General features: G+C 39.7%; 2 protein-coding genes and 1 pseudogene across 9 annotated transcripts; 2 read left to right on the plus strand and 1 right to left on the minus strand.

Moving 5' to 3' along the window:
* Positions 1-556: 556 nt before the first annotated feature.
* On the plus strand, positions 557-1,243 carry CLDN25 (claudin 25). The gene has a single exon (XM_004465952.2). It carries the CDS (start codon positions 557-559, stop codon positions 1,241-1,243), a length of 687 nt encoding a protein of 228 aa, XP_004466009.2.
* An 11,753-nt stretch (positions 1,244-12,996) lies between these two features.
* LOC131276227 (BRCA2 and CDKN1A-interacting protein pseudogene) lies at positions 12,997-13,850 on the plus strand (annotated as a pseudogene).
* A 1,373-nt stretch (positions 13,851-15,223) lies between these two features.
* Positions 15,224-85,743, minus strand: USP28 (ubiquitin specific peptidase 28). Of its 8 annotated transcripts, none has more exons than XM_058289396.2 (26): positions 85,610-85,743; positions 65,442-65,519; positions 63,884-64,016; positions 52,817-52,922; positions 51,830-51,989; positions 46,618-46,704; positions 45,778-45,915; positions 44,812-44,885; positions 43,727-43,803; positions 42,350-42,498; positions 40,401-40,528; positions 37,910-38,005; positions 32,809-32,988; positions 30,487-30,707; positions 29,481-29,551; positions 27,960-28,188; positions 25,099-25,293; positions 24,392-24,531; positions 24,056-24,241; positions 22,241-22,336; positions 21,370-21,548; positions 21,171-21,249; positions 20,331-20,410; positions 19,697-19,820; positions 17,661-17,856; positions 15,224-16,538 (listed from the first exon to the last, which is right to left on the minus strand). In XM_058289396.2, exons 1-26 carry the CDS (start codon positions 85,664-85,666, stop codon positions 16,363-16,365), a joined length of 3,435 nt encoding a protein of 1,144 aa, XP_058145379.1. In that variant the 5' UTR covers positions 85,667-85,743; the 3' UTR covers positions 15,224-16,362. The 8 variants fall into 8 exon arrangements, with proteins under 8 accessions (XP_058145379.1, XP_058145378.1, XP_071068434.1 ...); XM_058289395.1 differs by having other exon boundaries at positions 43,727-43,806; positions 85,610-85,737; XM_071212333.1 differs by lacking the exon at positions 85,610-85,743 and adding an exon at positions 84,490-84,508 and having other exon boundaries at positions 43,727-43,806.
* Positions 85,744-133,237: the final 47,494 nt, after the last annotated feature.

Below are 133,237 nucleotides of genomic sequence, written 5' to 3' on the forward strand. Positions count from 1 at the left end.
TCATTTCTCATGCCATTAAAATTTCATCTACATCACTATAAAATGACAGCCTAGTATGAACCAAAATTTAGCAATTATTAACAGTACTTCAATGGACAGTTTCATAAACCTTTGTGTATGTTCATAATCCACTAGGGTAAATTCCTGGAGGTAGGGTGCTATGTCGAAAGTATGCAGATTAAAAGCATGAAACATGTAGTGCTCTTGTCCTCCAGAAAGACTATAGCAGAGTATTTTCCCACCAACAATATTCCTAGCAATTTTGGAGCTGGAGAGTGATTTTAAGAGTACTGATTTATTCATCAGACATATTTTGAGAACTTACTGTTTGGTCTTTGCCTCTCATGAGACCCTCCCCCAAAAACCCACACCCATATCCAATCTTGGGCACACTCCCTGAACCCAAACATTGCCAAGTTCCTGGCACCTGCCTCAGCTGCTGCTTGGAAAACTGAAATAGGACCTTCCCCTCCAGCCTGCCCTAAGTACTCCCTGCTCCCCCGCCACCAAGCCACCCTGTCCTCCTTCACTGTCTGCCTCTGTGGTGGGATCAGCGATGGCCTGGAGTTTGCCTGGGAAAGTCCAGCTTGGGGGACTGCTCCTCTGCCTCCTTGGATGGGTCTGCTCTTGGGTCACTACTGTCCTGCCCCAGTGGAAGACTCTCAATCTGGAACTAAACGAAATGGAGACCTGGATCATGGGGCTTTGGGAGGTCTGCGTGAATCAGGAGGAAGTTGCCACTGTGTGCAAAGCTTTTGAATCCTTCTTGTCTCTGCCCCAGGAGCTCCAGGTATCCAGGATCCTCATGCTAATCTCCCATGGACTGGGGCTATTGGGACTTCTGCTCTCTGGCTTTGGGTCTGAATGCTTCCAGCTTCACGGGACCAGACGGGTAGTCAAGAGGTGGCTTTGCCTCCTAGGAGGGACTTTAGAGGCATCGGCTTCAGCCACTACCCTCTTTCCGGTCTCCTGGGTGGCCCATACCACAATCCGAGATTTCTGGGATGACAGCATCCCTGAGATCGTGCCTCGGTGGGAGCTTGGAGATGCTCTCTTCCTGGGCTGGGCTGGGGGTATTTTCCTGGCCCTTGGTGGGCTACTCCTCATCTTCTCAACCTGCTTGGGAAAAGAAGAAGTGACCTTTCTCCAGATGGCCAGTCCCACGGCCCCACCACCCCATGCTCCAGCAGAGCCAGATGGCTCCTTCCACCTAACATCAAGACCTAGGAGCCTGATGATCTAGGACTGGTCTCTGCCAAGGACTCTCCAGAATAAGGAAGGCCAATAGAATCCTTTCTCCTCCTAACCATTCATCACTCTATATCTGGTTGCGTCATTGTGGGGGTCGTGATCACTCTTCCGTTTGTTAAGAAGTTGATTGTCTTGGGCTGTGGTGATCCTAAATTCAGAATGAAACATCAGAGCAGAGTGTCAAACAAAGATGTTTTTCTGGTTTGAGGTTTTATTTATGTATAAATGCTTCATACCATTAATTATGCACTTGATCCTTTTATTACTAAAAAATATTTTACAAACTGGCATCTGTCATAGAAAGTACAGTGTGAATATCTGCTGTATGTAGAGACAGGAGAACTGGAGGAACTGCTTTGGTTGATGGAAATGAATTATTGGCCCAAAACAGCACCTTAACAAAGTTCAGGCTAGGAACCCACTTTGCATCCATTTTCTGCCTCAGATGCACAATTTGAAACAGAGCTTCACAATATACCTTTGCTGTTCTGTAGCTTCTGAATATCCCAGAGCGGAGACACATGCTTGTCTCTGCTTCGTGGTGAGGCTGAGTGTTCTGTTCTATGTTCCCAGCCTGAAAGGAAGACATAGAATCAGTGCAAGGGGTCGAGTGACCAACCATCCCTGTTTGCCCAGGGACAGGTACCTGGGTACTGGAACATTCAGAGCTAATGCGAGGAGCATCCCGGGCAAACCAGGATGAATGGGTCACCAGGCAGTGACTGTGCCCGAGTACTGCGCAATGTGGGCATGTGGTGGAGAGAATTATCAACTCCTCAGAAATGTCTTTTACCATGTGCAACATCATTATATAAACTCCTTAAAGTTTTAACCCAAGTACAGCAGACCTGCCCATGCTGAGGCTACCATGTCCTTTTCATAACAATGACCCAAGTTCTTTTCTTGGTCCCCCTGCATGAGCAGACCCTCTGCCCAACTACCCCATCACAGGCCTTCCTTGGGCATTTCTGAGTGACCTCAAGGAGGAACCTCTTGCTTGCTCACAAACCCAGTTGTCCGCGGCAGTATACCCTGTTCCCCTCACCACCCCCTGTCCTGCAACCCCTTCATCAGCTGAAGAAGAGTCGCCGTTGACCCTGCTGACAGTTCCCACAGGAAAACAGCTAACACAGGGTGATGGCTCCCAGTATCACCCAAGAGGTCACATCTCCAGGTTTAGAGGCATGCTGCATTCCTTGTAGAATCGGGCATCTCCTCTTTCCCTGAGTTGGTTCTGCAGACTGCACTCACCTCTCAATAAAACAGGTCTGACATCTTTGGGTCGCCTCTGCTAGAGCAAGGACACACAGACGTCTCCAAAGGAATAAGCGAGCTTGCCAACGCAGCTCAGTCCAAAGTCCTCCTTAGAAGAGGAACATTTTTCTGAGGAAACTGAGTCTGCAGAGGTGAAATTTCAGCAACTTTTACCTTCTCACGCAGAGAAGCTTTCTCTTGGAGTCACAGTTTCTCCAGAAGGCTCCTTTCCCTTTTATGGACTCCACTTCATATACACAAAGTCCAAATGGCCTTTATTTATTTATTTACTTAAGTAAATAAATTTCTGCGTTCAAAGGGATAGTTAGCATCAAAGTTCCATTCTGGCCTTTTCTCTTTTTTTAAATTTTTTTCTTTGAAATAATTTCAAACTTACAGGACAGTTGTAAAAAAGATACAAAACCAATATGGAGCACTCCAATATACCCCCTACCCAGATATCCAGACCCTCCAACTTTAAACATTTTGCCATATTTGATTTATCATTCTCTCTCTCTCCCTTTCTTTTCTAAACATTTGAGAGTAGGTCACAACCATCATGCTCATTGAACACTTAACATTACCGTGTATATTTCTTAAGAACATGGATATTCACTTATGTTCAAGCAATTTAACATTGATATAAAGTATATAGTCAATATTCCATGTTTTTCAATTGTCCCATTAATGTTCTTTTTTTTTTTTTTTTTTTATTTAATTCCCCTCCCCTCCCCCGGTTGTCTGTTTTCTGTGTCTTTTTGCTGCGTCTTGTTTCTTTGTCCGCTTCTGTTGTCGTCAGCGGCACGGGAAGTGTGGGCGGCGCCATTCCTCAACAGGCTGCTCCCTCCTTCACGCTGGGCGGCTCTCCTTATGGGTGCACTCCTTGCGCGTGGGGCTCCCCCACGCGGGGGACACCCCCGCGTGGCAGGGCACTCCTTGCGCGCATCAGCACTGCGCATGGGCCAGCTCCACACGGGTCAAGGAGGCCCGGGGCTTGAACCGCGGACCTCCCATGTGGTAGACGGACGCCCTAACCACTGGGTCAAAGTCCGTTTCCCCCATTAATGTTCTTTAGGGCATTTTCTCCTCCATTATTAGATCTAGTCCAGGATTATTGATTGTACTTGTCATTGTCTCTTTCATTTCTTTCTGCTTTTCAAAAAATTGTGGAATCATACATAGAATTAAAAATTTGCTTTCTCAAGTATACAATTCAGAGGAATTAATCACATTCACAATGTTATGCTACCCTCACCACCATCACCCCAAACAGAAACCCTGCACCCGTTACACATTAACTCCCCATTTCCCCCCACCCCTCACACCTAGTAACCTATTCTTTACTTTCTGTCACTATTAATTTGCGTATTTTGGTTATCTTAAATAGGTGGGATCTTACAGTATCTGTCCTTTTTGGGTCTGCCTTATTTCACTCATCAGGTCTTCAAGGTTCATCTTCAAGTCTTTCACCATTGAGCATGATGTCAGCTGTGGGGTTTTCATATATGCTCTTTATCATATCGAGGAAGTTTCCTTCTATTCCTATTTTTTAAAGGTTTTTATTAAGAAAGGGTGCTGGATTTTGTCAAATGCCTTTTCTGCATCAGTTGAGAGGATCATTGAGGTTCCCTCCATTTTCTATTACTATGGTAGAGTAAAATGATTTTCTTCTGTCAAGCCACCCTTGCATCCCTGGATATATCCCACTTTATCATGGTATAATCCTTTTAATTGCTGTTGGATTCTGTTTGCCAGAATTTTGTTGAGGATCTTGCATCTATATTCATAAGGGATATTGACCTGAAAATTTCTTTTCTTGTGATATCTTTATCTAGCTTTATTAGGGTGGTGCTGGCCTCATAGAATGAGTTAGGAAGTGTTCTCTTCAATTTTTTTGGAAGAGCTTGAGAAGAATTGGTATTGGCCTCGTTTAAATCAGAAAACTGCTGCCAATGACTGCTTTATCAGTTACTCCTTCTCAATAGCATTTCAAAGCTTTTGGGCCTAGTTTAAATCTGGGATGAAATCCAAATGTCCAAGTGTTTTCCTGACCCCACAGGATCTACAAGAAGGAACCATTTCGTCATTCATCCATCCAACCGTTTATTCATTCATTTACCAGCTTCTTATTTAGCACCAACCATGCACCAGATACTGTGCCAGGAACCAGGGATAAATGGTAAATGAGACAAAATTTATTGCTGCCCTCCTCATTCAGACAAGTAGAGGAGATAAATATTAATGTAAAAATCACTCACATAAATATAAACTGTAACTGTGACAAACTTACAAAGGAAAAGGCACATGATTCTATAAGATCATGCAATAGGAGGATTTAACCTAGTCAGAGTCATGGATGAGTATTCAAAGGAATTGATAATTAGCTAACAGCTAATGGATGGACATCAGTTAAAGATGAAGAGGGGAGAGGAAAATATATAAAATGAGGCTGGAGCAGGAGGAAGGGACCAGATCTTGCAGGGCCTTGTAGGCCACATTAAGGAGAGCTGTCTATTCTCAGTACCACAGGAAGCTAAATATGGCCCAGGAGTAGGAGCTCATCCCCTAGTTGCCTGCAGTACCTCTCCCTTTTCTAACACCTTTTTCCTACCGGAGTTTAATAGGGTTTAAGAGTTCACAAAGCACTCACACATACCTTGACGTCTTAAAGATTTTCAAGATTGGGAGAGCAGATACTATTTGCATGCCTAGTGAAGAAATTAGGATTCAGAGAATTGAGGCGGCATGCCCACGTTCATGTGGTGAGTAATTAGCTGAGTCAGGACTTGGGCCCATGATTTTGAAGGCATGGCAGTCTTTTTTCCACACCACCCTGCTGCTTCCTGAGGACAGGGTGCCTAGACCACCCACCAGACCAGAGGAAAAACTAGCCCTGAGGCAGAAGGAAAGAACAGACCTACAAGGAAAAACCTTCTCTTTGTGCTTATGTTGAGGTCTAAACATGGTCTTTTTTTCCAGATGGTTCACCTGCTCCTGCTGGTGGCCTGCAGCTCTCCGCCTAACCCCACATCTGCAGGCGCTGACGATATTTTTTCATCAGCAAGAGATTATGGTTTCCTCTGTAAAGAAATGGACACAAACTAAAGGTTTTGTTTTTTTTTATTTTAAGATCCTGTTTTCCTGACTCTATTTACAAAGGACACAAAGGCTGTTTTTAAAAATGGGGATGGGGAGGGAATACTGAGTCCCAAGTAACAAACAGCATCTCATTTCCAGGAGGGAATGTGACACACATTCTAGTGAGAATCCAGTTTTAGAGAAAGAGACTGAAGGAGATGCTGCTTACCTACAATTGCCACTGTTTTTATCCACCTGCTTTGCAGGGGGTAATGATGAGAAATAACACAGAATTACATCTTTGCTTCTATTTGGCCATTACTTAAATGGGTTGTGCAAATTATTCTAATATAAACAATCCTTTGTAATCCATGTAAACACATGGAGTCACATTTATTAAAAACAAAAAGAGACACCAATCAATATTTCCATTTCATCACTTTAATTAAAAATTTTTCAGCAAATCAATTTTACTGATATTAATAAAGCATACAATTCATCCAAAGTGTAGATCAATCAATATTTCTAGCTTAAAGCTTTCGTTACGTGTAAGACATTGTAAGAAAATACTTCAGAGACTCCCTGATTTTGATGTGGCTCGGTACTATATTCTCTGCCAGCCAGCCTCTGGTCCCTTAGGGATTAAGGCATTCCAGAAGGTCCCTGTTAACTCTCCTCGTATAGGAAGCCTCTGAGACCAGCTCTAAGGATAAAGTTTTAGGGGAACCCATTTTTGGGATGAGAGAGAAGCCAGAAACAGTTTTAATGGGTTTCTGGCCAGGTGGATGTGTCTGAGCAGCCAGGATTAGAATAAGAAACTTAGAGTAGGAACATGTTTGGTTGCTGTCACTGGCCTCTAAAAGGGAACTGAAAGAAGCTGGATTCCTTTCAGACATTCTCACAACCCCAACCATGTTTTGAGGATGCAGAATAGACTTTTCTAATGCCCAGAATTTTGAATAAAGTCTCAAAGCCAAGTTCCATGGGTGATTTGTAACCCACATTAAAAAAAGAGGGACTCAATGTTTTGCTGCAGGCCATGTTAGGTGACCAAACTGGTCAGTCTCCACCTCCAATGGCCTACATGAGGTAAGTATGCAGATTTATTAAGGCAGGACCTTGAAGGGAATTCATAACACTTGGGAGGCCTGCAATGTTCTCCACCCTTCCCTGTGAGGAGCGGGATGGGGATGGACTCTAAGAGAACGGCTCACAGCTTGGAGTTGCTCGCTGGAGGGAAGACTGGTGTCTTAAACCAAGCCTACCCCACCCCTGCTGAGGTGCAGAAACTCAGCAGGCCCAGTCTTCCACCAGGATGAACCTTCGGAGAAAGTTCTTGCGAAGACCTGACCTGTGTTTGGGAGGCATAGAGGAGCCTGAGTAGCACTGGAGCAGTGTGAAGCAGGAGGCTGGCTGGCAAGGGGCAGAGTGCAAATGGATGCTGGGGAAAGCAGTCTGACTGGAATTCTCTTAAATTTATTTTTATAACGGAGCACTGTTGGAGGGGGTGAATGACAGGGATTGTGGAAGGTCAGCCAGAAATCCCAAAAGTCACATCAGAGCATGGAGTGTGAGGGTTTTTTTACAAGCCTCTCTGAAGAAACTGCTCTCCCGATCTCCAAGTTGAAAAACAGAGCAAGAAGAGTGAGAGAGCATTCTACAGCTCCTTCCTTACTGCTGGTCCGTCATCTTCAGGGGAGGCTTAAACTAAAGATGGGGGATATATTAGTCAGCCAAAGGGATGGGGATGCAAAATACCAGAAATTGGTTGGTTTTTATAAAGGGTATTTATTTGGGGTAGGAGCTTACAGATGCCAGGCCATAAAGCATAAGTTACTTCCCTCACCAAAGTCTATTTTCACATGTTGTAGCAAGATGGCTGCCGACGTCTGCGAGGGTTCAGGCTTCCTGGATTCCTCTGGGCTCTCAGATCCTGTTTTGTCCACAAGGACAGCTGTAGACTATGAGGATCTCTAGGCTTTGCCTCTTTCCACAAGGTCAGCTGTAGACTATCAGGCAAACCGCTCTGTCCCTTTCCCCGGGGCTCCAGCTTAAGACTTCAACATCAAAACTCCAACATTAAGAACCTGCAACTCTGTCCTTTGCCATGGCTTTTATCTGTGAATCCCACCCACCAAGGGGCAGGGACTCAATGCCCTAATGACGTGGCCCAATTAAAGCCTTAATCATAACTCAAATCAGGCCCAGGTACAGATTACAAACATAATCCATTATCTATTTTTGGAATTCATAACCATATCAAACTGCTACAGGGGAGAAGCAATGAAATGAATGAGAGTGGGCTTTTGATTTTAGATTGTCTGGACTCTATAATACATGGAAATAATTTTGTTTTAATACTCAAACTTGATAATAAAGCTATGAGATCTTCCTGAGATGCTGCCAAGGGTCAGAGAAGGGAGACAAAAAATTATATTGGAAGGTAGCAGTGGAAACAGAAAAGAAGCTGTTGGCTCACTGTACCATATCAAGTTGAAGCTATTCAATAAAATGATTAAAGAAAAAGTATATCTCCAACAGGAAAGGAACCAGATATGATAGGCTATAACTTCTACATTCAGCACAAGCCCTGTTCCCTTCAAAAACATCTCTCTTGTAGACATATTGGCTAATATGAACATATACACTTGCTAGAGGCCTATAACTCTCTGGACCTCTATTTTTATGCCCCAATTACTGAAACCCATTGCTGGGCACTATGCAGATCAGGCCAATTCTTATAATACATGAATCCCTCTCAGCTCCTCTTCTAGTCTAGCTAATCCTTAAGTAGGGACAATGAATGACTTAGTATGACTTAGTGAATGACTATGTTACTTTCAGGTCACCACTGGGGACCTTGGAGATTTGGGTAAACCGTGGTTGGCATGCCTCCAGCATACCACCAGAACTCTATGTAGAAAACTGGCCTTCTACTTATAATAATAATAGTACTCCATGAATACTATTGACACCACAATCAGCACATAATTAATTGTCAAAGCTCACTACTGGCACTTTTCTGTCAGCTTATCAATTCTCAAATCATCTAAATTCTTTAGATGGTTTCTCTACTTCTACTGAAAATTAATTGCTTATTATCAGTTTCTTGTTCTCCTGGCAGAACAGGAACAAGAAAGTGACTTTACCTATTATTTTGAGAAAATAGGTCTGTTCTGTACGTAGGACCCATGCATTGAGCAGATTCTACATCTGTAAATGGCCAATGAGTCAACACACAAGGAAGTTGAGAGGTCATTACAGCTAGCCAACAACATAATGGGCAACCTAACGTAGCGCTTGGAAAATAAAAGCAAGTGTGCTAAAAGGAACACATGGAAAAGCCCTCAAATTATCTCTTAAATCAGTTCACTCTGACTTGAAGTAGATTGAATCAGTTAATAGTACATTAACTTAAAAACAATATGAGGGAAGCAGATGTAGCTCAAATAATAAGGCCTCCGCCTACATATGGGAGGACCCAGGTTCTACCTCTGGGACCTCCTGGTGAAGAAGAGAAAGTATGCCCACACAGTGAGCCAATGCCCATGTGGGTGCCCTGCGTGGTGAGCCAGTGCCCACGCAAGTGAGTCATGCAGCAAGATGATGATGCAACAGAAGAGAGAAGAAGAGGAGAGTCAAAGTGAAGGGCAGCAGAGACCAAGAATTGAGGTGGCACAATTGACAGGGAACCTCTCTCCACAGCAGAGGTCCCCAGGATCAAATCCCTCTGAATCCTAGACGAGAAAGATGAGAAAAAAAAGAGAAACAGATGTAGACGATCACAAAGCGAATGGACACAGACAGCAAAAACAGCAGGGCGGGGACGAGGGTAGGGTCAGGGTCTGGGAATGGGAAAAAATAAATCTTTAAAAAAATATATATAAAAAATGGTTTAAAAGGTTTAGGGGAAAAGGTAATGACTGAATAGCTAAGAAATTGAACCTTTGTGTGTGTGTGTGTGTGTGTGTGTAACATTAAGGAAATTAGAGTGTTTATGGTAAAGGACAGGTTAGCTATAAAGAAAATGATCAGAGAAGCAGATGTAGCTCAACTGATAAGAGTGTCTGCCTACCATATAGGAGGTCCAGAGTTCGGTACCCAGGGCCTCCTGGCCTGTGTGATGAGCTGGCCCGTGTGTAGTGCTGCCACATGCAAGATGTGCTGTGTCACACAGGGGTGTCCCTTGCGTAGCTATGCCCTACACACAAGGAGTGCACCCCGCAAAGAGAGCCACCCCGCATGAAAAAAGCGCAGCCCATCCAGGAGTGGCACACACACAGGGAGAGCTGACACAGCAAGGTGACGCAACAGAAAGAGATAAAGATTCTCGGTGCCGCCTGACAAGAACGCAAGCAGAAACAGAAGCGAGTGGACAGAGAGAGCAGACAATGGGGGATGAGGTGGGAGGGGAAAGAGATATAAATAAATCTTTAAAAAGAAAAAAGAAAATGATCGATTTTTCTATAACTCCATCAGAACTGAGTCTAAGTTATAACATGAGGAATTGGTAGAAGATAAAACATTAATTGAGAAAGCATAAAATCCTATAAACTTTCATTGAGGGAGATTCTACAGAATTTTTATAAAATCATAAAATTCAACATGTTTTTTGCCACTTTCTTAGTGGCAGAAAATGGAGTGGTTCTCAACTGTGACTATATATCAGAACCACCTGTGATACTTTTGAAACATGAAAGCAGCAGGAGTTGAGCCTACATCTAACAAATCAGGTTCTGCAGGGTTGAGACCTGGGCAGCTGTGTTTTTTCAAGCAACTCAGCTAATTTTGGATTGGCAGGAAGTTTAAGAGTTTAGGATTATAAAAGCTGGAAAAAACTTACAAAAGAGAAAAATAAACAAAAGCAAAGATGGTCTTTGAAAAGACTAATAAAACCCTGGCAATAGTAATCAAAAAGAAAAGTGAGAAGCTACAATGTAAGCACTTGTGAAAAAAATCTACAGATTCGAGTCATTAAAAAAAAAACACACACACACACACACACAAGAGGCTATTATGAGCTTTATGACAATAAAATTTAGATAAAATGGGCAAATTTTTAGTAATTTTCCAAAATTGACATGAGGGAATAACAAACCCCCAAATTTGAAAGCCCTGTGTCTATGAAAGAAATTGAATCCATAATTTAAGACATCCCCACAAAACAAACAATAACAAAAACTTTAGGCTCAGGGGGATTCACCAATGAATCCTTCCAAACATCAAGGATAAAATAACCCTATCTTACCCAAACTCTTCCAGGGCAGAGAAAACAAGAGAACATTCAGTAAGGCCAGAATAATTTTGATTAACAAAACTTAATTAAAGGCCAATCTTTCTCATGACAATGGAAGCAAAAATCCCAAACTGAATATGAAACAAAAAAAAAATCCAGCTACATATTAAAAAAACATATCATGACCAAATCCAGTTTATTCTGGAAATGTGTGGTTGGTTTAACATTTGAAATTAAATGAAATTCTCACAATAATTAATAAAGGAGAATATCCACATGATCACTTCACTAGATGTAGAAAAGACTTTTGGTAAAATTCAACAACATTCATGATTTAAAAATAAAAAGTACTTAGTATACTAGGAATAGACTCTTTCCTTACCTAAAAAATGGAATTTATAAAAAAACCTATGGCATATTTAATGGTGAAATACTGAAAACTCCCCCTGCCCTGATATTGAGGACAAAGATCACCACTTTTATTCAGCATTATACCAAACTCCTAGTGAGTGTGATCAGGCAAGAAAAACAAAGTTGTAAGGACTGGAAATAAAGAAATAAAAGTCATCATTCACAAATAACATAATTGTGTATGTAGAAAGATTCTACAGATAAATTATTAGAATTAGTAAGTGAATTTCGCAAGGTAATTGGATACAAGTTTGCTATAAACGCATAAATTTGTTTCTACATACCAGCAACAATTAAAAGTGGAATTTAAAAAATGACATTTATGATAGCTTCAAAAACATCAAAAACCCAGATATCATACGGAAAATGCACAAAATCTTTATATAGAAATTTAAAAGACCTAAGTAAATAGAAGAGCTTATCGAATGCATAGGTCAGAAGATGTCAGTCCTCTCCAAATTACCTATGGGCATGTAAACCAAATTAAAATCCCAAGATTGGGGAGTAGATGTAGCTCAAGTGATTGAGGGCCTACTTCCCATGTATGGGTTCGATACCTGGTACCTCCTAAAAATAAAAATAAAAAATCAAAGAAAATCCCAGCTTGTATGAAATTGACAAGGTTCTAAAATTTAGAAAGGATCAAGAATAGTTAAAATAATCTTGAAGAAACACAAAAGTGGCGAATTTACCATAGCAGAAATCAAGACATTATAAAGCCACACTAATTAAGGCAGGGTGATTGAGATTGGTACAAGTAGACAAATAGACAAAGGGAACAAGAAAAAGAGCCCAGACCAGAAAAGCCGCCCCCCACCCCCACCCCCCACCATGGACACGTGGTTTGCGACAAAGGCAGCAGTGCATTGCACAGGAATAAGTCATTGTTTTCAGTAAATGGTGCTGGGTCAATCAGCTAAACATGAAAGATAAAACAGTACAACTTCTGTAAAATAACACAGGAGAATGCTTTTATGACCTTCAATAATGTCTTCAACAGGACATAATAAGCACTAATCATAAAGGAAAAGACGGGTAAATTGGACGACATTAGTATTAAGAAATTTTAGTCAAAGGACAGAATAGGGGAAGATACATGAAATACATAAAGCCAACCAAGGTTTAATAACTAAAATACATAGACTTAAACAGATATTTCATAAAAGAGAATACCAAAGGTGAATAAACATATAAAGAGCTGCTCAACATCATTAGTAAGCAGGGAAGTACAAATCAAAACCATGACACATTACCACATACCTACCAGAATGGCTAAAATTAAAAATACCAATAAATGTTGATAATGATGTGAGTAACTGGAACTCTTATAAAACTGCTGGTGGAAGCATATTATATAAGCTTATATAAGCTTCCACCAGCAAATTGGTATAACAATTTTGGAAAATTGTTTGGCAGAACCCAATAAAGTTTATACCTGTGCACACATGCACACACACAATCTTATGATCCAATAATTCCACTCCTAGTTACATACCAACAGAAATGCATGTGTGTGTGCACCAAAAGATATGACAATAGGATAAATCATTTTGTATAATGAATACAATAACTGAGCAGTGAAAACGTGTATGTTCTGCTATGATTAATTCCCCCTTCTATTGTATTCCTGTCAGTTCTCCATTCAACCCTTGCCTCTTGCTCAATCATTAATGTATTTAAATTGTTTTGTTGTATTTGTCCACCTTGTACTTCTTTCTTGAAGCAGGTAGGATAAATATAATAGTTGAGGTCCAGCGCCAAGAGGCATGGTGGGGAATGGAAGCCAGCAGCCACCAGGTACCCCGGCCCAACGTGACAAGGAAGAAGAGCAAGAAGTTGTGGATGAGGATGAAGACGATGAAGATGACGAGGTTGTTGACGAAGAAGTGAAAACCGAATGTGAAACTAACTCCATCTCAGATAATGATTAGGATGGAATTAAGAAATTACTGCACCATCTTTAACTAAGGGCTCCTGTGAATACTGCGGAACTAACATCTCTTAATGTAACAGAGCCGCATTGCGAGCATGATTAAGCAAGCAGCAGCGACCGTGTGCATACTGATGAAGACGAGATTTTTTAGTTTCATAATCCTTTTAAATTTAACTGAACGAAAGGGTACCCAGTGTGTTGAACAAAATAAACAGCTGATTTAAGCTTCTGTGAGAACTGCGAACAGCATGGTTAAACAGTTGGACACAGTTGACACCACCAAGCCTGTGGGCTTGCTGCTAAGTGCAAGATTCATTAATGTCCCTCTACAGACTGCCCTGCCCATGCATCAGCAACTTCAGAAAGAACTGGCCCAGGCACACAAAATGAACAAGCTGTTAAGGGAAGTGCTGCTTCTACCTTCTCATTATTAAGACATTTGTGGAAGCAGGAAAAACAATTCCGAAAAGAAAGGGAACCAAAAAAAAGATGAGCTAATGTTGGCAAATGCAGAGGGAGAATTTTTCCATGAGAAGGCAATCTTGAAGTTCCACTACTTGGTGCAGGAGGGAGGCAAGTGTGATTTTCCGATGATGTACCCATGAAGCCCTGTGAGCTGGGATGGTGATTTCTGCCAACAAGATGAATGAAATGACTGGCAAAGTCAAAGACCATCTATCTGTCTAATGAATTCCCCAGGGAAATTGCCAGAAAACTCAATGGACACTTACTAAAAAACTCATGGTTTTATTCAGATTAAGGTCTCTACAAAAAGTAGGGTTCTACCACGTGTGACACATTTACAAAGTATCTTTCTTTTTTCATTTTGGTCAAATTATTTATATAGTTAATTAAAAACTTTTCTGAAAAGAAAAAATAATAATTGAGGTTTTATGCTTTATAGTCCTCAAAGAGGATTATAAATCCAAACAAAAGGGGATTCCAGTAAGCTATGTTAAGTCTAATTCAGTCTCAAGGGGATTTATGCTCAGCTAAGTATGCTGTCCAAACTTTCGAGTGATTTTAGGCCAGGGGCTCACAGGCTTCTTCCCCTCTCCCATCTTTCTTCTCTACAACCCTTTACAAATGTAAAAACCATTCTTAGTCTGAGAGCCAAACAAAAAGAGGCCAAGGCCTTAGTTTGTGCATCCCTCTTTGAAGCCAGGCTGGACCTAAAGGCAGCTAAGGTAAGGAAAGAGAAATTCGCTTTCAGCACTCCCCCTGGTGGTTTGCACTGACCTAAATGATACAAACTCCTCCTCGCACACTACAGATGTCCATCTGTTCCTTTCTTTGCCCAAATGTAGATACCTACAGTTCCCAACAGCTCGCCAGGAAATACCTAATATGCAAAAAGGTACAAAGCAAAGTATTTTCCAAGACTGCCAAGGACAGTTGAGCAATTTTTAAAAGCATAAGCTTTGCAGCCAGTCACACTGAAAGTTCAGTCCTGGCTTCCCTACTGAATGAAGCCTGTAACCTTGAGCAAACCAGGGTCCCCACCATCATCCTAGGTTGCTGTATCAAGTAAAATAATATAATTGAAGCACTATGCACAGTACTCAATTATGATGGATATTACAAAGCGAAAGGCAAATAGTGGATACAAAGAATTTTAACCAGCAAATGGTAATCAATGGGTAAGAAGATTAATCAAATTCCAATGAAACAAATCTTTGCAATAAGCTTTAAAACACTAATGTCCGTCTATATATTTATAAAAGGTAGTCCATTAATCAAAATCTGAAATCTGGTCTTAGAAAAATCACATTTTACGTTCTAAAATTTGACAAATGATAAAGTGGATATATTATACTTACAGGCAAAACAACTAGCAAATACGTTGAGAAGATACCAGTCACCACTAGGGACTGCTCGAGAACTGACTGTGCTCTGCTCTCATTTCAAATCCCTGGCATCTTGAACCCTATCAAGCTTCTTGAGCCTGTAATCTGCTTTTTCATTTAAAGAAAAGTTGAAACAAGACAAATGCTTATTGAGTCTATTCATTTCCATAATGGAAAAAAATATTTGAAAAAATAAAAGGTCCTACTACAAACCAAAGATAAAACAAATGCTTTTATTGCACATTTATAAAATCTGCATAGTTGTATCAAGTGTTCTTCCCTCCCGCAATTCTCCCATTAGTCCTAAATTTAGTTAAAATGTAATATCCAATGAAAAGCCTTTAAAAAATGGTCAAAGGGGGATATTTCTCTTTCTACATATACAAACACATATAATTTTCTTTTTACAAATCCACATCACGTATTTTTAAAAGCAAAATAGGGATGGGGGATCAAACTGTTCTTTTGGGCCAGCAGCAGCCTTAGACATTTGTTTTTGACAATTTTCAGATGTTAGAAAAATTTACCTAAATGATTAACTATCAAAATGCTATGTTTAGTCAAGTTTCACAATGCTATTTTGTATAAAGTCCTTAACTCTTTCCTTTCTTTCACTCAGGACTGAGTATGAGGTTTTACGGTTTATTAAAAAATATAAAAGAGAAAGAGGGAGAAGAAAGAAAGGGGGTAGAAGAAGAGAGGGAGAGAAGGAGAGAGGGAGGCAGGGAAGCTTGAGAGAGCAAGAGTGAGAGAGAAAGGAGGAGAGGCAGCTTTCTTTTGACATTTCAGCTTCTTACTGCCAAGCGACCTTATATTCTACCCACATGTAAAAGGGCAGCAGTTCATCAGCAACCTATTTTGTCATCTCCTGTCAAGAGCCAATAAAATTTATATATCTAATTCTTGTAGTTAAGAATTTTCAAATGTCACCTGTATTTGATAAATTAAGTAGTAGCTGTACATCTGGTTCAGGTTCTGATGAATCACTCTTCTTTTCTGCTGTCAAAAACACTTATGCCTGAAGGATAATTTAGAAAGTGACAAAAGGCTAGGAAAAGCCCAAGCATTTCTGTATGTACAAGGAGGCATGTTATGTCTTCTGGCACCATTCAAAACCTCACTACACGGGGTCCTGCCTTTTCTAGTAAAAGAAGGTTTGTTTTTTACAATTCTGTACCTAAAAAGTGCAATTTTATTTTTAATCCTTCTTTACACACACAGAATGGTTGGGGTCTGGATCCGAATCTTACTTGTCTACCTAACCCCTTTCCCAAGGTGAACACTGTGACAACAGAATTCTGTGCAGCCGGCAGGCGACCAGAGACCGGGAAGGAACTGGAACACATGGAGGCTTATTTCACCGTCACGGTTGAAACACCTTGAATTGACTCCATGACAGCTGCAAACCGGCTACAAAGGTCATAAGGAGAATTGGGTCGAATCGTTGGCGGTTCCTTCAAGACAATGATTTCTGCAGAGGGATCTAGAAGCCTGGGTAGAAACTCCCCTAAACACAGTTGCAGATTTTCTGTGGAGGGAAAGTGGATGGTTATATATATACAGCTAAAAAAATCTACAAGTAAAAAATCATAAACCTGTGATTATACAGGAAGGCCTGCACATAGCACTTTACCCAACTTCAAAGGGTAAAAGGATCCTGCCAGCCAGCAAGCAAATAAATAATGATCCCTTCAGGCCAAATCAAGAGCAAAGACCTACTTGCCAAATATACCAAAGCTTTAGGCCACTGCTTAAGTTGTCTGATGTGTGTTTAAAAAAAAAAATACTATATATTCACTTCCTTAAGAGCAGGTCTTCTAGTCAGTCATCTGTTTAAAATTTGAAAAATTAATATGACACTTCAACCATAAATATAATGGTACGATTTTCTTTCAAATGATTTGAATGTACCAGTATGTACACATGACATTAAGAAAAGCTGTAAGTCACATAAAGTCTAAATAAATATTGACGACTTAAAAGGAAATAAGTAGTTACTAGTAATAGAATTTTCAGTTAACTACTATAAACTTGAACTCCTGAACAAGACAATGGACTATCTACCAACAAGAAACAAAGAGGATTCATATTAGAGTACTTTTATCCCCATCCACCATCTTTCCAAGTCTACCTTATTCCCTACAGATAATAATGTTTTAGGCTCTCTCTCTTTCAGCAAGCAAGGATAGTCAATGTACAGTTTACTATTCTTGAAGTCCCTGTAGTTAAGAGTATTTTCATGTCTTTCAACTTCAAGATGCAGGGAAACCTGGTTATATGGCACCATGAGATGAACAAACTGCACAGATTCTGAATTTTTATACTGTAAGAGAGTTCAGATTTTGGCTGTTGAAAAAGAACTGTCTTATGTTCCTGGAGAATGGTGACTGTTTTCCACAGAGGGTTTGTTGGTTGTCTGTGCAGATGCTGTGACAGCCGCAGAGGGGACAGGGGAGGCAAGAAGGGCAGGGGCCCAAGCTCCCAGCTCTTGTTTCCTATGGCCCACACCCACCTTTAACTCAGTTGTATGCCAGGAGTTCCAATGACCTCAAAAAGGTCTGATAACCAGAACTATTGAGTGAGACCCACTATAATTTCCACAATTCTCAAAAAGCCTTAGAAATTACTGAAAGTGCAAACGACCGCATACCTGCAATGTCCTGCCCAAGGTAGGAGCACCAGTGGTTTCTCATGACCTCAATGGCATCCAGGTCATCCTTGGAGATGTCATTATTAATGATAAGATGGATGCAGGGAATGATCAACTCATTCATGACATTTATGCCCTCTGTTACAGAGTGGTCATCATTTGTTTCAAAGAGAGAAGCTGCCTTGGCATTTAGCTCCTACAGAAAAAGAGAGAAAAAACATAGTCTGAAAAGATAAATATCTATTTAACAAGATATATAAATATCTATTTTAAAGTTTTAATATCTTTTAAAAACTTAAAAGTATCTATTTAAATTTTGGGAAAAAGTGGTTACGGCATACATTGGAATCCCCTGAAGATTTCTGAAAACTACCCATGTATGGGTTCCCAGCTCAGTCATGCTGACTTAGCTGGTACGGGGCGATCCCAGTATCACGAGTTTTAAAAGCTCTCAAGGCAAATCTAATGCAGCAGAGTTTAGGCCCCAGTGGCCTCAACCACTTCTTTGAAATCAAGATTATGCTTAAGATACTTCCAGAATCTCAAGTTCCACTGAGTATCAAGAATCACCACCAGCAGAAACAATGATGGCCAGGCCCCTCCCCAGAGATTCTGGTTTAATTGTCTGGGAGGGTCCTGAGCGTTGTTGTTTGGCAGCCCATCAGGTGATTCTGATACATAGTGGGGACTGAGAGCCAGTGATCTAATGAATCAAAATCCCTATTATGGTATCCCATTGGAAGCCGAGCAGGACACTCAAAATGCAAATCTATATTTGGTGATTTTTAAAAAAATGGCTCTAACAAAATTCAGATCCAACATATCTATAAGGCTCTTTTCTCAGATTCAAAGCAGCCCTGCCACACCTACAAATGATACAGAAATCAAAATAAAAGCAAGAAAATGAAACTCTTGAGATGAATAAATGTCATGACTCAATCTCTTCCATTTGATAGTAACAAGAAGGTGGTGGTGGACATGCTGGCCTGAAACGCGCCTGTGACGCACAAATCTGCTGGGCGCTAAGGAAAACAAGCACAAACACATAATCCAAGGGCAAGCCACCTCTTTATAGTTCTCTGAAGGACAAGCACCTGTATAAACCCTCAGGTAGGCAAAGGGGATATGGGTCTGCCTTTCCACATGGCTGCCAAGTACAAAATAGGCTAAGGCAGATATACAGTCTTCAATGACTTATGACAATGGTATTAACAGAAGAGCAGGGGGAAGCAGATGTGGCTCAAGCAGTTGGGCACCTGCCTACCACACGGGAGGTCCCAGGTTTGGTTCCTGGTGCCTCCTAAAGAAGATGAGCAAGACAGCGAGGTGACACAACCAGATGATGGACACAATGAAAGACACAAGAAGCAGGGAGTGGCTGTGGCTCAAGTGACTGGGTGCCCCTCCTACATGGGAGGTCCTGGGTTTGGTTCCTGGTGCCTCCTAAAACGACAAGCACATTCAGAGATTACACAACAAATAGACACAGAGAGCAGACAGCAAGTGCAAACAACAAGAGGCAGGGAGAAAAAAATAAATCTTAAAAAAAAAAAATAAAGAATAGTAGGATCAATTCTTATGCTTCATTTCTTTTTTAAAAAATTGGGAGTTTTTTAGAAGTCACAAAAACTCTCATTACTAGTTTATCAGAGAACACTGAAAGAACACTGCCTTCCTTCAACACACATTTATTTTACGCTGACTCTGAGGGAAGAGCTAAGAAGAGGATCTGTGCTCAAGGACCTCCCAATCTAATAGGGAAGCAATGTGATCAATGCTGCAATGGAGGTGTGTGTAAAGGGCACAGAGGAGAGGGGAAATTGAGGCTCATCCTATTTCCTGCCAGAGGTTGAGGAACGATGTTCACTTAAAGGAACTTAAAAAAACCTTTGACTTTGGAAGAAATCTAAAACTCAAGATCATTATTTTGTTTTTTAAAGATTTATTTCCTCATGGCTTCAGGAGAAGGGGTAAACACAAAAAAAATTTTTTTAAAAAGAAAGAAAAGAAAAAATACTAATGCAAATAGTACAAACCAGAAGGCATTTTCTTCGGTATAAAGTGATCACTGATTCCTTTACCCCCCGCCGGGGGCCCTTCAGGAGCAGAGCGGCATTGCTCTGGTAGGCATACACCAGGTAGGAGAGTGCCTCTTGGTACCTTAGAAGGTGGAGGTAAACAACAGTTTAGCGCTCTTTGCCCCAAATCAAGGGCCTAGACCCCACTGCTCCCAGATTCAGGAGTCCTTAAAATGGAAGTAGTGTGGAATACTGGGAAAAGCATGAGAGCCAAAGACCACAGCTCTTCTACAAACTAGCGAAGATACTCGAGGAAAATTGTGAAACTTCTGCGGGCCTCAGACTGGGTCATCTCAAAAACAAGGGAGTGGACGAGATGTTAAGGTCCATGCCAACTCGAAAATTCATTTTCTGAGTTTATCTTCAGTTATCACAAAGAAAATGTAAAAGAGTGTATCTCTTTACTAATAAATGTATCATTAGGGGAAGGATGAAAACATGTAGGATATTAAAAGCCTAACTGACACACTGGGAAGAGTGGCAGCACACTGGCTTATGTGACACAGGAGGTGAGATACAGTACTCCTGGGTGAGCACTGATAAACACCGGTGTCCCAACCAATATTCTTTGTGTAGTAAAAGACCAACATACTTTCCTTTTTGATAGAGTTCCAGGCCAGTTAGGAGATACACAGACACCTTTCGAAATAAACTATAATCTTCATGCCACTTCTGAAAAAGAATGGTTACTATTAATTATCATGACCACAATACACTCTTTCAACATGTTTCACTGAAGTGTGTTTTAAACCCAACACAAATATTTATTGAGAACATATGGCCAAGCACAAAAACACTTTCAGATAAAAACCTGTCAACATTTAGAATATATGTGTATCTCTAACCCTAATTTTTCAATGTCCTGTTCCTCTACTGAGGAACAGAAATGTTTATTTCACACGAGTTACAGAATTTATTGTCTTCAAGTCTAAAACCCAAGCAAAGCCGTACAGCCCCGGCTTAAACGAATGACCTCTCAACTCTCAAATTCTGACAAAAACCTCCGGGTGTGAGGAAGAGCACAGAACAGAGCAATGCCCACACTCAGTAAGTGTAGTTGGCACAGCAGACGTGGTATGTAACATCATTTCAGGGAGGATGTGGTAATTTTCTGAGAATCCAAATGCACACTAGAAAGCTCTACTACTTAAAACAAGCCAAAACCCTGATTTCAAGAATTTTGTTATCAAGGACTTGGCTCAAGTAGGATTTAAGGGAAATGAAGTGTTGATTCATTCTAGAAGAAGAATGGAAATAAAGAAGCTGGCTATCCTGAGGATAAGAAAGGATGGTTTAGCCATTCTTTTCCAGTTTGGGGAGGGGGATACAGGAAAAACAACTTCAACTGTGATAATAAAAAATTAATAGTTTTGCCTCAGAAATCAATGTTTTCACTTTATAAAATATCCAGAGACTTAAAGAAAGACTTCACCTTGTATTCTTCCATATTCATATCATCTGGACCGATTTCCTTCAGTTTAGCTTGAGCCACCTTCATAATACTGATTGATCTGTGCGGAACAAATTTCAGAAAGTAGTGAAAGGGTGTTAATGCAAAGCTTCCTCACCAGGGGAGTGAGTCCAGCCAGACCCAGAGGAGAAGGCAATTCACTCAGGTACTCCCTTCTCACCTTTCATCATAGCTAAGATTTTTATCTGCAAATTGTTCCAGAAGGGTCCGTTCCACTACCCTTTTGGGTGCTTCATTTTGGAAAAAGTAGACAAGGACATGCTGAAGTCGAGGATCACTGTGAGAGGTGGGGGTCTCCTTGGCAAGCTGATAGAGCCTGGAGTATTCTTCGTGGAATGCCTATTGAAGTCAGAATTAATAGTTAGAAAGGGATCCCTGGTGAGCCTCTGTACCCAGAGCCTGCTGCTTAAGGGCACGAGGGCCTCATGACTAAGCAGGTTTGAGGAATAAGTCATGAGCAATTCCAAGAGCAGTAATAGAATCCTTAAGGCGTTTGCACTTCATAAGGGATGAAGTTCCTCAACATCTGGCACCAATGTTGGACTATACTCCCAAGAAATTCGTTTCTCCCATGAAGTTCTTGGAAAAACAAATATTTAGTTTTCATTGTTTCAGGCTTATCCTTGAGTCCCACTGATTTGAATTTTTAAACAGCCATGTAAATACAATATTATCCAAGTACCTCAAAGAGCCTGGCCTACTTCCTTATTATCATTCCTTATTATAGCCCCAAAATTACAAAAGCAAAATTTCACTCACAGCTGTCTTAACAGCCATCTCCCAACAACAACAAAGCCCCTGCAGTTGGGTGTACCACAGGACTGCTCTCCAAGGCTGCACTTGTGCAGGGGAAGAGGGGGGATCAGTCCTGTGGGACAGCTTGCTCGGTAGTTGGACAGGAAAGGGAGACAGCCAGTTTTAGGTTTAATTTCAATGAGAGAGATTTTAACTCCATTTTCCTCCATCTTATAGAATTACTGCCCCAATATCATGACCACTGTGTTATAAAGATTAGAATTTTAAAAAGATACCTTAATAAGCCCTGCTTCAGACCCATCTCGGTCAAAGGTCTGACGGGCTTTAGCTATGGCCAGGATGACCCCTTGCATGGCAGGGCTCAGCATCACCTACCGCAAGAGGGCACAAAACACAGAGAGAAAAAGGACAGAAGAAAGGTTCAAAAGAACACTGTATGAAAGAAAGGAAAACAGATTACTGAAGGGAAGCAGAGAAGTGTGCTCCTTGACAGCATCTATTGCAAGTCACGTTTCACACACATATTCCTACATGCACTCCTGCACATCTATATAATGTCAAGGCAAGTTATTCCTATCCAGTACCTCTTAATTTAGCAGGATAAAAAGAGATGTATGAAATATCTCCAATACAATATGGCTGAAGAATCAAGAGCGGAAAGGTCTGATTGGACACCAGAATGTCAATTTAGAAGTGTAAGTTAAGTGCAGATCCTGCGTACACAATTATTTTAGAGTTGTACCAGATGAACAGTACAATTTCAGCAATCTGGAAACTAGAGGCTATACAAACATGATGCTATATATAATAACGAAATCCAAACCTCTCAATGGTTGAAAAAAAGAAAAAGATACCCCACAGGAACAAAGTCTGAAGAATATGATGCATGACTGTTTAAGTGCAGTGATGACTGAAAAGGAAATAGTTAATGTGTAAGAGGAGTAGGGCTTCTGTTGGGGGATGAAGGGAAAGTTACAGTAATGGAGGGTAGTCAAAAGTATTGCAATATGGTGAATCTGAGTAAAGCCACTGAATGGTATGCTTGGGAGAGGTTGGGATGGGAAAGTTTACGTGGTGTATATTAAAAGGAAAAGAAAAGAAAAGAGTGAGCAACTAAGAGATGACAATTTAATGCAATATGTGATTCTGGAAGGTATCCAGTAATGGAAGAGAAAAGGCTCAAAAGGACATTCATGAGACATATGGAAGAAAAAAAAACGGGAATTGTCTATAAACTTTATATCAATATTAATTTCTTGAACATGGTAACTGTACATAAGGTGAATATCCTTATTCTTAAGAAATGTACATGAAAGTACTGAGTTAAAAGAGCATGATATGTGCAAACTACTCTCAAATGTTCAGAATAGGGAAGGAAAGAAGGAAGGAAGAGAGGGAGGGAGGGAAGAAGTGAGGGAGGGAAGAAGTGAGGGAGAGAGAAAGAATGAGAAAAAACAATATGGCAAATGGGACAAAAAGTTAATTAAAACTGGTGGATCTGAATATGGGGTGTGGGAGGATTCAGAGTTCTCTGTCTGGGGTTTGTATTACTTTTACAACTGTCCCCTAAGTTTGAAATTATTTCAAAATAAAAAGTTTAAAGTAAAAAAAAAAGAAGGTGGGATGGGTAATGGATAGACAATGAATTCTTTGGGTTCTAAAGTTTCCTAAAGCTTTTGAATTAAAAGCAACTTCAGTTCACATTTGTTTTGCTCATTGTATGACAGAAAAAAAAACATTATATTTGGAGGAAAAACAATGGACTAAATATCTCAGAAAACAGATTCCTACCTTAGATTTAGAAGGCAATTTCTTGCTCATAATACAAAAAGAAAAAGGAACTAAATTGTACCTTTCTGAGCCATCTAGACTATGGTGGCCCTCTTCAGATTATTTTTTGGGTAGATGTATAATGGGAGCAAGGGCATCTTTTAAAAAATGGTAATAAGGTCAAAACAAGACTGGCCTTCTTTTTCATTATTTGTTTCAGTGAGAAAATATAAGCTCTTTGGCAAACATCTTTAGAGTATAGTTGCATGCAAAGGAAAGAGAAGACAACAAACAGCTAAATCCTGCACTCATCTCTGTACCTCCTCATCATATCCATCTGCATCAGATCTAACCAGAATCCTTCCCACACTGGGAATCTCGACTTCAGAGACCTCAGAATTAGGCTGGGCAGCAGTCTCTGCATCAATAGCCTTTTGGGGCTGTTCTGACTGCTCGGCAAGGTTTGTTTCCTGGGGCAGGGGCTTCTTGGGCTCAGCTTCCTTAAGCTGTGGCATCAGAATGGAGAGAAAGAGTAAGAAAAAACAGGAGAAATCAAGAGGGGTTGGTTAAATGTAGCAGAGAAATGTGAGAAAAATGGTGGCAATTATTGCTGAAAGCCTGAGCCTATTGAATTTGGGCTTCCAAGTCCTTCTCACCTCACTCAGGGCTGCTTCCACTCCACTCTTCTCATAAGCACGTGCTGTGTTTGCAATCGCCTGGGCAGTCTGTTCCTTGACAATCACAGCATGCTCAGATGACAAACAGCGAACCCCATGAGATGAGGACACTGAAGGCTCTGATAAAGAATTGCACAAAGGTATTAGCAGCTGATTGATGATAAATAAAGTCTAGAACACTGATAAAAAACAACTAGGATGGCTACACAGTTTAACAAACAACATTCACTAAATTTCTTTATAAAAATCTATGCAAATGTCCCTAGAAACTAGTGACTAAAATAAATGGCTACTTTAGCAAGACCCCACTGAGGATTCTGTAAAATTTAATTGTGCCCCCAACTTTGTCATATTTCTGTATGACAAGTAGGCTTCCTACAAACAAGCCTATCTTACGAAGATCACCTCTGGAGAACAATTTTCATAAAGTATATCTATTAATCTTATCAGAGCTTCTCCTACTACCTGCATTTTGAGAAAAACTACATACACAGAGGAAGTACAGTCAGCTAGTCTTTCTGATATTAATTCTGCTCATCAGAAATTCTACAACCACAAGTTATTTCATCAGGTTATATAATACCAATTATATTTGAAATATATTATGAAGACTATGCCATCATTTGGTTGGATGGCATGTAAAGGGCTGGCTAAGCAAGCAGAGCGTAAATGCCCTTCTCAGATACCTTGTGATGGAGAGAAATCCTGTGATGAAGAACTGGTGGAGGATTCCATCTGAGGGATTTTGCAAGACTGCTCTTCTTCCCATTCCTCTATTTCCTGCTCAAACCTCCAGTTATCTTCCTGAATGTAATGCTTAAGTTCAACGGATAGAGCATCCAGTTCTCCTAGCATCTGATCTGATTCATTTGGGGCTGCCTCTAAGGAGGAACAAAGATGGAGTTAAAATGGAGTACCGTCATAGGAGAGATGCCTGTGCCTGGAGCCCATGGGTGCAGTGCGTCTGCACCACGATGGAGGGCATGGGCGAGTCCCTGTACAGCTCTGGAGTTCCCATCACAAATTCCCTGTGAGTGGCACTTCCTGGAGCCAAGGAGAAGGATGCTTTCCAGAGTTGGGCAATTAGATGGCCTGGACTGGAGGTAGAAGAGAGGACGTAATCTTAGAATGAAGATGACAAAAGTGAATTGAAAAGGACCAGATGAAGGGAAGGGGAAGGGGAAAGGTCTTCCACATGAGGGACTCAGCAAGTATAGAGGTTTCCACAGATTGAGGGAGGCTTAAGTCAGAGCACATGTGGCATGGGTGGGTTTAGACTTTGACCTCATGGTGAAGGGAAGATAATGAGGGGTATTTAGTGTGGGAGAGACAGGATTCAGATTTGCACTTTAAGAGCCTGGATTGTATAATGAGTGAGAAATAAATAAACTACTTAGACTATTGCATAGCCAGAGAAGAAATTAAGAGGATTCGAGTGAACATGGGTATGTTAAAAAAAAAAAAAAAAAGGACCATGCAGAAAAAGCTCACAGGAAACCAAAACATTCTTTCTAGAAAGGAAGACAGACACTTTGCCTATTTTCTTCTTCCTAATGGAAAATGTACCCATATACGCACAATCCATCAGAAATATTAACATAATACTAATAGACACAGCATACACAGTGCCCTGTATGCTAGTAGGTAAGCACTCATTAAGTATCTATTGAACGAGTGAAAGAATGAAAGACAGTAAAGATTTGGAATAAGAGCGAATCACTGGCCAAGTAGCAAGATGGAGCAAACAAAATCATCAGATACAATGGAAATTTTAAGCTAAATAGTTTTATCTTTTTAACTACTACATTTATTATTGATGAAATGTCCATCTCAGGAGGGTGAGAGATGAATTCCAAGACATTTATACTGCCTCAAGTTTCACAAAATTGAGTGCTATCAGAAAGCAATTTAACAGAATGTGATGGAAAATGGCAAGGTTGTCAAGGGCAGATTAAATTTCATTTCTAACCATCTGACCAAAACAAAAACCTATAGCAGAAAAATATATCCACTTACTGGCTGCCATTAACTAGTTTTTTCACTAAACAAATAATAGTTTCCACTTGTTTGTTTCTATAATATAAAAATGAACTATGCATGTGAGAACAAGACTCCTCTCCTACCAAAGATAAGTACAGTCATTGGGACAATCACCCCCACAAGCAGCTGCTCAAGCCTTCACACTGCAAATATATAATATTGAGGGTCAGTTACATTCATTCACTCACTCATTCATTTATTTATAGAGGTCATTTTCTACACCTCTACATCCAACCACACTAGCTAATCAGAAAGACAATGTGCTGACTGGACAAAATGCCTTATGTAGGTGAGTAATACGTGATTATTTTTTTAACTTTTGTAACAGTAAAATTCAAATAGGCTTCTATGATCTTAACAGTGAAATGCTGGTCATAACACCCACACAGAAGACATGAAAGGAAAAGAGAGAACAATGTAAACTCAAAACAACACAGAATTTGAAGTCAGAAGTGAATCTGATTATTGGGCCTATCGTTTATTTACTAGCTGTATGATTCTGGACAAGTGGAGACCCTCCGGAAGCCTGCTACCCAGCTAGAAAATATGAATAAGAGTTTCTGCCCTGCCTAACCTCCTTTCTGGAGTTACCAGTTATTAGAGAAATAAAGATTGAAAGCATGCTGTGAAGAGTAATGTACCAGGGAGCCAGCGTAGCTCAATGGTTGAGTGCTGGTTTGCCATGTATGAGGTCCCGGGCTCAATCCCCAGCCCTGATAGCTCTAAAAATAAAAATTTAAAAATTTAAAATTAAAAAACAGTAATAATAAATACTGCCCAAGTGTATCTTTACTATCAAAAACCCTTTCTCTACTGTTTCTGAGAACTTTGGAGTACCAAATTTAAATTTATGTCTTCGTTGTTCTGTTTTACTGGGACACCAGGGAATTTCTCATGGTTGTTCCCATCACAGTTTAGAGATACAATCCTCCTCGGGGGCAGGAAGGGGAGTAAAGTACCAGTACAAATGGCGATTATTATAGCTCTCGGCATTAGTAGCTGGCATTATGAGGTGTATGAAACTGTTGAGGAAATTGCTTTTAAAATTTAACTCTTCTCCAAAGGGTACGAAAATGTATGAAGAAGGATATCATAGAAAAAGCAAAAAAGTAGAGATCACTCAAATGTTTATCAATAGGAGGCTGGTTAAATAAATTACAGTACATCCAAGCAATGAAATTATTATTAAGGTAAAAGGAATGAGTCAGTTCTATTTATGAAAATACAGATTAATGAAAAAATTAGGGGCAGAATGGAATGTAAAAATAACTCCCTATTCCCTTTCATACTGTTTGTATTTTTAAAGGCTTTTTACTTTAATAATAATAATGAAGTGTAGTTTAAATTTTTTAGAAACTACTAGACTGTTCCCTTTCCTAGGCAGTATAGATTTCCCCACATCTCTGGGTTCTGCTAAGATAGATAAAAATATATATATATATATATAGATATAGATATAGATATAGATATATATAACCATCCCCCCTCCCTGCTAATATAGTTTTACCTGCATTAAAGTGGGGTAACTTGTCATTGATGTACATCAGACAGTAAGCACTAACATTTCTCAGGCCCCCATAGGAATCTCTTTCAAGCTCTTCCCAGGAAGATTCGGTAACAGAGATGTCATTGTACTTGAGCCAGATCTGTCGGGGTTGATTAAAGATATAGGCCCAGTAGTGTCCAGCATTTGCTTGTCCTTCGTGAACAAGAACTGCATGCAAGCGATAAGGCACCTGCAAGTCAGAAATATTCCTGAATCAGGCTAAGCAAAACACCTAACAATTTAGAATATTAAAATTCAAAATCATTCCCAATTATGATACATAGGAAAACTGACTATTATGTGTGTTTCACATGGATTTTACATCAAAACTCCTTGTTGATTCCAGATAAACTAGCAAAAATATAGCAATCAAGGCTATTGGAATCTACCACTTATGTCTCGGTTCTCAAATATTAAAATGAATTGGATGACCTCACTGAGGACTTTCTAACTCTAAACTCCTATGTTATAATAAAACCAAAGATAACCTAAATCTCTTTCTTCCCTAATTCCAAGCTCAGTTTATCTCAAACACAGAATCACTCTGATCACTCACTTTGAGAAAATGTTTACCATGTTTGGGACCTATAACAAGTTTAGCAGCTATCTTATTCTATGTCTTATTTACTTGGTATAAATATTTAAGTTAGCATATTTCATTACAAATGGGTCACATGCACTTCCTTATATTTCTTCCTGTGAGTGCTTACCCACCTATCTGGGCTGAAGACCCTTTTGACTATACACTTGTTTTAAAATTTAAAAAGCATGTATTTTTTTCAATATGGAGAAAATAGAGCAATGCTTAAGTGAAAGACAGGAAAACAAGTCACAGAACCAAATTAAACTGACACTTGATTAGTACCTTAACATGTTTTACTGGTGGTGAACAAAATGATGCCTCAACGTCATTTTAGAAACAAACTCTACCCCTACTACCATTTTGTCCATCAATGAAGAAGCCACTGCTAAGTCAGGCCCCTGACTAGGACTCTTTTGCCCTCTGTGCCCAGAATGCTATTCTAAACAAAAATCTAAGAAGGTAAGAAAAATTTCTGCCCTGTCCACTTCCCTTCTGACATTCTAAGTTACAGAAATGAAGCTCGAGCACATGCTGCTAAATGAAAGATCATGGTACTCTGGAAAGGATGGCCAACCCATCCCTAGTTCAGGTTTTGCCCATTGCCACCACTTGAATTAACATCTTGCAAGACACTTTTATTAATATTTGACAGTAAACCTTTCTACTGTATATAAAAAAACACAAGGCAGAATCAAAACCAGTATGTTCTAAGCTCTATTGTTGATATTGCTTTATTGGGCTTGAAAAAAAGAAACAGAGAAACTTCTGGCTGAAGTTTATTCTTATATCTCAGGGAGATTACCATTCAGTTTCAAAGAAATACTATCAAATTTTCCTTTTGTATCCGCCATTAGCATATGAATATGTCTCGACTACTTTCCCATCAATTTTCATTCTACCTGAAGAAGGAGAGGATCACAGTACATCTGCTCAATAGTCTGGGTAGTGCTTGCAATACAATTCTTTAAATCTGTTTAAAAAAAGAAAACTTAAAGTTAAAATTGTCTCACTCCGTGTCACACAGGCTGCTTCAATTACGCAAACTGTACCCAGGGTTAGATGATGTCAGCTTCACTATTTGAACCAGCGAGGATTTTATATAGTTTTAAAGTAGCTAGTGCTTTAGGTTCTTATGAGGGCTTTTAGTTCATTATAATTACATCGAAGTTTTAAAAATTATCTTTTATAACAGGCACCAAAATTTCTTGAAGAGGAAAATGACTCTATTTAGGAAGACACCTCAAAGGGTCAATTGAATGTAAAATGTTATGTCCCAAAGACAAGGTCTAAAAGAAGGTGGAACAAGGAGAAGGGTTAAAATTCTCTGAATAAAACTTGGAGGAATCTGGACTTTTATTCATTTTTTACTTCCTAGATAAAGGGAAAAAGGAAGGGGAGAAGGGATAGTCAAAGCAACATGGAAGAATTATTCATTCATAATAATAATTTGTTTTATATTGTGTGCCTTGCTCAAACATACTTTGCATCATTAACTTTCAATAAAGCATGTTTCATACAAAAAAAACATTTAAAAGTAGAAGTCTAGGAAAGCTAAATTCTAAGTTTCAGCCAACTGAATTCAGGATTGAAGTAAACAATTGCAGAAACAAAAATCAGCAGATGCAGAAAGATCCCAGCCGAAGGTGATGAGAGCCTAAGCTTCCCAGGAAAGCCAAGAAATCTCTTCACAGCTCTAGAACGGTGGTGTGAGCCAGTGTTACAGGGAACTAAAAGTACAAAAGAGGCCACAAGCACCATGCGAAAATTGAAGAGTATTCAAGGCAATGGAGGAGGTATGTTCGAAGTTCTTAACCACCAAATATTCTTACAAACAAAACAGGCAAAGAATAACCTCTTTTTTTTTTTTTTAAGAATAACTTCTTGACAAGTTTTAAAAGAGTCAACCTTGTATATCTTGTTCAATCTCACTCCTCCACCTCTGAAGACAGGTCTTAACGAAATTTATCTCCTCATCTGTGACTGTTCGAGGAGCTGGGTGCGTAGGCATTTCCATGGAAGACCGGTAAGATTTAAGTGGCTTGTTCACGATCTTAGACTTATGTGGAGAATCTTCCGGAGAAGAAAAGGTACTTTCAGCATCCTGAGAAGAGCTTTCTGTACTGGCACTGAAAGAAGACAAAAATCATGCTTACGTGATAATTTCCAAGAGAAGCCTTGGCCTAAATTAATGTATTTTGGAAAGCTAGCTGCTATGTGAAAATGCACAGCTATTATTCAGTGAGCATTAACTTTTTAAAGGTATTGAGCCACAGCTTTTCTTTATATATGCCATCTCATTTAACAAGACTTGTTTAGGAATTGAGCCACAGTTTTTCTTTATATACGCCATCTCATTTAACAAGACTTATTTAGGAGGCAGGTACTATTATTATTCCCATTTTACCACCTACAACCTAAGGTTTAGAGAAATTAAGCCACTTACCCAAGTTCGCCTAGATGACGTGACAGAGAAGGATTTAAGCCCAGATCTGCCTGACTCCATGGTTCAAATTCTTTAGCCACTTATTATAATGCCTTCTCATGAAGAAGGTACAAGAAGAATAACGGAAAAGGGAAGGCTGGAACCGGAACAACCAAGTCATCAACTACAGAGCCTTTAAGATGCAACTGACTAAAGTGAGACTATCCATCCAGAAACGAAATATACAGAAGCAAGAACAGTGAAGTATCGGCTGAACACCCAACTCATAGGAATACAAACTAGGTGACACCTTGAAAGAGTACAGGCAGCATGAGCCAGCCAATCCCAGCTCTCAATCACTGGCTCAAAACCCAGGGAAAAACTATGAGCCTCAGGCAAGTAATCTGATATAAATATCAACTTCTTTACATCATCACTGCAAACATAATGAGGAGAAAGCACATAAAGCAGCTATTCACTAAATGTTAGTTTACCTAATTAACGACTGTCCAGAGTACAAAATGCACAAAGATGAACCAATAGGAATATAAAATAAGCTTCTAATCATATTTAGGTCTCTGTTACACATAAAACTGAAGAACATAAATTTCCCTTAGCTTTGAATTAAGAGAAACCCTCCCTTTCTCCTCCCCCACTCTCCTCCCTCCCCACCCTTATACAAAATAATGGAGGAAACCTCTTTTCCCAGGGAAAGATGTATATGGAAAAATAAGCCCCATATATGCAAGAGTAGATACCTCAACCACAGTAGAAATCACACAATCACACATAACACATAACTTTAAAAGTATTATTTTATGTGATTAAATACCCTGCTCAACGAGTTTTAAAAGGTTAAAATCATTTGTTTCACAATGAAACATGAAGACATTCTATTTTTTTTTAAAATCCAAACATGTAGGTAGAGTAGAAAAAGTGAAAGAACCCCCTACTCCACCCCTAAGACTCATGCCATTCCTTAGAAATAATCCTTTTTTTTTTTAACCTAAGTAATACATAGCATTTAATGAGCAGAAAATTACTGTATTCTTTATTCCTTTTAAGGAGTATACTCAGCAGACAGATTCAAGGTGGGGACTTGAGCCCCAAACAGAATGGTACCCAGAAAACCAGAATAAGGCAGAGAGGCCAGAGGAAGGGGAATTGTTCTGGAAGAGGGAACCAGTCCAGTGCCTAGAAACCCAGGTCTTTTTAAGGTGATCTAAACAGCCAGTCTAACTTCTTTTTGCGTGTGCGTGTGATTCTTTGCTTTTTTTTTTTTTTTAATATTTTTTATTGTCTTTTTTTTTAAAAGATACACAGATCACACAAAGTTACATTAAAAAATATGAGGTTCCCATATACTCTACTCCCTACCCCCCTAAACTTCTTCCACATCCACAACCTCTTTCATTAGTGTGGCACATCCATTGCATTTGATGAATACATCTTGGAGCACTGCTACACAGCATGGATTATAGTCTACATTGTAGTTTACACTCCCTCCCAGTCCATTCAGTGAGTTATGGCAGGATATATAACGTCCTGCATCTGTCCCTGCAATATCATTCAGGATGACTCCAAGTCCCAAAAATGCCCCCATATCACACCTCTTCTTCCCTCTCCCTGCCTTCAGCAATTCCCATAGTAAATGTCTCCACATCAATGATAAAATTTCTTCCATTGCTAGAGTCACGATAAGAAATAATCCTTCTTAACATTTGGTATGTTCCATACAGATATGATTGGTTTTTCGCTTGTTTTTTTAACATGGAAGCCTGGCTGTTGATTTTTTTTTTAATTACCTTTCCTTGGATGTCAGTTCAGCAACCGGGCAATGCACTGAAGAAAGTGGTAATGTCACTCGTGTGTCACTTTGAGATGAAGAGCTTTCTGAGGCAGGCTTTGTACTAGCAAATTCAATGACATACTTCAACATGTCTGGGAGTGGGAACCGAGCAGGGCCCGAGCCGTACTTCACATACCTAAGAGACAAAGAAGTAATACTCTGCTGGCCTCGTCTACTTTGTATTTTAAGACCTACTAACAAAATTTCTGTTATCCTCTGGGTAGTCAATGAAAAACCTTATTCCTAAAGGCAATACAATATTTAATAGATTACTCAAACAATTTAAAGGGTAAAAAGTCTCTAAACTACAAAAGTAATAATTGATCATCTAAATTGTTACACCTGAAAGAAAACATTTCAAGTGGCCTCTGTCAAAATCACGCTAGTTATGCTTTTTTTTTTAAGATTTATTTAAAAGTTGTCTGCTCTGTGTCCATTCGCTGTTTTTTCTTCTGTGACCGCCTCTATCCTTATCAGCAGCACCAGTAATCTGTGTTTTTTGATTGTGTCGTCTTACTGTGTCAGCTCTCCATGCGTGCGCTGCCATCCTTGGGCGCTGGGCAGCTCTCCTTATGGGGCATACTCCTTGCGCGTGGGGTTCCCCTACACAGGGGACACCCCTGCATGGGGCAGCACTCCTTGCATGCATCAGCACTGCGCATGGGCCAGCTCCACACGGGTCAAGGAGGCCCGGGGTTTGAATCTTGGACCTCCCATGTGGTAGGCGGACGCCCTATCCACTGGGCCAAGTCCACTTCCCTATGTTTTCTTTTGATGTCTTATCAAATTAGGTTCTGGTTTCTTGAAGGAAAATGTATTAAAAGCACGCAAAACTGAAAATAATGCTGGTGCTCTAGTACCCAGGAGGGTTTTTCTTTGCTGATCTTTGGATGATGTATTTTGCAATTCAGAAAAATGAAAGAAGAGAAAACTGAAAACGGGAAGCAGGTGTTGGTAAAGGTCAGAGTTTAAGAAATCTGGGGATCTTACTTTCCCAGGATCCTAAGTACCCTATCGTTCATTCACTCATTCAACAGCATAGGCCAGGCATAAAATATTGGAGATTTCTTTGGGATTTCAAGTATGTGACAAAAATAATTAACAATTTATTTTCATGATACCCAATATTTTATCACCATGAGCACATGTTAGTAAGAGGTTTACTTTAGTGAATCCTATAGTTTATTGTAGTGGATAATTAAAAATGTACAATAATCAAATTGACTGATTGGTACAGGTAATCCTGTAATTCTAGGGTTCCACTTTACAAAGCAACAGTCACTCTGCATCTTTGAGAGAATACAGTGGGAAAATGAAACAAGAATAAAACTGGGAGAAGGAAAACAGTCTGTTTCTACATCAGAAAAAAAAAATTATGCAATGAAAATACTAGAGGGAAATTAAGTATAATGCAATTCAAAGTCTACAACAAAGGAAGCAGTAGAATTGAGAATCTACCTGCCAGAGAGAGCTATAGATTTCATTTAGGATCTCGAATATGTACAAGTAGAGAAAATCTTGAGAGAACTGTTGCATTCCTTTGATGTATTTTCTTTGTTTTCATTTCAGCTATCATTCCAGCTTATACAAACTCTACTTATCCTTCAAGACCTGCCTTCTTTATGAAGTCTTCCTCAATATCCCAATTGCTGGATATCCCCAATACTGGGAGACCGTCTCCCCACTCTGAACTCCTTCTCTATAGAACTGAACCTCCCTTGTATATCCCATAGCACACAATTAATATGACTTTTTAGCACTCAGTGTTTGAATTAACATATGACTGGCCTGGACCAAAAGAGGCATTTTCTTTCTACAGTAATTTTTTTTTTTTTAAAGTAGTTTTCACTGACTTTTTAAATTTATTTCTCCTCACCCTCTTGCTGTTTTTCACTTGCTATGTCCATCTTCCTTGTTTCTTTAGGAGGCACTAGAAGCTGAACCCGGGACCTCTGATGTGGGAGGGAGGCGCCGAATCCCTAGAGCCGCCTCTACTCCTTGCTTGGTTGTGTTTCTCATTGTTTTTTCCTCCCCGCATCTCTTATTGTATCATCTTGTTGCGTCGGCTCGCCACACCTGCTGGTCATGTCAGCTCACTGTCTTCTTTTTAGGAAGGCATCAGGAACCTCAGCTCCCTGCTTTGTTGTATCTCTCATAATGGTTCTTCTTCTCGTGTCTCTTGTGTCAGCTTGCCAGGCCTGCCCATCATGCCAGTCCACTGTCTTCTTTAGGAGGCACTGGGATCCAAACCAGTGACCTACCATGTGGTAGGCAGGAGCCCGGCCGCCTGAGCCGTATCCACTTCCCTTTCTATAGCAGCATTTATAATCTGTCATGTAATTTTATTTTTTATTTTTTTATTTAAAGATTTATTTATTTATTTATTTATTTCCTTCCCCTCTTCCCACCCCCCCTCCTGGCCCCGGTTGTCTGTTCTCTGTGTCTATTTGCTGTGTCGTCTTCTTTGTCTGTTTCTGTTGTTGTCAGCGGCACGGGAATCTGTGTTTCTTTTTGTTGTGCCATCTTGTTGTGTCAGTTCTCCCTGTGTGCGGCACCATTCCTGGGCAGGCTGCACTTTCTTTCGCGCTGGGCGGCTCTCCTTATGATGCGCACTCCTTGCGTGTGGGGCTCCCCTACGCGGGTGACATCCCTGCGTGCAGGGCACTCTGCACACATCAGCACTGCACATGGGCCAGCTCCACTGGGCCAAGTCCGCTTCCCTGTCATGCAATTTTAGGTCGACATTTTATAATTTTAATTATCCCCCAAGTTTGTTGCATTTTAATATGGTACTTAAACTACTTTTCAGGGAAAATTTTTCTCTAAGAAAACTATCTTCAGTTTGATGACATAATCATTTTCCTATTCTTCTATTGACTTGAGCTCCTTCAGTCAACTTCTAGAACCAACTACGTCATACAATGCAGCAACTGTATTAGTTCACCCTGCCTTCACTTCAGTTCTACTACCTAATGGTGCCCATTAACATGAAATATAAACAACTAGAATTATCTAAAATTTAAAAAGTCATTTTATTTAAAAAAATAATAAAATGCTTCTACATTCTATTTTAAAATCTAAATAAACAAGAATAATTGGCATTTGTTACTGGTGAACTGAGCATTTTTGAGCTAAAAAACCTTAGATACATTTGGTGCTACAGAAATGATTAAAAATTTCCAGCCTTAAGCACACTGACTGAGTAATGCACAGTGGATCTTGGAGTGCTTTTAATATGCATTTTGCTCATTTCCAGTAATGTTGTACACGTTTTTATGTGCTTATTGGGTAATTCATTTATCTTCCTTTATGAAGTACTTCCTCATTTTTATTAGAGTTCTTTATCTTACTTTGTCTTTTATCTTCTCCCAATCATTGGCCTGTGTATCAGTTTTCTTTAAGGATCTTCTGATGAACAGAAGCTATAAGTCTGATGATGTTTAATTTGTCAATTTTATATTTAATAGTTATTGTCTATCTTTCAGAAGCTATATACTTTACTTTTATGTTTAAGTCTATAATCTACCTTGAATTAGTCTTTCCATGGTGTATGGTAGGAATCACAGTTTATATTTTCCCATATGATGTCAAGTTGTCCCAGGCCAGTTTTCCTACTGAATTGCTTTGATGCCTTTCAAGAAAATCAATTGACTGCATAGTTTTATATCTGGATTTTCCATCATGTTATATTTATCTAATTGTCTTCCTTATGCCTATTCCATAAATCTTGATTACAATAACTTTACAAAAACTCTTTAAGTCAAGTACTCTAAGTCCTTCAGCTTTGATCTTTCAAGATCTTTTGGCAATTCTAGATATTTGCATTTCCAAATAAATTTGAGAATCATTTTGTCAACTTCTACCAAAAAAAAAAAGGTCCAACCCTACAAATATAACTAAAATTTTCAAAATGAAATATTGCTCTATTTAGAGTCTTGTAAATCACTTCAAGGACAGGATTTGAGGAATCAATCCTTAGTTTGAGTCTAATTAAGACAAATGAATGACTGGTCATAATACTCTTAGATAAGTTCTTCTTGAGTAAGAGAGAAGAAGCTGAAGGGGAAAACAGCTATAGGTGCAGGGCCTACAATGGGCCTGTTATGGAAGGTGCTGCCTCTTTGGGAAATGAATAATACAGCAATGGAGGGGGTGGAGAGGTGGCACTGGTGCCAGCAAAATTATGAAAAAGGCTTTGAAAAAAAAGCCACTGATAGGGAAGCAGATGTGGCCCAATTGCCTGGATTCCCGTCTACCATACGGGAGGCCCTGGGTTCGCTTCCCAGGGCCTCCTTGTGAAGGCAAGCTGGCCTATGCCCACAGACAGCTGGCGCAGCAAGATGATGCAACAAAGGGAGACAAGCAGGCAGAGAAGAACGTGCAGCAAATGGACAGAGAGAGCAGACAGCAAGCAAGCAGCAAGGGGGCAGGGGATTAAAAAAAAAAAAGGGACTGAGAGTGTATGGGATTTCTTTCTTTAATGCTAAATAAGAGAATCTACCTAGATTAGAAAGAAATTACATTTGTAGGGCATCACAATGTGATTCTGCAGAAATAGTTAAAAAAAAAAAGAGTAGAAAAATTACTTCACAGGAGAAAATATTTTGTATGTGTCAGAAATATTAGCCCTTTTAATCAGTTAGCACTACTCTCAGTTGAAGAGCATTGCTTTTTACTTTTCCCAGGCATTTTAGAACCAGATTTGTCCAAGACAAGGGGATTGGGGAATTGTGGCAATTTGTGAAAAATATTGGAAGGGCTTTAAGAAATGTAAACTTGGGCTGCCCACAGTACACTGCCAATAAGTAACTGTGTGACTTTAGGTCACTTAAATCCCCTGGGACAACTGTTTGCCCTTAAATCCTATTAGTTGATTATGAAGACTATTTCTAGCTATAAAATCAGACTTCAAAAACATTTTCTCAGCTATTTTATATGGTATCCTTGTTAATACTTAAACTCTGAATTCTGAACTAATTTTTAAATATAAGCAAATTATCTGATTTTATATTCTATTATCTTTTACATTTCTAAACATGAAGGTAACAATGACTTACCTTTCCAGTTTTTGCTGCAAAAATTTTATTTCCTCCTTCAACTTTCGAATGCACTCTCTTTTACTTCTAATAAGCTCTTTGCTCCTGTACATGTACCTAAGCAAATAATAATTCCACAAACGAAAAAATATATAAAGACATTAATGACAAAAAGTCTCAATAAACTTGGAATACAAGGAAACTTCCTCAACCAGATAAAGGGACTCTGTGAAAAGCCTACATCTACCACCACACTTAATGGTAAAAGACAATGTGGTCCCACAAGGTAAGGCTGTCCACTCTCACCATTTCTATTCATCATTTTACTGAACTTAGAGCTAGTGCAAAAAGGTAATAAAAATAAATAAAAGGCACACAAATTGTAAAGGAAGTAAAACTGCCTTTAGTTGCAGATGACATGACTACCTCCATAGAAAATCTCAAGGAATCTACAAAAACCCATTAGAACTAAAAAGTGAATTTAGCAAGGCCAATGGTCAATGAAAAGAAAAACATCAATTCCATTTCTATATATTCACAACACACAATTAGAAAGTGAGATTTAATGAATACCATTATAAAAAGATCAAAAACATGAATGCGAGGTGGTGGCAGTAAATTTAATCCAATCTGTGTGAGTCCAGTACGCTAAAAATTAAAAAAAACATTGCTGAGAAAAATTAATGAAGGCTCAAATAAATGGGGCTATACCATGTTCATGGCTTGAAAGACTTGGTATTGTTAAGATGTCAATTTTCCCCACATTGACCTACAGGGTCAACAGAATCCCAAACAAGATCCTAAAAGTATTTTTGTAAAAACTGACAAGCTGATTTCTAAATACATAAATGCAAAGCACCTAAAACAGCCAAAACATTTTTAAAAAGAACAAACTTGGAGGATTCATCTTATCTCATTTCAAGATTTACAACAAAGCTAGATTAAAGACAATGTAACAGTGGCCCAAGAACAGACATACAGAACAGAAGAGAATAGAGAATCTAGAAATAGATGTACAAATATTATGTCTATTAAGTTTTACAAAAGTGCCAGGATATTCAATGAGAGAAAGGCATCTTCTCAACAAATGGTGCCAGAACAATTGGATATCTTTATGAGCATACTGCTCCCCCGCCAAAGAAAAAGTCTGTCTCATACCACATATAAAAATAAACTCTGAACGGGCCATAGACCCAAATACAAGAGCTAAAACTACAAAATTTATAGAGGGAAAACATAGGAAAAAACGTTTGTGACCTTGGGTTGGCAAAGATTTCTTAGAACTCAAAAACAAAAAATATAAAAGAAGCTGATATGCTAGACTTCATCAAACTAAAAACTTCGGCTCTTCTAATGATAATGGAAAGAAAAGAAAAGCCAAGCCATAGACAGAGAAAATATTTGCAAAATATGTATTTGATAAAGAACTTGTACCAAAATATATGAAAACTTCTAAAACTCAGTATCAAGACAAACAACCCAATTTAAAAGTGGACAACAGATCTGAACAGACATTTCACCAAAGAAAATATACCAGTGACTACAAAGCACAAAAGATGTTCAACATCATTAATAATCAGGGAAGTGCAAATTAAAAGAAAAATGAGATATAGCTATACATTCACTAGAATTGCTAAAACTGAAAAGACTTATAATGCAAAGTATTGATGAGGATTTAGAGCAAATGGAGTTCTCAGACAGAGCTGGTGTGAATGCAAAATTGTACGGCAATTTTATAAAATAGTTTGGAAATTTTTTTGTCTACCAACCGGGTGATTGAAAAAAAAGATAGTGGTATATCTATATAATGGAAATACTACTCAGCAATAAAAAGGAACAAACTACTGACCTCTGCAACAGCATGGATAAATCCTCAGTGAAAGACAAGAGTCATAAAAAGGTACATATATACTGCATATTAATTGCATTAATGTGATATTTCAGAAATGGCAAAATTATAGGGTTAGAAAATAATTAAGTGGTTGCCAGGGCCTAGGGGTGGAAAAAAGAGACTGACTGCAAAAGGGAATGAGGGAGCCTTTCGTGTGGAGGAAATACTCTACATCTGGACTGTGATAGTAGTTACTCAACTATACATTTGTCAAAACTCATCAGCTATGCAAGTCAAAATAGTGAAATGTTTTTGTATGCAAACTCTAACTCAATAAACAAGACTTTAAGAAAAATTAAAATTCTATAAACTGTCTAGGATACAAATAGTACTCAGATTAGAAAAACATACATTGTGGCTATTCCATATTCTATCCCTCAACTCAAAATTAGCAAGGCTCTTCTTGAAACACTAGCTACTCAAAGTGTGGTCCAGAGATGGAAACTTTATTAGCATCACCTGGAAGCTACTTAGACCTGCAACTCCTAAGATCCCTAGATCCAGTGAATTCAAATGCATATTATCAAGGTCTCCAGATGAGTCCTATGCACCTTATACTTTAGTGCAAGCTCATTTCCACCGTTACAGTATATTAGGAAGTCAATCAACCAAAGAACTCACCTGTCCATATAAATAATCTGAGGAAATTCCAGCTTATTGTGAATTTTCTCTGGCTGACCAAGGGACTGATTGAACTCAAATCTCGAGAGTTCAAAGGTCAACACCGGAGGTAGCTTTGTAAACCAACGCTATGTCATGAATAGAAATGTGAGAAAAAGAAAAATTAATTTTAGGAAAAATCAGTAACTAGATTTAAAATATCCCGTATCAAATTTTCTTCTTTCAGATTATGGACTTTATATTCAAATCAAAGTCATACTAGAGCTTTTTTTAAAATTCCAAATACTAAAAGAAATGACTGCTTAGAATCATGCCCTATTAGATAATATAGCTAAACACTCCTCAAGACTCCAAATTTACTAGCCAGGCAGTAGCTTTTTACCTAACCATCAACCTCAAAAGAAACTACCCTTAAAATAAAATATGTGAGCTGCACCAAGAACCTTCCTATATAGCGCATTAAGTCATCAGCATTCATCAGCTGAAGAAACCACTAGCCTAACCAAAGAACTAGAAATTATCATCTAAGCAGTATTTAACTACAGAGACAAATCAGGTAAAAAGACTAATATGTACACATATATCACATTATGTACTATATTCATAGTCTATTAACCATAATTTAGACTCTCCTTTATGTCTAAAATAAGAAAACTGAAATAGCCTCATGATTATGATTCGTCAAGTTTCTGAGAAACTCTTTGAATTCTAAGAATTTACAAAGTCTCAAGGAACCCAGGCAAGTCAACCTACAATGCTCTCTTGAGTTCCAAGAAAAGAAAGTATTGACTTACAAAAGCTTCAACTCTCACTGATCATGCATCAGAAAAAGCTAAATCAGGAAAGGCATTTCTGTTCAATTCACCTGTGTGCCAGAAGTCCACATAAACAGCCTTAAATATTTCCTTTCTAAAGGTGCAAACAGCTCCGTTCCCTTCAGATACCCTGTCAGCACAATGAGGTTAATCCAGATATCCAGAAAACAGTTTGATTACCTCATGGCTAAATCTAAACAAGCATCATGTTTTTTCTACCTTTCTATCTTCCTTTTTTTGGAAAGAGTTCCCATTCCTGAGTAAAGGTTGTCAGAGGTCTAACAAACACTTCTTTCATAAGTGAGTGAATCAGGTCTGCAGTGTTGGTACAGCCGAGACATCTCCCACCAGGAATTAGTTCTTTCCTTGAAAAGCTAGGGAGGCAGTAGCTCTACCCCAGTTCTACACTGCTCTACAGCCAATGCACTTTCACAAGGCTCACTTTAAGCTCCCTATTTTAATTCAAGAAAGTTTTCCTTTCTACTATAATGCTGAGTTAGACTCTTATATATATCTCAGTTTTGCCTCCAAGTGTATGATGAAAAGAGAATAATCCAAAAATGTGCAGTGTTGACAATTATACTGCAAATGCTACTCACTATTCTGAACCCAAATGGAATTTTCACATATTAAACGCTCTTGCTCTCCTTTTAATTTCCCCCTTTATTTTCCAACCCACAAAACTAAATAAATAAAAATGAAATTAAAAAAAAATTAAAGCAAAGGCAGAAGAATTGACAATTGAGAACAATAAGTACTATAATAGGGAAAATATTCTAAATGGCATACCATAGGAGTTAAGCACTGTACTTTTACCCTCCGAAAATATGGAGGCAGTGGGTTCTCCCTACTCAGGTACAGGTAGGCTTCAACAGAAAAAGAGAAACTTGATCATACTTAAAACATCAGAAGCAGCATACAACCTTTAAATGATTAATTCAAATTTATAGTTTTTACCAGCAAAGAATTATATATCAAAGGACTAAGAGTCACTGACTCATATCAACCATGAGACTTAGACTAATTCAAGTTCTGTTAAGTGTAAAGTTATTTAATATATGATGGGAAAATAGTTTGCCTAAAAGCTCAGTCCTACTTCCTCATTAGCACAGTGAATAAAAATGTCCAACTTACTTCTTGTCCATACTTTACTGACTGGCCAGAAGGAAGCAGCTCAATGTCACCCTCCACCATGGCCCCTTCCAAACACTCGTCTAAGTTGCGATAACCGTTTACCTGAAGGGGATACTGGCCGAAGGTCTCATTGTTACAAAAGGGCTTTCCTAGGCAAAGAGACAGAGATTTTTTTTTTAATAGTCTTCACTACAGTGATCTATAAATGCTTTTCTGGCACCACAACGTATCTTCTTAAATTCAGTAGCTTCCTGAGAACTGGTTAGAAGTGCATTTTAGCCTATTTGGCAAGTTCTAACGAACCACCGGATCCAGGCATTGATTCAACAGCTACTATTATCACAGAACTGAGACAACTAGACACATAGGTCTCCTGTTCAAAGAACATCCCACCACCTATGAGTTAGTCTTGCCAACAAGTCTTACCCGAATCTGGTCAAACCTCTAGATTCAACTACGAATTTGTAAGAATAAAAATAAAGAGGAACACATTCAACTGTATCACGGGTACGCAAATAGCAAAATTCAGACTGTGGGAAGCACTACAGAACAAACAACCCAATTTCTCCAAAAAATATGTTTCACAGGAAAAACAATGGAGAGGGAGCCTATGGAATTTTTAAAGAGACTTAAAAGAAGACATATCAATCAATTATATTGTGGGAATTGCGTTTGGATCCCTATCAAAACAAACTATAAAATCTTTGTAAAATAAAATGGAAATATGAACACTGACTACATCTTTGATATTAAGAAATACTATATTTTTTGAGTGATAATGGTATTGCGTTATGTTTTTAAAAGAATATCGGGTAAGTGTAGACAGGGAATAGATGGGGAATGATTGGCCATGGCTAGAGGTTACAGGGTACACGAGGGTTTTTATACTGCTCTACTTATACGTATTAAAAATTCTCAAGATTAAAAAAAAATAAATGTGTGTCAAGCATGCAACTTAGACAAACTTCTACAGCAGACAAACATTTTTGGCAATCTACCTCAATAAAATCTTTTGAGATTAGCTACATATTGGGAAAACCAACACAGTGAAAACTGAGTAACATTACTATGTATCTGACATTAAGGGTAGATTTGGGCTGTGCAAATATTATACAATTTAATATAACAACTATGAGATAAAGATTTTCTCCATTTTAACAGATGAAGAGACTGAGGTTCCAAAAGTTCATATTAGTTTATCCACAATTACACAGATACTACAACAGAACCAATATTCAGATCAGTTTGTCTGCCTCTAAAGCCTTTTCATTATACTATCTGCCCAAAGGGCAAGTTTAACAATCACTGTATCCTAGACACAGTAATAAATATGCAGTCAGAAGTCATAGGTTCTAACATTCACAGCAAAGAATTTACCTTCACGAACCCCTTCAGTCAGGAAAGTACCATAGAATAGCTGCACCATTGGATTTTCAGATTTGTTTCTGGGATTGCTGCTTTTAAAAAAGAAGACAATTCTGTATCATTTGGATCAGACTTTCACTACACTAAACTCAACCATCATTCAAAAACAAAAATAGTATATTATATCAATTCCCAAACAGCCAAATATATTCTAAAATAAATATTGGATTAGTTCAGTCCAACCATTTATTGAATAAGTATATGTCCAGCCTTGTATTAAGTTCTGAAGACACAAAGACAATAAGGCATGACCCCAGGACTTTAGGAGCTTAAAGTCAATATGGGAGCCACACATGCGGACACACACAATTCATGTGTAAGCATACATTTAATATAGACATCTTTATCTAGTGACAGATGCATATTTGTATAGAAGCAGTATAAAGCTAAGAATAAACACACTTGTGGCAGTTTTGCAAGTAAATACAATTTTTCCCAATGGCATAACAGAAATGGAATGAAAATTACTTTGTTCTACAAACCCACCTTAAATTATTAACTATGTAAGCTGCTATTTTAGCTGTTTTATGATATACAATCCTGTTTTAAGATACACAATCCTTCTACAGTTAAAACAATTTAGAAAACCAATTTCTCAGCATCTATATTAGATGAGGGATACAAGTATTCTTTGCCATGAATTTCGGTTCTGTCAGTGACTCAAATAACAAAAACCTATCCTTTACACATTGTAAGTAGACTTCAAAAGTGGTCTCAGATTAAATTTCATATATCCATAGTATACCACCAGGTTCACATGTGCCATTAATTTGACCTAATACATTCTGCAGCACAAGCAATGATTTTTAACAAAGATAATGGTTATGGCTGTTTTAGTTCAAGAGTTACAGGTTAAGATGATTATCTGTATCATTAGAGGGGAAAACCAAAGCAATGGGAATAGCTCACTGGTTACTCCAAAGATTTGGTAAAAGCCAGCTATTTCTCCTCAAGAGCAGTAACTTTCCCCCATGGCAAAATTCTCCCTGGACCACTGTGAGTAGGAAGGATGGCACAAACAAATCCTCAACACTCACTTAACATTAACAGCTAGCTGGAATGCGTCCTCTAGCCAATCCAGGAGCTTGTGTGTGAATTCACTCACATCTTGCTATAAGAGAGGCACAAATCACAGAAGAGTTAGACCCAACAGTACACTTAGGGAAATGAAAATTTGCTCATCCCACCAATGGTAAGATTTTACTGCTATGAAGGGATTTCTTTTTCAGGGCCAAATATCATGAAGATAAAAGGGATACTGGAACCTAGCACTATCCACAAAACAGAAGGCAAGTTAGGTAACATTTGATTAAGCTGTGTCTAGAAGAAACTAGGAATTTCAGACACATCTATCGGTGGCAGAGGAAAACAAAACCTTCTAGTAAAGTCTTTTTAAAAAAAGCCCAAAGAAGAGACTAGTCCTCTAGAACAATGTAGAGATCTGAATGGTGAATAGAAACTTTTAAGAAAATGCTTTGAGAATTTTGTAGTAGGAGGTAGGGAAAGGAAATGAAGGTACTGATTTCTAGAAGAGGAAGATTGCTCAGAAAAGCTGCTAAACTCAGATTTAGACAGGTTTCTGTCCGGGCCATCCCAAAACAAAGGTGTCACAAAGGACTTTACTTTTCTCAGTGATCCTTTGCTATGATACATATTGGGATATTTTCCAACCTTTCTACTTTAACAGACCCTGTGTAATTCTATTCTTTCTACAGCTATTTCTTCTTCCCTTTAGAACTGCCAGCCCTCCCCGCACCTACTGGCCACACACACGTGCATACACACACACACACACACACACACATACACTCTCCCCCTCTGTCTCTACCACCTGTTCCTTAGGCATTAGAAAAAGGCAGCAACAGAAAGCCATGGTGCTGCTTAGTCATGTTCAGTGCTTACACAATTGAAATAAAGCAATGTCACAGAAATATTAACAAGGCATGATCTGCAATCTCTGCAGAATTTCAGGGAAAATTAACAGAACAAGGCTTCTTCTGTACCTGCTGTTCTTCAGATGATCGGAAGGCTCCCTTTAAGAGATCCAGGGCTGCTGAAGGGTCTACAAATTTGCGATTTGATCCCATCATCAGAGCAAACAGATACTGAAGCTCTTGCATAAACACAATATTTCTCTTTTCCTATGGAAAACACAGTCACGTGTACTCTTACAGCATCTTATTGGAAAATTGAAACTATAAAGAGAAATTTGTCAATGATCACTCCCTAATCTCCATTTACCAAGATCTGGGTTAGAGTCAAGTCTCAAACTACGTTATGGGGACTCTGAAAAGGTCTACTTAAGGACATTACTCTAAACTGAAGAATACCTATGTGGAAGCCAAAAGGATAATATTGTCAGAAAAGCAAATACATTCATCTTCTGGTGCTGCTGCCCTCCTCCCTCTTTGAAAAATCCACTTCCACGGTGAAATCCTGGGAAGGGCTAGGTTCCTGGCAGGAGGCCATGTCCTTTGACAAGAACAGCCTAAAGTCCCTTCTAAGAAGGTCCTGTCCTCTCCACCACATCCGTTGGGCTGAACAGTCAAGGGCACCATCAACAGAACAGGTGTTTCTGAGTCTCCAGAACCAGAGAAAGAAAAGCTGAAGTTGTCAAGGTAACTTACCACACTTTCTTTAAGGCCATTTCTATTTTATTCCATCTTAACTATATTTTTGTAAACCCTTATTTCTTGTCAGAAAGAAGGAAAACACCATTTAGAAATGAAAACAAGTACTGGCACAAGCCAAAGAATTTCAGTTACTATCTTTAGCCAAAAATTTAAAAGCCTTTAGAGAAAGGATCAAAACAACAGTGAAGAAAATCCTTAACAGTAACTTACTGTGTGACTTCGACAAGTTTCAAGTACGTTTTGTGGCAGACTATAGCTGAGAACAAGTCTTCGAAATTCAGGCAATTGAAAGAGAGACTGAAAGAAAGAAATGGATTTGTAGCCTTTCTTTCAAAACAGCAGCAACAAAAAAAACATTTCTTTCACCTTAACATATGTATAACTGCCAACCTGGCAATTTTACTATTATTTCAAAGGAAATCATCACGGCAATGCATAGAAAGGTAGCTGAAAGAAAGTTAATTCTTTTAGGAAAAAAACTAGAAATCACCTAATGACTAACAAAAGAAATAGATGGAAAAAACCAAACAACAAAAACTCCAATATATTCATACAACAGAATATTATGTAGTCATTGAAATAATATGAAGAAAAAAATTTTTTTGAAAAAAATTTAAATATACTATGCAGCAGTGAAAACAAATGCATGAGAGCCACATGTATCAATATCAATGTGAATAAATCACAGAAATATAGCTTGATTGAAAAAAAAACATGCAGAAGAATATATTGTTTACATGAAGTCTAGTAATATACAAAATAATACTATATATTGTTTAGGGATACTCTGTATGGTTGTTATCTGTTGAGGAGGGATGATGTGACTGCGGACACGGTTTCATTCAAAAGTCCAGGATTTGCAACATTTATTTGTTAACTAGGTTAACAAATAATACAAAATAGTATTTACTATTTTCCATAGTCTTTGTCTTAAATATTACATTTAAATAAATTTTTAAAGGCAGATATTTCTAGCTGGCAGGATTGGGAAGAAGAGATTCTTTTTATTGTTTGTAAATTATACATTTCCCTACAATTACCTTTATTTTCTAAGTTAATAAAAATAAAGGGAAACGGACTTGGCCCAGTAGTTAGGGCGTCCATCTACCACATGGGAGGTCCGCGGTTCAAACCCCGGGCCTCCTTGACCCGTGTGGAGCTGGCCCATATGCAGTGCTGATGTGCGCAAGGAGCGCCCTGCCACGCAGGGGTGTCCCCCGCGTATGGGAGCCCAATGCGCAAGGAGTGCGCCCCACAAGGAGAGCCGCCCAGCGCGAAAGAAAGACCAGCCTGCCCAGGAATGGCGCCGCCCACACTTCCCGTGCCACTGACGACAACAGAAGCGGACAAAGAAACAAGACGCAGCAAATAGACACAGCGAACAGACAACCGAGGGAGGGAAGGGAATTAAATAAATAAATAAATCTTTTAAAAAAATAAAATCCCTTGTATGAATGTAGCTCTTCATCCCAACGTACTTCTCAAATAAAAAACCCTCAAGTCCACAAGCTAGAACTCTTGAAGCAAAATGCTGGGTAGAAAACAGGCCAAACTTTGTAATCAGAATTAAATAAAATACTTTATTGATATCTAAAAAACTCCCAGGTTTACCTTCTAATATGAAAAAAAAAAAAAAGAATCAAAATGATCCTATCTGGCCAGAACCCACATGCTAACCTCTCCCTTGTTCTATCGCTGGCCCTGATGGGATTCAAACTAATGAGGTGAGTCTATACTGGGGCTGGGAATTTAAACCAGGCCAGGCTATCACTAAAGTTTTATCTACTTAGCTTTCTACTCAGCCCATTCTCTTTTTGCCTCCCCTATCTACCAAGCATACCTCCAATCCTTCCAGTTTCCAGCTCTACTCCACTGACTACCCCACTAATATTTACCAAAATTTGTGCTTCACCAAGTGAAAAATGGCTTTACATTTTCAATTCCTTCCCTTTACTCTTTACCTTCTCCAAAATCTGGACATTATGACATTATTCTTAAAAACCAAAAAGGTGCAGGCTAGTATTTTATTTCTCAACCCATTATCTACTTGAGTCTTTCTCCATCATCTGCTTCTTCTGTGTTCTCTGTATCACTTAATTACAACCTCCTCCTCCAGTCAATCCCTAGGTTTTAGAACTTTTGAATAATCTTTGAATTCTTTCTCTTTCTTGAAGGTTGATATTCAACAAATAAGTCCCTTGAACTCTGCCGTCTGGGGTGTTATTTATAACCACCTCCTCCCTATGGGGCCTCCTCAATTGCTCTAATCCAACTCCCACCCCTGTTCACCTGCATTACTGCAACAAAACCTCTCCCCGAACCCACCTGCACACAGATCCTTCTTAGCTACCTTTCTAATTGGACCAAATTAAAGCCCCAATTCCCTGAAGACTATCATTTGGTAATAGTTCCCACTATTGCAAGTCCTGCCATACTTCTAGGATGCCGATTAGTCAACATTTAATCCACACGGACATCCTGGAGGCTCTGCCTTCAAAATATGTCAAGAATCCAACCACTTCTCTACTCCCACTGCTACCACCGTGGTGCAAGACACCATCATCTCGCACACGTCTACTGCAACAGCCTCCTTTATACATCTCTACATATGTAGCCTTGTCCCCTTCCATTCTGTTCTCATAGTAGCCAGAGAGAGCCTTTTAGAACATTGGTCAAAGTTTGTCACGCCTCTGATCCTAAGCCTCAATGACTCCCCAAAGCACTCAGAATAAAGACAAGTTACCTCTCCAACCTTGTCTCCCATGACTCTCCTTTGCATTTGAGCTCCTTGATGTTCCTTGAACACATCAAGGCCACTGCCACCATCAGCATGTTGCTCGAAGGTACCCTCTACCTGGAATGCTCTTCCCCTGAGAGCCACATGGCTCCCTCTCTCACTGCCTGCACTTCTGGGATTTGTACAAATCTTATCACTTTCTTGAGGCTAACCAAACATCACATTAATATTGCAACCTGCTCCTGCGGCAAGTAATTCCAATATCCTTTACCCTGCTCTTTTTTCTGTCGGATAACAATCTGACATGCTATGTTAATTAATCAATTAACTAATCAGCATCTTTATTGTTCAGTTATAGTCTAGTCTCCCAAGAGTTTACATTCCACAGCACAGGGTTCTTTGTTTTGTTCTATACCTCAAGGGTCTAGAAGATTGCTAGACATATGGGAGATGCCCAATAAACGCACGTTGTATGTATGTTGTCCTGGATAACTACTTCAAACTTTCACGCCTTTAAAATCTTACTCTGTCAGTTCTCATCTATATCTGTCTCAGGAGGAGACAGCTTATTTCATGGAGGAATAAAAATAAACCTATTAGGGAAGCGGACTTGGCCCAGCAGTTAGGGCATCCGTCTACCACATGGGAGGTCCAAGGTTCAAACCCTGGGCCTCCTTGACCCGTGTGGAGCTGGCCCACGCACAGTGCTGATGCGCACAAGGAGTGCCATGCCACGCAGGGGTGTCCCCTGCGTAGGGGAGCCCCACGCACAAGGAGCATGCCCCATAAGGAGAGCCATCCAGCGCCAAAGAAAGTGCAGCCTGCCCAGGAATGGCGCTGCACACACAGAGAGTTGATACAGAAGATGATGCAACAAAAAGAAACACAGATTCCCGTGCCGCTGACAACAACAGAAGTGGACAAGGACAACGACGCAGCAAATAAGACACAGAGAACAGACAACCAGGGCGTGGGGGGAAGGGGAAAGAAATAAACAAATCTTTAAAAAGTAAAAATATAACCCTATTAGAAATGATTTTAACTTTAATTTGCAGCCATCATTTCCTCCTCCTACCTTCTCCTCCTCTATTTAAGGCTACTCCCTCCACACGTGCTCCATTCCATATCCAGTTCTCAGGCTTTCTGACAAACCTTACTCGGTGATCCCCTCTATCTGATGGCTCTTTCAAAATCTCTCAGAGTAAAGATCAAGGGGGATGTGGACCCAGGAACGGTTCTTTTTTCATTCCCTGTTTTTAGACAGGAAAGAGTTCATGCCTAAAACCCCTAATTCCACATTATCTCCCTATATTCTGTTTTCAACACAGATGCCAAAGATCCTTTTAAAATGGTAGGATCATGACACATTCCTGCTCCAAACTTTCTAATACTTTTTATCTCGAATACAAATAAAATTCCAAATCCTCACCATGACCCCCACATCCCCCATCCTACCTCTACTACCTCTTTGAGCTCACTGCTTTCTATTCTCTCTGTGAATACTCAGTTTTAGTCACTCTGGCCTTCTTGACATTTCTCAAACACATCAAGAAGCTCCTGAACCTAGGCTTTTTAGATGCTGTTCCCTCTATCTGGAATGTTCTTTATGCGAATATACAGCTCATTCCCTTGCCTACTTCAGGGTTCTGCTCCAATGCCCATCTCATCAGAAAGGTCACCCCTGACCACACCCTCCATGAATAGATAGACCATCTCTAGCCCCACCCCACCCCTCTTTTCCTAATTCAATTGTTTTTATGGCACTTATCATAACCGAATACATATACTTTGTTTACTATCTGTTCCACTCTTCTCAAAGTAAACCACATGAGAAGAGGGGCTTTGTTTTATTTTCTGCTGTTTCCCCAGAGCCTTAAACAATAATAAGCTATGAATTAATGAACTGTATGTGGTGGGTAAGAAAAAGGGAGGATGATTCCATTTTTTTATGTGAACAACTAGTTAGACACCATACACATGATGGAGAAGACTGCAGGGGAAGGAAATGAGCGTTGCAGTATGGACATGTTCAGTTTAAGATGTCTAGGAGATACTTCCCAGTTAATACCCTAAGTGAATTCATCCACTCCTTTAGCTTTATTACTATCTAAATGCCTAAAAGTGAACTGAAATCCCACTCTTACCACACACCCATATTATTCCTCCTCCAGTGTCAAATGGTACGTACCATCATCTACCTGGTTACTCGAGCTGGAAATCTTACATCTTTCTTGACTCTCTTGCATATATCCTATATCCAATAGTTCACCAAATCCTGCTGATTTGATCCCCTAAATATCTGTAGAATGTGCTCACTTTCCTCATTCCATGACTTCTGCCGTTTCTCTACTCCAGGCCACCATTATCTGCTACATGGATATCTAAGAGGCCTCCCAGCAACTGGTTTGTCCTTATTCACTCTTGCTCTACTATAATACAGTATTCACTAAATGCTGATCTAAAATACCTATTTAACATATTCACAACCAGAGAATTTTTTTAGACATCAAAGCATCCAATCCAAAATACAAGAAAGCAACCAAAATACAAAATACAATGCCATGAGAACCCCCTTCCAGTTTTATATATGTTTCCATTTTTGAAAAGCTATGTTTCTCGCATTTCAGTTTGTTAAACTATAAAACTACTTCCAGAAGGTACAGTTATCTCTTAAGAGTATCATACCTGAATAACAGCACTAAACCAACATGTATTGCCAACATTTTTCAGCCCAACTGGCCATCCATCAACTCTCCTCCAGTCATTGGGATTGGGATTTTCCCCCCAGACTTCGCAGCGTTTTCTCTTTGAGCGTTTAGTTTCTGCAGAGGTCACTTCATGCATCCTATGTTGTGCCAGCATATCACAATATCAAAATAAAGAAAACAGGTAAACAATAACATTGGGAATGTTGGTAATCTTTCTTAGACAATCATAAACTATTTATTGGGTGATCATTTCTATACAGTAATTACAAGAGTATAATATATAACAGAAATTACTACTTATGAGGTCCATGATTGGTACTGAGTTGAGCCTTAAGACTACATTAAAAGTTTGAGATCTCAACAGAGCTATATCTCAAAGCATACGATTGAAAGGGTCAGAGAGGCACTGCTAGATATAAGATTCTTCAAATTGCCCAGCACAGAAAACCCAGCCCTCTGTTTTCCTGAAAGAAACAACTCAGCAGTGTAAAGGGAATGAACATATCCAGAAAAACAACAAATCCCCATTTGAATGGGATGTCTGCGAATAATACCAGACAAACAGTGAATTATTACCAATTCAAAAAATACATCCCCTGGTCACTTCTGAGGGAGGGTAGTTGAGTGATAACTTTCATTTTTAAACACCCAACAAGATAACCCTCAAAATTTGGAAAGGGAATATATATTCATCAGGTATTGGACTAGGATTTTTTTTTTGCCCCTAGTTCCTATGAACTACAAAATCTTGCAGCTTCCACACAAAAGACCAGAGCTATGATAAAATCCTTGTCATATGTGGCTGTTTCAAAAGTGACCCAAAGACTAAGGAAACTAATTTACATTCTCATTTTCTCCTAAAGATGCTTTGCAGACTTGTTCCTGAGCAACATTCCCAGGGCTATTATTGCCTCTGACCTATACGCTAATGCAGGGAGTGAAGATCACACGTTAAATCAACAACCTGTTAAGATCTCTTCCATCAGCTTGTATTTTGGGGGACTCCAGGAGACTCAGAGCAATGGCAGCCTGAAGATCATCTTTGTTATCATGAGTAAGGTCTATTACTTCTGTAAGACAAATAGAAATGTGATTAGCCTATACACCAGAAACATTGCCTTTCTGTTTGCAGTGTAGGGAAAAAAGGCAAAGACTTTTACAAAACCAGATAAACTCCTTAGCTCTCACTACAAGGGCTCATCTGTGTAACAACTTTATTATTCTATGCTAGAATCAAATAAATAATGTATAGCTACATTGTAACTTTAGACCAGCCAATGGTTCAGAAATAACAAGCTACTAAAATGCATGAACCAAATACCACCTTCTGCAGTCTAATTCTACAAAGTCGGAAATATTTCCCATACCTGTAGGTTAAATAGCCTCTCTTCATTCATCATCATGAAACATCACTCATTCAACATCAACCATTCAAGGAACAGATATTTTCAATCTCACACAAACTATTCCAGAGAAAACAGGCCATATTTCCTCAACTCATTTTACAAAGTCAGTAAAATGCCTTGGTATTTCCCAAACCAGTCAAGATAGGGAAAAAAAGGAAAACAGTAGAAGGAAAAATGACAAATTCACACATGATCACAGGTGCAAGAATCGTAAATAAAGTACTAGAGATGGAATCCAATAATGTGTAAAAAAGGATTATATATTCAGATCAGGATGAGTTTATTGTAGAAATGAAAAACTACATTAACCTTAGAAAATAGACCAACAAAATTCACTGTATTAACAGATTAAAGAAAAAAAACAAACACCTCAGAAGATACAGAAAAAGTATTTGATAACATTAAACTTCCATTCAGAATAAAAACTCTAAGCCATCGCTAAACAGAAAAGAATATTCTTAGGCTGAGGAGAAGTATCTAGAAAAAGCTCACAGGAAACATTATTCCTAGTGGAGAAAGGTTAAATACGTTTCCTTTAAAACCAGGATACTAAGAAAAGATGTCTTCTGTCACTGTTTTATTCACCATAATTCTGGATAGTTCTAGCCAGGGCAATAAGACAATAAAAGAACTGAAAAACAAGGATCAGAAAATAAACAAAGCTGTCATAACTCACAGATAATGATCAACTGTGTGGGAATCTCAAGATAATCTAAAGAAGGTAAATATAATTAATTTAAGAGGTGATTAGAGAAAAGATCAATATGTAAAATTAAGTGAATAGCTACACATGAGCAACAAAGAGTATTTACACTGAAAATTTAAAAAGCACAGACCCACAAAAGTACAGTAATCAAGACTGTATACTACTGGTGTATGGACATATAGATCAATGGAAGACAATTCAGAGTCCAGGAATAAGCCCATACATCTATGGCCAATTAATTTTCGTTATTAGTGCCAAGTCCACTCATTGCGGGAAAGAGTATCATTTAAATAAATGGTGCTAGGAAAGCCTGATATCCACATGGAAAAGAAAAAACTGAACCCATACCTCACACCATATACAAAGATTAACTCAACATGGATCTACCATCTAAATATAAGAGCTAAAACCATAGAACTCTTAGAAGGAAACAGAGGTAAATAAATCTTTATAATTTTGGATTTGGCAATGGAAAAAAGAATATCACCAAGAAAGTGAAAAGACAGCCCAGAGAATGGGAGAAAATTTTTGAAAACCATAAATCTGACACAGGACTTGAATCCAGAATATTTAAAGAACTCTTACAACTCAATAAAAAGATATAGAACCGATTGAAAATGGGCAAAGGATCTGAATAGACATTATTTAAAAGAAGATACATAAATGGCCAATAAGCACATGAAAAAAGGCTCAACATGACTAGCCATTAGGAAAATGCAAATCAAAACCACAATGAGAAATACCACTATACATCTACAGGAATGGCTAGACTGAAAAAGACAAATAATAATAACTGTTGCTAAGAATGTAGAGAAACTGAAACCCTTATACATTGCTAGTGGAAATATAAAATGCCACAGCCACCTCAATCCAACTGAAAGTTGTTTATAATAAATTCACTTTAGACCCAAAGACACAAATAGGTTCAAAAGTCAAAGAATGGAAAAAAAAATATTCCATGAAAATAGTAACCAAAAAAGACCTGGGGTAACTATCTCAATAATGGACAAAATAGAGTTTAAGTCAAAAACTGTTACAAGAAATAACGAAGGATACTATATATTAATAAAAGGGTCAATCAACCAAGAAGAAATAAACATTTATGCACTAACCACAGTGCCGCAAAATGCACGAGGCAAACGGTGACAAAACTGAAGGGAGAAATCGATATCTCTACAATAATAATTGGAGACGTGAATATACCATTTTCATTGATGGATAGAACTTCTAAACAGAAGATCAATTAGAAAATGGAGAACTTGAACAATATAATAAATTAACTGGACCTAACAGATACATACACAATACTGCACCCCAAAACTGCAAGTTACACTTTCTTCTAGAGTGCACATGAATCATTCTCCTCAATAGACAACATGTTAGATCAAAAAACAAATCTTGGTAGCAAAGGCAGTGCTCAGAGGGAAATTTATAGCTCTAAATGCTTACATTAAAAAAGAGCTCAAATCAAACTTCACAACTGGAGAACTAGAAAAAGAGCCAATTAGCCCAAAGTGAGAAGAAAGGAAACAAGAAAAATTAGAGCAGAGATAAATGAAATAAATGATAAAAAAACAATAAAATATCAATGAAACCAAAATCTAGTTCTTTGAAAAGATCAATAAAATCAACAAATCTTTAGCTAGACTGACAATGAAAAGGAGAGAAGATGCAAATAACTACAATCAGGAATGAAAGGGGGACACTACTACCAATCAGACATAAAAAAATATTATAAAAGAATACTATGAACAATTGTATACCAAATAATTAGATATATCTAGGTGAAATGGACAAATTCCTAAAAGCATATAAACAATCTACACTGACTCAAGAAAAAATAGAAGATCTCAAAACCAAAAACAAGTAGAGATTGAATCACTAATCATAAACCTCCCAACAAAGAAAAGTTCAGGACCAGATGGCTTCATTGGTGAATTTTACCAAACATTTTGAGAAGAATAACACCAATTCTGTTCAAGCTCTTCAAATAAATTAAAGAGGAGGGAACAGTTTCCCACTCATTCTATGAGGTCAGCATAACCCTAATACTAAAGCCAGATAAAGACAACACAAGAAGATTACAGACCAATATCCCTCATGAATATAGATGCAAAAATCCTCAACAAAATACTAGCAGACTGAATCCAACAGCACAGTAAAAGAATTACATACCATGATCAAGTGAGATTTATCCTAGGCATGCCAAGTGTGGGTCAACATAAGAAAATCATTTAATGTAATATACCACATTAACAGAAAAACAACAAAAAACCTACCACTTGATCATTTCAAAGAACACAGAAGAGGCATTTGACAAAATTCAGCACCTCTTCCTGATAAAAACACTCAGAAAGCTAGTAGCATAACAAATATCCTTAACATAATAAAGGGGATATATGAAAAACTCACAGCTAACACCACACTCATTAGTGAAAGTCTGAAAGCCTACCTATAACAGTTTGATATTATTTATGAATTCCAAAGAGATATGAATTATGTTTGTAAACTGGTCTGTTCCTCTGGGTGTGATACCTTTTGATTGTATTAGATTCAGCTGGGATGTCTTTGATTAAATTATATTAAGATTAGAACTTTGCTTCAATCAAGTCAGTAGGGTGTAACTCAGGTTAAGTCCGGCCCCCTTGTTGGGCTGATATAAATGGGCACTTGCTCAAGAAGACACACAGAAGAAGGTACAGGAAGAAAGCTCCATAGACACAGCAGAGGAGTTAACTTTGATCCTGTGGCCTTGGGAAGAGAGATGAGCCATTTGCCTGATAGTTTGTAGTTGAAGAGAACAGAGCATGTGAGCTAAGGAAGCCCAGAAAGAAATAAACTTTATACCAGCCCACAGCTGAGACTGGAAGAAGCTGGATTGATGGAGGATGAAGGAAGGAGACCATCTTACTGTAACACTGACTTGGGTGAGAAAGTACTTCTTATGGTACCTTGAATTGGGCTCTTTATGGCCTTGTAAACTGTAAGCTTTTTTTATAAATACTCTTTATAAAAACCAACAGATTTCTGGTACTTTTAGTCAGCACCCATCTTAGCTAACTAATATACTACCCCTAAGATCATGAACAAGACAAGGATGCCCACTATCACCACTGTTATTCAACACTGTACTGGGAGTTCTAGCCAGAGCAATTAGGCAATAAAGAGAAATAAAAGGCAACCAAACAGGAAAGGAAGAAGTAAAATTCTCCTTATTTGCAGATGACATTATCCTACACACAGACAATCCCAATGAAGCTACTAGAACTAATGAATGAATTCAGCAAAGTGGTGGGGTGCAAAAGCAACATGCAAAAATCAGCATTGTTATGGGAATTCTATACTTCTGCATGATTGTTCTGTAAAAGTTCATAACCTCTATAATAAAAATATATTTAAAAAAATAATAGGGTGTAACATATGTTTCACAACAATGCAAGGTGTTGGTGGAGGGGCGACGTATGGGACCCCTGTATGATGTTATGCATGTTTATACATTCACAACTTTTACTATACATTTACTGATTATGTATGTTCATGTATGAATGATATACTTCAATAAAAAAATATATTTAAAAAAATCAATGTTGTTCCTATACACTAGTACTGAACTACCTGGAAGAGGAAAACAAGAAAATAATTCCATTTACAATAGCAACTAAAGGAATCAAAGATATTGCAGGGACAGATGCAGGGCTTTACATATCCTGCCTTAACCCACTGAATGGACTGGGAGAGAGTGTAAACTACAACTTCAACTATAATCCATAATGTGTCGTGGTGTTCCAAAATGTATTCATCAAATGCAATGAATGTACCACACTAATCAAAGAAACTGTTGATGTGGGAGGAATGGGGCATGTGGGGAATGGAGTATACGGGAGCCTGTTCTATTTTTTAATGTAACCTTTTGTGTGATCTACGTATCTTTAAAATATATATTATAAAGCAGTGAAAAGAAATAAACTTCAGCTATACATACACACACACACAAAAAGAAAAAGAAAAAGAAAAAAAAATAAAGGAATTAAATGTCTAGGAATAAATTTAACCAAGGATGTAAAGGACATGTACATAGATAACTACAAAACATTGCTGAAAGAAATTAAGGAAGACCTAAATAAATGGAAGGACATTCCACATTCATGTCAATTCTATCCAAAGTGATACACAGATTCAATGTAATTCCAATTCCAACAGACTTCTTTGCAGAAAGAGAAAAGCCAATCATCAATTTTATATGGACAGGTAAGTGGCCCTGAATAGCTAAAACCATCTTAAAAAAAGAGAACCATCACTTCGTGATTTTAAAACTTATTACAAAGCTACAGTAATCAAAACGGCATGGTACTGGCTCAGTACAGACGTTATAGATCAATGGATTTGAATTAAGAGTTCAGAAATAGATGATCACACTTTTAGCCAAATGATCTTAGACAAGTCCACTCAATGGGGAAAGAATAGTCCCTTCAGCAAATGGTGATGGAAGAACTAGGAAGCCATAACAAAAGAATGAAGGTACACCCTTGCCACACACCATATGCAAAAATCAATTAAAAATGGACCAAAGACCTAAATACAAGGAAAAAACTTAAAAATTCTTAGGAGAAAACAAAGGGAAACATTTTCAGGACCTTATATTAGATAACAATTTCTTAGACTTTACACCAAAGGTATGAACAACAAAAGAAAAAATAAATAAATGGAACTTCATCAAAGGATGTCATCAGGGAAGTAAAAAAACAACCTAGAGAATGGGAGAAAATATTTAGAAAACATTTATCTGATAAGGCTTTAATATCCAGAATATAAAAAGAACTTCTACAACTCAACATCAAAAAGACAAACAACCCAAAAACTTGAATAGGCATTTCTCCAAAAATATACAAATGTCTAAAAGCACATGAAAAGATGCTCAACATAATTAACAAACAGGGAAATGCATATCAAAACCACAATGAAATTGTATTTCATACCCACTAGATTGGCTACCATTAAAAAAAAAGAAAGAAAAGTAAAATAGCAAGTGTTGGAGAAGATGTGAAGAAACAGGAATACTCATCCATTGTTGGTGGGGATATATTAATAAGATGGCGCAGCTGCTGTGGAAAAACAGTCTGGCAGTTCCTCATTAAGTTAATTATAGAATTACCATATGACCTAGCAATCCTCTTTTAGTTATATATCCAAAAGAACTGAAAGCAGGGACTTGAACAGATATTTGCACACTGATGTTCACAGCAGCATTACTCCCAATTGCCAAAAGGTAGAAGCAACCAAAGTGTCCATCAACAGATTAATGGATAAGCAAAATGTGGTTGATATGTACAATGGAATATTTTTCAGCCATAAAAAGGAATACATGCAACATGGATGAATCTTGAAGAATTCATGTTGCGTGAAATAAGCCAAACACAAAAGGACAAATACTGTACAATGTCACTTATGAAATAAGTAAAATTGTATTTTCATAGTCAGAAACTAGGATGCAGGTTACCAGAGGCCAGGTGGGGAAGGGGAACAGGAGCTAATGGGTAAAGGCACAGAGTTTCTGATTGGGGTGATGGAAAAATTTTGGCAATGGATGATGGTGATGTAGGCACAACTCTGTGTATTAATTAATGCCACTGAATTGTATATATACATTACCATACACATACATAAACCCATAGAACTGTATAACATAAACAGTGAACGGAATGTAAACAGTGGACTAAATTTAACAGCATAATTAGAATATTGTGTCATCAACTCTAACAAAGGTATTACACTAATACAAAATGTTAATAGGGAACACTGTGTGTGTATGTGAGAAGGGGATATATGGAAAGTCTGTGCTTTACACATGGTTTCTCTATAAACCTACTTCAGCTCTGATTAAAAAAACTACAAAATAAGGTATAGCCATTTTGGAAAACAAACTGGTACTTCCTTTAAAAGGATGTGTAACACAGCGAATGGACACAGAGAGCAGACAACTGGGAGGAGGGGAGAGAAATAAACAAGAAATCTTAAAAAAAATAAAATAAAATAAAAAGATGTGTAAGACACACAGTCACGGCTCAGAGAACTTAATAATATAAAGCTGCCAAATATCCCTGAATTTATGTTTAGATTCAATGTAATCCCAATAAAATTCCAACAGGAATTATATAGAGAGAACTTGACAAGCTGTGTTTTAAGCTCATAAAGAACAAAATGCCAAAAATAACTAAGATACTCATGAAGATGGGCAATGAGGAAAGATAAACATCACCAGAGAGCAAGACATCATAAAATTATAATAAATAACAGCAATAAAACAAAATGAAAAGTATGAAAATCTGATATAACAGAGCTGACACTGAAGATCAGTGGGAAAGGACAGCCTTTTCAATAAACGGGTTCTAGGATAACTGGGTAGCTGTATGTGGAAATAATTTAATTGTACCTTTATCTTAGGCCAGACTAAAAAAGTACATTAATCTCAGATGAATTAAAATTTAAATGTAAAAGGGGGGGAAGCGGATTTGGCTCAACTGACAGAGCGTCTGCCTATCATATGGGAGGTCCAGGGTTCAAACCCAGGGCCTCCTGACTCATGTGATGAGCTGGCCCACGCACAGGGCCGATGCGCACAAGGAGTGCTGTGCCATGCAGGGGTGTCCCCCACATGGGGAGCCCCATGTGCAAGGAGTGTGCCCTGCAAGGAGAGCTGCCCTGTGCGAAGAGTGCAGCCTGCCCAGGAGTGGCACTGCACACATGGAAAGCTGATGCAGCAAGATGACACAACAAAAAGAGACACAGATTCCAGGTGCTGCTGACAAGAATGTAGGGGGACACAGAAGAACACACAGCGAATGGACAAAGAGAGCAGACAATGGGGATGGGGGGAAAGGGGAGAGAAATAAAAAATAAATCTTAAAAAAAATTAAATGTGAAAGGGCGAAACAATACGATTTTAGAAGACAATGTAAGAGAATATCCTTATGACTTCAGGGTACAGAAGGAGTTCTTAAACAAAAAGCACAAACCATAAGGAAAAGATTTGATAAATTAAACTGCAGTAAAATTTAGCTCTTCAGTTCATCACCATAGGGTAAAAACACAAGTCACCCACATGCAGAAGAGCTCTGTAACACATAAATCCAAAAACAAGGATTACTATCAAGAATATATAAGATGCCCTTACCATTCAATAAGAAAAAGGCAAACAATAAATGGAAAATTTGGCAGAAGATACAGAGGAAAACACAAAAAGCCAAAGATGAAAAGATTCTCAATCTTATTACTAATTAGAAAAAGTCAAATTAAAAACAAGATACCATTTCATATCATAAAGATGAGCAACAATTTTACACTTTTTTTTTTAAGATTTATTTTTTATTTATTTCTCTCCCCTTCCCTGTCCCGCCCCGCTCAGTTGTCTGTTCTGTGTCCATTCACTGTGTGTGTGTTCTTCTGTGTCTGCTTGTATTCTTGTCAGCGGTACTGGGGAACCTGTGTCTCTTTTTGTTGCGTCATCTTGCTCTATCAGGTCTCTGTGAGTGCGGTGCCATTCCTGGCAGGCTGCACTTTTTTCACCCTGGGTGGCTCTCCTTAAGGGGCACACTCCGTGCACATGGGGCTCTCCTATGAGGGGGACACCCCGGCATGGCACGGCACTCCTTGTGCGCATCAGCACTGCATGTGGGCCAGCTTATCACACAGGTCAGGAGGCCCTGGGTTTGAACCTTGGACCTCCCATGTGATAGGCGGATGCTCTATCGGTTGGGCTAAATCTGCTTCCCAATTTTACAATCTGATACAAGTTTTAGAGCAACGGTTACTTTAAATCCTGTTAGTGGGAGTATAAACAGGTAAAAAATCATTTGGGAATTTATTGTCATACTTATAACGCTGATGATAAGCATATCCTGAAACCCACCAATTACACTGCTATATATACATTAAAGAAACTCTTACACACTTGCACAAAGACACATGAACCAAAACAACTCACAGTAGCCTTGTTTATAAGAGCAAAGAATTGGAAACAAGCCTAAAGTCAGTCAACAAATAGATAAATTGTATATTCATACCATGGAATACTACACATCAGTAAAAATAAACGAATTCCAGCTACAGCCTTCACCCTGGATGAGTCTCAAAAAGAAAAATATGGATTGAAAAAAGTCACAATGCACACCAGACATATGAAGAATATTTGTAACATTATTCAAAATAGCACAGACCTGCAAAGAGTCTAAATGTCTAGTAACACCATGGGACCATCTGATGGCTCCCTCCTCCTAGAGAAACCTTCTCCACCTGGTGTCCAGAGTACCACTCCTTGTTTTCTTCTGACCTCCCCAGACCTCTCAACATGGGGAGTGCCCAGAGTTTAGTCGTTGCGTCACTGAGTATTTTCCTTTTATCTACAGCCACTCCCTTGCAGAGTTCATCCAACCTCAGGGTTTTAAATACCATTTATAGGCTTATGATCCCAAGTTTATTTATTTCTAGTCCAGATCTCTCCCCTGAACTTGGTACTCCACTTTTTTTTTTCCTTTTTGTCAGAGGTACCAGGTATTGAACCCAGGACCTCGTACATGCAAGGCAGGTACTGAGCCACTGAGCTACACCTGTTCCACTATATGCTTTTTTTTTCCCCCCACTGACTTTTTGACATTTCCTGTGGGATGTCTAACCAACACCTCAAATTTAGAATTGTCAAAACTGATCACTTCCTTTTCCACCCAAAATACACTCCACCTGTAATTACGTTTATCTCATTTAACTCCATCCTTTCAGCTGCATAGGCCAAAAAACTTGGAATCACCTTTAACTCCTCTCTCTCTCAATCTTTCTCTGTCCTGCAAGCAAATCTTATTGCCTTAAAACTACTGTATGTCCAGAATCCAACTGTCTCCCCCTCTGCCACTACATTTGCCTAAATCACCATCATCTGCAATAGCCCTCGGCCTTGTCCTGGGCTGTCTGTCTGCTTGGACCTAAGCCCCTCACTACCCTCCCCAACATTCTGTTCTCAGCACAGCAGCCCCAGTGATCATGAGAAAATATGGAAGCCATTTTCTCTGATTCCTTTGCTTGAAACTCTCCAGCACTCCCATCTAACTCAGAGAGAGCCAAGCACTTAGGAAGGCTGTGCACGTTCCACCTGCCATTCCCTCTACGGCCTCATTTCTTACCAGGCTCCTCACTCACTGAGCGTCAGTTCGTGCTCGCGGCAGTGCCAGGAGCAGGCTAAGGTCTACTCCAACCTCAGGGCCTCACATAGTTTACTCCTTCCTTCACCTCTTCACTTTCTCAAAAGGCCCATACTGCTTACAATCCATTTCCAGCACCTCTTTTTTCTTTTTTTAATTTATTTTTTTTGGGGGGGCGGGGTAGGTAAGGGAATAAAGAGTTTATTCTAGGTTCCTGGCTATGTTGCATAAAAGAATTTAAGGACACACCATCGAGTAGGCGAGAGAATAAAATGTTTATTAAGAAACAAAGGGGCACACAATTTGAAGACACAGATTGCAGGCATGCTGCAGGGTGAGATGCGCTAAGCACACCTTTTTTCATTTCCTCCTTTGTTTCTCTACATGGTACTTTTCATGTTCTAACATGCTGTAAAATTTATTAAATACTAGCCGATTTCCACCCACTAAAAATAAGCACATGAAGGCAGGAATTTTTCTCTCTCCGTCATTACTCTATCTCTAGTATCTGAGAGTGTCGAGACAAAGTAGGTGCTCATGGAATGGGTGCTCAAGAATGAATGAATGAAACCATTTAAGTACATAGAACTGTCCCTGATAGAAGGTAATGGCTTAGTGATTACCTATTATTACCTTATTGCCAAAGTGTTGATGTGCCCAGTAGGGAACTCACACACACTCATCTCTTTTTTTCTGCAAGTTCAGAGCAGGAACAAGCAAGATATACTTACTTGCTAAAACTTCTTTGCTGGCAGGACTCTCCTCTACCTCTGATGGTTCTGTAGCAACAGGGTCTTGATTGGGCTCCTTAACTTTCTCATCAGTGAGAAGGCTGACTGCCTGGGTGATGTCACCATTACTGGCCTAAGGGAGGGAAAAAAAAAAAACCCAGAAATTTCAAAAGCAAAACATGACAGAATTTAAAATAAGCAGTGATTAGAGTTTTTTGGTTAAAAATTCTTATTACCATGGTGGCAAGTAAGCATAGTTAAAATTCTAGGATAGGAGGTAGAATAACAATAGTTTGGTGGAGGACAGTAAATCTAACATGCTTGAAGAGTACATCAAGCACCTAGCTACACGAAGGAAGGTGCCACGCTCTGATTGCCCCTAGGGTGCAAACAGCAATGAAACCTTGCTTGACAACAGTTCTGACTGCGCTCTGCTCTCACAAAACAGACAAAGCACAATGAGTCAAAAAGGAGGTTGGCAACAAGCACAAAGATTCTGAATGAAGTCAGTCTCTACAGTAAAAGCATCAAGCAGTTATCATATTCTGTAGTAATGACCATAATTCTATAGTTTTAAATTTTCTAGTATAAAAATTTCTAACATATACTACAGTAAAGAGAATGTATTATTGAACCTCCACGTGTCCGTCATCCAGCTTCAGTAATTATCAAGTCATGGCCAGTGTTGTTTCATTTATACCACTATCCTTTCCCCAGATATTCTGAGGCAAAGTCTAAGAAAATTAACTTTTCATCAGTCAACATTTCAGAATGTGTCTTTTAAAAAATATATAACCCACAATGCTATTATCACATCTAAAGAGTAACAATTTTTTAATATAAAATAACCAGTTCAAACTTCACTGATTCAAAAATATTTTTAAGTTTATTGGTTTGAACCAGGTTCCATATAAGGTCTAGACAATGCAATAGGCTGACAGGTCTCTTAAAATTCTTTTCACCCTGGGAAACGGACTTTGGCCCAGTGGTTAGGGCGTCCGTCTACCACATGGGAGGTCCGCGGTTCAAACCCCGGGCCTCCTGGACCCGTGTGGAGCTGGCCATGAGCAGCGCTGATGCGCGCAAGGAGTGCCTTGCCACGCAAGGGTGTCCCCCGCGTGGGGGAGCCCCACGCGCAAGGAGTGCGCCCGTGAGGAAAGCCGCCCAGCGTGAAAGAAAGAGCAGCCTGCCCAGGAATGGCGCCGCCCACACTTCCCGGGCCGCTGACGACAACAGAAGCGGACAAAGAAACAAGACGCAGCAAACAGACACCAAGAACAGACAACCAGGGGAGGGGGGGAAATTAAATAAAAATAAAATAAATCTTTAAAAAAAAAAAAAAATTCTTTTCACCCATTAGGCATCTCCCCATTCACTCCCACCCGCAATCTTTTCCCTCTCCTATAGTTTCAACATTGAAGATACAGGGTCATCTCACTTGTAGAGGTTATCCCTTATAGGCACTTTCATTTTGACGTAAAAATAGCCTGACCTGACATAACTATAATATGGACAACTGTTCTAGAACCTGTGGATTAACAGGGGTCTTGCAACTAACCTTCAGAGCTTCATGAAGAAAGGAAGGGTCCTGAATGCCTGTGATCTCTCTCAGTTGATTTAAAAGCATTTGGCAGCTCTATAGTTGAGAAACAAAATAACCACAGATGTATGTCAGTCAGAAAATAAACCAGGACACATTTAAAGAATAAGTAAAAGCATCTTGGCTAAAGAGGCCTGAGGCCTATATTTTTATTTTAAAGAATGCATAAGTTTAAAATAATAAGATATTGACTGCCAGACATATTCTGAAATGCCATGGCTTTCTAAAAAGTTTAATTGTGGAAAATGCTTTTGGTACTTAGGAAAGAAATACGAGTAAATAGTAAAACTACAAATACTTAAAACATTTAAATGTAATATTCTAGACTTAACAGATGATTAAAATGTCCCAGGTATTTCTTTCTCTAAGTAGTGTATAAGTAGGTCATATAAGGAGTCCAGTGAACTTGCATGGATGTGAAAATGTGCTATTTTAAGCTTCTCTGAACATGCCATTTGTATGTGTCATCTTTCACTGACAATAAGTTTCCAATCATGTAGTTTACAAATGATACAAATGTCATATTTAAAATGTTAGGTTTGATTACTTAAAAAGAGAGTTATGAATAAAATTAAAATTTTCTGAATTGTTAAGTAAAATGTATAAAGTCCAGGGAGAATGAACTCTAGAAAGTTTTCTTGTCTTTACCCTGAATCATAGAAAAACCTATCTTGTTAAATTCCAGCCACCATAGGGTCAGTTGATAGTATAATCCCCCTTCAGCCTTAAAGTCTCCACCCAGCCATTTTATCCTGTTGTTATACAAAGAGAAAAGTTAACACAAAACACCTGCTGACAAGCACAACTCAATTTAAACAGCTGGCTGGCTCAACTTTAGACACAAAGATCTTTTAGAGGAATATTCGAAACAAAATAGTTCAAAATTAATTCTGTTAGAAGAAAGGAAGCTTCCCCGTATCAGTATAATATCCATTAATACCTTTATGTTAGTAATATGTCTTGGAGACAGTCTACAGCTACTGCCAGTTGTGAGAGAAACAGTATCCTATCTTCTTCAACAGCTGAGGGTCCAATGCAAAGCCTAAAAGTATCACACAACTAGGAATAACTTTGAAGGAACTGGCACTAAAGGAAACCCCCTCTCCTAAGTCCTCAGAAACGCATGACAGTCTCTGCTGTAAGCACGGGCTGGAGGCATAGGTTACAAATGGAGACTGGGACGAGCAGCCTTTGAGGCTACAGGTCTGGTCAAAAGTGGTCATTGCCTGGGACCTGGGAGAGTGATTAAAAAGTGACCAGATTTAACAGTAGCAAAAGCTGAAAACATAAGCATCATGATTTTCAGAAAAATAAAGTAAAAAAAATGTTTTTTTCAAGTTAATTCTAATTCCATTTGATGTTATTGTGTGAATCGATATATATCTATCAAACACAATTATCTAAAAGATCAAAATCAATATACTCAAAAAAGGAGTAGAACAGTAAATGGGTGGGTAGAATAAGTAGCATATTAATCCCAAACTGGAATCAAGCAGGCAACAATGGGAAAGATAATCACAACCTCACCCTCAAATTATTCTGTATACAGTTAACACTTACAATTCAAAGAAAATATTCCCAGTAAAATGTAACAGCTAACACTGATACACTGCTTACTTTTAGCCAGGTGCTGTTCCAAACACATGTATTAACTAATATAACTCATTTAACCCTCATAACAACCTGTGAGCTAAGTAGTACATCTAATGGGCAGAAAACTGATGCACAGTTAGTAAGGGGTACAGCTGGAATTTGAGCTCAGGACGCCTGACTCCTGAGTGTGCACTCTTTTATGCTACAATGTCACTAAGAATTTAAAACAAAAAGACAAGAATACCCATTTAATGCAAAACAAATCTAATATTTTATTCTTGTGTTTTGACCTTGACTTTTGAATGTTAAGAAGTTTCCTTTTTTCTTTTATACAAATCACAGCTTTATTTACTAATAGTACAGTATGTTCTACACATGCTATCTTTGATAATTGGTAGTAGAGGTAAATACTATAACTGACCAAACCTAAGGTACCATCAATTATATAAAACACTATTATTTTATGCACCCTAAGGAAGAAAAAAATGCCAACACAAACAATGACACAATGCCTTAACAACAGTCAGAGGAGACACATGAATCAGTCACAGTATCTTCTTGTTGCTCTGAAATTTCACATCTATGTTGAGGAATATAGCAATTTCTCTTGCTTCCAGGTGCATTGCCTGGCTTGTGATAGGCAAAACTTAACACAACTTAATATACATATGGTATCTTCCTTTCTTAGGTGCCATAAAACATACATGATTATAATTTTGCAAGGACATTTGAAACTGTAATGATTCCTTCAACGAAAAATATTTTGGGGAAGCGGCTGTGGCTCAGTCAGTTGGGCTCCTGTCTACCATATGGGAGGCCCTGGGTTCACTTCCCAGGGCCTCCGTGTGAAGGCAAGCTGGCCCATGCCTGCAGAGAGCTGGCGCAGCAAGATGATACAACAAAGGGAAACAAGCAGATACAGAGAAAACGCGCAGCAAATGGACACAGAGAAGAAACTGCAAAGAAAGGAACAAACTGCAAGGGGGGATTAAATAAATAAATAAAATTTGTTAGAAAAAAGAAAAATATTTTGCTTCACATAAAATCGAACTTATGCCCTTGTTCTGTTTCCATGCCTTTCTCCATACCCACTTTTTCGTTTCAATGCTGAATCACGGTGTAATATTTCTAAAGACATTTTAAACGACAAACTCAACTATGTGCTACCAACAATACTTATAACTCATCTATCATTATGACAATAGAAGCAGCTAAGACCAAGTTCATACACGTGTCAGAGACGTTAGAATGCCAAGTGAATTGAATCAATGAAATATGGTATTCAAATAGTAAATGTTTTACTAATCATCTACATCTGGCCTTGGATTAAAGTCAGATACATTCTACTCCCACTCCTATGTCTCCTCTTTGTAAGAGGGAGCAATAGACGTTAATAAATCTAGAATACACTCTTGAAAAGAGAAAAACTTTTAAGTCTTGCTTTTTAAAAAGCTACCTATCAGATATGACACCTATGTAAAATTATTTTGTCTACTCACCTTAAATTCAAAGACACAGGTAGGCTTAAAGTAAAAAGAATGTAAAAATATACATACCACACAAACAGCAACCAAAAGAGAGTTGAGGTAGCTATACTAATATAAGAGAAAACAAAATTTAAGTCAACTGTTACAAGGAACAAAAAAGGTCACCATATACTGATAAAGGGGTTGATTAAACAAGAAGACCGTAACAATTATAAATGTATGCACCTAACCAAAGAGCCCTAAAATACATCAAGCAAATATTGACAGACTTGAAGGGAGAAGTAGATGGTTCTACATTAATAATAGATTTCAGTACACTACTTTCAATAACAGGCAGGCAGAAATCTACACAGAAGATCCATAAGGAAATAGAAGACTTGAACAATACTATAAACCAAATAGACTTAACTGACATTTATAGTGCCTTCACCCAACAGCAGCAGAATACACAATCTTCTCTAATGCACATGATTCATTCTCCAGGACAAGCGATATGTTAGATCACAAAACAAGTTTCAATGAATTTAGAATTTTGAAATCAGGCAATGTATCTTTTCTGACCACAAGAGAAAGAAGTTAGACATTAATAATAGTGGGAGAACTGAAAAATTCACAAATATATGGAAATTAAAGAAAGCACTCAAACAACCAATGGGTCAAAGAAGAAATCACAAGGAAAATTAGGAAATACCTTGAGGTGAATGAAAGTGAAAACACAACATACCAAAACTTACGGGATGCAGCATAGGCAGTGCTAGGAGGGAAATTTATAGTTCTAAATGCTTATATTAAAAAGGAAGAAAGATCTCAAATCAGAGACTGAAAGTCACAACTGAAGGATCTGAAAAAGAACAAACTCAAAACGAGCAGAAGGAAGGAAATAACAAAGGTTAGAGTATAGATAAATGAAATAGGGAATAAAAACAATAGAGAGAAACAACAAACCCAAAAGTTGCTTCTTTGAAAAGATCAATAAAATTGCCAAACTTTACCTAGACTGACAAAGTAAAAAAGAGGATGCAAATAACTAAAACCAGAAAAGAAAGGTGGGACATTATGACTGATCCCACAAAAATAAGCATCATAAAATGATACTATGAACAACCATATGCCAACAAATTAACAAATTAGACAACCTAGATGAAATAGACAAATTCCTAGAAACACACAAACTGACTCAAGAAGAAAGAGAAGATCTCAACAGACCAATAATAAATAAAGAGATTGAATCAGGAATCAAAGATCTCCCAATAAAGAAATGCCCAAGACCAGATGGCTTCACTGGTGAATATTACCAAACATTCCAAGAATAACACTAAACTAGCTCAACCTTTTCCAAAAAAACTGAAGAGTAGGAAACACTCTGTAATTCAGTCTATGAGGTCAATATCACCCTAATTTACCTTAATAACAAAGTCAGGTAAAGATACCACAAGGTAAAAAGTATAGACCAATATCCCTTATGAATATATACAAAATCCTCAATAAAATACTGGCAAACCAAACCAAATAGCATATTGAAAGAATTATATACAGAGTGGAGGTGTAGTTCAGTGGTTAAATATGCTATGCATGTATGAGGTCCCAGGTACAATCCCCACCACCTCCTAAAAAAATAAAAAATAAAAATTAAAAGAATTATATACCATAATCAAGTAGGATTTACCTCAGCTATGCACGGGTGATCGAACATAAGAAAATCAATTAGGGAAACGGACTTTGGCCCAGTGGTTAGGGCGTCCGTCTACCATATGGGAGGTCCGCGGTTCAAACCCCGGGCCTCCTTGACCCGTGTGGAGCTGGCCATGCACAACGCTGATGCGCGCAAGGAGTGCCGTGCCACGCAAGGGTGTCCCCCGCGTGGGGGAGCCCCACGCGCAAGGAGTGCGCCCGTGAGGAAAGCTGCCCAGGGTGAAAAGAAAGAGCAGCCTGCCCAGGAGTGGCGCCGCCCACACTTCCCGTGCCGCTGACAACAACAGAAGCGAACAAAGAAACAAGACGCAGCAAATAGACACCAAGAACAGACAACCAGGGGAGGGGGGGAAATTAAATAAATAAATAAATCTTTAAAAAAAAAAAAAAGAAAATCAATTAATGTAATACATTATATTAATAGAATGAAGGAAAAAAATGACACAATCATCTCAATTCATGTGGAAATGGCATTTAACAAAATCCAGCACTTCCTGATAAAAAATTAGAAAAACAGGAATATAAGGAAACATACTTAACGTGATAAAAGAGATAGATGATAACCCAGAGCCAACATAATACTCAATGGTGAAAGACTGAACGCTGTTCCCCTAAGATCAGGAAGACACTGATGTGCCCCGTCACCATTGTTATTCCATATTGCACTGAAAGTTCTGCCAGAGCAATTAGGCAACAAAAAGAAACAACAGGCATCCAAATAGGAAAGGAAGAAGTAAAACTCTCCCTATCTGCAGATGACTTTATCCTACACATAGATTCCTTAAACACACACACACACACACACACACACACGCAAAGAAGCTACTAGAGCTAATGAATGAATTCAGCAAAAGATGAGGTATAAGATGAAATGCAGAAATCACTAGTGTTTCTATATACTAGGAAAGAACAATCTGAAGAGGAAATAAAAAAAAAAATTCCATTTACAATAAAAACTAAAATAATCAAATATCTAGGAATAAATTTAACCAAGGATGTAAAAGGACTTACACAAAAACACTACAAAAAATTGTTTTAAAAAAATCAAAGACCTAAATAAATGGAAGGACATTCTGTGTTCATGGACTAGAATACTAAGTGTTGCTAGATGTCAATACTACCCCCATCAATTTACAGTTAAATGCAACCCCAGCCAAAATTCCAACATCCTTCTTTGCAGAAATAGAAAAGCCAATCATCAAGTTTATATGAAAGGTCAAAGGACCCTGAATAGCTAAAGGCACCTGGAAAAGGATGAACAAAGTTTGAGGACTCACACACTGCAATTTTAAAACTTATTTCAAAGCTACAGTCATCACAAGGGCATGGTACTTACACAAGGACAGACACATAGATGAAAGGAAGTGAACAAAAATAAATTCTCACAATTACAGTCAAGTGATTTTTGACAAGGATGCTAAGTCCAATCAATGGGGAAAGAATAGTTTCTTTAACGAATGGTACTGGAGAAATGGATATCTATGGATATCCAGGCAAAGGAATGGAGGTGGTCCCCTTTCTCACCCCATACCCAAAAACTGTCTCAAAATGGATCAGACTTAAAACTATAACACTCCTAGAAGAAAACACAAAGATGCATCACCAGGACCTTGTGTTAGGCAATGGTTTCTGAGACTTTAAACCAAAAGCACAAACAAAAGGAGATAAATAGGATCTCATCAAAATTAAAAACTTTTGTACATCAAAGGACTTCACTTTGAAAGTAAAAAGATAACCTACAGAATGGGAGAAAATATTTGGAAACCATATATTAGATAACGCTTTAATATCCAGAATGTACAAAGAAGTCCTACCACTCAACAACAAAAAACAAAAAACAAACCCAATTAAAAAATGGGCCAAAGACCTGAATAGACATTTCTCCAAAAGAAGATATACAAATGGTCAAAGAACACATGAAAAGATGCTCAACACCATTAACCATCAGGGAAATGCAAATCAAAACCTCAATGAGATACCATTTCACACCCTCTAGAATGGCTGCTATAAAAAAACAAACAAAACACACACAGACACACCAAAAAAAAAAAACCCACAGAAAATTACAAGTGTTGAAGAGAATATGAAGAAATAGGAACATTCATTCATTGTTGTTGAGAATGAAAAATGGTGCAGCCCGTGAAGAAGGCAGTTTGGCAGTTCCTGAGAAGTACAGAATTACCATATGACCCAGCAATCCTACTGCCAGGTATGTACCCAAACAACTGAAAGCAGAGACTCAAAGAGAAATGTACACACTGATGTTCAGTGGCATTATTCATAATTGCCAAAAGGTGGAAGCAACCCAAGTGTCCATCAACATGAATGGATAAACAAGATGCGGTGTATACATAAATGGAATATTATTCGGCCATAAAAAAGGAATGAAGTTCTGATACACGCAACAATGTGGATGAATCTTGAAGACATCACGTGAGTAAGATAAGCCAGACACAAAAGGACACATACTGTATGATCTCATTGTTATGAAATAATTAGAATGAGTGAATTAGAGCCAGAAAATAGAATACCAGTTACCAGGGCAGAGGTAGGGAATGGGGAGTTAATGTTTAATTGATATAGAGTTTTGGTAATGAATGATGGTGATGGTAGCACAACATGATGAGTGAAATTAACACCACTGAATTATACTGGAATGTGGTTAAAAGGGTGAGTTTTAGGTTGTATGTATGTTACTAGAATAAAAGCTTATAAAAACAAAACACAAAAACTACAGGACTATACAACACAGTGAATCCTAATGTAAACTATGAAGCAGAGTTTATAGTATAATCATAATATTCTTTCATCAACTCTAACAAAGGTACCATACTAATGCAAAATGTTAATAATAGAAAAAACTGTGTGTGTGAGGCGAGATAATATGAGAACTCTGTATTTTTGGCATTATTTTTCTGTAAACCTACAACTTCTCTAATACATTCTTTTTTTAAAAAAGATTTATTTATTTCTCTCTCCTTCCCCGCCCCATCCCCAGTTGACTGCTCTCTCTGTCCATTCGCTGTGTGCTCTTCTGCGTCTACTTGTATTCTTGTCAGTGGTACCCAGAATCTGTGTCTCTTTTTGTTGTGTCATCTTGCTGCCTCAGCACTCCATGTGTGTGCGGCGCCACGCCTGGGCAGGCTGCACTCTCTTCGCGCTGGGTGGCTCTCCTTACGGGGCACACTCCTTGCACGTGGAGCTCCCTGACTCGGGGGACACCCCTGCGTGGCACGGCACCCCTTGCGTGCATCAGCACTGAGCGTGGGCCAGCTCCACACAGGTCAGGAAGCCCTGGGTTTTGGATCTCCCATGTGGTAGGCGGACGCCCTATCCGTTGGGCCAAATCCGCTTCCCTCTAATATATTCTTTAAAAGTATTTTGTACAGCTCCAAGAACAATATTCTACATGTTTAATTCAAATCCAAATTCTTTATCTTGTCATTCAAATACCACAACCTGACTACAACCTTTACCTGCTCAACTTTTTCTTCTACTCCTTTATGTCACAATCCCCTTCTCTCTTGCATTGGAATTTTGCCTCTCTTATCTCTAGTAATATTTCCTATAATCTGTGACTATGGAATACCAATCTACAGTCACGGGTTATATATGCCTTACCTCCTCCAATAAATTGTTCCCAAGAACTCTGGCGTATACTATTCTCTTTCCTTTCTAACTTCCCATGTTGGTGAAGGAGTCTGTGAATGAATGAGGCTTACTGTCTTCATTCTGTATTTCTCACCATATGATTCTGTAGTTATATTCAAAATGAAATTCTTGCCTCGCTAAGAGCTGGAACTATTTAACACTGTCTACTTTGAATTACTCACAGGACAGTGCCTACTGGGTTTACAGACAGGACAGTGCTGATAATAATTATAACTAACATTTATTGAACACTTACTTTATTCAGGAAATTTAGATACCTTATAGACGTAATCCTCACAACAACTCTAAAATCATTATCCCCACTGTGCCAATTAGGAAACTAAGGTTTAAAGAAGTTATATTATTTATACAAGGTCACTAAATCTGTCATCAAATGTTCTGAATTAAAAGATAGTTTGAACAATGAATTTTACAAGGATTAAGCTATGCCATTGACGATTCACTCCTGTAAATATTCAGCTAAACCTAAGTTCTCAACAGCACCCACATCCCAAATCTTAATGAACACTATATATTAAGTATTAATTTTAAATAACAGAGAAACTAAATTCATTAGGACTCTACTGTATCACTACAGTTTTTCTTGCACCTCACAGGAAGCTGATTTGACTATTACTTTCACCGTAAGCTACACTGATATTTATAAAGTATACACCCAAGATGAGACAAGACAAGCCCCTGTCCACCGGGCACAATTAAGTCAAGCAGCTGGCAAGAGCCAACAGGTTTGCATTTCCTTCACTAGCTTCACATCATTTTCATAAAACAAAAAGTACTCTCTTTTCTTGCCCAGAGGCAGTGAGGAAAGGCAGGCATGCACAAATCTCTAGAAAGAAGGAACTGAAGCTTTCTGACCTCAACTACTCTGTGATTTTAGTACAAAGTAGTCCAATTCTCAGGACTTAGGTTTTCTTAAGGCAAAGAAAATAACTCACCTCACAATTAGTAATAAACAGGGTTATTAAGAGAATTTTTAAGATTAAGCTATCAAGTTTTTATAACAAACGATATTGGCCTAGTCCTGCTGCAACTAAATTAAAATTCTTTGGTCAAATAAGGCCAATTTGTTAGATTACAAATTAAGGAAGAGCTTTATCTTTAAAGCACTCAGTTTAACATGTGAAGAGGCACTTTCTTGATTACTCCGTTCCTTCAACCAGGGATGCTATTTCCATGATTCTGATGCACACACTTCTCCATCCCTGCTGTCTATACTTACAAAGACATTGCTCAATTTAAAACTAAGTGAATAACTGGTAAGTGTTCCTTTGTTTTATTCCTAAGAACTACCAATATGTGCCTAGTAAGATCCTTCCCAAATTAAAGATCTGGCTTTCAAATTTTAAAATTAAACTCAAGTAACCAAGGTTACTTGTTAACAAGGTTAACTAGCAGTCAAGAATATATAGCAGCAACTCCAGAAACCCAGTCTGGACAACAGGGTTTTAAAAAGGGATTCTGAAGGGAAAGAATGTGGCTCAAGCAGTTGAGCTCCTGCCTCCCACATGGGAGGTCCCTGGTTCCCAGTGCCTCCTGAAAAAAACAAAAACAAACAACAAGCAAAACAAACAAAATACCAACCCAGGGAAGCCAATGTGGCTCAGTGGTTGAGCGCTGGCTTTCCACAAAGAGGTACCAGGTTCAATCCCCAGTACTGGTACCTAAAAAAAGAAAATATTCTGAAACTGTCACTAACCTTTCCAACCTCCACAAAACTAAGAATGGCCCACAAAAGATCTGATATTTTTCCCAGTTTTTTTCTAGCAATGATTCCATGTTCGTCCAATTTACTCATGAAGAAGGAAACTAAAATACTCATAAGGATATGACTCTCTAAAAATGAGAAAATAGCAGCCTTTTGTGGATACAATTAAATCCTCTGAAATGGGCTACTTGATAATTATGCAAAAAGTAGGTTTTCTGCATAATGGCTATTTCAGTTTATCAAATGGTGTAAATATTTTAAAAACCATGAAAATCTTTTTTAAAAATTCAGCTTTTCTTATGGTATAGAGGTATACCATGGTATAGAGGGGTTCAAACTGGAACTTAAAGGCAAGAACGAAAGGAACTAAATCACTTGATTTTTAAAATTTTTCATCTTTTTTTTCACATGCAAAGAGTAAAAAATCCAATAGTACAAAAAGATATAAAATGAAAAAGAAATTTCCTTACTCCCTAGTCCCATTTCCCAGGAATAACCACTATTAATATTTCTGATATATCTTTCCAGGAATTTTAATGTACACGAGCATATTTTTCATCCTATACATATCGTCTTATTTTTTTGAGACTATATTAAGAAATTATTTTTTCAATAAAAGTCATCCAATTTGGGAAGTAAAGCTATCCTGTTTGCAGATGATATGATCCTATATATATAGAAAATCCCAGAGAATCCACAAGAAAGCTCCTAGAACTAATAAATTCAGAAAATTGCAGGGTAAAGAGCAAAACAAAAACCAGTGGTGTTTCACCTGCATCAAACAATCTCAAGGAGAAATCAAGGAAACAATGCCATTTGTAATAGCATCTAAGTGAATAAAACATCTAGAAATAAACTTAATCAATGATATTAAAAAAAACTTGTACACTGAAAACCAAAAAACATTTTTGAAAGAAATCGAAAGTCCTAAATAAATGGAAACACATCCTGTATTCATGTATTGGACAAGCTAATACTGTTAAGATGTCAGTAGTACCCAAAATGATATACAGATTCAACACAATCCCAATCAAAATTCCAAAAGCTGGAAAAGACATAAATGAAATTCGAGGGGAGGGAAGGGGCCCCAAAGAGTTAAAACCATCTTGAAAAAGAACAAAGTTGAAAGAATCACACTTCCCAATTTCAGAACTTACTACAAAGATATAGTAACCAAAAAATAGTGTTGTAATGGCACAAGGACAGAAATATGAATCAATGGAACAGAACTGAGAGTTCAGAAATAAATCCACACATTTATGGCCAACCAATTTTTAACAAGGGTGCCAAGCTCACTCAATTGGGAAAGAACACTAACTTTAAAAAATGGTGCTTGGACAACTGGATATCCACATGCAAAAGAATGAAGCTGAACCCTTACCTCATGCCATATACAAAAATTAATTCAAAATGGAACAATGAACTAAATATAAGAGCTAAAACTATAAGACACTTGAAAGAAAACAGAACTCTTCAGGCTCTTATATTAGGTGTAAGAGTCTTAGATTTTACACCAAAAACACAAGCAACAAAAGATAAAAATTGATAAATTGGACTTAATTGAAATGTAAAACTTTTGTGCATCAAAGGACATTATCAAGAACATGAAAAGACAACTTTCAGAAAGGGAGAAAATATTTGGAAATCACATATCTGATAAGGGTTTAATATCCATAATATATATATATCTCCTATAACCCAACAACAAAATGACAAACAAACCAATTTAAAAATGGGCAAAGGACATGAACAGACATTTCTCCAAAGATATACAAATGGCCATTGAGCACACGAAAGAAGGTTCAACATCATTAGTCATTAAGGAGATGTAAATCAAAACCACAATGAGATACCACTTCAAATACTAGGATGGCTAGAGTTAAAAAAAAAAAAAAAAAGGAATATAATGAATGTTGGTAAAACTGGAACCCTCAAACACTGCTGGTAGAAACATAAGAGTACAGATGCTGTAGAAAGCAGTTTGGCAGTTCCTCAAAAAATTGAACATAAAATTACCATATTACCCAGCAATTCCACTCTTAGGTGTGAATATGTGTATGTATATATATATATAAGAAAACAAGCACTCAAGCAAATACAGGTACACCAATGTTCACTGCAGCACTATTCACAATAGCCAAAAGATGGAAACAACACAAATGTTCATCAACACAAGAATGGATAACCACAATGCAGTATATTCATATAGTAGAATATTGACTTAGCCATAAAATGGAATGAAGTACTAGTCCATGCTACAAAATGGATGAACCTCGAATACATTATGCTACATGAAAGAAATCAGACAGAAAGGTCATATATTGTCTGATTCCATTTATATGAAATATACAAAATAGGTCAATCCATAAATACAGAAAGCAAACTGATGGTTGCTGGGGACAGGAGGGAGGGGAGAAATAAGGAGTGACTGCTTAATAGGTAAGAGATTTCTTGTGAGGTGATAAAAATAATTTGGAACTAGACAAGAGTTGTGTTTGCACAATACCATGTGTGTACTAAATGCCACTTAATTTTATACTTTAAAGCAGTCAGTTTTATGTTCTGTGAATTTCACCTTAATTTTTTTAAAATAAGAAGATTTGTACCCATCCACCCACCCCCAAAAAAAAAGGAAAATAGAAAAGCAATAACTTGGACAGGAAGATAAGAAAAATAGAAATATTCACCTCAGGGCTTCTCAAGTTTAAACTGACTACCCAGCCATCATGTAGCACCTACTTTTTTTTTTTTTAATTTTAAATTTTTGTCTTTTTTTAATAAAGATACATAGGTCACAAAAAATGTTACATTAAAAAATATGGGGAAACGGACTTTGGCCCAGTGGTTAGGGCGTCCGTCTACCATATGGGAGGTCCGTGGTTCAAACCCCGGGCCTCCTTGACCCGTGTGGAGCTGGCCATGCGCAGTGCTGATGCGCGCAAGGAGTGCCGTGCCACGCAAGGGTGTCCCCCGCGTGGGGGAGCCCCACGCGCAAGGAGTGCGCCCGGGAGGAAAGCCGCCCAGCGTGAAAAGAAAGACCAGCCTGCCCAGGAATGGCGCTGCCCACACTTCCCGTGCCGCTGACGACAACAGAAGCGGACAAAGAAACAAGACACAGCAAATAGACACCAAGAACAGACAACCGGGGGGGGGGGGGGGGGGGGGGAATTAAATAAATAAATAAATCTTTAAAAAAAAAAAAAATGAGCTCCCCGTTTACCCTCCCACCCCCCTCACCCCACTCCTCCCACATCAACAACCTATTTCATCAGTGTGGCACATTCACTGCATTTGGGGAATACATTTTGGAGCACTGCTGCATTGCATGGATTGTAGTTTACATTGCAGTTTACACTCCTTACTACACCATTCAGTGGGTTATGACAGGATACACAATGTCCTGCATCTTTCCCTGCAATATTATTCAGGACAACTCCTAAGTCCCGAAAATGACCCCACATCACACCTCTTCTTCCCTCTCCCTGCCCTCAGCAACTCCCATGGCCAAGGTCTCCACATCAATGATAGTTTCTTCCATTAGCACCTACTTTTGCAGATCTTTATCTTTTTGTAACTGGTATTTTGCCCTCCTTTCATGAAGAAAGCCTAGATAGTGAAAACGGCATTATGTAGTCCTGATTCTAACACTCATTAGCCTCTGGGTAAATAATCAGTTTCCACAGATGAAAAATGAGGGACACTCTAAGTTTTATCACTTCCTGGTTATTCACTGTGCAAATTCTACTTCCTGATCATATCAAGTTTTACTACATAGGGTTTCTATAGGGTTCAATAAAAATATACGTTAAAGTGTTCATAAATCAAGTGGCAGCCAAAACAGTTGCTCTTAGAAAGGCATTTATTGCAGTGGGGAAAATGATACACTTCAAGAAAGAAAGATTTGAGTCTTGGCTCCACTACATACACTTTAATCCTGGTAAGTCACATTTCTCATCTGCAATACTGACGCAAATGAACTTTGGTTTAAAATCTCATATTAGCCCCTTAAATCTATATTAACATGTGAGTCTCAGTATCCCCATCAGTAATAAGAGATAATTCATACCTTTCAGGGTTTTTGTAAAGATTAAGATATACGTAAAGAAATGTGCTTAGGGCGGTAGCTGGTAAGTATATGGCAGAAGCTATTAAACACTTGTAAAGTTTCTTATACCTTACAAGATTGTATCAAATGAGTTCAGTCAGATGATTTTTGGCTTTGAAAACAAAGTCTTACCCAAAAATATATACTTATACATATCCATGCCCCGAATAATACCCCTTGGAAAAGTAGGTAGCAGCAAATGTTTACAGCCAAGGAGAATGATAGTCAAGCAGAACTGTTCAAAAGCATTTGGAAATAAAGGAAGTCATTTGTACCTGAGGACTAGAAATGAAGATTTAGAAGCAGTTCATAAAGGACAGTAAAAGCTAGGAAAGTAAACACTTAGTCCCTAGAAGAGAAGAAAGGTGGAAGAACAAAGATAACGCAGGGCTCAAAGAGACAAGGGAGGAGAGGCCAGAAAATTAATTAGCCATAGTTGCAGGGTATTGGGGAGTGAATCACGTCCCCTACAAAAGGCATGTTCCGGTCCCAACACCTGTTCTGTCTGTTCTGTGGGTGAGAACCCATTTGTAAACAGGACTTTGAAGATGGTGTTAATTAAGTGCCCAAACTGAATGAGGGTGGGCCTTAATCCAAGATGGCTAAAGTCCTCATAATCATCGGGAGCAAATCAATTTCCGAAACCCTTTACTCAATTTGCAAGATAAATAAGCTTATATTAAGCTAGATTCAAAGATCTCTTCCAGGACTAAATTTTCCTAAGAAAGTTGTAAAATGATGCAGCCAATTCAGAGTTGAGGGCCTGCTCTGGTACTTCTGCCTGTGATAAGAGTATTGCAAGTGATTACATCAAAATACCACATCAATACCAACAAAAGGTGGTAATGAAGACCATTACCAAAAAAAAAAAAAAGCATTGAAATGGGACTCTAGTAAGGCACTTGAATAATCAAGGGAGAATGGTAAAAAGAATCATTACTGAAAGGCCACTTATTTGACCAGAAGGTGGTCGGTCTCCGGTCACCTGTAAGGGATCAGTTTCTTTCACTCATAACAAACACCTACTAAAAGCCTGCCACTGGCCAGGCTCTCTGTGGCCTGGGAGATCGTGATTACATAAAACCACTCACAGCAGGCAACTGAGCAGCTGGCCCTCTTACTGCTGGAGCCTACACTGGTCCTCAGAGTCATCTCATAATTGGGCTTTTCCAGAAGCTGCTGCTGCCACCTCAAGCTCTGCAATGGAATCTGGGAACCAAGGCTGCTTTTGGTCTGGGGGTTGTGTCTCCTATTAGCCAAGAGTTCAGCCTACCTGGTTCTGTATTCTCTACTCTGTGTTTGAATTATACTGTAATTGGAAATGTTTCAGAAAAGAAACAGTTGGACTTCGAAACCTGATCAAAAGTAAACAAAGTAAATAATAGGAAGGAAGTGGATATGACAGTTTGAATCCCAAAAAAAGGGAGTATGTTCTTAAACTAATCTATTCCTGTGGGTGTGGTACCCTTTGATTGTATTAAATTCAGTTAAGGAGCCTCTGAGTAGATTACTTGAGAAGATCAATTTAGGGCAGGGGTTCTTAACCTTTTTTGTTCCATGGACCACTTTGCCAGTCAGGTGAAAACCACGGACCCCTTACTAAGTCCACACTATACTGTGTATTATTTAATAAATATGTTACACCCATACTAACACGTCCCCACAAGAATACTGTTTACTTGAATTTCAATTCAAGCTCACTGACCCCTCATTAAGAACCCCTGATTTAGGGCTTTTGATTGGACTAGGTCAGTGAGGTGTGAGCTAGCGAGAATCTCCGCCCCCTTGCTGGGTCTGATATAAATGGAGATACAGAGAGAGAGACATAGGAAAAGGGAGCTTTTCCATATTTGATCTGGCCATGTGAGAAAGGACTCCAGGTGTGTCCACAGCTGTCGAAAGGCAGAGAAGCCCCGAGAGAATAAAAAGAGTAAGCCTGGGAAGAGACAAGCCCTATGTCTGGTTGCCCACAGCTGAGCTCTGGGAGACCGGCAGCCTGGAGGGGAAGGCAAGGACATGAGCAGAGGTGGTGGCCATCTTGCTTCACCAGGTGGCAGAACGCCAGGATCAACAGGACCTGACTTTGGTGACAAAGCATCTCTGATGGTGCCTTGATTGGAATATTTCATGGCCTCAGAACTGTAAGCTTTTACTCCAAATAAAATTCCCATTATAAAAGCCAACCTATCTCTGGGACTTTGCATCGGCAACATTCACCAAACTACGACAGTGGACAAGACAACAGGTGGACAGGGCAGCAGGGGATTTGCTGTTCTTGTTAATTTGTTTTAGGATCAGGAACACCTGTGCATATCTGAAAGGAAAATGGGAATTCTGTGGACAGTGCTGCTCAAAACTTAGATGTAAAGAATCACCAGGGATTTTGTCAAAACGCAGACTCTGATTCCATAAGTCTAGGGCGGGCCCCAAGCAGTAGTATGCTGGTAAATGTTTAACAACCAGTTCTGGGGGGCAGGAAGGGGAGTAAATAAGTTTCACTTATTTTCCTTGGTATAAATACTCCTACCACGGTGATTACAAGCCAGCAACATAAGGGCAGTGGCTGCAGGGCTGGGAAGAGATGTCCACCATCAGCTGCAGAGCCAGGAGGAGCTGGCTCCAGCACACCCAAGTTTCTGCATTTCTAACAAACTCCTAGGTAATGGAAATGGAGCTGGCTTACAGACCATATTTTGAGTAGCAAAGTAGTAGAAGACAGTGAAGGTGGGCAGGGGGCAGGGAGGAGTGAGATAATTTAGGAGAATGAGAAGAAAAATTGTCTAGATCATGGCTTCTCAATCTCAGCACTATTGACATTTTGGGCCTGATAATTTTTGGGGTTAGGGGGAGGGCAGTATCCTGTACCTTGTAGGATGTCTAGCAGCATTCCTAGCTTCTAGCCACTAATGCCAGTAGCACTGATTTGACTCATTTAAAAAGATCTCCAGATACTGTCAAATGTCCCCTCGGGGGCAAAATCACTTCCAGATGGGAACTACTCATCTAGATTATGTCTAAGAGATGAAGGTGGGGTGGGAAGGAAAGGTGTAGACATTAAGAAAGTCCTGGAAGGTTCTGATCCAGGACAACAGGTCCATTCACTAAGAAGCAGAATCAGAGATATTTTGGGCTCTTAGGGGTCAGAATTGCCTGGGCTCAATCATTACTGTACCCAAATTTAAGCCTCCTCATCAAAACTCATGGAGTTGCCTTAAATATTAAGATATTATATATTAAAATCTAAGTACAGGGACCAGCATAGAATACATTTTCAATGTTAGTTATTACTATTATCAGCATCGTTATTCTCCTAGGAAACTACCTGCTATACCTGGCTATTGGTTTAAATTTCTTGGATGAAAACACTCATACACAAAATTCATGGAAAGCTCTTGCCTGACAAGATGCTGTCAAGATGTTTTATTATATAAATACTATACTCACATGAGCTGTAACCATTTGCAGCTGAGGTGCTATGAGAGATGTGGAAGTCAACCAAGCACTGACTTACTGATGTACCAAAAATTGCAATAAATGAGACAAGGCAGAAGGCAATGACAAGTCAATAAGTCTAGAGAAAGCAAAAAGGGCATTAAATTTTCACTGAAATGGGCAGGGTTTTAAAGAGCTCCAGTTAGCACAGACAATGCGTGATGTGATCCCTTAAATCAGCTGCCAAGAAATGACAGGTTTATAAGAACCAAAACTTTGTTGCTGTTATTTTATCTAAGTCAAGAAGATATAAAAATACAGGTACTTGTCAGGAAGTAATCTCTTTGGACATTCAAGTATCAGTCCGCAGCATGGGGGATTTAATGATATCACAGCTTCCTCTCTTAGACCCAAGTATATATTGAGAGCATTATTTCTCAAGAGTACTACATTTTTCTCCCACTAGAATTCTTGGGAGGATACAAAGGATTCTGCCTGTTCCATGTACAAGTGACCAATAAGGGAAGGAAAGCATTCTAGGTTTTGAAAAGCTTCTGAGGACAAGGTAGGCTAGCTCTTCTCAAAGAGAACAATTCATTATCCTTTAAGGGAAAGGTAGAATGCCTCAGAGACTTCAAAACAGAAAAGTCCATTCCAACATCTAACTTTTCAAGAAGAGGAAGAAGTTATTAAAATATTTCCTGAGATCTGAAAAGTATTGTCCCCATAAAAGATTCCTTCAACTGAACCTGCTCCCTGCTACCATTTTACATTAGCAAAAACAAAAAGGGCAAACATTATCAAGCATTCCAAGTTTATCATCTGTCTGTATAGAGCAAATCACTGGGAAGAACAGCAAATGTCATCACTCTGCAGGTCGCCAGGAGACAGGGGTACTCCTGCCAGCCACAGCCACTGGAGTTCCAATCCTTCCAAAAATAGCTATGACTTATATACAAGTGCTCATCAAATACCTCACATAGGAACTCTCAAATAGAGTGCTGACAGAGTGGTCACTATGCAAACTGTGGCAGAGGTAAACGAAGACGCTGCTGATTAACAGGCACATGGACTGAACTGACAGGGCCCCAACAAATTTAAATATGACTTGTTCCCCCTTAAAATAGTCTCTTCTCCAAATCAACATGATCGCCTCAAAACTAAGATTTTTTCACCCCCATTTTTAAAAGTCACTGTCCTAAAAGCAAATAAAACTGATTTCTAAACAGAGAAAAATCATGACTCAAATTCCAATAGGCACTTGTGAACATCTAACAATATTTCCATTAAAAATCAGCGCATGAAATACCACCCACATACCTGCAGTCCAGGACATGGAGTTATCTTTTTCAAAGAGTTTAAAAAGGAAGTGCACCAACGTTAGATCTGACTGGTCTCCTTGTGAACACAATAAAAGAATAAAAAAGGCATAGAGATTTCTCACTTGGGAATATCTGACAGCTTAGTGTTTTAATAATTTTATGATATTCCTCGTTTCCAAACTCATATTTGAATACCTGACACAGATTTCCCATTCTGTCTTGAGAAAGTGCAGTATTTGGAGATGAGGCAGTAGTGTTTAAGTTACAGCATTCCAAAGTAACATTAGAAGACATTCTCAGATTGCCCACTTCCCAAGTTTCTTCATAAACATTATTAGCCTTTTGATTTTTTCCTAACCTGTGGGTTACCAGTGTTCTTTTTAACCCAGAAATCTTTGTATTGATTTCAATCTTCTTAAATATTAGGGATAGGAAAGCATGATCAGCATATCTTCTATTCATCGCCCTGTCCTCCCCCCTCGATTAAAATCTAGAGCAATAATTGGGGAGGCTGCTGCTTAAAAAAAAAGGGGGGGGGGAGGGGAAGCTAGGTGGGGAAACTAGGAGTCCTGGACTTTCACACGGTGTTGATAAATGCCCGCTTTCCGTGAGATAACTTAGTTCTGCTTTAATCTCTTCAAAACACTGGCGTACAACTGATTTAAAAACAAAAACAATCAACGCTGCCCCTTGTGGAACTTTCTCACCCCAGGTCGGAGCCCAGGAGCTCTCCTCAGAGATCCCTGCGGCAGACACCCCCACGCCCAGCCCTTCTTATCAGGTTTTCCGAGAAACCTAATCCCGCTCGAACTTCAGCTCGTCCACGAACCCAAAGATCAAGTCCCAGCCTCTGCGTCCCCGAGCCAAGACCGGAGCCTCCTCTCGGATCCCCCATCTCCGCTCTCCGGCGCAGAGACCTCGGCCCCGCGGGCCCGGGCCGCGCTCCGCACCCGGCTCCGGTCCCGCGCCCGCTGGACCCCCAGGCCCGGCCAGCCCGCTCGCCGCCCGCTCGCCGCCCCGCGCCGCTCCCGCCCGGGCCCCGCGCCCCGTCCCCGCTCGGCACTCGGTGCCCGTGCTCCTTCCCCAGCCCGGATCCCGCCCGCCGCCGCCGGGCCCACCGAGCCGTGGCAGTCGGCCGCGCCGGCCGCGTCCTCCTGCTGCAGCTCCGCAGTCATGGCCGAGGCGCCGCTCCGCGGGTCCCCGGCGTCCCGCCGCCGCCGCCGCCACCCGGCCAGCCGCGCAGAGGGAGCCCCCGCCCCCGCCCTCAGCCCCGCTCAGTCCCCGCCTCCGCCCCCGGCGCGCGCGCCGGAGGCCCGGCCCACACGCCCCGCCCCCCGGCCTGCGCGCGCACGCACGGCGCGCGCCCGAGGGCTCGGAGGCTCTGCGTGGTCCCGCGCACGCGGGGCTCTGACCGCGGCGCCAGCCACGTGACGCGCCCCGCCTGCGGCTAACGGCCCCCGCCCGCCCCCGGCGGCGGGCGACTTCCGGGCGCTTGGCGCCAGGGAAGTGGTTTTTGGGAAGCGTGGGCTGTGCGCCGCGCGGTCTCGTCCTCCGCCCCCTTTCAAAAGCCGCTGGTTTCAAGGTCCACCCTTCGGCTCTGCCCGCCCGACTGGCGAGTCAAAGCCGCTTCCCACCTCGGGAAAGTGTCTAAAAGGGCCGCGTAGGAGCGATGGTGGGGAACCCGGGAGAAAGTGCTCACCGGCGCTGAGAGGAGGCTGAACGGCAGGGTTGGCCTCACCGTAAAGACCAGAACGTCTACGCACTGATTCTCAGCGTGGAGCCCTTAATGCTGGCCTGGCCCTGATCAAGAAGAATTGCCAAGTTTTTCAAGTTTACATTCTCATGAGTTCAAACTTAGTTTTGCAGCGTTTTGTTCGGTTTGAGCCGGATGCTCATGCTGTCGTATTAAAACCTAAGGTACCCCCAATTAAAGTGTATATTCAACAGGAGACTGTAATTACAAAACCATGTTTCAGATTTCAGATACAAAGGTATCCCGTTGAGAGATCCACTTGGCACACTTGGGCTTTCTCAAATCTACCTGGAGGTTGGTGTGGAAGAGCCTCTTCTAGGGATGTGCTTACACCATTGCCCTGGTCTGGTCCTCAGGCAGCACTTTTGTTGTGAATTTTATATGCTTGGCAGTCTCCTGTGCTGCTGGCATTATTGTCCTGTGATTGTGATGTTTCACCTGCAGGCCTGTCCAGTCTGCATGTGAGTACAGTTTGTGGCCCAAGAAAAAAGGTACAGGTTGGGTGCAGCTGACGTGGGGAGACCTAATTACTTTCCAGAACCTGTACAACCGCAGCTGCTATATCCGCCTTTTCACCGGCAGGTAAACTCGCACATCACTGTTGATACTACCTTAGAATCCTTCACAATTCAGCAGACTGGCTCTCTGCTTATGGTTGTAGGACTTTTTGTGGCTTTTCATTTTTGTTCTCATGAGTAACCAAAACTGGGGTCAGGACCTCAACCTGGGTGTTGTTGCAGAACAAGTAGATTTCACCGTGCGGTTTATTTGCAGCATTGCCTACTCTACATTGTTAGAAGGCTCTGTTTCTGGTTTCCTCTCTGGAGAAACCCTTGTTTGTCTTTGCACATTCATTTTAGGAAATTGCTGATTGAATGTGTGCAAGAGGTGTTGAATCCTATAGCTCTCATGACTTTTTTTCTTAAAAGACCACCAGAGACCTCTTAGACCAATATAGACCCAGAGATCTCTTTCTGCCATATGGTACTAAGCAGGGCTCCAGATCTAATAAATTTGATATAATCAGTTTGAGGGCTCCAGATCTGATAAATCCTCTTAGGTCCATTGGGTTTAACTTCCACCTGGTCCTAGACATGGTAATCAGCAATAGACACCATAGTGTTTAATGAACAACTCTCCGTCAGTGCTTGACCATCCTTGGCAAGCCTCATGATGATCGAATATCAAAAGTGTATATCATGGAATACATGCTGTCACATCAGAGAATTCCTTTTCCTTAAAAAAAAATACATGAAGTCTCCAGAAAAAATTATTAGTAGAAAAACGTTTCAAGAGATTTGGGGGTGGGGAGAGAGAGAATACTAATAAGGAGCAATAACAAATATTTACAACATGTAAAAAAGACATTTCTTACTTTCTTTTCCTTGAAAACTTTTTGTTCCAAAGGCAAGTTATTTTCTGAGTCAATGAATTTATCTTTCTGCTTCTGGTTTCCCTCAAACATAAACTATAGTTTGCATTATAATAAAATGATCCCATTTTAATGTTATTGGATGTGTGGAGTGAGGGGATAAATGAGAGTAAAGGGAGAGTTAGGAAAAGACTAGAAGAGGGAAAGAAATAAGCAAATGCCTTTGCTTCACTTTAGAAATAGTTTTTGCCAGTAGCTTTTTAAACAATTTTTTATTTATTTCTCTCCCCTTACCCACCTCCAGTTCTCTGCTCTCTGTGTCCATTGGCTGTGTGTTCTCCTAGGTCTGCTTGTATTCTTGTCTGCGGCACCAGGAATCTGTGCCTCTTTTTGTTGCGTCATCTTGCTGTGTCAGCTCTCCGTGTTTGCAGCACCACTCCTGGGCAGACTGTTCTTTTTCGCGTGGGGCGGCTCTCCTTATGGGGCACACTCCTTGCGCATGGGGCTCCCATACGCAGGGGACACCCCTACGTGGCAGGGCATGCCTTGCGCGCATCAGTGTTGTGCATGGGCCAGCTCCACACGGGTCAGGAGGCCCTGGGTTTGAACCCTGGACCTCCCATGTGGTAGGCAGACACTCTAGCCATTGAGCCAAATCCACTTCCCTACCAGTGGCTTTTGAGCAACGGGATTTGAAAGCTGAAGGCTGTGGCTGATTGACAGGAGTGACTGGTTTTTGAGCTATGGATTCCTTTCCAGGAATGATCTAGTCAGAAATGTCCTTAAGAGCTAGCTCCTGAATGGCTAGGAAAATAGCCTTTCTTACTATGGAGGAAAGTATATGGATACTTCTGTTATCCCTTAATTAAAGAATTCAGTGAGGTATATGGTAAAATTGTAGGTGTTAAGAAAATGTTTCACTAAAGTCTTCCTTTTTTGTTACTTGAAAATAAATGGATTCCAGCCTTCTTGGAATGTGTACTGTAGGTAAATGCAGTTTGCAGAGAATTGGAACAACTTTCAGTAAAGTTAATGATTTCGTTTTAGAAATATTTAACGTGGGTACTCAAGTAACAACCTCATTGTCCCCTTCTTTAAAAAGAAAAAATTATTAGAGAAGTTGTGGGTTTACATACCAATCAAGCATAAAATATAGGATTCACATCCACCACACCACCACCAACACCTTGCACTGGTATGGAACATTTGTTACAATTAATGAAAGCCCATTTTTGTAATTGTACTAACTTTTTTCAAACAGCAGTTACCTTTGTTACAACTTATGAAAAATTATTAAAATAGTACTATTAACTTTCACCAATAGTTTACATTAGATATATTTGTTTACAACTGCTACCCTATTAATACTTTGTATTAGTGTATTATAATTCATGAATAGAACATTTTTTTTCAGTTTCCAGTTTCTTTTACTTTTTACTTTTTTTTTCTTTTAAATGTTACATTAAAAAAATCTGAGGTCCCATATACCCCTCACCCCACCCCTTCCACATCAGCAACCTCTTCCATCATTGCAGCATAGCCACTGTACCTGGCGAATACATTCTGGAGCACCGCTGCACCACATGGACAGTGGTCCACATTGTAGTCCACACTCTCTCCCAGTCTACCCAGTGGGCCACGGCAGGACACACAACGTCCAGCATCCATCCCTGCAGCACCACCCAGGACAACTCCTGAAAATGCCCCCAAACCATATCTCTTCTTCTGTCTCCCCACCATCAGCAGCCACCGTGGCCACCCTCACCACATCACTACTACAATTTCTTCCCTTACTAATCACAATAGTTCCCCAGCAGAACACCGGTAAGTCCACTCTAATCCATACTCTATTCCTCCATCCTGTGGACCCTGGGATGGTTATGTCCAGTCTCCCTCTACATCAAGAGGGACCTTAAATTCCACATGGATGATGGATGCAATTCTGCTTGCAACTGTAGACATCTTGGTTCCCTGGTGTGGTGGTTGACCCTCTTCACCTCCCTGTCAGCTGACTAGAGTAAGTCCAACAAACCAGAGGGTAGGAGCCACAAGAAGCTGAGGCCCAGGGCCTGGCCGTCACATGGACAGTCCAGAGATTCAGGTCTCCTGAGTATACACCAACCCCAATGCCAACCACAGGTCTGGTAAAAGTAACAGAAGAGGCATGTGTAGAAAGGTCATATCTGAGTCCAATTCCATCACACTCAGGAACACAAACTCCAAAGTAGGGCCAACTGACATGCTCCTGAACTCCAGAACCATCTGCCATGACCATAGAACTTATGGATCTCTGCAGCCCTCAGGAGAGCCAGCACCTGGGTTTCCATATACCTTGGCTGTCTCTGGTACCCTGCTTATACTTATAATATTAGTTACAGTCCATCGTCTATAATAGGGCTCACTGTATCATACAGTTCTATGTTTTCTCTTTTAATATTTTTAGATTTTATTTATTTTTCCTAGTGTGTCCATTTGTGTGCATTTTTATCGGGGACTGATCCCAGGACCTTCCAGAGTGGGAAAGAGGCACTAAATCTCTTGTATCACCTCAGCTCCCTGCTCTGCTGCATCTCTTATTGTCTCTCCCCTGTGTCTCTTTTTGTTGCAACATCTTGCTGCTCCAGCTCTCTGATCAGGCCACCTTGCCTTATGGGCCCGCTTACCTTCACCAGGAGGTCCCAGAAATCGAATCCTGGATTTCCCATATGGTAGACAGGAGCCCAATAGCTTGAGCCACATCCACTTCCCTTATCTTTTCATTTTTATTCTAGTAGCATGTATGACCTGGAGTTTTCCCTTTTAACCACATTCACCTGTATAATTCAGTGCTGTTATTTATACTCACAATAATGTGTTACCATCACCACCATTCATTTCTAAACCTTTATAATCAACCTAAATAGAAATTCTGTACAAATTAAGCATCAGCTCCCCATTCTCGGGAAGCAGATGTGGCTCAACTGATAGAGCATCCACCTACCATATAGGAGGTCCAGGGTTCAAACCCAGGTCCTCCTGGCCTGTGTGGTGAGCTGGCCCACGTGCAGTGCTGCCACACGCAAGGAGTGCCATGCCACGCAGGGGTGTCCCCTGCATAGGGGAGCCCCATGTGCAAGGAGTGCTCCCTGCAAGGAGAGCCACCCCGTGCAAAGAAAGCGCAGCCCACCCAGGAGTGGCACCGCACACGTGGAGAGCTGACGCAGCAAGATGACGCAACAAGAAGAGACACAGATTCCCAGTGCCGCCAAGCATGCAAGCAGACACAGAAGAACACACAGTGAATGGACACAAAAGAGCAGACAATGAGGGTGGGGGGAAGGGGAGAGAAATAAAAATTAAAAACAAAAATTCCTTATTCTCTCACCCCAGTCTATACCCTGGTAACCTATGCTCTAGATTCTACCTCTACAAGTTTGCTGTTTCTAATTAGTTCATATGAGTGAAATCATATAATATTTGTCCCTTTGTGTTAAACTTATTTCACTCAGCACAATGTTCTCAAGGTTCATCCATGTTGTGGCATGCATCAGGACTGCATTCCATTTTATAGCTGAATATAATTCCATTGTATATACCACACTCTGTTTATCCATGCATCTGTTGAAGGATCCTTGGGTTGCTTTCATGTTTTGGCAATTGTGACTAATGCCACTATGAACATTATGTGCAAATACCTGTTTGAGTTCCTGCTTTAAATATACCTAGTAGTGGGATTGCCAGGTCATGTGGTAACTCTATACTTCTCTTCCTGAGGAACTGCCAAACTGTCTGTACAAACAGCGGCTGTACCATTTTACATTCCCACCAGCAATGAATCAGTGTTCCTGTTTTTCCACATCCTCTCCAACACTTGTAGTTTTCTGTTTTTTTTTAATAACAGCCATTATAATGGGTGTGAAATGATATCTCATTGTGGTTTTGACTTGCATTTTGCTAATAGCTAGTGATGTTGAGCATCTTTTCATGTGGTTTTTAGCCACTTGTTTGTCTTTTTTGGAGAATTGTCTATCCAAGTCTTTTACCTTTTTTTTTTTTTCAGGTACTGGAGGCCAGGATTAAATCCGGGACCTCGTATGTGGGAAGTCGGCACTCAACCACTAAGCCACATTGCTTTCCCAAGTTGTTTTGCTGTTTTGCTTATTGTTTGTTTTTTTTTGTTTTTTTTTCATGAGACACCTAGAACTGAACCTGGAACCTCCCATGTGGGTGGTGGGCACTCAACCACTTGAGCCACACCTGCTCCCACCTGTTTTTAAATGGGTTGTTTGTCTTTTTATTGTTGACAGTAGGAGTTCATTTATATTATGTATACTAAACCCTTGTAGGATGTGTGGTTTCCAAATATTTTCTCCCATTGAGTAAGTAGTCTTTTCATGCTCGTGACAAACTCTTTGATGCTCAAAAGTTTTTAATTTGGAAGAGACCCCATTTATCTATTTTTTCTTTCATTGCTTATACTCTGGGTGTAAAGTTCAAGAAACCATTGCCTGACACAAAATCCATACAGTTTCTTCTAGGAGTTATAGTCCTGGTTTTTATATTTAAGCCTTAGATCAATTTTGAGTTAATTTTTGTATGTGGTGTGAGAGAGAGATCCTCTTTCATTCTTTCTCCTTTGGGTGGACTTGGCAGCTAGTCAAAAGTCAACTGAGGAAGCAGACCCCACCCAGTGGATAGGGCGTCCACCTGCCACGTGGAAGGTCCTGGGTTCAAACTCTGGGCCTCCATGACCTGTGTGGAGCTGGCCCATGTGCAGCGCTGATGCGTGCAAGGAATGCCCTGACACGCAGGGGTGTCCCCCACATAGGGGAGCCCCACGTGCAAGGAGTGCGCCCCCTAAGGAGAGCTGCCCAGCGTGAAAGAAAGTACAGCCTGCTCAGGAATGGTGCCACACACACGGAGAGCTGAAACAACAAGATGGTGCAACAAAAAGAAACAGAAGCAGACAAAGAAGAAGATGCAGCAAATAGAGACAGAGAACAGACAACCAAGGTGGGGGGTAGGGGGAAAGGGGAGAGAAATAAATAAATAAGTAAATCTTTAAAAAAAAAAAAAAAGATTTTAGTGTGTTGATCTTGCAACCTGCCACTTTCCTGAATTTGTTTATTAGCCCTTGTAGCTTTGTTGTAGATTTTTTGGGACTTTCTATATGTAGGATCATATCAGCTGCAAATAGTAAAACTGTTACTTCTTCATTTCCAATTTGGATGCCTTTCATTGCTTTTTCTTGCCTGTTCTATTATTTCCAGTACAATGTTGAATAACAGGGTACAGTGGACATCCTTGACTTGTTCCAGATCTTAGAGGGAAAGCTTTAAGTCTTTCTTTCACCACTAAGTATGATGTTAGCTGTGGATTTTTCATATATGCCCTTTATCATGTTGAGGAAATTTCCTTCTATTCCTATTTTTTAAGAGTTTTTATTAAGAAAGGAAGTTGGATTTTGTCAAATGCCTTTTCTTCATCAGTGGAGATTATAATTATTTATTTCCATTGCCTTTGTTAATGTGCTGTACTACATTAATTGATTTTCTTTAGTTGAACCACTCTTGCATACCTAGGATAAAACCCACTTGAATTGGATTCAATTTGCAAGTGTTCTGTTGAGGATTTTTACATCTAAATTCATCAGAGAAATTGCTTTATAATTTTCTTTTCTTGTAGTATCTTTATCTGGCTTTGGTATTAGGGTAGAGTAGGCCTCATAGAATGAGCTAGGTAGTGTTCACTCCTTGTATTAGGCTTCTTTCGGGAAAGAGAACCTACAGGAGATATCTGTAAATATAAAATTTTCTCACGCAACCATGCACAAGTCTAAATTTCACAGGGCAGGCTGCAAACCTGGCTGAAGGCAGTCTCCTCAGTTTTTTATAGATGTAATCAGCCTTATATGCAATCAAATCACTGGTGATTAAAGTTCACAAAATGCCCTTGTGTTACAATTAGCCCAGTGTTTGCCTGACCAAACAACAGGGCACCATTACCCACATTAACACATTAATTAGCCTGTCACAGTCCACCCCTTGCCAACTTGGCAGCCATACTCATCACCTTAAACCATACTTAATTTCTAAATAAAAACAATAAAAGACATATATATACATATATATATATATTTCACTTAGCAATCTTCAACTGTCCTGCGCACAGCTGGAAATGCACTAAATCCCTCCAAAGAAGATGCAAGTCTTTGGGGAATATTCACTCTTAAACTTGACATCATTAAATACTATGACATGAAATTAATAAAACTTATGTTGTATGATAAGGGAAAAGGGTAGAGAAGAAAACAAAGGTATTAATTTTATGTACATAAACAAACATACTCATAACAAAACAAGGAATAAATATTCATGACCATTATAGTCCTTGTTTCTGTAATTGGTCACATAGTTGAAGTTCGTATTTATCACTATCTTCTTCCACTACCCATTCCATATTCCCTTTACCCTCAGCAAGCACCTCAGCTGGATGTAGTTCTTTGCCTGGTAGAATGACCCAAACCTTCATTCCTGAAGATTCTGGGCCATTTTTAGTCCTGTCTGGATTGGGTTGTCGCAGTTTTCCATTGACTCCATCATAATATGTGCAAGGTATGGTAGTACTAAGAGAAGCCCTAAGGGATCGCCTCTATTCCAGGCAAATTCTTCTTTACCTCCATTGTGTAGTTGCAGTCCTATTCCCCTTGATAGTCCTCAGTAATCCCAGCCAGTACAGTAATTCCCTTCTTTGCCTGTTGATTCAGAGGCATGAGGAGCCCAAAGTGGCCAGGTGGCAGTCTTAACTTGCAGTTCAAGGAAATCATTGTTGTGTTTCCTGGTGGAAGCAGTGTTCTTTTTGGAACTAAGACCTGTAGACTAGCAAATTTTAAGTTGTAGGGACAAGAAGCAAAAATTTTCCTAGTAGAGCACTAGGGGTAATAGTAAGTGGTACCGCTTCCATTTCCACCCCTTGATTCCTGGACCCTTGAATCCTGGCTACGGGAGAAACAGCACCATAGAGTGGATGCTGATTTAGAGCATACCGAGTGTCCTGGAGAACATTGCCCTAGGCCTGCAAGGTTTTGCCACCTAGTTTGCACTAAAATTGAATCATCAAAGGGATATTTCACCATTCTATCAATCCAGCACTTCAGGATGATGGGAAAACATGGTAAGACCAATGAATTCCATAAGCATGTGCCCTTTCTCACATATCATTTGTTGTAAAGTGGGTCCTTAATTAGAAGCAATGCTGTGTGAAATACTATGGCAGTAGATAAGACATTTACTAAGTCCACAGATCGAAGTTTTGGAAGAAGTATCTATTTCAGTTAGAACAAATTGTTGCCCCTTCCATGATGGAAGTGGTCCAATGTACTCAATATGCCACCAGGTAGCAGCCTGATCACTTTGGGGAATGGTGCCATATCAGAGGCTGAGTGTGGGTCTCTGCTGCTGACAGATTGGGCACTCAGCAGTAGCTGTAGCCAGGTCAGGCTTGGTGAGAGGAAGTCCATGTAGCTGAGCACATGTGTAACCTCTATCCCTACCATCATGGCCACTTAGTTCATGAACCCATTGGGCAATGACAGGAGTGGCTGGGGAAAGAGACTGGTTGCTAGCCACAGAATGGGTCATCTTATCCACTTGATTATTTTTAAAAATCTCCCTCTGCTTAAGTCACCCTCTGATGAGCATTCTTGTGGGATGCAAATATTTTCCATTTTTTTTGCCCACTCAGAAACATTTATCCACATACCTCTTCCCAGACCTCTTTGTCACCAATTTTCCAATCATGTTCCTTCCAAGTCCCTGATCATCCAGCCAAACCATTAGTCACAGCCCATGAATCAGTGTACAAACAAACTCCGGCCATTCTCCTTGCAAGCAAAATGAATATGCAGATGCACTGCACGAAGTTCTGCCCACTGGGAGGATTTCCCTTCACCCCTATCTTTCAGGGATGTCCCAGAAAGGGGCTGCAGTGCAGCATATGTTCAGTTTCAGGTGGTACCTGCACACCATACAGAATCATCTGTAAATCAGGTCTGAATTTTCTCTTCCTCAGTCAACTGATTGTAAGGAATTCCCCAAAAGTCTATGCTGTGGGCTGGGAAAGAGAAGGTAATGTGGCAGGAATGGGGGCCATGGGCCTTGGGACACTGTCATATAACATACTTGTGCCTTCAGGACCCACTCAAACCCTATCTCATGCATACTACTTCCATATTATGATGGAGTGCTGCTCTGCACACCCAACTTTCATGGGTTTTTTTTCAGAAGATTTTGAGCAGGATTGGTATTAATTCTTCTTGGAATGATTGGTAGAATTCACCTGTGAAGCCTTCTGGCCCTGGGCTTTTCTTCTTTGGGAGGTTTTTGATGACTGAGTCAATCTCTTTACTTGTAATTGGTCTGTTGAGGTCTTCTATTTCTTCTAGAATCAGTGTAGATTGTTCGTATGTTTCTAGGAATTTGTCCATTTCATATGGGTTGTCTAATTTGTTAGCACACAAATTGTTCATAGTATCCTCTTTTGATCCATTTTGTTTCACCAAGTTCAGTGGTAATGTTCCCCCCTCAACTATCATTTTATTTATTTGTGTCTTTTCTCATTTTGCCTTTGTCAGTGTATTAGTCAGCCAAAGGGGTGCTGATGCAAAATACCAGAAATTGGTTTGTTTTCATAAAGGGTATTTATTGGGGTAGGAGATTACAGATACCAGGCCATAAAGCATAAGTTACTTCCCTCAACAAAGTCTATTTGGAGAAAGATGGCTGCCGATATCTATGAGGGTTCAGGCTTCCTGGGTTCCTGTGTTCCTGGGTTCAAGGCTCCTTCCTTCCTGGTGCTGGCTTCTCTTACCTCTGCATGCTGACTTCTCGGGGCTCCAGCTTAAATCTTCAGCATCAAACTCCAACATCAGAAAACCCTCAACTCTGTTCTTTGCCATGCCCTAATCATCACTCAGTCATGCCCAGGTACAGATCAGATTACAAACATAACCCAATAGTTCTTTTTGGAATTCATCAATAATATCAAACTGTTACAGTCAGTATAGCTTAGGGTTTGCCAATTTTACGGATCTTTTCAAAGAACCAACTTTTGTTTTTGTTTTACACATGATTTTTAATTCTTAATTTCACCTATTTCTGTTTTAATCTTTTGTTTCTTTCCTTCTGCTTGCTTTGGGGTTAGTTTGCTATTCTTTTTCTAGTTCCTCCAGTGTGCAGTTAGGTCTTTGATTTTAGTTCTTAGTTCTTCTTTTTTAACATAATTATTTAGTGTTATAAATTTCCCTCTCAGCACTGCCTTCCCTGTATTCATAAGTTGTTTTTTTTAAAGATTTACTTATTTTCTTATTTATTTTTCTCTACCCCCGATCCCCCTGCTCCCCCCATTGTCTGCTCTCTGTGTCCATTCGCTGTGTATTCTTCTGTGTCTGCTTGTATTCTATAGGTGGCTCCAGGAACTGATCCTGGGACCTTCCCGAGTGGGAGAGAGGTGCCACCTCAGCTCCCCTGTTCTGCTACATCTTATTTTCTCTCCTCTGTGTCTCTTGTTGCATCATTTGCTATGCCAGCTCTCCCCGTCAGCGGGCACTCTTGCATGGGGCAGCTTTCCTGCAGGGCTGACACTCCCATGCAGGGCGGCACTCCTGCACGGGGCTGCACTCCCAAATGGTCTGGCACTCCGCATGGACCAGCTCATAGCGTGAGTCAGCTTGCCCTCACCAGGAGGCCCTGGGGATCGAACTCTGGACTTCCTATATGATAAACAGGAGCTCAATTGGTTGAGCCACATCCCTTTCCCGGTAGTCCTAAATTTTGATATGCTGTGCTCTCAAATTCATTTATCTCAAGATATTTACTGATTTCTCTTGTAATTTCTTCTTTGACCCACTGATTGTTTAAGAAAGTATTATTTAACTTCTATATATTTGTGGATTTTCCAGTTCTCTGCCTGCGCATTGTAGGATGTTTAGCATAATCCTGGCCTTTAGCTAGTAGACGACATAGCTCTCTCCCACCCAGCTGTAATAATCAAAAATGTCCTCAGGCATTGCTAAATGTTTCCTAATAGGTAAATTCTCCCCTAGTTGGAAACCACTCATCAAAAATATATATTAAAAACTCTTACAAATAAAAGAAAAAAACAAGGGAAAAGGGGCCAAATGCTTCAGCAGGCACTTCATGGAAGAGCAAACCAAAAAACGCTTAACTTTCAGGGCCACATGAATTAAAACCATGCAATTGGTAAAAATTTAAAAATTAGCAAAAATTCAAAATACCGTACTCACAAGTGTTAGTGATAATGTGAAACAATGGAAACTAATTTATACTAGGAGTATAAATTAGGAGTATAAATTAGCACAACTACTTTGGAGAACAAAGTGACATTAACTACTAAAATTGAAGTTGTGTATGTTTCACAATCCAGCAATTTCTCTCCTAAGCAAGTATCAAAGAAAAATTCTCACACATTTGTACCAGGATATATATACAAAAATGTTCATAGCACTTTAAAAAAAACTTATTATTTTGAAATAATTAAAAATTTATAGGACAGTTGCAAAAAATAGTACAAACCCCCTCAGAGAACTCCAACACCCATCCCCCACATCCCCAGATACCCAGATCCACCAATTTTAATATTTTGTTCATGGATTTTTATATTTTGAAAACTCTGTCTGTCTATCTATCTTCTATTATTCTACCTATTTAATCTATGTTATATATCTATTTCCTAAGCATTTCAGAGCAGATTGCATACATCATACTCCTTGAACACATATTATTTCCATGTACGTTTCCTACAAACAAGGGTATTCACTTATGTAATCACCTTAAGTGAAGTTAAGTTCCGGAAATGTAATGGTGATATAAAGCTTACATTCTATATTCCATTTTCCCCTTATGTCCCGATATTGTCATTTTGACCCTTTTCTCCTCCATTATATCCCCTCCATTATATCCCCTCTGGTATCATGTATTGCATTTGTCATTATCTCCTATCTCCCTCCCTCTTTCTTTCTCTCTTTCCCTTCCTCCCTCCTTCCCTCCCTCCCTTCACCTTCATAGCACTTTTAACAACAAACACAACAAAACAGGAAATAACATAAATGGATAGCAAGTGAAATTGATAAATTGTGAAATACTGTTTAGAAGTGAAATCAATGAATTAACAGCTCTGCAGTATATGGATGACTCTCAGGATCAGAGTGTTGTGGGGGAGAGAAGCAAATCACAGAAGATGACACACAATATGATTCTATTTACACAAAATATAAAAACATAAAATTAAACAATTTATTCTTTAAGGAGATAAAACTGGTTACACTACAAAGAAAAGCAAGGACATCATAAAGACAAAATTGAAGATCATGGTTGTGAGGGAAAGGAAGGGGGTGGGATATGAAAGGACCATTTGTGAGATTTCACAGATAATGGTAATATTCTATTTAAAAAATCAGGTGGCAGGTACCTAGCTGTTCATTATATCTTTTTCATATTTTATATACTTTTTGTCTGTTTGATAGTAGAAACAAAGATCAACAGAACACTTAACTATTATAAAACAAAAGATGCAAAGAATACCATCCCCTTTCCTCTAAGAACATTTGTGGGGCCTTAAAAAATTCAGAGAAACAAGAAAAAGTCACTTCAGATTACAGAAGATAACTCTCTCATGCTGTACAAAAAAAGAAGACAAAAATAATAATCCCATAACACAGGAGATAACTATTATTAAATTTTAGTATATTTCCTTCTAGGTGTCTTTTCTTAAATTCATTAATATGACTGGAATTATATTCTACAGGCATTTTAGTATTCTGGGTGTTTTTAATTATATCAAAAATGTTTTCCATATCATTAAAATTTTTTTTCAAGATGATTACAGAAATACTGGAATTTATTTATCTTTTCCCGATGTTAGATGTTTAAACTGTTTCCTATTTTTTTACTATTTTACATAACACAGGGAGAAAAACTTTTATACACAAACCTTAGTATTTCTGATTATTAGAATTATTTCCTTAGCATTTGAATAACTAGTTATGAATATTTTAGTGCTCTTAATCCAAATTATTAATTTACTTCCCAAAACATTTGTACAATTTATATCCCTGGAAAAAATAAAGGACTCCGTTTATTCCACCACCACTTCACCACATAGGATACTCTCATTAAAAAAAAAGTCTGTGCCCTTCTGTTGGTGAAAATGGTACTTTTTTATTGTTTTAATTTGCATTTACTTGATTATTAATGAGTATGAATAATTTTCATTTCTGTTAGCCATTTGTACTTTCTGCTCTGGATATTTTTCATTCATTGCCTTTATCCTAATTTCAACTGAGTCTTAATGGGTTTCTTGATGTGTATGTGTGTTCTTTATAAATGGAGGATGTTAATGCTTTATCATGTTGTAACAAATATTTTCTTCCATATATCATTTTAGTTTCCATCTTGTTTACCATGTTTTGACATCATAAGTGGGAAAAGAGCCTCCATTTATCACTTATTTGGGGCATAGAAATTATAATTTGACTATCCTCCAGATAAAACAAATGAAAAATATTGGCATAACATTTTATGTAGTGTGCCAAAAATCTAGGTTTTAGATTTAGTTAACAAGTCTGTTTTGTAAAATATTTCCCCTTTTAACTCCTAACTTTGGGGGAGAGATTTCCTTTTTAAATTTAGGTGGTCTTCATATATTATCAAGTGATTTTTTTTTTTTTTTAAAGATTTTATTTATTTAATTCCACCCCTCTCCCCTGGTTGTCTGTTCTTGTCATCAGCGGAACGGGAAGTGTGGGCGGCACCATTCCTGGGCAGGCTGCTCTTTCTTTTCATGCTGGGCGGCTTTCCTCACGGGCGCACTCCTTGCGTGTGGGGCTCCCCCACGCGGGGGACACCCTTGCGTGGCATGGCACTCCTTGCGCGCATCAGCGCTGCGCATGGCCAGCTCCACACGGGTCAGGAGGCCCGGGGTTTGAACAGCGGACCTCCTATGTGGTAGACGGACGCCCTAACCACTGGGCCAAAGTCCGTTTTCCCCTCAAGTGATTTTTGACAAGCCTTTCAAGCCTAACCAGCTAGGGCAAAACAGTCTATTCAACAAATGGTCCTGGAATAACTGGACATCCATATCCAAAAGAAAGAAAGAGGACCCCTATTTCACACCTTATACAAAAATTAACTCAAAATAAATCAAAGACCTAAATATAAAAGGTAGAACCATAAAACTCCCAGAACAAAATGTATGGAAACATCTTCAAGACCTGGTGGCAGATGATAGATTCTTAAACCTTACATTGAAAACACAAGCAACAAAAGAAAAAAATGGATAAACGGGACCTCATCGGACGTAAACACTTCTGTGATTCAAAGGATTTTGTCCAGAAGGTGTAAAGGCAGCCCATTCAATGAAAGAAAATAGTTGGAAACCACATATCCATTAAGTGTTTGATTTCTGTGCTATATATATAAAGAAATCATACAACTCAACAATAAAAGAGCAAGCAATCCGATTTAAAAATGGGCAAAAGACTTTAGTATGGAAACGGACTTGGCCCAGTGGTTAGGGCGTCCGTCTACCACATGGGAGGTCCACGGTTCAAACCCCGGGCCTCCTTGACCTGTATGGAGCTGGCCCATGCGCAGTGCTGATGCGTGCAAGGAGTGCTGTGCCACGCAGGGGTGTCCCCCGCATAGGGGAGCCCCACGTGCAAGGAGTGTGTCCCGTAAGGAGAGCCGCCCAGTGTGAAAGAAAGTGCAGCCTGCCTAAGAATGGTGCCGCCCACATGGAGAGCTGACACAACAAGATGACACAACAAAAAGAAACACAGATTCCCATGCCGCTGACAACAACAGAAGCGGACAAAGAAGAACACACAACAAATAGACACAGAGAACAGACAACCGGGGCACGGGGGGAGGGAAGGGGAGAGAAATAAATAAATAAATAAATCTTAAAAAAAAAAAGACTATGTTTAAAAAAAAAGACTTAAGTAGACATTTCTCCAAAGAGGAAATACAAATGGCAAAAAAAATACGAAAAAAATGTTCAATATCATTAGCTGTAGCAGTTTGATATGGTTATGAATTCGAAAAATAGATATTGGATTATGTTTGTAATCTGATCTGCATCTGGGCATGATTGAGTTATGATTAGGGCATCCCCAATCTAGGGGTGGGAACTCACAGATAAAAGGCATGGCAAAGAACAGAGTTGAGGTTTCTGATGTTGGAGTTCAATGCTGAAGACTTAAGCTGGAGCCCCAGGAAGTAAGCTCACAGAGGAAAGAGAAGTCAGCCCCAGGAAGGAAGGAACCTTGAACTCAGAGAAAAGCAAGCACCAGGAACACAGGAACCCAGGAACGTAGGAACCCTTGCAGGTGTCAGCAGCCATCTTGCTCAAAATAGACGTTGGTGAGAGAAGTAAGTTATGCTTTATGGCCTGGTATCTGTAAGCTCCTACCCCAAATAAATACCCTTTATGTAAATCAACCAGTTTCTGGTATTTTGCATCAGCACCCTTTTGGCTGACTAATATACGAGCTATTAGGGAAATGCAAATAAAACTATAAATTATCATCTCCACACCTCATAAAACAGCTATTATTAAAAAACCAGAGGGAAACAGATGTGACTCAGGTGATTGTGCCTCTGCCTAACATATGGGAGGACCCGGGTTCGATCCCTAGGGCCTCCTGGAAAAAAAAAAGTGTGCCTGCACAATGAGCCAGTGCCCGTGTGGCAAGCCAAGTGCCCACACAGCGAGCCAGTGTCCGTGCAGGTGAGCCGCACGGCAAGATCATGATGCAACAAAAGAGAGACGAAGGGGAGAGTCAAGGCAAGGCACAACAGAAACTAGGAACTGATGTGGCACAAGCGACAAGAGAACCTCTCTCCACATCAGAGATCCCCAGGATCAAGTCCCAGTGAATCCTAGAGGAGAAAAACAAGAAGAGAAGACAAAAAGAGAACTAGATACAGAAGATCACCCAGTGAATGAATACAGCAAAAAATGGCAGGGCAGTGGGAGGGGGATGAGGAGGGTGAGAAGGAGGTGCAGGGGAGGGGGAGGAGAAAACTAAGTGCTGGAGAGGTGTGTGGAGAAATAGGAACACCCCTTCATTGTTGGTGGGAGGGTAAAATGGTACACCCTCTGTGGAAGACGTTTGGTGATTCCTCAAGAAGCTAAATATAGAAGTGATCTGGCAATCCCTTTACTAGGAATTTATCCAGAAGAACTGAAAGCTGTGACGCAAACAGACATTTGCACACTGATGTTCACAGCAGCGATATCCACAATTGCCAAAAGATGGAAACAACCCAAGGGTCCATCAACCAATGAATGAATAAACAAAATGTGGTATATAGGTATGATGAAATACTATGCTGCTGTAAGAAGAAATGAAATTGGGACATGTATGATAATATGAATGAAACTTGAAGACATGCCAAGTGAAATAAGCCAAACACAAAAGGACAAATATTAGGGAGTGGATGTGGCTGAAGTGGTTGAACACCTGCTTCCCCCATGGGAGGTCCTGGGTTTGGTCCCGCATGCCTCCTAAAACAAGCTTACAAACAAAAAGGACAGATATTGTAAGGTCTCACTAATATGAACTAAATACGAAGAATAACTCATAAAGTTAAAACCTAGAATAGAGGTTACTAGGAGACAGGCTGACAGCTTAATGTATGTATATAGAATATTTTATTAGCTTGACAGAAAAAGTGTGGAAATGGATAGAGTTGATGGCAACACATTATAGTAAGTATAACTAACACTGCTGTTTTATGAATGGGATTGTGATTGAAAGGGATAGTCTAGAGATATAAATGTCAATGGAAAGAAAGCTAGAGAATAATCTAGGGTTCTAGAGAATAATATAGTGAACAAACTGGTAGTGGATGAGGAATATGGTTAATAGTACAAATACAAGTATGTTCTTTTATGAGAACAAATGTACATTCTTACATTGGTAAGAATGTGGAGATATATGAGAAAAGTATGATCAATGTAACTTATGGACTATAGTTAACAGCAATATTGTAATATTCTTGTCCAAGAAGGCACTGTGTTAATAATACAGGCTATGGGAAAAATAAACTAAATGTATGCCATAGACCATAGTTAGTGTAGTAGTCTGATGATGTTCTCTCAAAATCTTTAACAAATGTTCCACAAAACTGTAGTGTGTTGGTGGAGGGGTGTTACATGGGAATTCTACACACTATGTACGATTTTTTTCTAAGTTCACAACTTCTTTATATATGTATGTGTGAGAAAGGAAGTGATTATAATAGAAATAGAATAGTGTTTACCTTTGGGGGTGAGGATGGGCCTTCTGGGGTGGGCAATGTCCTAATTCTTGTCCTGGGTGAAAGTGATACAAGGTTTTCTTTTTTTTTTTTTTTAAGATTTATTTATTTATTTTTAAATCCCCCCCCACCCCACCCCCCACCCCGGTTGTCTGTTCTCTGTGTCTATTTGCTGCGTCTTGTTTTCTTTGTCTGCTTCTGTTGCCTTCAGCGGCATGGGAAGTGTGGGCGGCGCCATTCCTGGGCAGGCTGCACTTTCACGCTGGGCGGCACTCCTTACAGGGCGCACTCCTTGTGCATGGGGCTCCCCTACGCAGGGGACACCCCTGCGTGGCAGGGCACTCCTTGTGGGCATCAGCACTGCGTATGGGCCAGCTCCACATGGGTCAAGGAGGCCCGGGGTTTGAACCGCAGACGGACGCCCTAACCACTGGGCCAAGTCTGTTTCCCGTACAAGGTTTTCTTTATACGATTCATTTACATACTTTTCAGTGTGTGTTATATTTCAAATAATAAAATGTCATTTTTGTTTTTTTAAAAAAGTTTAAGTGATCTCCTAAAGAAACTGCAAACATGATTTAGGATAGAAATCACAAAATGACCAGGAGAAGCAAATAGAAAATTATATAATGCATCAGAAACTGGGACGTAAATTGGGAATTCAGGTGACTTAATTGTTTCACCAGGAACAAAATATTTGAATTTGGAAGACGAGGCAGTGCAAGAATAATTTTTTTGTCTTTATTTATTTTTTTAATGTTACATTGAAAAAATATGAGGTCCCCATATATCCCCCATCCCCTCACCCCACTCCTTCCCCCTCCCCCCACTCCTCCCCCCCATAACAACTGCAAGAATAATTAATTCAAATTTGCCCTCAGAGATGCCAATGATTTTACTGATCTGGTACTTGATTTTGGGAGAAAAGACAAAAACCTTTCTGAAAGAAATAATAGCTAACATTACTGAACACTTTTATGGGCCAGGTCCTGTTCTGAATGCTTTGCCCATATGAACTCATTTAATCCTCGGAATAACCCTATGAGGTAAGTGTTATTACTAATGATGGCTTAGAGATGAGGAAACTGCCACAGAAAGTTTATTTGCCCAAGGTCCCTTTACTAATGAGTGTAGAGCAAGGATTCAAAAGCAGGATTCTTTCTATAGCCTGAGGTGAAAATAAGTAGCTTCTTATTTAGAGAAACCTTAGTTGGGAAAGGTGAATAATTAGAGAAGAAACAGCCTTTAAAGACTTCTCTGAGGAAGTGTCCTATTGCTGAGTTGAGAAGGACAGAGGAAGCCAACAAGAAGACAAAGCACCGTGTCAGAGGTTCTTTATGCTTAGGGTAACCTCAGGTCCCAGTTTAGCTGGAGCAATTCTGGTTTACTCCTGTTTTCCCAGCATTATTAGTGGTAGCATCTCCTTCCTTGCTCAAAATTCCAGGTTTGGATGATAAATTATACAGTCCTTTAGTTATGGAGCAGTTTCAACTTCAGCTTGAACAGTGGTCCTAGAGAATCTTCAATGGCATTTACCAAGGTCTTATAGATATTCCTGAAATGCAAATCCCTATCCAAGTCTGGTAAGCATGCATTGTTAACAAGAATTGGTTAATCTGTTTCTGAAGACCCTAACAGAGGAAGGAAGGTACCCCAGAGAGAGTAGATGGGGTCATTGCCTGAAGCCCCATTCCTTTAAGGGGTTGCAGCTTTCTCATTTTTGTGAAAGAAGGTAAACAGGCTTCTACCGGCATTTAAGGCCTAGGTTTCTGAGGGCCATCCCTGAGAAGATGGAATAGTGGAAGGAAGGGGAAGATAATGGAAGAAAGGGGAATATTTGATAGTCCCTGCCAGAAAAGTAAAAGCTAAGGGCTTTAAAAGTTGAATAACGCTTTTCTGGAATAGGGCTTCCTGTTGAAGATTAAGAGACTTAAATCTTCTGGCTGTTCATATGTCAGTTAAGCCCTGAATCTCAGCAGAGTTGCAGCTAACACCTACCCTCCAATTTATTGGACTTACTCAGGACAACTAACAAAAGGATGATGATGGACAACACCCATCCCCCAAAATAGAGAGTACCTACAACTGTAAGCAAGATGGCTCCACCCATCTGCCCCCTGGGATCTAAGGCCCCTCTCAACAGGAAGCAGAGTGGGCATTACCATCCTAAAATCCTCAAGGTTGAGGAATGAACAAACATAAGGGCGTCATACATCTGTGGAACAAAGAAGACTTATTATTATTCTAGTAAATGAAGAACTTGTAATATTGATATAAAGGCAGTGGTCTCCAGAGGTTCTGATTGGAGGGAGAGGGAAGAATAGGTGTAACATGGGACATTTTGGGAACATTGGAATTGTTCTGCATAATATTGCAATGACAGATACAGGCCATTGTACATTTTGTCAAAACCTATAAAATGGTGCAGTGTAAAGTATAAGCTATAATGTAAACTATAGACTTTGGTTAATAGCAGTGTTTCATTATGTGTTCATCAATTGTAACAAATGTACCACACTCATGAAAGATATTATGAATGGGTGAAAAGGTGGGAGGGAAGAGGGAGAGAGGATGAGGTTTATGAGAATCCCCTGTATTTTCGATGTAACATTTACATAATCTAAAGCTTCTTTAAAAAATAATATTAACTTTAAAAAAGAACAAAACAAAAAATGAGGAAAAGGACAAAGAAAGTGTTATGTATGATATATAGAAAAAAATGCCTAAAATATATGGAAAAATAAAAAATACATTTAAAACTTAAAGAAATAGTAGAATAAGGCTTTCCTTGGAATAGGGCTTTCAGTTGAAGAGGGATTTCTGTTCAATTTGACAAAGAGAATTTAGAAGGTAAGAACTCTAAAGCTATGGAACCACTGTTAGTATTTTTTATTCCTATATTTCTCCAGAGTAATAGTAGCAAGAATCAAAAAATGGGATGCTGAATAGACTGGTCCTTTTAATCGTTCTTACGTCGAGCTGAGACCTAGAGAGTAGAGTGTTAGTTGCTTTAGGGTGCAAGTTAGTGTTGAGTTCCCAGGGCCAGTAGATCAGAGAGTTGGCCTGGCAAATGAAGGGGCTCTGGTACAAGGAGCAAACATATTTAGGAAAGCACTTTAGCTTAAAATTATTAGTCACGTTATTCGAAGTAGAAGATTGTCAACTTTCTTTCCCTCAACTTAATGAAATGATGAGCAGTAATTCCAACACCTATACTTTTATGCTGAATTGCCCAAGCTGGCGGAGGCGAGTCCAGGGACCTGTGGGAAGAAGCGGGGTGGGGCAGGAGTCAAGAGAAGAATGGAGGCAAGACAAGGTTCTGATCAAGCCTCGTTTATTGGGGGTAAAACACGGGGATATATAGAGAGGGAAGGGAACGTGTACATAGGTGATAGGCTGGTCTAGTGGGTGGCAGACGTCCAAGGAGGGGATTGGCTATAAGTTCGTGCAGGGTCTGCAGAGTTTCCCGCCTTGCGCATGCGTATTGCTGTGGTCACCTGAGTAGTGGTGGGAGGGGGAGAACAAAGAAGCAGGGAGGAGAAGAATAAAGAAATGACAGGGCAGATTTGTGAACTCCGCCATGTAATTGGAGGCTGTAAACAGACCTCACAGAGGGTGGCTCCCCACACTAAATGTCAGTATTTCACTGGCAAGACAAAGAGAATGGATGGTTGCAAAACCAGTGCTTGAGCTGATCATGGTTAGTGGATCCTTCGAGGTCTCAATTTTCTGGTTATGAGCTCAATGAAAATATTTTAAAAGTCATAAAGTGGTATTTGAATAACTTCGTTTTTAAGAAAGCTAAATTTGCTGTGGCAGTCTGAAATTCTTTTCTGAATCTCAAAAAGAAAAGGATTGTTTTTTAATTAATCTGTTCCTGTGGTGTGAGGCTCTTTCGGTGAGGTGTGACTTGGGTTGAGTCTCTGCCCTCTTGCTGGGTCTGATATAAACGGAGATAGACACATTTAATCTGACCATGTGAGAGAAAGGAAGCTGCCATATTTAATCCTGCAGAGTGAGAGAAAGGACTCCAGTTTGGCTGACAATAGAGTTGCAAGGAGAGAAGCTCCCAGGGGTTCAAAGAGCTGAGGCCCAGGGAGAGATGAGCCCTATGCCTGGTAGCTTGCAACTGAACTTGGGGAGAAAGTGGAGCAGCTGAGACTGATAGAGGAGGCCCAGAAAGAGACAAGCCCTATGCCTGGTTGCCTACAGCTGAGCTCCAGGAGTCAGTAGATTCTAGAGGGGACAGCAGAGACCTCAGCAGAGATCAGCGGCCATCTTGCTTGGCCACATGGCTGGACAACAGGATCAACAGTAGCTGACTTTGGTGAGAAAGCACCTCCAAGAGTGCCTTGATTTGAACATTTCATGGCCTCAGAAGTGTAAGATTTTACCCCAAATAAATCCCCTTTATAAAAGCCAACCCATTTCTGGTAACTTTGCATCAGTAGCCCTTTGGTACACTAAAAAAAAAAATTGGTATAAGGAGATTGGGGTTGCTACTGCCTACAAGTACTAAAAATGTTGGAAAAGTTTTATAAATGGGTAAGGGGTATTTTTTGGAAGAACTGTAAGATATTTGATGGAAAAGGCCTAGACTGATTTGAAGAGACTGTTGGTAGGACTATGGACCATAAAGTTATTTCCTATGAGGCCTTAGAAGGAAATGATGAAACTATTATTGGAAACAGGAGGAAAGGCGATCCTTGCTTTACAGTGGCAGAGAACTTGGCAAAATTGACTCCTGATGTTAGATGGAAGGCAGAATTTGAAAATGATGAGGTTGGACATTTAGCTGAGGACATTTGCAAATTCAATGTGGAAAACGTGGCCTGGTTTCTCCTTGCAGTTTATAGCAAAATGCAAGAGAAAAAAGATAAGCTGAGAACTAAACTGCTAGGCACGAAGAAACCAGAAAATGATGGCTTAGGAAATTCCAAGCTTCCACGAAACAAGTCCCCAGCAGATAGTGCCCCATGTGAGGACCTAACTAAACCTGGAACTTGTAAGTCAGGATTGGAAATGCAGTTATCCAGGAAGGACACGTGGAAAGTCTTACTGTCTGATGGCTTGGACCCCTGTTTCCTGCATGTTAAACCAACAAGCTTTTGCAGGACTGTATGAATGAAACCTGGGTCAACCTGTACTAACAGAGACAGGGAAGGGAGAGATTGCAGGAAGAATGACTTCAAGAGGAAAACTGTGGAAACTGAGGTCTGGACTTGCAACATCTTTTTGGGGCAGGAGAGGGTCCCCACACATGTGTGCGGAAAGGGTGAGTTTGCCTCAGCATTTGAAGAGGGTGGATCTTCCAGCCTGTTGTTCAGGTAGAGTTTGATCACCCAGTCTACAGAGAGGGTGGTTCACATTCCTCTGTGGTTGGGGAGAGTTTTGTCACTACCCCACTCTCTGAGGGGTTTGGGCCTATTCCCCATAGATTAGGGGGAATTAGGTCACCACCCCACTGCTCTGAGGATGTTGCGCCTGTATGCCAGAGATTAGGCAGAACATTGCTGCCACCCCCAGTGTACTAAGGATGTTAAGCTGTGCCCCAGAGTTGGGCCGTCACTCCAATGTCTTTGGAAGGTGAGGTCTGCCATCCAGATACTTGATGAGGGTGGAACCGAGAAAATGTCCATTGGGTAAGCCCATGGAAGGGTGGGCCCCCATGAGGGCCCAAGGAGAAGAAGACCTCATTCTAGAGATGACTCTCAGACTTTGAAATCTAATGGAGTGTTCCCTGCTGGTTTTCGAAACTGTTTGGGACCTGTGACATCTGTTTTCCTTATAATTCCTCCCTATGGTAATACAAATATTTCTCCTATGTCTGTCCCTCAATTGTATATTGGAAAGATAACTTGTTTTCTAAGTTTCATAGGTCAACAGCTGGTGGGGAATGTTGTCCCAAGATAAACTATATGCCTATAACTCATTTTTAATGAGATTTTGTACTGAGCATTGCTATTGAAAGGATTTAAGGGTTTTGAAATATTGTGATGTAACGAATTTATTTTGTATATGTAATGAACATGTCTTTCTGGGATTCAATGTGTAGAGTGTGACAGTTTGAAATTCTTTTTGAATCCCAAAAAGAAAATGATTATGTTTTTGAACTAATGCATTCCTCTGGGTGTGAGACCCTTTCAATTAGACTATGTCATATGCATTGGTAGTTTCCCAGCTTCAGGGTAAAGAAACCTTTTTCCATCACTTTGTGGGCATTACCAAATAAGGCTACACATTCAGAGAAGATTCTGGAAATTGCCAGAAGGAGGTTTGCTGAGCTTCACTTTGGGCCCCACAGTGGGTGCCAGTTGCTGAGATGAGCTCAGTGATAGGTTGGCTCAAAGGGAAAGCAATTCAGAATTTTACAAAATATAGGACAGAGAGAAATACACAAGAGAGGAAATAAAGATGGGACAGCTTCTGGAACTGAGAGCCTCAACCCTAGTTTCCACATCACATTTATTGGAAACTACCAAGCAGCTGTTTGCTATCTGAACTGCAACATCATCTACACTAATAGGGAACATCTACAACATGTTGCAACATCTACAACAAGGCAACATCTACAATAAGCAACAGGTCATACAAAGTTCAAATATAGTTTACTCTATTTTCCCACAGAGGTTTCTCTGTTGAATGAGACAGGGAGTGTTACATCCTCTTCAATTTTTTGGTAGAGTAAAGCAGAATTGGAGTTAAGTCTTCTTGGAATGTTTGGTAGAATTTCCTTGTGATGCCTTCTGGTCCAGGGCTTTTCTGTTTTTGGAGGTTTTTGTTAGTTGATTCCATCTTTTTACTAGTAATTGGTTTGTTGATATCTTCTATTTCTTCTTGAGTCAATGTTGGTAGTTTGTGTGTTTATAAGCATTTCCATTTCATTTAGGTTTTCTAATTGGCTAACATGTTCATAGTGTCTTCTTGTAGTCCTTTTTATTTCAGTGGGGTTGGTAGCAATGTCCTCATTTTCATTTCTGATTTTATTTATTTGTATCCTCTCTATTTTTTAGTCAGTCTAGCTAAAGGCTTATCAATTTTATTGATCTTTTCAAAGAACCAACAAACCTGACTATACTTCATTTACCTAACCCCATCCTCACTCTATCAGGGGGATCATGATAATGCTTCACATCTCTGAGTATCAATTCAGTTCACTTTCTGTGCCCAGAATGTCCTGAAAATGCTCAAGTATTCCCCTTTTCTTGGAATACAATTTCTAAGTAATGGCCATATGTCCCTTTGAGGAAAGACAGGTGAATCATCATATACACTTGCTGGGATTCTGCAGGATCTTTTTCCTGGGGACACAGACATTCCTTCAGTTAGTGGATTGTAGGTCCAAAAATTGCTTTGGGTCCAGAAACTGCGCAGGGGTCATGCCTCTTTATTGGGTTGACTGCCCTCAGCCTACTGATAATACATTTTTTATTTCTTTTGACTTTACCCTTGTTTGTCGTCTGTCTTGCCCCCAGAGATGTCCTGTTTTATTAACCATCTCCATAACTCTCTGCAGATCAGACTTCTTGGGAAACATCCAATATTGTTACTCATTAAAATAATTTTGCCCACCAGGCTTCTGATAGTTTAGCCTTGCCACCTGGTCTCTATTGTTTCAGTCTTATCTCCATTGATACTGATGAGCTCAGATCTGTAACAATATCTGCTCCCATAAGCTCTGGCCTACTGAAGAGAGTCAACACTGAACTTAGTAATGCTTGTGCCCTTCTCACTAATGCATTCCTTAATGCTCTGGTAAATTGTATAACTCTTGGGTCCTTCCATGGAACATAATCATGTAGTGGGTTTTCTAGCCTTTCATAATGTATCCATTTTAACATTTCCACTTCTCTGAGCCTTTTATTTTGTTCTTTCATCATCTGCCATGGCAATTTTTGCCCTTTTACCTCACTTAATTTGGGTTGTCATATTTTCCATGGTTCTAGGAGCCATCAAAGTAGTGCAACTGCATCATCCTCTGGGGTCCTTGCTAGGTTGTTAAATCCTATATCTTAGAGAATAGTTCTATACTGATAAACTCTCTGAATGCAAATTTGTGTTCTAACCCTCCCCACTTGGCCCAGGACTCCCCAAATACAGTGTCAATTATCACATCCCAGCCAGGCTACATATTTATTTTATGCTAGTTATTAGTCTAATGGTCAAGAGGAAGGTGGGGCATATCCTGGTAGGGCTTCTGTTTTCTAGTAGAAGAACAGCCTCTGAAATGTCTTCAAGGAAGAAGATTTCACTAGCTCTTAATAAGGAGTGTGGGTCACTTCCACAGACTTGGAGGACTCGAAGGAATCTGGGGATGCAAGGTTTTTATATACATTAACTCATATCAACTCCATGTGTCAGGGACCTTTCTTCCCTAACCAGGGCCCTGACATGGCAAGGCAGACCTGCTTTGGTTGGGAGATAACCTTCTTTGTTGTTCAGCTATTCTGCTGATTAAGTCCTGGTCCTAGTTCCCAACTTTCTCTACTGTGACAGTTTGAAGCTAGGCAGATCCCAGAAAATCACATCCTTAGGGCTTATCCATTCCTGTGGGTGTGGGACCCATTGATTGGATTGGATTCAATTGCAGGGCATTTTATTGGATTACTTCTGTGAGTCATGAGCCAGGGTGGGTCTTGGTCCTCCTGCTGGAGTCCTTTATAAATAGAGGACTGAAAGCAGAAACACACAGAAAAAAGCGGCAGAGAGAGAAACCGTGAGAAGCTGGGAAAGAGGTCTCGGAGGCCAGAGGCTGGAATCAGTGGAAACCAGAGACAAGTAAAGAGGCCTCCAAAAAGCTGAGAGAGAGTCCTGGAGGAGAAGAGGACAGACAAGCCATATTCCTGATCTCCTATTGGTGAGCTCATGGAGAAAGTAAGCCTGGAGGGAAAGGCCGAGACCTCAGCAGAGCTGCCACTGTGCCTTACCATGTGGCAGAAGTCCAGGATTGCCAACAGCTGGCCACATCTCTGATGATGCCTTGATTTGGACATTTTCAAAGTCTCAGAACTGTAAGCTTTTTTTTTTTTTTTTTAATTGTAGGCAAGGGAGTAAAAAGTTTATTAAGAAATAAGAAAACTAGAAATAAATATACAACTCAAGACACGGTTTGCAGGCATGTTACAGGGTAAGACACATGTATGTGGAACCTCAGGTTAGGCCTGTAAGACCTTTCCTCCTCCCCTTTCCTAATGTTGGGAAGAGGCCCCAGCTCTTTGCTGTTCAGAACTGCAACCTTTTAACCTAATAAATTCCCGTTTAAAAGCCAAGTCATTTTTGGTATATTGCTCCCAGCAGCTTTTAGCAAACTAAAACATCTACCCTTCCACTGCAAGAAATAAGATCCTCTACATGCTACCAGGGTTAACCTCTGGCTTTCACAGTTACCTTTTAATTAGCTCTCTACTTTTTCTTTTTCCATAATTTTAGTCAAGGTTAGCCAAAACCACTCAAATCACTGTCTTTATAGTTACTATTACCACCATAAATCTCAAATGTCTGATACATTGCACCAGACGATATAATTCCTTCTACTCATATAATATCCTAATCTCCACCAATGAAAATTTTAATAATTGCACTGCTACTTTCTTCATGGAATATCTGTGAATAATGGTATCCTTTTGCCAGCTGGACATTAGGTAACCCAGTTCCAACATTCAATCTTAGCATCTGTTTTCTTGAATTTCCCTTGGCACTAACTGTTGCACTAACTGTCCCCAGGAAGCAAACTCTGAGAACAACCTAGTGTGCAGTACATTTTATTAGGGAATGCTCTTGGGATCAAGGAGGAGGGGATGGAAGTAAGCCCGGGCAGAGGAAGTAGTTGAACTGCAATGTAGTCACATCAAAGGCCTCAGCCCATCCTGCAGGAAGTTTTGGAGTTGGAATGGCCTTTCTGAGTTGTCCTGAGTTGAGGAAGGGAAGCAGCTTTTATAAAAACCCAGTATCAACCAAACATTGAATGTGAGCTGCCCCGGAAGGGGGATGTAACAGTTTGAAGTTTTGTGATTCCCAGAAAAGGTCATGTTCTTAGAATTAATCCAGTCCTGTGGGTTTGGGGCCCTTTGATTGCATTGGATCCAGTTAAGGGAACTTGATTACTTTTTTTTCTTTGTCTTTATTTTTTTTAATGTTTCATTAAAAAAGTATATGAGGTCCCCCCTCACCCCACCCCTCCCATAACAACAACCTCCTCCATCATCATGGGACATTCATTGCACTTGGTGCATACATCTCTGAGCACTGCTGTCAACATTATAGTTTACACTCTCCCCCAGTCCACCCAGTGGGCCATGGGAAGACATACAATGTCCAGTAACTGTCCTTGCAGTACCACCCAGGACAACTCCAAGTCCTGAAAATGCCTCCACATCACATCTCTTCTTCCCACTCCCCACCCTCAGCAGCTACCATGGCCACTTTCTCCATCTCAATGCTACATTTACTTCCATTACTAATCACAATAGTTCCAGAATAGAATATCAGTAAGTCCACTCTAATCCATACTCTCCTCCATTCTGTGGACCCTGGGATGGTTATGTCCACTCCACCTCTGTATCCAGAGGGTACTTAGATTCCACTTGGATGACGGTTGCAATTCTCCTGTTTGCAGTTGTAGGCACTCTTGGCTCCCTTGTGTGGTGGTTGACCTTCTTCACCTCCCTGTTAGCTGGATGGGGTAAGTCCAATAAACCAGAGGGTAGGAGTTGCAAGTCTGTTGAGGCTGGGGGGCTTAGATCACTTTTTATTAGATCACTTTAAGGTCTTTGATTGGACTGTGTTGATGACCAATCAGTGACCTCTTGCTGGGATCTTATATAAACTGAGAACTGAAAACAGAAACACACAGAGAAAGCTGCCATTCTTACCCTGTCAAGTGAGAAAGGACTCCAGGATTACCTGAAGTTGGAGAAAGACAAAGAAATCCCAAGAGGCTGAGAGAGAGGCTGAGAAAAGCCCCAAGAGGATGAGAGGCCAGAGGCTGAAGGCTGAAATCAGCAGAGCACAGAGGAATAGAAAAGGCTCCCAAGAGACAAGACCCAAGGAAACTGCTGAAAGCCGAAGGGATGAGCCCTGTCATGTGCTTGATCACCTACAACTGAGCCCAGAAGAAAGCAGACTGGAGAGAAGGCAGAGAGCCAGACAGCGAGCCACCATTTTGTCTCGCCACATCCAACAACTGAGCTTTGATAAATAAGCATTTCTGATGATTCCTTGATTTGGACATTTTCATAGCTTCAAAACTGTAAGCTTTTACCCTAATAAATTCCCTTTATAAAAGCCAACCCATTTCTGGTATTTTGCATTGGCAGCATTAGCAAACTAAAACAGGATATGATCTTGAGAAAAGCAGCTCTCTTCATCTGAGATACTCTCCAAGCAGCTGACAGTCCAGGATTTTCTGTTAATACCACCCACATTAGCTGACAGAATAAGTCTTTTATTCCTGAATGGGGATCTTGGTGGCATATCACATATCTAAGAATGAAGGATTGGTCAGTATTTTAAAATCAGTATAATTCACTACCGTGAGTGACTAGCCACCTACAAAGTCAGAGGAAGCACAGTGCCCACACTAAACCATTCTTACTCCTGACACCAATTCCAAATTTGGGGATTTCTCAAATCTACCCTCAGGTTCCATAATTCACTAGGATTCACAGATCTCACTGAAAGAATCCTCACAGTTGGGATTTATCACAGCTGAAGGATACAGATTTTAATCAGCCAAGGGAAGAAATACAAAAGTACCAAACACAGAGCTTCTGTTGTCTTCTCATGGAGTCAGGGCAGTTACTCTCCTAGAATCTATGTATGATAACATGCATGAAGTATTCCAACCAGGGACATCTGAGACCTGGTGTCCAGAGTTTTTACTGGGGCTCAATCTTGTAAGCATGACTGATTGTCCACATGGTTGACATTAGTTTCCAGCCCTTCAGCAGGCTGATCTGATACCACATGACTCAAAGCCCCACCCTAAACCTGGCTATCTGGTGTAGCCAAGTCCCAGGCAAACAAAGATACTCCTTCCTAGCAGGTTTGACATTTCAAGGGCTTAGAGATTACCTCCCAGATGCCAAGGTCAAAGGTCAGACCACTTTTGGGGCAAGATTAAATTCTTTATTATACAACCACATTAGCAGAAGGATAGCCCTGGTCAGCTCTGCTGGGTGGTGGCACCATCTTTGGGTGCCACCTTCCTTGGGTGATGACACGAGCCTTGGGTGGTGCCACAGCCAGGTCCAACCTGCACTTCTCTGCCTGAGAAAGGAAGCTCTCTTCCTGGCTCTGGGAGTGCTGGGTAGTTTTTTAAACATTAACCATACATCTATCCTAATACCCATTAATTCCATTCCTAGGTTTTTACCAAAGAGAAATGAAAGTGCACATCAACAAAAGACTTGTACAAGAAGTCCACAGCAGCTTTATTAATAACAGCTCCAAACTGGAAATGATCCAAATGTCTATCAACAAATTAGATAAGTAAATTGTTCTATCTATGTAATAAAATATTTTTGGCAATAAAAATCAATGAATTATTGATGCACACAACAGTATAGAAGAATTGCAAAAATATTAAGTTGAAAGAAGGCTGACACAAGTACATACTGTATATGATTTAATTATATAAAATTCTCAAACAGGCAAAAGGTATGGAGAAACTTTTTGGAAATGGTCTATATCTTGACTGGAGTGTTGGTCACATGAATGTGTACATTTTTCAAAACTCGTCAAACCCATTAAACATTTAAGATCAGTGCATTTTACTATAGGTAAAACATTGTCATTGAACTGTAACAACAACAAAGGACAGAAAAGAAGGAACGAATGAAAAAAGAATAAAGTAAATCAGCTAAATTGAGATGAAATCTAGAGTAACAGCATTTTTAAAACTGTAGACATATGAATTTTAATAATAAGACTAGGTGCTGGGAACTTACCTATCTTTCTGAGGTTTTGTAGCCCTAGATTTCTTCCAGGGATTTATCCCATAATTTGGAATTAATGCCATTCCTAAAACTCTTTGAGAATTAAGAACCCAGTATATTAAGGTGTTGGGACATTTGCCAATGATAGATCACCCAAAAGTCTTTGGTTTGTGGGACTGTACTGGGCATGTTTCATTACAATCAATACAAGGGTGTTGAATAAATGATGGCCATATATAGTCTATTTGACAACCCTAATAGTTGAATTCATCTATTCAATTATTTATCAAATATCCCCTAATCCACTTTACTGTGCCAGATGCTGACTGGATGATTAAGGTATGGTTTTTGCCCTTAAATGGCCTCTAGTTTAGAGAAGCAGACAAACATGGCAGCTCAAAAAAGTATATGCATTTTTGGCTTATATTCCACTACAAATTTTACATAAAGAAAGACATTTTTTTGGCACAAACTTAGTGCCTGGCAGACCTACCGTTACTTTAATCAAGGTTTTTGGTTGTAAGTACCAGAAATTAGCACAGAGTAGCTCTACATAAAACATGGGAGGGAGCGCAAGTTTTGTCACAGGCCACAAAGCCATCTCATTGGAGAGAAGTTGGGCCACACAAGCAGTGAAGCTTACACTTCCCATTACTCTTTTTGTTGACTGCTGTCACATGGTTTCTTATTCTTTATCTCTCCATTGGTCTCTTTTCTTCCCATTCTGTAATCCAGCCTCCTTTGCCTTTCTGTGAAAATGGTGAAAATTGATGTCACTCTAGCCCTGGGTCCACAACCAAGCCCCAGACACACTAACCGATGACTAGTTACTCCCTGTCCTGCTTCCAAGTTCTGGGAATCTCAGCGGTCCACTGGACCAGTTGTCATCTTGTCCAATTGGCTTTAGTCAGAGAGGGTAGGATAACAGTACAAATATGGCCCCCAGAGCTGAAGAAAAAGGCAATTCTGAAAGAAAGGAAGTGAAGGCTGGGCAGACACCCCAAAAGTTTCCTTTTAAAAGCATTAAAATAGAATTTAGTACTAATTGAATTAAGGGAAATTCATTCCATCAACCTACAAGTGAATCTGTTTGTGTTGATTTAAAACATGTGCTTTTCAGTCCTGGCTGCACATTAGAATCACCTGTGGAATTTTAAAACGCGCCGTTTCCTGTCCCTACCCTATACCAATAACATCAGAATCTATGGAGTTAGGGTTCGAGTGATTTAAAAAAAAATTTTTAAAGCACCTCAGATGGTTCTAATGTGGTACTAGTGTTACAAATGACTTTAGATTTCACATCAGTCTAATTTAGTCTTCAGTTTTTTATGATTTCCTATTTTATTCTTAAAAAGGTATGGTGAAGTCAGGGACCATGGGCCTCTGCTAAAATTTATGGCAAAATAATTATCAAGTATTTTGGGAGTGAGGAGAGCTTCCTACCAGGAGGGGTGGTATTATTTTGAAAATAACGAATTATATTTATGTATAATTTGGCTCTGAAAAAGTTGATCATCAAGTATATCAAGTTTAATACAACTTAATTGTCTCCTGGGGGAATAATAAACTCGGTGCTTCCCATGTAACTTTGCTGACTCTAGAGTGGACACCTCCAGTGCCTTCTCGTATCTTCCAGATCCCTGTTCTCCATCTGTGAGCTCCACTCCCTCGGCTGCTGTGTGCTCTTGCGTCCAAAGGCCCACACGTCAGATTTTTGTGGGAGGACTACCCGTGCATTGTCAAAGCTTTACCTGCACAGAGCTGCAAATCAAGAGCCAGAAATACCTGAGAGTTTACTCCCTAACATCCCCATCCCCTAGACGCCTAGCTGGTGACTGACAGGTGAGAAGGCGCAAGGCCATAGTGTAGCTCACACGGTCAAGCGTTCCTGTGGGATCAGGCTGAAGCCTGCCAATCTCCTCCCCTGGCCTGCTTCCCAACGCCCACTCCTGTACTGATCTCTATTGTGAACACTTCTATAATGAATCACTTGAACACAAATCCTTATCTCAGGATCTGCTTCAGGGAAACCCAATCCAAGACAGTGAGCTTTGTGGAATCTTATCAGTTCAGACGATATTAAAATTCTATATGTCTTTTCGGGAAACGGACTTGGCCCAGTGGTTAGGGCGTCCGTCTACCACATGGGAGGTCCGCGGTTCAAACCCCGGGCCTCCTTGACCCGTGTGGAGCTGGCCCATGTGCAGTGCTGATGCGCGCAAGGAGTGCTGCACCACGCAAGGGTGTCCCCCGCGTAGGGGAGCCCCACGCGCAAGGAGTGCGCCTCATAAGGAGAGCCGCCCAGCACGAAAGAAAGTGCAGCCTGCCCAGGAATGGCACCGCCCACACATCCCGTGCCGCTGACGACAACAGAAGCGGACAAAGAAACAAGACGCAGCAAACAGACACAGAGAACAGACAACCGGGGGAGGAGGGGGGAATTAAATAAATAAATAAATAAATCTTTAAAAAAAAAAAATTCTATATGTCTTTTAATAATGCTGTTTATAACTTTTCAGAGGTAGAGAACCAAGGCTTTAAATATTCCTTCACTTAGGAAGAGAGTAGGAAAATTAATCGTTAAGAATGAACTGGGCAGCTGAACTGAATCATTTTCTCGTGGGAAACATCGGAGCTCATAGAAGTGAAGAGTTTGGAGGGGCAAGAGTAAGGAAGTGAGCAAGGAGGACTTGGTTGACAGCTGTAAGGAGAATAGAGCCATTGGGACAGGTTGGTGTCAGGGAACCTGGAAGAGGGATATTAATGGCAAAGAAAAAAGTGGTGATATGAATAGAGGCGTGACGCGAACTTCAAGTCATGCAAAAGTGCACAGTATGTGGAAAATGGTTTGGTGGTTTCCCAAAAAGCTAAACACAGAATTACCATATGACCCAGAATTCTACTTCTAGGTAAATAACCAAAGAATTGAAAGCAGGGACTCAACCAGCTTGTACAGCAATGTTCATGGCATTATTCACAGTACAGTGGAAGCAAAGCAAGGGTCCAACAGATGAGGGGATAAGCAAAATGTGGTATATACATACAATGGAATATTACTCAGCCATTAAAAGGAAAAAAGTTCTGATATATGCTGCAACTGAATGATCTTTTGAAGACATGCTCAGTGAAATAAGCCAGATGCAAAAGGACAGCTATTATATAATCCCACTGTGTTAGTTTGCTAAAAGCTCTTGAAAGCAATATACCCAAAATGTGTTGGCTTTTATAAATCGGTTGTTAGGTTGCAAACTTATAGTTCTGAGGCCAGGAAAATGTCCAAATCAAGGCGTCAGGCAACACTCTCAACACAAAGACTGGCTGCCAGCCATCCTGGCCTCCTCTGTCAAATGGTAGGCACATGGTGGCATCTCCCTTCTCCTGCTCTCATCACATTCAGCTTCTTGGGTTCCGTGGCTTCCTCTCAGCTTCCATGGGTTTATTCTGTCTCTGTGGCTCCCTCTTTCTATATTTATCCCATTTATAAAAGACTCCAGTAAAAGGATTACGATCTACCCTGGGCCATTCCCTACTGAAGTCATCTAATCAAAAGGAAGGTCCCGCCTACCATAGGTTCACACCCACAGGAATGGATTAGCTCTAAGGACAGGATCTTTTTTGGGGTCCCTAAAAGCCTCAAATTACCACACCCACTTAAAAGAAATATCTCGAATAAGCACATTCATAGAGACAGAAAATAGATCAGAGGTTATCAGGGGCTAGGGGGAGGGGAAATAGGGAGTTATTGCTTAATTCATAGAGATTCTGTTTCATGTGATAAAGTTTTTGTTTTTGTTTAGGTACCAGGGGCTGGAGATTGAACCTGGGACCTCCTTTTTTTGGGGGGCGGGGGGGGGGGGGAAGCCATATTTAACTACTGAACCACACCAGCTTCCCTGAGTTGTTTTTTTTTTTTTTCATTTGTTTGGCTTGTTGTTTATTTTTTTCAGGCAGCACCAGGAACCAAAACCAGGACCTCCCACGTGGGAGGTTGGCACTCAATTGTTTGAGCCACATCCACTCCTTATAAAAAAGTTTTAACAATGGAAGGTGGCGATGGTAGCACAACATGGAAAAAGTAATTACAGCTACTGAATTGTGCACTTAAAATGATTTAAATGGGAAATTTTATGTTTTATTTATATATATATATATGTCCCCACAACAATTTTTTAAAAGTACACAATATAACAAAATTTAACTCAGGTTGTCCAGAGTTTTCTGTGGATGCATAGAATCTGGAAAGCCAGGCGTTTCGGTTGCCACAAGATGGCGCTCTGACTATGTTCACGGTGAGAACACCAGCCACAAGCCTCTGGTTTCACCCAGCTTTACATTTCCCCACTCCTCTGCTCTCAGTCTTTAAGGCCTCTAACTAGAGGTCTGTCACACTCCAGCCATAGTCAACCAGCCTGTTATTAGTGCCAAGCCTTCCTCCTGGAGCAATGACAGTGTAAATTTCAGCAATGGCAGAAAGGAGACAAATACAGCTGCTGTGCATTTCAGAATAATTGCTGTAGGCCATTTGGAGGCAGCTTTATAATAACAGCACTTATACAGACGTATACAATATTTTGCTTTCCTATTTTATCCACCCCTCTTCCCCTGACTGCTTAGTAGCATGAACTGTTAATCCATTCAACTCATGTGAGCAGGGAATTATCTGGCCCCATTTTACAAAGTGAAGGTCCCATGCTCCCTTATCCCAACCTTGAGCCTTTTCGCCAGTTATTCCTTCTGCTGGGAGCTCCGTGTTTCCTCTCCTCGCTCTCTGTAGTCCTCTCAGATTCATTTGTGGAAGTTCCATCTAGCCCAAGATTGGGCCCCTTTCATTTACCTCCATATCCTCTAATTCACCCATCTGTTGGCATTTATCTCATTGTATCCTAAGTATTTCCCTATCACCTCCACCCCAAGTTCCTTGAGCGTTCTATCTTTGTCTTCCACTGCCTACCACAATGCCCCACAGAGTGAATGGATGAATAAATAAAACAAGCTCTAAAAGATCAAAGACCTTGACCAATCCTGAGCCCACAGCAGAGATTGACATATCCTGAAATTTTGACTTAAACCATAATAGTATACCTTACTGCCAGCTGTGATTAGCCACATCCAGGCCTCTCAACAGAAGACTCCAAGGTGGACATCATGGAAAAGTTTGAGTCTGGCGGTGAGCCACCTGTCAGAGGAGGCTCCCTTGTGTCAGCAACACTTTCAAGTCCCCAAATCTGCATAGGCGCGGGTGACACAGCTCAGTGAGTGAGACTCTCTGCCTTGCATTGTTGTCTGAGCGGTTTCACAGAGCTGATGGAATTGGGGCCATACACAACAGTAGCTGGCCCGGGTTCTATGCTCTTTAACCTGGGGGTATCTCACTCTGGGCGACTGTCAAGGCCTCTGAACTTGAAGTCACCATTTTAGAAAATCACAGGGAGGCATGCATGATTTGCCTGCATCTGTTTATCCTTTCTACTGCATGTTAGCCTGCTCTGAAGCAAACCATCTTGCTCTGAAAACCGAGCCATCATTTCTCACCAGCTTTTGTGAGATGGGTGGAGAAAGGATAGCATACTGGATAGGACTATGAAAAAACTGGTCCCTTTTGGTGACATAAGCCCCAACTTTTTCCTGCCCATTTGATAATCCCTCCCTCCCTCTCTTTCTCCCTTCTCAAACATTGAACGAGCACTTACTGGGTGCCAGCTTTGTACTGGAAACACATAAAAGAACAAGACATTGTCCTCTGCCTTCAAGGAATTCATAGAATTCTAAAGAGAGAGAAAAGCAAAGAAATATTCCTACTACACTTGAAGTAATGCTGTAGCAGAGAAGGTAAGTGTCCTGCGAGATAAGGGAGGAAGCCATGGTGTGCTAGTAGATCCTCGGGGGGAGAAGTCCTGATTTGTAGAGTTTGCTGATCTCCATGAGGTAAATATTGCCATCAGGGCTGATTTCAAGCTTCCAACCTGCTTGACTGGATTTGAAAAGGGATGCACACAGTTGACTTTTTTTTTTCTTTGAGAAGTTTTACAAAGCAATTATGCATACCACACAGGATTCCCATACATGGCCCCACTACCTACATTGTTGTGACACACTTCATACAAATGGTGAAAGAACATCATCATAATATCACTGCTGTCTATAGTTCGTAGCTTATTTTTGGAGTGTTTTCCCATGAACTAATATATGGGAAATGTATTATCGTACATTTGCTATCGTTCATGAGAGAACAGTCTCACATTTATAATGTAAGAGTCATCTCCAACATACCACCTTGATTTTGGCCTTGTGGGACCTTGAGCAGAGACTCCAGCCATGCTCTGCCCAGACTTCTGACCTCCAGAACTATGAGCTAATAAGTGAGTGATGTGTTAAGCCATTAAGTTTGTGGTAATTTGCTACACAGTCATGGAAAACTAATACAGAACTGGTTTTACCCTTTTTTTAAAAAAAAGATTTATTTATTTATTTCTCTCCCCTTACCCCTCTAGCCCCCCAGTTGTCTGCTCTCTGTGTCCATTCGCTGTGTGTTCTCTGTGACCACTTCTTTCCTTATCAGCGGCACTGGGAATCTGTGTTTCTTGTTGTTGCATCATTGTGTTGTGTCAGCTCTCCATGTGTGCAGTGCCATTCCTGGGCAGGCTGCACTTTCTTTCACGCTGGGCGGCTCTCCTTATGAGGCACACTCCTTGGGTGTGGGGCTCCCCTACGCAGGGGGCACCCCTGCGTGGCACGGCACTCCTTGTGCGCATCAGCACTGTGCATGGGCCAGCTCCACACAGGTCAAGGAGGCCCGGGGTTTGAACCGTGGACCTCCCATGTGGTAGGCAGACACCCTGTCCATTGGGCCAAGACCGCTTCCCTGGTTATACCCTTTTAACATGTGAAAAACGAAGGCTTAGAAATAGCCATTTCACTAAGGTCATGAGCATCCAGCAAGTGATCTTGCTGAGAGGCAAAATGAGTGGGTCTGACTCCAAGGACACCTACGCTCTACAACTTCCTGTCAAAAACCATGTCACATAAATGTGAAGGATCGCAGCTATGGGGGACACTCTTCTTTTGTGGGTTTCATTTTCCAAAGGACTAGAAAATGTACACCGTTATTAAAAACAAAATTCTGAGCCAGAGGAAAATAAAATGTTGAGTGTAGCCCTGGACTTGAAGTAGCATCCCAGTGTTTACCTTGATATTTATTTCAGAGTTCAGTGCTGTGGAGTAAAAGAAATTTCAGTAGGAGACTCATGAAATGTTTGAGTTTGGCTACAGTGTCCTTTTCTGCTTCTCTTCTCTGGCTTGACCAGATGTGCTCAGAAAATTTGGTTCCCCTTGAATATGTACATCTGTCAACATTCCTGTCAATTTTCGCATGACTGCCAAGGGAGTGAACAAAGAGAGTTAGCGATTAACTTCAAAGAACTTTGTTGGAGAGGAATAAAGATATTTAAGGCCTATTTTGTGAACTAATTGCATTTGCATATTTATAGGATTTACTGATATAGCAGTAATTAAAAACTATTTAGTAGTCTTAAAGGACACATAACTCAGTTGCTGTTTGCATAATAAACACTTTCTTATTATGTTTGCATAATAATCCTTCTTCCCCTGCTTCTTCCAAAAGACATTGGTTGACCTTTAGAGGTGTCAAACCTTACTTGGTAATAATGGAGAAGCAGAGTACAAAGCTTCATGGCATTGGGGAAAGGGGGTTTTTGAAAGAAATATATTTCTAGGTTCTCTCTTAATGATAGTCCTGACCTGAACTGCTGTCAGAGAATGGCAGATTCAACATCAGGTTGTTTATTTCTGTTGCCTAAGTGATATTATTACTTAAGGAACCTGAATACTCAGTCCCTGACCATTCCAATATTTGATTTAAATATACTGATCTGCTTGAAAGGCCTGAATGAGGGTCATTCTCATACTCATCCTTTCTAAGGAGATGTCTAAGGGGAGTGAAATCCTTGACTAAAGTATCATGAGAAAGAATGTGAGTAAAAAGCTTTCTTTGGATGAGAAGTGCTTTGTTTCAAGAGAATCAGAACAGATAGTTTTCATGAAAAATTAAAGGTGGGAGAGCAATAACAAAATCTGAAAGTACTCAGTAAACAAACAGGAAAAGTAAGCTTAGAAAGAGGAAGATTTGAGCTATCAGATGGTACAGAGTGGGATGATCAAGAAACCATCAGGAAGTATCTGTTTATAAATTACTTTGGAGACAAGTCACTCCCACAAAACCATTCCCATCTGCTGGCAGAATTCATCAGCCTATAAAGAGATGTAATGGGAAGATCACCAGACTGTTGTTACATTAGCTAATGAAGGTCGTAATGTACCTGTATTACACATCATTAGCAATAGCCTTCCAGTAACAGACGGGTATATGAGAAAGTGTGAAGAAAAGGGATGGCAAATGTGTCGCAGAAGGTCTGACCTAGAGTCTTGGCTCACTAAACTGCATGGCAAGAATATCATGTCAATCATCATCTCAATTAAATTCCTGCATGAAGGGAAGCTTCTGTGTTTCTTACCCATAAATGCTACCTACATGGATATGTTGCCTGAAGCTGATATTTCTCTTAACTCATACAAGCTGACAATTCAGAGAACTGATGGGAAGTGCTGGGACTTTGAGGGCCAGATCAAGCCTTTGTGACATCATCTTTTGAAGTCTCATTTATCTAAAGGGCATTTTTCAAATTTTTCATACTTTTATATTAAAGTTCCTCCACCAAGCTACATTGAATCAGGAAATAAACATTGACACATTACTGCCATATAATCGGCAGACCCCATGTGAGTTTCACCAGTTCTCCCAAAATGTCCTTTATAACAAAAAGGTTGAATCCAGGATCACACATTGCATTTAGTTGTCCTGTCTCTTCACTCTCTTTTAGTTTGATACAGTTCTTTAGTCTTTCCATAAGTTTCATGACCTTAACATTTTTGAAGATTATGTGCCTTTTATTTTTGTAGAATGTCCCACAATATGGGGTTGTCTGGTGTTTCCTCCTGAACAGATTCAGGTTGCGAATTTTTGGCAGGACTATCACAGAAGGGCTGCTGCATCTTCTTAAGACTTCCTATCCACTGCTTTACAACTCACATTACTGGTAATGTTCACTTTCATCACTTGATCAAGGTGTTGTCTGCCAGTTTTGAAAAGTTTTGTTTTTCCTCTTTGTAAATGGTAACTATTTTATGTAAATATCCCATTCTTCATCAAATTTGCACCAACTAGATTTAGCATCCATTGATGTTTCTTGGGTGCGTTATTACTATGAAGATCCCAATATTCCTTCTATATTTACTAGTTGGCATGCTAATTTTAAAAAAAGTTTTATCTTCTCATTCATTCATTTATTTAAATCAGTTCAGACTTATGTATTACTATTTTATTTAGTGGGTTAATTCATTACCCTCATTATTGATTTTAATTCTCAAATTGTTCCAGATTTGGCCAGTAGGATCCCATTCAAACTGGTTCCTATGTCTTTTGATCACCTCTCCAACATTCTTTTAACCCTTTTTTTTTCTGTAACAAGATGTTCTAAGCTCTTCTTATACTTTCCTTGCCTCAGCCCTGTAATCAGTCATTTCTCAGTTTCTGCCTTTTAGGGGAGTATGGCATTTAGAAACCAAGATCTGGGTACTAGATGTCCTCATTGCTATTGAGGTATCACATATATGTACGCATAAACACATTTATATGTATACTTATTTCAATGTTTATTAATATCTATATATATTGAAAACCATGAGTTCACATGGATACCTCCAAAACCATCTCAACACCACAGGGTTCATTCTAGTTTTCCCCTTTCCTTATTTGTAACTCCCTTCACTAACAGTAGGAATCAATTAGGCTACATTTTATTAGAAATAAAAATTAGGAGAACTTCATGGATTCTAATCAAATACACTAAATAATTAGGACAACAGGAATCAGAAATAGACTCCCCCACCCCCATCCTCTACTCCCCACCTCCCACCCCCCAGCAATTTGCCCTGTGAAAACTATCTCAACCTGTGTCTCTATAATCCCACTAATAATAAAAAGCAGGCAGATGTTGGAAAAGGTATTAAAATTAATTTTTGTTTCTAGAGCATGTAGGGGTCTATGGAAGATAGAATTATTGTATTGAATTATGCCTATTTTTCCTTAATAATAAAGAGTGAATGGGTACTCAGTCAAAAAATGAAAAAAATTATTGGATGATATAAAGCTTTAATAGTTCTTATCTTGGCGGCGGACTCGGCCCAGTGGTTGTGCGTCCCTCTACCACATGGGAGGTCCACGGTTCAAGCCCCGGGCCTCCTTGACGCGTGTGCAGCTGGCCCATGCGCAGTGCTGATGCATGCAAGGAGTGCCGTGCCACGCAGGGGTGTCCCCCGCGTAGGGGAGCCCCACACGCAAGGAGTGCGCCCCGTAAGGAGAGCCGCCCAGCATGAAAGAGAGTGCAGCCTGCCCAGGAATGGTGCCACACACACAGAGAGCTGACACAACAAGATGACGCAGCAAAAAACAAGATGTCCCGTGCCCCTGACAACAACACAAGCAGACAAAGAGAACGCAGCAGGTGGACACAGAGAACAGACAACCAGGGTAGGGGGGAAGGGGAGAGAAATAAATAAAGAAATCTTTTTTAAAAAATTAGATAATGTAAAAAAAAATAGTTCTCATCTTCAAAAGGACAGAAGCATCCCCTCTTAGCCTGTTACTTTTTAAGTTGTGGGCAGTGAAAATTTAAGAAGAACTCCTATTTATCAAAAATCAATGTTTCATTTAATTAAAGGGGTTTAGGAAAAACAAAAAGCACTTTTCCCATTGTATTGTTCCCAGTTGTTCTTCATTAAAAAATACCAGGTTTCCATTAGCTCTGTGTAATTCAAGAGTCCAATAACCATTGTCAAATGTTGAAGATGTTACTGCATAAGTCCGATTTAGAACAGCTATTTGAATCTCAATTATTAATGAAATTAGTATCCTGAATGTCAGCAAGAACATTGCCTTAGGTAAAGGCTATAAAGGAAATCATATTAGTGTGGAATTTCCTCTCCTTTGGGGCTCCTCTTAGATTACATTATTCACTTAGCTATCTCCTGTCAGGGAAATTGAAATGTTGGCCATCATCTGCTCCCGGGGCAGAACCAAATAGAGAAGTTAGGGGGTGTTGTGATGACATTAATTCCAAAACCTTTCTGAGGTGCCGCTAATGCCTGTGGTCCCCTTTAGCGATCACAAAACAGCTCTGGCAAGGAGAGCACAAGCCGGAAAGTAGGGAAGAAAAACGGTGTGGAGAGGAACCCTTTTCGGAAAACTTGGGTGGCATTCCATCTCATGGGCAACTTTGCGTTCCTCCTCTTTGGGACCTTCCTGCGATCACTAGCAAGTGTCATGGCTCCTCTGTGGCCCCTCATCCTGTTGGCTGCCTCAGGTAAGCCCTCCGAATGGTTTTTATCAGGTATTGAGTATTAACCTTAGAAGGTAGGGACAGTACTTTGCTTCTCTGTGCTGCTTAACTCCTCACGAGGGTTCATTTTTATTCTTTGTCTGTAAAATGCCAGTTCTGTGAAACTACATGGAGACAAATGATTTATGACTTTGTTCCTACAATTCCAAACACATATGTACAGGGTCACACAGTGGTGCATCCCACACACAGCTGAAAAGAGCCTCTGAGGTATTCAAAATTTTCAATGAGTATCTGCTTCTCTAGAAATCAAGATCTTGTTGCAGATTTTCGCATAGAAAATTTGGGGTATTCTTTTCAGATCTGCTTTTACATTACATAATATATGTTTTATTACTCAAAAAATCATAGCTTCATTATAAGCTTTTAGAAGCCCAGACAATGAGTCCTTTGGACATGTGGATACATGATGGCTACAGGATATCATTTTGGTGGTAGAGGCTTTATATCAATCCCTACAATGTCTGTAGGTGATGAATGTTTGTCTAAAGAAAAATACTATGAACTTGCAAGTTTTGAGTATAAAGTGCCCCCTTGAAAATACTTTAGAAGCTAACATACTTTTTCTAAATTTCTGGAACTATACTACATTAACTCTACTGAACTAAACCATTTTAGTTAGGATACAATTGATTCTTACTGGGTAAATTATGCAAATCAAGAATTTATGTTTATGTTGGTGTTTTGCAACACTCCACTTCCCTGATGGTATTCCTAGAGCTCATATCTGAAATTTCAAATTTTAAAAATGCAGCTGGAAATGGAATGAGTCAATTAAGGAGATGAGTAAGAAATTTGGTAGCCAAGAAGCTTGAAATGATGTTTTATTGGGTAGAGAAGAAAAATAGCCACTTACCATTAAAGTATAAAAATCTTAGATGCTGACCTTAAAGGGTAAAAGTATATCTTCATTATAAAAATGAAAACGGGAAATTTCATTAAATACCAAATGGGTTTCTTAGCAGAAAGTAATTGTGAACATTAAACTAAGTAAGATAAAATAGGAAAATGAAGGTAAGAAAACAGAAGAAATTCTTCTTAATGAGGTCTCTTTCTAATGTTTTGTATTATGGTTGATTTTCTCCTAAATGTGGTCAAAAAATTGTTTTAGTCATGGCTAATAATTAGCATTTGACCATAAATCTTACTGAGATCATCTGTTGCCAAAAAATCCACCCTTTGGAATTTTACTGGCTTAATGTCAGGTCAATTTGTAAATATAAGAAGACTGAATTAACCACCAACGTGTGACTACCTCCACAGTGTGCTAGGGTAGAAGGAGACCTAGATTAGGAGACAAATTTAGCTCTTATGCCTCTACTCATTAGACATGTAACCTTGGGGAAGTCAACGAATTTCTTAGAAATTCAGTTTTCCCACCAATTAGCAATTTTCCCACCAATTAACATCATTTTGGATGTTCATGAAGATGAAACAAGATAATGTCTTAGTTTGCCAGAGATGCTATCACAAATGTCATGCAATGGGTTGGCTTAAACAATGGGAATTTATTGACTCACAGTTTTGAGGCTAGAAAAAGTCTAAAGTTAAGGAATTGGCGAGGCTTGCTTCCTTCCTGGAAACAGAAACATTTTGAGGCTGGCTGCCAGTAATCCTTGGGGTTCCTTGGCTCCCTTCACATAGTGATGTCCTCTCCTCTCCTCGCTTCTGTGACTTCTGGTTCTCTTCATAAGGCCTCCAGTAACCTGAATTAGGGACTGGCCCAGTTCAGTTCACCACATGTCACCGAAAAATAGCATCTTTAAAGGCCCTATTTCCAATGTGTTCACACCCACAGTGAGGTAGACTAAGATCAATAACACGTGTTTGTTGGGATACACAATTCAAATGACCACAGAGAGCATCGTGAAATTGTAAAGAAAAATTTCAAATGTAAGCAATTATTATCACACAGTGTCTTAGTTTTGCTAAATTGTGATTACAGATACCACAACTGGGTTTTGGACTAAAGAAGTGTTTATTGGCCCACAGTTTCAGAGGCTAGAACTCTTACTTCTTCCTGGGTTGGCAGCATTCTGGCTAGCCACGAATCCTTGCCTTCCTTGGCAACGTCCTCTCCTTTCTCTTTCTGGTTCCATTGACTTCCAGCATCCAGCTCCTCCCTGTGGCTTTCTCCCTCTATTTCTGAATTTCTTTTTTTTTTTCCTGAGTGTTATTTTTTTTCTCCCCCTGTCCCCACCCTCCTGTTTTGCTGTCTGCCCATCCGCTGTGTAATCTTCTGTGTCTGTTTCTTTTTGTCTTCTCTTCTCTTTTTCTCCTGTAGGTACCCTGTTGCTTGTGCCACCTCAGTTCCTGGTTTCTGTCACATCTTGCCTTGACTCTCCCCTGTGTCTCTCTTTTTGTTGCGTCATCATCTTGCTGCTTATAAAGGTCCCCAGGAGTCTGGATTAAGCCTCAACCTTATTGGGCCGTACCTTACCTATAATAGCATCTTCAAAAGACCACATTTACTATGGCTTCACATGCACAGGAATGAGGATCAAGACCAAGAACAGGTATAAATTGGGGGACACAATTCAATTCACCACATGAATCCACCCACACATACACACGGAAAATAACATTGGACCAATTTCTGCCCAAAAATGTACACCACGCAACATGGCAGTCTTCCTTTGGAAGGGTTACTCATTGCTGTTCACAATAGTCTCAAGGAGCCAGGCCAGAGTAAAGGTGTGATTAAGAGCCTGGGCTTTGGGTCCAGACCAGTTGTGTTTAAATTCCAGCCCCATCATCTGCAAATTGTATGAGTTTAGGCAATAAGTACTGACCTCGCTAATCCTATAGCCCCCCATCTGTAATAATAGTGCACTCTTCTTGCAGTTGTAGGGCACCTATCTCATTAGGCTGGTGGGAAAATTAAATGAGATGATACATGTAAAGGTCTTAGTCTAGTACCTGGCATACAATAAGTATTCAATTAGTATTAAGTATTTTTACCACACACCTAAATCTCTACTTCCCTGAAATCACTCAGATACACGTACAATCCTGAAGATTGCATACTCACTGAAAAAAAGAATAGATCTTTTCATTAAAGTGCTCCAAGTTCTTTAGGAAAGGCTTGTGAGAGAGTAACTCATTAAAATAAGGAAAGCAAGGGAATAATTCTTTTGCGTTTTTACCTTTAAAAAAAATTCTCTTCACCTAAATGCGCTTCATAGCTCAATCCTTAACACGTCTACTTTCCAGAAATCTTACAAGTAAATTCTTTGAAGCCAGCTATTAGCATTCAAGAAGGCAGTGTGAGCAAGGTATCTTTTCTGGGCCTGTTGATAGCTTCCATCAGTGTCTGTTGAAACATCACTGAACTGTGAGTCATTTAGTGCTTGTGTGAATGTCACATTAGCTTTCAAGGGGCATAATTTACTGTTAATTAATGGTCACTTAAATCCTTAATCTCTCTGTTGTAATTGATCTCTCCTCAGGCAAATTTGCATTCATAGTAGAAATGTAATTTATTATTTCTTCCCGTTTTAAACAAAGAACTCTTTCTAAGTGGCTTATTTAAGCATGCTTTCATTTGCTTATTATTTCTCCTATCATTCCTCGTTTTCTCTTTTGTTCCTAGTTATAACTTCCAGAACTTTCCCTTTTTTACCCAAAGACTTTGATACATTCTAGAAAATATGTGTTTATCCATAAGGAACCTAAGGATTGTTTCCTAGAAAAGATAGCAGAGAAGAATTTGAGTCATTAACTGGACAGTGTGCAGAGAATACACATTCTTTTCTCAGCATTATGTTTTAACTCTATCTCAGGTAGTTCCCTGCATTGAAACATGCACATTTTAGTGTTTCCCCAACTGAGACTTGAATTGGGGGCTTCCAAGCGAGGTAAAAGGGAAGTTGCCCAAAGCAAAGTTAGCAGGAAAAGCACTGGACCTGCTTTGCTCTGTGCTTCTGACTTCCCTCCCCTGGGGTACACCAGCAAGAAATGGTCTCAGGTAAAGAGATTCACAGCACACTTTGTGGCAATCACAGTTCAAGAAAACCCTAAAAATGATGCAGGATGCAAGCCGCCCACCCTAGACCGGCACATCTGAATAGCTAATACTACTTTAGACAACTTCTTGGCTGAATAGTTAGGGAGTTGAAATGCTCATTAGATTCCAAGTCCTGGTGATAATGAAAGTGAGGATTCCACTGCCCACAATGAGTTTGGAATTGCACCTCCAGCATCGTTATTAGCATTTTGGTCACACTGGCATTGACAAATCATAGAAATTGCTGCCCGTGGCAGGCAGTGACATGACATCACTCATAAAGAAATGGGTATAAACAGGACTGTCACACGGGGAGAAGGTATCTCATTTACAGTTTCCTGCTGGATCCCTCATACCTTCAGCAGCTCATCAAAATAACCATCAAAACCAGTGAGAGCCCAGGCGAATTCATGCACTGGACACCACAGATTAGATTTCACTCACGCACTGTGGCAGGAGATGTGCAATTTGCTTCAGTCCAATGACTCAGTGAAGCTTTGCGTTCCCTAGAGGCTGGCAAAGCTTGTGAACAAAATATCTTTTCGCATTTCAGAGAAAGCCCTCACCAATTTGTCACTTCCAATTGTTGGTGCTCATTTTTCTTGCCTCCTCTCTCCTGGCCTCCCATGCCTCAGTACCAATCACGGCTCTTCTAGAAATCAAGATCCCCGGGTCAGAGGAGTTGCTCTCTGGAACCGGACAGAATTTTCCAAAAACAAAGATCTCATTTTCTGACAAGTGCATTCTATCTAAAGGCAGACAGAGTGCGAAAAGAAACTTTTGAAGGGAGAGTATGAATCAGCATCTCATTCATTTTGTTAATTAAAAAAAACACCACATGGACCTTGGGTTCACTATACTGCTCATGTTTTGCTTGGTTTTTCTAT

This window comes from Dasypus novemcinctus, chromosome 27, assembly GCF_030445035.2.
Source record: "Dasypus novemcinctus isolate mDasNov1 chromosome 27, mDasNov1.1.hap2, whole genome shotgun sequence".
Taxonomy (NCBI): Eukaryota; Metazoa; Chordata; class Mammalia; order Cingulata; family Dasypodidae; genus Dasypus; species Dasypus novemcinctus.

Bases quoted from the DNA above. Each gene is read 5' to 3' on its own strand.
- CLDN25 (XM_004465952.2), top strand. From the start codon at position 557: ATGGCCTGGAGTTTGCCTGGGAAAGTCCAGCTTGGGGGACTGCTCCTC.
- USP28 (XM_058289395.1), bottom strand. From the start codon at position 85,666: ATGACTGCGGAGCTGCAGCAGGAGGACGCGGCCGGCGCGGCCGACTGC. The intron at 38,006-40,400 runs GTGAGTTCTTTG...TTATTTGCTTAG, and splicing joins CAGATTATTTATATGGACAG to GTACATGTACAGGAGCAAAG. The intron at 32,989-37,909 runs GTAAGTCATTGT...TTTGTCTCTTAG, and splicing joins TTGCAGCAAAAACTGGAAAG to GTATGTGAAGTACGGCTCGG.